The sequence below is a fragment of the Lygodium microphyllum genome, chromosome 18 (genome assembly GCF_053477565.2).
Source record: "Lygodium microphyllum isolate KBCC chromosome 18, Lygodium_microphyllum_v1.1.10, whole genome shotgun sequence".
In the NCBI taxonomy this organism is placed as follows: Eukaryota; Viridiplantae; Streptophyta; class Polypodiopsida; order Schizaeales; family Lygodiaceae; genus Lygodium; species Lygodium microphyllum.
In genome coordinates this window covers 62565793-62709971 of record NC_141152.1, presented here as the reverse complement: position 1 = coordinate 62709971, position 144179 = coordinate 62565793, and the positions used below count along the sequence as shown (strand labels likewise).

General features: G+C 42.1%; 1 protein-coding gene across 4 annotated transcripts; it reads left to right on the top strand.

The window, feature by feature from the left end:
- The first annotated feature begins 30241 nt into the window (after window positions 1–30241).
- On the top strand, window positions 30242–110334 carry LOC148020945 (ABC transporter C family member 4-like). 4 transcript variants are annotated; one of them, XM_087698768.1, is made up of 12 exons: window positions 31048–31273; window positions 31387–32822; window positions 75541–75861; window positions 76183–76269; window positions 76463–77134; window positions 77340–77504; window positions 77595–77889; window positions 78270–78484; window positions 78578–78883; window positions 109056–109119; window positions 109202–109441; window positions 109545–110334. In XM_087698768.1, exons 1-12 carry the CDS (start codon window positions 31198–31200, stop codon window positions 109649–109651), a joined length of 3984 nt encoding a protein of 1327 aa, XP_087554894.1. In that variant the 5' UTR covers window positions 31048–31197; the 3' UTR covers window positions 109652–110334. The 4 variants fall into 4 exon arrangements, with proteins under 4 accessions (XP_087554893.1, XP_087554892.1, XP_087554891.1 ...); XM_087698765.1 differs by having other exon boundaries at window positions 30246–32822; XM_087698767.1 differs by lacking the exons at window positions 109056–109119; window positions 109202–109441; window positions 109545–110334 and adding an exon at window positions 101387–101647 and having other exon boundaries at window positions 30242–32822.
- The last annotated feature ends 33845 nt before the right edge of the window (window positions 110335–144179 follow it).

Below are 144179 nucleotides of genomic sequence, written 5' to 3'. Positions count from 1 at the left end.
GCAGTCCTTATGCAAGATTCTCATCCCATAGCCTACTCTAGCTGCAAACTTAAACCCTATGAACTTAAGTATCCTACCTATGATAAGGAATTGCTAGCTGTAGTACAAGCTTTACGTCAATGGAAACACTATTTAATGGGATCTAAATTCATGATCAAAACTGACCAACAAAGCATTAAACATCTCCTTAGTCAACCACAAATATCTCACCGACACATTAAATGGGCTGCTTTTATTCAAAGTTTTCATCCACTCATATAATATCAACCCGAAAAAGAGAATGTTGTTTAAGTAGAAGACCGACTGTACATAATATTTATGTGATATCTTTTGACTCTCTTCTCCCTATGAAAGATACTTATGACCAAGACCCTAGTTCTCAAGCTGATTGGAATAAATTAGTTGCAAATAACTGGATTCCCATTGATTCATTGTCTTACATTGATGGATTTATGTTTTATGAAAAAATATTATGTGTAACTGTTCCATTTCGATCATTTGTTTTACATGAAATTCATTGTCCCCCATATCAAGGCCATAGAGGAATTATTTCTACTTTGTGTACATTGATTGAAGATTTTTATTGGCCACACATGGAATCTAATGTATCTAACTTTGTATCCGAATGCTTAATTTGCCAAAGAGTTAAATGACACCATGGTAAACAATATAGTTTATTAATGCCTTTACCAATTCCAAAAGACCATGGAAACATATCTCAATGGATTTTATCACCAGTTTGCCTAACACTAAAACTAATCGTGACATGATTTGGACTATTGTCGATAGGTTTAGCAGACAAGCATATTTCATTCCATGCAAGAAAATGTTAACTGCATCTCAAGCTACTCAATTGTTCTTGAAAATTATTTTCACTAATCATGGTTTGCCAAAAGTTATTATTTCTGACTGTGATTCTAGACTTTGCAATAGTTTTTGGATTACTTTGTTTGCTAATTTAGGAACAAAGATTGATTTTTCATCTGCATTTCAATCTGAAACAAATGGGCAAACAGAAGCTACTAGCAGTACCATTTTAGATCTTTTGTGTGCATACACAATTTCAAAACCACAAATATGGGATGCACATTTACATTTACTTCAGTTTGCATACAATGACACACCACATATAGCTACACAGAAAGCAACATTTGAAATTATTTATGGATATAGATTACCTACACCTGTTGCATCATTGTCAAACAAAGTTCAAGCTGCTGATGATATTGCTAACATGCATGCTACCATTTTTTATGAAGTTAAAGATATAATTGCTGCCAAAGCCCAGCAATCATACACAAAACAAGCCAACAAGAAAAGAAAACCTATGAGTTTCAAAGTTGATGATTATATTTGGTTACGACTTGAAAAGTGAAGGTTACAAAGTGTTGACAAAAACCCTGTTGTAAAGTTAGCTCTTAGATTTTATGGACCTTTCAAGATCATTCACAAAATCAATGACAATGCATTTAAACTAGAATTACCACAACACTAGAAAATCCACAATGCTTTTCATATCAATTTATTACGACCTTTTAGAGGCCAATTACCTATACACCCTGTCTATGAAAACCCTCCTTTACTAGAAGAAGAAACTGAAATCCTTTAGCTTGAAACTATTCTAGATACTGATTTTATGACCACTAGAACTGGCCATAGATATTCTAGATATTTGATTAAGTTTAAAAATCATCCTGTTGAAGAGGCCCAATGGATGCATGCTCGAGACCTAAGTGCTTACCCCTCACTGTTGGCTCCACATTGAGCTAATAGCAATTGAGGACAATTGCTATCCCACCCCGAGGGTATGATACTAGGAGGCATATTCCACGGTGGATTCCGTGAGGTTTTGCGGTGGATTCTGTAAAATTATATTTATTGCCAGGGCTCATACACAAGGTGGATTCCTTGTGCGAAAAGTCGATGGGGACACTTGTCCTTTTCGGGCGTCTTGTTAATTTAATGTGCAAGTGGGTGATTCCATAGCGGGTGATTCCACAAAACACATATTTAAAATAATAGACGTTTATGAGTTTAGAGTGCGCACTTGTAATAAATTAAGGTTAAGATTGAATTCTAACCAATTTATTTATTTTGTAGCTGAAGACTACTAGGTATTCACTTTTGTTGATTTAATTTTATTATTTTCTAACAATTGTGAATGCTTCAGTTGATGTGTAGACCAGACAGCGGTGGCGTTGGGAAGCACTGAGCGATGGTGTGTATTCAAGTTATTTAGAAGAAATTATCATTTTTAATGGGCGTACATCTTAGGCGTTGCGCCAATATTTATTTTGACGCGCTTATTTATTGAAGCGCCTGACATTTATTTATTATTGTGTATGCGCATGGGCGTATGATTTAAATATTTATTATTGGACATTGTATTTGGGCACATCCCGACTCTTTGGGTTCCCAAGAGCTTTAATTCTTTAGTGGAACAAAAGCAAACACAAAAGCTAAAGCGTACTAATTGTAAATTGGGCTATTTTTTGAGCTTGGAGATGAATAATATATCAAATACATGCTTCGTGGAGCGCTCACACAAGGCATGAGGGGAGTTTCTACCCGATTAGTCTTTTGCTTCATGTCGTGCAAGTCTTCTCTCTTGTTTTTTGTGCAAAACTAGAGTTATTTTGTTCTTGGGGACCTTCTGGCGCTCACTACGTGCTCACACAGCATCCGATCTGTGCACCAATGGTATCAGAGCGAAGCTGAGATCGAGGGCTTCCAATCGCTTACCATCTTGCGCGAAGGCAGAGCTCCTAGAATGATTGAGCTCTACAATGAGTCTCGTGGCAATCCGTCAATACCAGCGTATTCCTGGTAGTGAAGAACCCCTTGGTACGCTGTTGGATCACGAAGGACCGGCCTCTACAAGCGGAGGACCACTCAGGAAGTTCCTTTGCAAAACGTTTTTTCTCAGAGAAAAGGAGATAAGTAACTTCTATTCAATTGAGATTAGAAAGCTTATTAAGCTTAATAAAAAGCTTAAGGGCCATAATTTTTCCGTCCATGGCAGAAGTGTGTACTCCCTAGCGACGTCGATATCAACATACTCTTGTCCCGGCGCAGATGAGATAATTCGATTAAGCTTCTTTTCAAAAAAGTTAAAGCTTTAAGCTTTAAGCTTACTAAAGCTTCAAGTCTACTAAGTCACAAATGTTAAAATCTCAAGATTCAACCTCTCCCATAGCGATTGTTTGTATACAGTTAGTCCTGGATGGGTTTTGACTTTCATCAAAGCCCATGTTCACACCTGCGGACTGACAGAGCCAAATTCCAGCAAACAGATTGCTATAGGCAGTCTCCATGCATGAATTATCTTCTTGAAAGACGGCCATGATATCAAATTCCTCATCCGCAAAGAAGAAATACTACAAAAAGCCTTTTTTTTTTAAAAAAAAAATAAGCCTTGTAAACCTAACTTTGAGCTATGCTCATCCCGCTAACAAGATTTTGAGTGTGTGAGGTCTTTTAGAATATTCTAGGATGTCCGATCAAACCATGGAAGATTTTATGGCTGAAGGTGACCTACTCGAACCAACGATGGAGCAAAAACTGGATTTGATTATGATGCAACTTCAAGAGGAATGAAGAGCACATCAAACTTTGCAAGCTCAATTAGCCAATCTGCAAGGATCTACCGCCGACCAAGATGGACCACAATCTGAAGATCTTATACGACGTACGATCGATGCAACTCTTGAAGAGCAATCTATTCGGAAAGAAACAAAGATAAGTAAAAGAAATTTCAAATTTTGTACTTTCAATGGGTCACGCGATGGAAAGACTGTACTTGCTTTTATCAGTCAATTTGATTATTATTTCCATGAAGAACAGTATGCTGAGAAAGACAAAATTAAGTGTGTCACTAATCATCTAGTGGACAAAGCATCCCTATGGTGGACTGTTGTCCGCAACAGCATTGATTGTTATGGGATCGTGAGCCTATTTCACAATATATCGAGCATTTTTGGAATGCTTTATTGCAACTACAAATGCTTGAAGATGTACCTGAGGCAACCCATAAATGCAAGTTTATGTCTCGCTTACTTGGACATTTTTATGCGGAGGTCAACATATTCAAGCCAACAACTCTCGAAGATGCAATTTCCTTGGCCCATGACACTGAAGACAAAATTCGAGGACAAGAGAAGCGACCACAACAATTTCAAACTAATGGTAACTTTGATTCAAAACAATTCAATTCAAATTTTCAAAGATTTAATCAAAACCATTTCCTTCCATCTTCATTCCATAAATCTTGGACGCGACCCCCTGCTTTACTATCAAATACAAATCCAAACCCTAACCCATCTTTCCAGCAAAATCCCAACATTCCTAAGCTTCCCGCTATTACCAATAATGTGTCTAAAGCCAAACCCATAGTCTGTTACAAATGTCATCAACCTGGACATCTAGCAAGGAATTGTCAATCCAAAAAGCCAACTGTACATATCAATTATTTGGGAGCAACAGAAGATGAAGAACATGAAGAAATGCCATATTTCACGAAAGACGATGACGATATCGGTACTACTTCAGATACTTTACCAGGTATGCCAAATCCCCATTCTTTATTAACGATGAAATGTCTTGTGCATGGTAAAGAAAATATTGTTTTACATGATGATGGGAGCACAGACGACTTTATTTCTGCAAAATTGGTCAAAGAATTGAATTTACATACTGTTTCTACACACTATCGCATCAAGGCTGCATTCCTAGGCACTAGATACAATGGAACACAAGAAGTGCATGACTTAGAAATTACAATTGGTAATTATGTTGAATGTAGAAATTTCTTAGTTATGCCTTTGCAATCTAGTGACATTATCTTAGGAATGCCTTGGCGTCATCAATGCAATCCTGATATAGATTGTTCCACACATTCAATGAAGATTCATTCTAATGGAAAACAAATCACATTGCATGGTATGCGCACTTTCGATAATTTTCCATTGCTTTGTCATACACAAGCTAAACATACATTACGAAAAGGTAGCAAATCCTATTTAATATGGGTGAATGAAATTGAAGCTAAAGAAAATCAGATGCATCCTAAGCACACACAATTTCTTTCACAATTTCAAGATTGTTTTGCTACTGACTTACCACCTGGCTTACCACCTATATATCCCGAATATCACAAAATAGACCTAATTCGTGGATCACAACCACCATGTAAAGCACCATATAGACATAACCAAATTGAACAGAAAGAAATTCAAGCCCAAGTTGAAGAATTGTTAACCCGAGGACTCATTAGACCTAGTAGTTCTCCATTTGGTGCACCTATCCTATTAGTGAAGAAGAAAAACAATACCTATTGCATGTGCATTGATTATCATGCCCTAAATAAAATCACTGTTAAGAATAGATATCTAATTCCTAGGGTAGATTATCTTATGGACAAGTCTGCAATATTTAGCAAGATAGATCTTAAATCTGGATACTATCAAGTAAGATTGGACACATCTGCTATATTCAAAACTGCATTTAGAACACAAATTGGACACTATGAATTCCTTGTTATGCCTTTTGGTTTAACTAATGCACCAGCCACATTCAGTGGTATGATGAATCCCATATTTTTGAAGCATTAGCATTGTGTCATTGTTTTCTTTGATGACATATTGGTTTTCAGTAAGAATGAGAACGAGCATTATGAACATTTATCTTTGGTTTTCAAATTATTGAAAGAGAATCAATTATATGCTAATCCGAAAAAGAGTGAATTTTTCCAAACACAAATTGAATACCTAGGACATATTGTTTCATCTGAAGGTATTAAAGTTGACCCTAAAAAGATAGAAGCAATTTTGAAGTGGCCGATACCTAAAAATATGCACGAATTACGTTCTTTCTTAGGTCTTGCCAGCTTTTACAGAAAATTTGTGAGAAATTTTTCATTGCTTGCATTACCTTTGACAAAATTATTAAAGAATGGCATTGTGTATCATTCGTCCGACAATCAACAAAAGTCCTTTGATTTACTGAAACATGCTTTAATTTATGCTCCTGTATTGCAATTACCTGACTTCAATAGACCATTTTTCTTAGTAGTCATTGATGCTAGTGGATCTGGAATAGGAGCAGTCCTTATGCAAGATTCTCATCCCATAGCCTACTCTAGCTGCAAACTTAAGCCCTCTAAACTTCAGTATTCTACCTATGATAAGGAATTGCTAGCTGTAGTACAAGCTTTACATTAATGTAAATACTATTTAATGGGATCTGAATTCATGATCAAAACTGACCAACAAAGCATTAAACATCTCCTTAGTCAACCACAAATATCTAACCGACACATTAAATGGGCTGTTTTTATTTAAAGTTTTCATCCACTCATACAATATCAACCCGGAAAAGAGAATATTGTTGCTGATGCTTTAAGTAGAAGGCCGACTATACATAATATTTATGTGATATCTTTTGACTCTCTTCTCCCTATGAAAGATACTTATGACCAAGACCCTAGTTTTCAAGCTGATTGGAATAAATTAGTTGCAAATAGCTGGATTCCCATTGATTCATTGTCTTACATTGATGGATTTATGTTTTATGAAAAAAGATTATGTGTAACTGTTTCATTTCGATCATTTATTTTACATGAAATTCATTGTCCCCCATATCAAGGCCATAGAGGAATTATTTCTACTTTGCGTACACTGATTGAAAATTTTTATTGGCCACACATGGAATCTAATGTATCTAATTTCGTATCTAAATGCTTAATTTGCCAAAGAGTTAAACGACACCATGGTAAACAATATAGTTTATTAATGCCTTTACCAATTCCAGAACGACCATGGGAACAGATCTCAATGGATTTTATCACCAGTTTGCTTAACACTAAAGCTAATCATGACATGATTTGGACTATTGTCGATAGGTTTAGCAAACAAGCATATTTCATTCCATGCAAGAAAACGTTAACTGCATCTCAAGGTGCTCAATTGTTCTTGAAAACTGTTTTCACTAATCATGGTTTGCCAAAAGTTATTATTTCTGACTGTGATTCTAGACTCTGCAATAATTTTTGGATTACTTTGTTTGCTAATTTAGGAACAAAGATTGATTTTTCATCTGCATTTCAATCTGAAACAAATGGGCAAACAGAAGCTACTAACAGTACCATTTTAGATCTTTTGCGTGCATATACAATTTCAAAACCACAAACATGGGATGCACATTTACATTTACTTCAGCTTGCATACAATAACACACCACATATAGCTACACAGAAAGCAACATTTGAAATTGTTTATGGGTATAGATTACCTACACATGTTACATCATTATCAAACAAAGTTCAAGCTGCTGATGATATTGCTAACATGCATGCTACCATTTTTTATGAAGTTAAAGATATGATTGCTGCCAAAGCCCAGCAATCATACACAAAACAAGCCAACAAGAAAAGAAAAGCTATGAGTTTCAAAGTTGATGATTATGTTTGGTTACGAATTGAAAAGCGAAGATTACAAAGTGTTGACAAAAACCCTGCTGTAAAGTTAGCTCCTAGATTTTATGGACCTTTCAAGATCATTCACAAAATCAATGACAATGCATTTAAACTAGAATTACCACAACACTGGAAAATCCACAACACTTTTCATATCAATTTATTACGACCTTTTAGAGGCCAATTACCTGTACACCCTGTCTATGAAAACCCTCCTTTACTAGAAGAAGAAACTGAAATCCTTCAGCCTGAAACTATTCTAGATACTGACTTTATACATATTTGAATTAATAGACGTTTATGAGTTTAGAGTGCACACTCGTAATAAATTAAGGTTAGGATTGAGTTCTAACCAATTTATTTATTTTGTAGCTGAAGATTGCTAGGTATTCACTTTTTTCAATTTAATTTTATTATTTTCTAACAATTGTGAATGCTTCAGTTGATGTGTAGACCAAACAGTGGTGGGGTTGGGAAGCACTGGGCGATAGCGTGTATTCAAGTTATTTAGAAGAAATTATCATTTTTTATGGGCACGCATCTTAGGCGTGGCACCAATATTTATTTTGATGCGCTTATTTATTGAAGCGCCTGACATTTATTTATTATTTTCTATGCGCATGGGCGCACAATTATAATATTTGTTATTGGACATTGTATTTGGGCACAGCCCAACTCTTTGGGCGCCCAAGAGCTTTAATTCTTTAGTGGGACAAAAGCAAACACAAAAGCTAAAGCATACTAATTGTAAATTGGGCTATTTTTTGAGCTTGGAGATGAATAATATATCAAATACATGCTTTGTGGAGCACTCACACAAGGCATGGGGGGAGATTGTACCCAATTAGTCTTTTGCTTCATGTCGTGCAAGTCTTCTCTCTTGTTTTTTGTGCAAAAGTAGAGTTCCTTTTTTCTTGGGGACTTTCCGGCGCTCACTACGCACGCATACAGCATCCGATATGTGCACCATAAAATATAACCCTAATTTCTACAATTGGCTTATGCCAAAGTAGATACCACCATACAATGCTTAAATGCGATTCCATCTCCCATGTCCAATCCTAGGAAGGATTCTCATCATTTCCCGAGGGGGGTAAGGTGATTAGATGATTAAGTAAACATAGGCAAGAAGGAAATAAAAAGACTTAATCAAAGTCAAAAGGAGGAAAGAGTGGGAATGAATAGGCTGTTGTTCGAAAATTTCGTGTCTTTAATTTAGCTTGTTAATTTTCTTCATCGAAGCAAAAACAATTTCTGGCTCGCCGAAAATCCATATGAGGAATACTAATGCTGGACTATGGTAAATGAAAGGTACCCATAATGGCAGGGTAAGATAAAGGTGGCAAACTCCCCTTCACGGAGGAAGAACAAACAAGATACAGCCTGAGTGTAGAAACAAGGGCCTTCAGTCAATTCACCTTCAACGCACATGCTGAATCTAGATGAAGCCATCCTGGAAGAGCTAGCCATAAAGTAGTTGGTGGACAAATACGCCCTCCAAAAGTACATGGAGAAAGTAGGGCAAGCAGTTGACCACAGCATGTGCGCAGAGTTCTTGAGAAGCTTTGATGATGCAAGAAACTACGGCACAATAACAGTTTGGATAGGAGGAGAAGAATGCCAAGTGGAGGTGCCCTTAAGTGCTGCAGTAGTGGAGAAGGCCCTAGGTTTGGTCCCCAAGAAAGAAAAACACCATCGAAGAAACGTGTACGCAATGTAGGGTATGAATAAGAATGATGTGCACACAATGGACGGGATAAGTTTGGCAGACATCCGAAACCCAGAAGTGAGAATGCAGGCAAAGATGGCCCATGCCCTCTTCTTGGGATAGAGGTACAATGCATTGATGAACAGGATTGGCGTGCCACTACTGGAGATCATAGCCGTAGGGTCCCCTGAAGAGGTTGATTGGAATGGGTTTGTCGTAAAAACCATCAAGACCTTGGCCGTCGTCCTAGTCATAAGCAGCGTAGCACTAGCAAGAGGGGAGTTCCTAGTCTCAACAACCAGATCAAGGCATAAGAAGCCTACCTCCAAGGCCTCCACAATCAGATTTGGCAAAATCTTAACAGCTATCATCCAAGAGGCCATAAAGGAGGCAGAAGAAGTTGAGGAGGATGTAGGAGAGACACCCCAGCAGTCGATGTGCCCTGATGTAGAGCAATCCAGCAAGAGAACCATCAGTGACGACTGGGGAGGGCAGGAAGTGTAGGCTACCCAAAAGGAGGCCAAGTCACAAGAGAAAAAGAATCCCACGAAGCCCCATCAACAAAGAGAGAGGAGACGATAAAGGAAGAACAGGCGGAGTTGAAAAGAGCTCAAAAAGAATCCAAAAGGGCAAAAGAAGGACGAAGGTGAAAAGAGGAGAAAGAAATGAGGAAAGTGAGAGAATATTCACAAAAAGCTAAGGAGGAGAGGAGAAGAAGAGCAGAAGAAGAGGCGGAGGAGTTAAGGAGAAAGGAGGATGAAGACATGGCGAAGGCCATGCACAGGTCTATAGATGAGACCCATGGCCCTAGAGAAATGGCCACCTTGAGCCCACGGCACGAAGGTGAACCAAGCAGAAGTGCTGAAGCAGCCCCAGTTTTTGCAAGAATAGGCAAAGCTCTGTTGCATCCCCTCCATTCGACTCTCACACCTCAAATCGCCACCACCATCTCCACAACATAGGAGCCAGTTTGCCTGCCATGGACACCACTCAGCTTGTGTCCATGATGCAGTTCCTGGTCATGAAAGTACAAGAGATAGCGCCAGGGGCAGGAGCCAAAAGGCCGGCTACAGTAGACTCTGAGTCAAGGCAAGACCCAAAGCGACAAAGGTTGGAAGCATCCACCGCCACAACACCGTCAACAATGCCCCCGGCTGCGAACTATGATGCCTATGTAGCTGAACTCCTAGCCCACAGCTAGAAAAGGCTAAGGAAGAGAAGAAGGTCATGGTTGTGGAACTAGAGGCTGAAAGAGAAGTTGTCGTGGCTCTACGGCTAGAGATGACACGACAAGCAGCAAAGCATCAGAAAGAAATTTGAAACCTGAAAGAGCAACTTAGTGCCAAAGAAAAGGAGGCACAAGAGAATGAAGATCACCTAAGGCAAAGGCTAGAGGATGAAGCCCAAGACCAAGTGGCGGAGCAACGGGACTACAAGTTGCTCATCCAACAATACATTGAGCTCCAACAACGAATGGCACGGGTGGAACTTATGTATGCAAAACTATGGGAGAGCCCGCAAGAAGGAGACCAAGCATCACAAGAGCCATGCCAAGAATAGGAGGATGCCCTAGTATTCCAGCTATGGTCGGCAATGGAGGAGAAAGAAAGGCTAGAGAGAGAAATAGTCGTGTCGAAGGAAGAGGCCATAGAAAAGCGACCAAGAGCCTGCATGACAACTTGTGAAACGCCCAGTAGGAAGTGGAGGGACTAATGGCCATGGCCATGACCAAAAGAAAACTACACCTATTGGCAGAGCTAGAAAGCCACGCGCAAACCACTAAAGATCTATCAGAAAGGCTCACAAAGGCCCACCAACAGTTCTTCGTGGCTGATCAAGGTAGAAGAATAGTCGAAGAGCAGCTGAACCGTCGGGATAAAGAGAAGACCCAAATGCTGAAAGTGTGGGATGAGCAGCAGTAGGTGGTAATGATGGTGTCTCAGGAGATGGAAAGGGGCAAGGAAGATCTGGAAGAGAAGGCACAGTAGTGGGAGAGGCGCAACTTTGAAAGAGTGTGAGGGCTGTCGGAGCACCTAGCAATGGTGGAGTGTGAGAGGGTGCTCGCAGAATCCAGAGCTGAGGCTAGTGAAGCGTGATCCAATACGCAGAGGCAAGCCTTTTCGAGCATTGTGCTTCATGTCACACAAGTTGAAGGCGAGGATTCAGTGGGGCGAATGAAAAGAAAGTTGGAATTGACAACCAAAGCTTTAAGGTATGACCTGCAAGAGCACAAGCTTCCAACCGGCATATGCATAACCAAGGAGCAGCAATGCAACTACTTGTGACAAGCTAGCCTCTCCACTGATGAGCTCAAGGAACTTGGATTCAAGGAACAAGAGCATCCACCCCCAATCCAATCCACAATGGAACAAGACACCAAGGAAGGGCTAGGGACTTCGAGTAGACATTCAAAGAAGAACCGCAAATCAGAGAGCCCAATCCTGATCTACCCCCAAAAGAGCCTGAGGGTGCCCAAGTTCCTGAGCATGTTATTGCTGCAAAAAAAAAGACAGAAACTTGTGGAGTAAGCCTAGCAAAGAGTGCAAGCACAACCACAGCAACTACCTGATGAGCCCATGCCACTACGTGAGGATCACCACGAAGCTGACTATCTAGCCACAACAGGAGCGCCAATCTCGACCCTTTGAGTTCTCCTTCCTCTACCCATGAGCCTTGGACTGAGTCTTACCCTTGGAGATAGTGGAAAGGATCATTCGTTTAGGCAATACTCTAGCGAACTGATGGGTCGAAGAGTGGAGCATTGTAATCACACAATGAGGTGGAACCCGCAGACTACTAGCAGGATACGGTCTATCAGGTTCCCAAAACCATCCAAGGTTACGAGGCGCAGCCAAAGTGGCAGAGAAGGATTTGGGACACCAATTTTGATGCATGGATGGCCTTCTGCGGCACATTGTAGGAAGAATGAAATGATCCTATCTACACGCCCTACCCTCGCAGACATGGAGTGGATTACGATAGGGGGGTGCATGGCAGGTGCGACTTCCCGAAGATCTACAATGTCAATGTAGCAACTCCCAAGGAATGCATGACCTTTAGAGCAGGGGACTTGTGCCCATCCATCAACCGCTTCCTCAAGGATTTCTCTTCATGCCCAGACCCAGCCTTCATAACTACTTGTAATTACCTTAGGACCATTAGGTTTTTGCTTAAAGAAAAGCTAGCAGCTAAGGAAGCCCACCTTTCCCCACTTTTTTTTACATTAACCCAGGAATAGATAGATGCGCTATGGCTAGGCTCATGATGAGGGCAACCATGCTTCCCTCATTTTGTACGAGGATCCTTGAAGACATGAGCGAAAGCCACTTTACGAGGTGTAATCATCATTTCTTGTCAACAACACCTCTTAATGCAAAGGCTAGCATCAAGGAATACCTGCGCAGAGTCGTGCCTTTTTTACTAAGTCCCTAAGACCACCTCATGAATCATCCAAGGAAGATCAGGGTGGAGCCTAAGAGCACCTCTTGCATCCAAATGCGAGCTATAATCATCTACTCAAAAAAAAAAAGTGAAAACACTGAACCCCCCAAAAGCACCTTATACTCCACAATCACTGCACCTAGGGTTTCCATACCTAGCCCCATCCCCCACGACACATGCTTAGGGCACATCAAGGGCAGGAAATACCTAGCAAGGTAATTCTTGCCTATGGTTCGGCACGTCACCCTAAGCCCCCTGCACCGCACCTCCCTTATGCACAAAGTGGGTCCTCAAGTGTGGGACACCATCAAGGGCTTGCCCAAGGTTAGACCCATCTCCCAGTTTCACAAGCATGGACACCACACACTCCACGGTAAGGCAAAAACACCCCCAGGAAGTGCACCTTCTTTTCTTTCCAGGTACAAACAAAGACCCTGACTACCAACTATAGAGGCCCCATCATCCATGCAATGCACTCCCCATCTTATGCAACATGTCACCACACAAGCACAACAAAGGAAGGGACTGACACAATAGCACCAGTCAAAAAGTGAATGAAGAAGCTCATTTAGAACAGCAGAGGAAAAGGCAGCCATGGAGGGCCAAATGACACATATGTCCAACTATATCTTCAATTTCAAATATGAATCCATACATCCGCCTCTCTCCACATGGGGCTTCGTCCAACTTTATCTTCAATTTCAAAGGCATAAATCCCTCCAACATTACTTCCACCAGGGCTCGTATCAGGGCCTTTTAGAACCATAAATCCCTCCAATACCAAGGCTCATATCCAACTTAAGGACCTTTTAGAACCATAAATCCCTCTAATATCAAGGCTCATATCCAACTCAAGGGCCCTCCAGAACCATAAATCCCTCCAACACACCTTCCAATAGGACTCATATAACAAACTCAAAAAGCCACCTAGTTACCCTAGCAACATCATTCGACTCACCACCCAGCAGTGCCATGGGACTGCCACTCAACTAGGAGGGGGTAATGTTTATTGCAAAGTGAAGGAGTAGTAGATAATGAGGCATCAAGAGGAAAAGTGCAAGGCGGAAAAAAGGAAAAGGCACCCTACAAGAGAGTGGGCCCGGAAGAAATCTAAAAGCATGGGAACAACCACCAGGAGTACAACACGCAACCATGAAAGCTAGAGAAATCCAAAAGCAAGAAGGTGCACCGTTAAATATAAAGGCACAGTCGAAACCTCTATAAAAGAGTGCCAGGCTCCCTCCTGTGCAATTTGTAACCATAAACGGGCGGTAGGACTAAGCTAGGAAGAGAGGAGGACAATGGGAAAAAGGGCTTAGGCCATGGCTGGCCATATAAGAAAAGGGGGATAAGGGGATGACCGCCCAAAAGGGATTTAGAGTTTTATATATAAAGTTGAAAAGTGAATGAGATGGCATGTGGCAAAAAGCTTCTTTTTCTTCTTCTTCTTTTCTCTTGTCTTCTTGCTTGTGCTTGAGTGGGGGAGTGAGGCATTTTGAGAGAGGGAGTGAGGCAGTGTGAGAGAGTGAGGGAGTGAGTGTGTGAGAATGAGGGGTCAAGGAGAAGAAGCTCCCCATCTCCTCTCTTTGTCTTCTTCTCTTCTCCTGTCTCTCGCGGCTATGGAGAATGGAGCTTGACGAAGAGGGATTGAGGTTGCTTGAGCTTGCCTCAAGGATCATGGAGCTACCAGCATGCAAGAGAGAGGAAGGTACTCAATCGAGCATCAAGGTAAGCTCACTACACCCCATGGGTAGGGATAGTGCACCAGCTATGTGAGAGGTAGCCATGGCCTCTTGGCTTGAAACGCTTGACCAATAAGCAGTTCGAAGGTGTCGAGGGTTGAGCTAGAGAGCTCCCTTCACCACTACTCTCATACACTCTCTCTCCCTCTCCTTTGCTCTCACACAAGCATGAAAAGAGAAGCAAGAACAAAGATTCCCAAAGTTTGTGCACACATAAATAATCTTCTTTGCTAGACTTCATCCTTTTTATATAAAATTTTAAGGTTTTTCACTCTCATAGTCATCTAGCCTAGTTCCATGGACCTAGACCAATCTTCTCAAAGTGCATGCACCCTACTTAACCAAAACCTTATCCTACAATGTACATTAGCTTGTGCATGCTCCAACCTTGTGATGCTATCAAAAGATTTTACAACTTTGCATAGGAGAGAACTCAACTCTTGGTTTTTTACATTAACAAATTGTGCAACTTGTCATGTTACAAGAATTAATAATTGCCATACTACCAAAATCATCCACTAAAAAGTATGATGTTTCCTTCAACTAATCTTTCACCTTATTACACATTGTCATTAACAAGGGATGATAGGTGGAGGGCTTAAGGCTAGCTAGAAGAAATCTAAGTGGGTAAAAGATAGATGTTGGCTTTGAGGAGGTCTCCAGTTATAGTATGCAAAGGTGTTAACCTATCTGACCTACATATCTAACCTACCATATTATGGACCTTCTATAGCTAGCCATGGAATATTCCCTTTATCACACTGAGCTGGGGGGGCATTGCCCCCAGACCCATGTTGGGGAAGCCCCTAGTCCCCCCTAAGACCCCTAACAAGGGGGTGCCTTTTGTGTCCCCTAGACCCCAACATACGAGTCCTTGATAACTTCCACACCCCATAAGCCAATGATATGTTCCTTGAGTTGCTATCAACTTAATTAGTGTATTTAACCTAAAGGTTAGAATCACAAATGTCACCTTTTTTCCATCCAGTTACATAGACCTCACTTGATATACAAATCAAGGCCTAGGCACACACATGGCTTGTTGTTCTTATAATGGGAGCCTTGTGACTTTGAGCAGCATGGATCAATGGGGGCACCTTACAAAGGTAGTACATTGAGAATATCTAACAATTTAGATAATGCAATAACTTTGTGGATTCCTAGAATCTCATTCTCTTTGGAAAAGATTGTTGGTACTAATATATTTGAAGGAAGGATGAGACAAACATGATGACAATGAAAAATATGATATACACTAGGAGAGAAGAGAATCTGAAAATAAGTAATATATGTGGAGCAAGAGCATGTGTAGAAGAAAAGAGAGAGGACAAAAGAGACAAAATAATAGAAGAACCCATAGTCAACAAATAATGTGTTATCCACCATTGCCAAGTTGCTTGTGGAAATCATAAAACTTTTCTTATAGACAAGACAATACATCCACTCTACATCACCAAAATTTGTGTTATACAAATTTAGTACAAACTCATAAGGCTTGGTCCTAAATCTAAAACCCATGAGATTTAAATTTGAGTCATGCCTTCGGTTCATGTTTTTTGCTTAAAACCTAATATTATTTGTTATATTGGAATGGATCCGTAAAAGGTCACTTAATTTGTTGCTAGCGTAAGAAGTTGCAAACTTCTCAAGGTTCATAAGGGAAGGGGTATAAACTATTGAAACAAGATTTTGTAGAAGAAGCAAGGAAGAAAGTGGTTTTGTGTCATATCTATGAGGTTTTATCTTTAATTCAATAACATTATACTTTTAGTAATGCTAACTAATACCTCCAAAAATGGTAAAATTTAAGGTGTTGGGCCAAGAAATCTAGGTTTTTCTAATGTAATAGGAGGTAAGTGTACCTAAGCAATATCTGCTATTTGTTCTTTACAGGTCTTAGCATTGACATAAAATACCAAATGTCACATGTTCTTTGTATGGGAAAGTTGTAAATTGCAACTCTCTTGTTTGATTGGCAAGCAAGCAAGTTGTACTAGAATAAGTTCTTTCATTACAATATGGTATTAGTATACAATGTCCTAGGAAAAAGAAACATCATACATGAATGGATGAACTCGTGTGTGTGTGTGTGTGTGTGTGTGTGTGTGTGTGTGTGTGTGTGTGTGTGTGTGTGTGTGTGTGTGTGTGTGTGTGTGTGTGTGTGTGTGTGTGTGTGTGTGTGTGTGTGTGTGTGTGTGTGTGTGTGTGTGTGTGTGTGTGTGTGTGTGTGTGTGTGTGTGTGTGTGTGTGTGTGTGTGTGTGTGTGTGTGTGTGTGTGTGTGTGTGTGTGTGTGTGTGTGTGTGTGTGTGTGTGTGTGTGTGTGTGTGTGTGTGTGTGTGTGTGTGTGTGTGTGTGTGTGTGTGTGTGTGTGTGTGTTTGGGGGGAGGGGTCCACTCATAATATATAAGTTTATCATGTGAGTTCAAGAGAAGGGATTTTAAAAAACTCTTTATAATAATTTTTTTAACATTCAAAAGGGCATCATTTAATGGGGATATTCACAAGTTGAATAAGAAAAGGGCATCTTTTATTCTTGAAAAATCTATAGATAAGAGTTTTTAAAATTATGCCATGAATGTACTGATAGTAAGGGTTTACAATAGTTTAACACCTTGGGGGAAGTGTTTGAAAGGGAGGAATTTAGAAAAAGCGAGGAAGAAGTCGAAAATGTCAAATGCAAGCTTAGATTAGTGATCTACTCACCAAAATGTGACAATGTTAACTAAATGCCCAAGTGCCTATGGATATTGGAGTAAGGCTCTCCATTGTGTCATTTGCTAATTGGACTCTCTTCTCTTTGATGAGGTATCCTTTATGAGGAAAAACTATATTTCCCTTTATGAGGAAAAACTATATTTCCCTTAATGAGGAAAAACTATATTTCAAAAGCTATTATTGCTTCTCTTATGTCCCATATCTCACATCTAAATATATATGTGTGTGTTAATTGAAGCTCATCACACACACACACACACTCTCTCTCTCTCTCTCTCTCTCTCTCTCTCTCTCTCTCTCTCTCTCTCTCTCTCTCTCTCTCTCTCTCTCTCTCTCTCTCTCTCCTTTGACTTTTTAAAAGAGATGACCAAACCAGTGAGACTCTAGCTCATTAAACTAGCCATCTACAATGTTGAAGTTAAGAACACACTACTCACAATATCCCTTTACATCTTTAACCAATAGGTGCTTTCATCACTTAAGCAAAATAGAGAATTAACTTATCTCATATTAGCCTAAGCTTCAAAAGATTAAAATTTTTATTGTGAACCAGATGTTATGACATGTGATACAATTCATAGTGAAGTCTTTGTATTTCGAGCAAAAATGAAGTGTCTACAATTTTCACATATTCTAAAATGTGTGAATAGATTAGATATAGCTCCATACATTATTTCTTTTAAGTAGGATATAATAATCATTACAAATTTCTAATATTAAGACTATTAGATCCATCCTTAGGTTAATCCGTACATTGTGATAAGAAGGTAAACACTTCCTTATGGAGGCCCTTTATAGTACTATGGCATTATGTTCTTTTGAGATAGAGGCATGTGGTGGAAAGTGGGCAAAGTGTTTCTTTCATGTCCTTTTGGAGAACATTTCCATGGTATCTAAGTCCTTTATTACGAGTGGAAGATTTCACATTCCGTCCAATTTTTAAAAAGTCTTTTAAAACCTTTTCACCTTCTTAATAAACTTACTTGGAGCTAGCTTATCCTTAAAATTTGTTTTGACTCTTAATGATTTTTGTTGGATCACTTTTAAGTGTTGACATTAGTGAATGAGTCTACATCTTGTATGTAAAATGAGAATATAACATTGTTCCATTAGTACAAATGATTATATCTACATTTGTTGCAACTTGCTTAAGACTTGTCCCCCATCTTGAAGCTTTACTAGGTCTTAAATTTAGGACTAGAATAAAACCGTTGTAATAAATGCTAGTATCTATTTCTTGTTGGGTTTATTATCTTTAAGCTTTGATGTTGTAAATATTATAACTCTCAACATCTTTCTTTTTCATTGTCTCAATCTTGAAATTTACTTAGGAATCATTTATTTATTGTACACAACAATAAAAAAAGGCCTTCCATGTTGATGCATTAACTTTCTATCATGATTCACACTTTCAATGTAGATTCTTCCTTTTAAGACTTTGGGCAAATTCACTACACACTCTTTTGACACAACTATGGATGATATATAGTGAACCTCCTCAAAATATTCCATATCCATTTGACTTTTGCTTTGCCTATGTATAAGTAAATCCTTTAAAAACCTAGATAGTTTGTCCCATCTCTTCCAATATTTAAATAATAAACTAATGTTGCATGGTGCCTTTACTAAATCGATAAACAATAATATATTGACTTGTTCTGAGTTGCCTCATCTATAGTTGGCTTATGTCTAAGAACTTATGCAAAGGAATCTTTACTCACTATCGAACAACTTTTCTTTAATTTTATAGCTACATCTCTCTCTCTCTCTCTCTCTCTCTCTCTCTCTCTCTCTCTCTCTCTCTCTCTCTCTCTCTCTCTCTCTCTCTCTCTCTCTCTCTCTCTCTCTCTCTCTCTCTCTCTCTCTCTCTCTCTCTCTCTCTCTCTCATGTGAGTGTTCTACAACTCACAAGCTTATTTGGAAAGTGCAAATTGCGTAATAAATAGGTACTAGATGCGATATATTATTTTGGTGTGCTTGATATATTATCTTTAGACTCCTAGATCCATTTAACCTATTCTATGCTTTCCTTAGTGTGAGGATTGCCTGCCAAGCCACTACCTTTCCCTCCATATTACAGTAGCATGTGATTGAATATGGGAGCATCTTAAGAATATTTGCTTGTTGGTATGCAAAGTTGGATCTTAGTTGGTGTACTTATGTTTATGTCTCAAGACATGATATAGGTTATACCAATGTATTTTAGCCTTTCATTCTACAATTGATCATAGGCTCTGGTGGATGGTACTTTTAAAATCTATTGTGCATTTGGATCACGTGTGAAGTATAAAAAGCAAATAGGTTTGTAGTTCATGCATCCAATGTTATGAAGGATTTATGTATATATAAAAACATTTGAAAGATTTAAAAGACCAAAGGTAGGTGAATGTTTATATATCACATGTTGTATATAGTTAGTTCAACTATGACTTCATATACTTAATGGGCTCATATTTGGGTGTGATACATGTGGCAAATAAGGGTAGTCAATGGTCACTTGAGACACTCTTGAAAATATATCGTGTGGAATATTGTAAGGATTGCACCTAATATAATTGAAAGGTGTGGATGGAACATGAATGCAACATAAGTACTTTAGTCTCCATTCAAAGTTCTTTAATTTTTTTGAGATCACACACACACACACACACACACACACACACAAGGGGGTTGGCTATCCTCAAAATGTTGGTTATAGCTTGCAAGTTGAACGAACAACAAAGCTCTATCACACTTGAACGCTCATTCTTGGAGACCCTACCAAGGAAGAAGTCCAACCAAGTATTCAATGAGGAAAGAGCCTTAACTTACATGAGCTCATTATGTGAATATAGTTGCCAAGCAATAGCAATACTTGAACCCACAATGCTGTCATTATGAGTTCAAATGTTAATTGATGGGACACTTCAAAGCTAAAATGAATAATGCCCAGTCTAATATTGGTTCTTATTTAGCTTTAAATGGTTTTGTTTTATTAAGTGTGTTTTCACAAGGCCAATTCAATGTTGGATACATGTTGCTTGTTCATGTTTTCATGTTTAAAAAACACGTGTTGCAATATCTGTTTATTTATAGTGTGTTGGATACATGTTTGTGTGTTCATGTTTTCATGTTTAAAAAACATGTGTTGCAATATCTCTTTGTTTATAGTGTGTGTTGGATACATGTTGTGTGTTCATGTTTTCTTGTCATTATGAGCTCAAAAGTTAATTGATGGGACCACTTCAAAGCTAAAATGAATCATGTCAAGTCTAATATTGGTTCTTATTTAGATTTAAATGGTTTTGTTTTAATAAGTGCATTTTAACAAGGCCAATTCAATGTTGGATGCATATTGCTTGTTCATGTTTTCATGTTTAGAAAACATGTATTGCAATGCCTCTCTGCTTATAGTGCGTGGTGGATACATGTTACGTGTTCATGTTTTCATGTTTAAAAAACATATGTTGCTATATTTCTCTCTTTATATTGTGTGTCAACTACCATTGATGATGCCAAAGCTAACTTCTAAAGATCCAATCCCTAATGTATGGAGAAACTACCATTAATCAAGGATTGGAGAAACTAGCATTGACACGAGTGATAGCAATGAAGACACCCTTTGATTGAAAGATGAGCAATTGGGCCCATAAAAAACAACAACAACAACAACATATATCAATAATACATGGCAAAATAATACCGATGTGGTTGTTGTACGGGAAGTGAGAAGATAGAGGAGAGAGATGGAGGTGCTATGGGTTGCACCATCCTTGTAGGGTTAGCTTGGCCACCAACATTGTAGTGATGTGTGTGATCTTGCCTAATGGTATCACTGCCATTCTCCCCCATTGATAGCCTATGTGACAAGGCCCTTAGTTAGGCCACTTGACCTCCAAAAAAGTGTGTGACTAGCTTTCTCTTCCCCGATATCTCTCTCATTTCTTTTTAGCTTGATGATAGGATTGAAAAAAAGTACATTAGACCACGCTATCCTCGGAGGATAGACTTGTTTGCTAATTCTATTGTCACTAACACCACAATGCATTATTCAAATGGCCACTTCTTGTTGATTGAGATGTGCAAAACACGAACATATGAAGTTAACATTGGGACGGACGAGAGAACGCTCTAGAACTGGCCTTGCACTACAATACTCCTGACGAGACGGCGGTCTCATCATGGCCCATTGATGAGACACGTGCCCCCTCGACATGCATGCTAGAGAATACAGCCAAGAGGAAGAGAACAGAAGACATGCAGGTTGAGCACACACAACTGAAGCCTGACTATCGACCGCTCTGAAATCGAATGCCTTGGACATGGCTGAAGTGGAGAGGACTCTCCGCCTGGATCAATCATGGCGTAGTGCTGAATGCAAAGCCCAGATGCAGGAAGGCGCTAGAGTACACAAAGTGGCCATCACCCTCCCGCTTGACAAGGTACGGCAGAGGTACGCTGACCTACTTACTACAGCTGCCTACCTGTATTTTCTGGGTCGCCCACCAATGGAAGAAGAATTTGCACGCTAGTTTGAAGGTACATATCAGAGTAAAGCAACATTGCTGCAGTTCCGTTTTGTTGGGAAAGGTTTTTATCTTGTTATTCTTGCCTCAAAGATTGAACGCGATTGGCTCCTGGCCTCCTCAGTGGGCTATCGCGGTAACTTGGTTTATACCATTCCTTGGTCTTCAACTTTCTCTCCTGAAGGAGTCTTGCTCCATGAGTGCCCAGTTTGGGTATCTGTGCTGGATTTACCGCCCTGGTTGGATGGTGAACTTGCAACGATTGCATCGACCCTTGGCAAAGTACTCTATACCCCAACCGTCACCAATACATGGGGGTTGCTACGCAAGGATCATCGTTTTTGCGTGTTATGGGATTGACGTGTTGACCCCCCGGAATACTTGCAGCTACAGGATACTTCAGGTATGGAGATTGCTCTCCGCCTCAAATTCTCTCCATTTTCTAACTCTTGCTATTTGTGTCATGCCAGTGGACACTTTGCAAAGGCATGTCCGCAGCGAATGGAAGGTGGGAAAGGTGCTAAGGGGAAAAAAGAAACTCACAATAATCCTGCTGAAAGCTCGCAACAGCCCGCATCAGGTTCTGCTGAAGGAAACAATAGGGTGGCAGAAGAAAAAGGCAAACAAAAGGAATCTGAATCTGCACAGACCCTGCAGACGAACAAAGGGAGCTCGAAGGAGAAGACAAATGCACCTAGTGCTCAAGCCCAGAAGAGCAACCAGGGCTGCCCGTCAAGCGACAAGGAGAACATACCTCCCAAAACTCAGGGGAAAAAGAGCAATGCAGTCAAGAACCCTGGTAAGGTGTCAATCAAACGTCTTGCTCGACAGCCAATGGTTGACAGAAATTACTATGCTCCTATTGGGGATCATGAGCTCATGGACGCCCCTGATGTCGTGGCCTAAGCACTCGAGATGGTCCCCCAGGATTAAAATGATGTCCTGGAATGTCAGGGGCCTTGGGTCTAATCTCGGTAAACAGATATGCTTTGGAATAGTCAAGAGATATAAGCCACATGCTTTAGCCCTGCAAGAGGTTAAAATGGATGAAGAGGCAATAACAGGCTTTGTTATTGAAGGGTACTCAGTATTTTGGGATCTCAGGGGAAGAGGCAAAGGGGGCACGATCCTCCTGGTTCATGACATGCTTAAACCACGCTTTGCATGGAAGATAGGAGATGGTTCAGCTGTAGCGGCCTAGGTGGATTGTTGGGGTGAAGATATCCTGCTTATTTCTGTATACGCAGCCAATATCTCGGTGCAAAGGGCCAAACTCTGGTGTATGCTCAAAGATCTTCTGAATAAACACCCTGCATTGGTTGCAGGAGACTGGAACATGACCTGCCTTCCTACAGACCGCTCACATGGTTCAAGGTGCATGCTTCAAGAAGAGATTGATGCATGGCAAATGCTCGAGCTCAGCTGTGAATTAAAGGATGTTGCCTGCCTGGCTCTAGGCACTACCTGCATCCCATACACATGGCATAACCGACACATGGGAGAAACCTGGCGAGCGAGTCGGCTTGACCGGTTCTATGCTTCTCAGGGTGCCTAGTGGTTGTGTGGGAGAATTACCTACCGCACAATTATGGAGATTACTTCATCAGATCATTTGCCTATTCTAATTGCATGTCGTGTTGTCATCACAGGGAGGACGCAAGGGGGCCCTCCCCCATTTCGCCTCAATGTATCCTTCCTGGAGGATAAATATTTCCTACAGAAAGTGGAGTAGGCTTGGAACAGGGCAAGAGATCCGGATCTCCCTCCAGATTTCAGATGGCAAAGATGTATGTCTGCTATGACTAAGGTGGCAAAGGATCACGGGAGGAGACTGGCATCTAGGAGGAGGCAAGAAGGTGAAAGGGCTGTTAAGGTACGGGAACAGCTTCTCAGTGTAATAACCAATTGCCCTAACGACTCCTTTGCTCAAACTCTGCTGAAAGAAGTAGAGACATACTTGAAGGCTCAAGAACAGTATGCAGTGCAGACTGCGAAGGTACTCCTGAGGGGTCAATGGGAGGTATACGGAGACGCCCCCAACTCCTTTTTCCTCAGGTCTCTCAAAGCCAAGCAAAGGAAGGAGGTGATCGCTGCTATGGAAGATGAAGAAGGGAACATGTATACAGATGAGCACACAATAGCAAGAATCCTTGAAAAGCATCTAGCCTCCATTGTCGGCACAGAGCCTGATTTGTTGAATGACTATAATGCAAAGGTAAGCAGCTTTCTAGAAGGATTAATTTCTCCTATCTCTACTGAAGAAGCATTACTGCTGGACCGTCCCTTTACGCAGGAGGAAGTTCACTTTGCAGTGTCTTGCATGAAAACTGGGAAGGCACCGGGACCTAATGGTCTCCCAACTGAACTTTTTCATAAAATCTGGGAAATCTGTGGGCAAGATATGGTGAATATGATGAACTACATCAGGAAGACTGGCTGTATGCTCAGAGAGGCCAACCAGGGGTTAATCAAACTGGTTCCCAAGTCGCCTTCTCGCACTAAACCCTCCAACTGGCGACCATTATCTATGCTGAATTTCACCTATAAGGTGATGTCTAAAACATTGGCTCTTAGGATCAAGAGCCTATTGGGAAGAATTGTCCATGTCAGACAATATGGTTTTGTTAGTGGCAGGAAAATACAAGATGATGTATTAAATTTAGTTCTTTCAATTGACATGGCCCTTGCTCATAGTTCAGAATTTGTCTTAGTCAACATCGACTTAGACAAAGCCTATGACAGAGTCAATTGGGTGTTCATCAGAAAGGTTCTTGAGGCTTTCAAATTCGGGCCAACCTTTATCAGGTTGATTACATCACTCTTCACGAATGCTACAGCAGCCATCAGCATCAATGGTAACTTAACCACGCCCTTTCCACTTAAGAGATCCATTAGGCAAGGCTGTCCGGTCGCTCCACTTCTGTTTGCATTAATCACAGATCCATTGCTCCGTGCAATTGATAAGAAAGTCCAAGAAGGGGTTATTAAAGGCATGCCATTGCCAGATGGCACTTGCTCACCTTCACATTTTTTTGCAGATGATAGCTCATCCCTTGTGGCCACGGAGAAAGAGTTAGTTGATGCCCTTATGGACACCTTCAATGAGTTTGCTCTACTGTCATCATCCATCATAACCAGTAGTAAGACTGAGCTTCTCCCCCTTAACTTGGAGGGACCCCAGGAGTGGATGCTTGGTTATGGCTTCAAGGTGATCAGTCCTGGCGAAGTGGTAAGATATTTAGGAGCACCGATTGGTGTTAGTTTGACAACACGGCAAAGATTTCAATGGTATGGGGGTAAAATTCAGGAGAAGGTCTCTAAGTGGTTTAGTGCCCCCCTCACATTGGCTGGGAAGCTCACGGTCATCAAGAATGTTCTTTCTTCTTTGACAGTTTACATGGCATCCTTGTTTTCCTTCAGTAAAGCATCTTGGGGCCTAATCGAGAAGCTGTTAAGACAGTTTCTATGGAGAAAGCCTAATGGTACCAGCATATCCCAGATTGGTTGGGATTATGTGACCGCCAGGAGAGATGAAGGTGGTGCAGGGATTGAGCCTTTGATGGATAAAGCCAATAGACTCACCTTCAAACTGATTCTCAGGATGAATCAAGGGCAACCATGGTCTACCATCCTTACCACATGGATAGAAGGCTCAGGACAGAGATGGGCGGGGGCAGCCTGGCAAGATATTGTGTGCTGCTATCAGGACCCTATCAAGCTTCCTCAGTCCCCTACAGCCCAAGCACTTGTCAAGAGTTGGCAATTAATAGTGTCGCAAGCTTCTTGGTCTACTAAATTTAGTCGGAAAGGCGACTATTCCCTAGCCTCATCAATCTGGTATAACCCCTTTGCATTTGACCCCCCAGCTGCCCCCATTTTAGCCAATCGCACACTCGCCAAGTCGATGTCAATTAAAGGGCTCAAATTCTGGACTCAACTATGGCTGCCTGATCAGAACAGATGGCTAACATTGGAGGACATCAAGACCAAAATTGGGCTCTTGGAGAATGAGGTTTTATGGCTGAACAGAATATTTACCTGTCTGAGACAGGATTGGCCCACATCTTCTTTTGACTGCCCTTGCCCCCCACTATTAGCATTAACAAGCTCCGCTGACAAACAACTGATAAAATGCCGTGACAGAAAGGATCATGCTCCACCATCCCCAGCAATTGCTCTAACTCTGAGTGAGAAATGGCGGAAACATTGTCCACATGCATCACTCTGCACCTGGCAAAGGAGGATCCGCAAGGTTTGGCATATCACACCATCGTATCGTCTGAATTGCTTCAGATGGAGATTATTACTCAGGAAATTCCTGCTTAGATCAAGGCTGTCCAAAAGATTCTCTATTTCCCCTCTATGTCCCCTCTGCAAGAAACACGAAGAAGATGAGAAGCATCTTTTTTGGGATTGCCCTGCAATTCAACCACTGTGGCATAGAATGAGGAAATGGCTGAAAGGATGCAATCTCAGATTTGACTTCGGCTTTGCTACTGTTTTTTTTGGAGACAATGGATCATTGGATGACGTTACCTGGCGATTGGTTATACTTTTGTCTACTGTGATCTTGAAAATCATTTGGCAAGAAAGGAACAACACTGTTTTTCAAAAGCCCCATCGGCTCCTGACTGAAGATCAGCTAAAGGCTGAGGTTTCTCTAGTGCTCGGAACTTTGAAATCCACTCATTGGGTGTTCAAACTGTGCTGTAAAAAATTAGGAACTATGGCTTGAGCTCTTTGTTTCTTGGCTGTAGCCAGCTGCACCCCCCTTCTTGGAATGGTGCTATAAATACCTATTACCTTAGAGAAATGGAAAGCGCATTATAAAAAAAAAAATGGCCACTTCTTCTTGTCACCTACATAGTAGGAACCATCTCCCAATTGTGGCCCTGCATGATAAGGCCTTGAGTAATACATTATGAAAAATATTTTTAGTAACTTAATATGTTGGAAGAATTTTGAGTTTCATAACTAGAATTATGAGAATACTAAGGGTTTAAATCTTATAGTTCAAAATTTGGAGTCATTTTTCAAAATTTACCATTAATTCTACATTAGAACTCTGTCTTTCATGAACGTTGGGCCTAGCTGAGATCGACTGGCCTTAAAAAAGAAAGTGTACACTTTCTCTTGCAATTCATTTCCTCTAGAGCAATGCTCATGGAAAATGTTGTGGCAATGGATGGAAAAAAAGGAATAGCTAGGATTTTGATAAGGCTTTTTTTGTTCTTTTTAGTTGTGTAATTAATCCAATATATTTTTAGCAATTTTCAATAAATTGAGTGTACATTCTAGCCAATGTTTTGAAATCTTAGTCATGCAAATAAATTAAATAATGATTTTTGTTTGCCTTATTTCATTGTGAAGTGTTTGGGTGACTTTTTCCTTTGCACTCAATTTGAGAAAAATGACAAATTTTATTGAATTGCTTTTTAAGAAAGAATTCACGATTTCAATTTACTATGATTTTTGAAGAGTCATTGTCAAATCTATCTCATGTTACTTGGTACAAGAGCCCTTCTACTCTCTCTCTCTCTCTCTCTCTCTCTCTCTCTCTCTCTCTCTCTAAACATTAATGTAACACAAACATACTAGATAAGACTAGACTCCCTACCAAGAGCCACATGTAACTTGAACATCACCACTTCTATATGGATCATGGACATCAAGGGAACCTTTTCATCCTAATGCGCAAGATATATCTCTATCTAAATTTTTTAAAGCATGGTATTCTAGCAATGCAAAAGGGTATGATCAAAGTCTTTTCAAGGTCAAAATGGCCCCTCGTTCTTTGTTGCTTTGATGCATAGCTCATAAGACAGGGCATTGATTCTTATATGGTAGAGATGTGTTTCTACGACTTCAAAATTTGCAATTCTCATAATTAAAAAAAGCTAAAAACATCTCAAATTTGTATCCTATATTACCATTTAAGGATTCACCGCACGAGGCTCTTTCACATTTGTAACTTGTAAGTTGTGATTTACGTCACCTTGAGCAGCGAGCGTTGAGTGTGCAGTGGCACTGTGCACCGCCTTAGAGTCCTTTGGTTATGGAAGAGTTCTAAAATACACGTCACACACACAAACACACACACACACACACACACGCTCTCTCTCTCTCTCTAACTATCTATTATTTCTCTTTCTCTCAGCCTGACAGGCTTGGGGCCTGTCAGAGGCTAGCGTCACGGGTTACGAAAGACACCCGCTAGCTTTTTCTGTGTGTCTGATGCGGTCTAAAAGACTGTCGAGAGTGCACGCGGTGCACGAGGGCGGCAACGCGAGACTCGCTACAGTCTACTTAACCAATACCGAGAACGAGCCTTTCTCCTCATTTATCATATCACGATTCACAAGCTACAATTTATTATCTAATCTAATCTAATAAAATTTACCGGCACACAATGCCCAAAATTTCTTAACAAATATAAAAATAACCATTCTAAAAGTTCAAAGTTCAAACATCGAGATTCAACACAGACTCCCCCCGAGTCCCCTCCCTCGGGAGTCGGGACTCCCTCAGGCTCTTGCCCAATGCCAATGATACCACCTGGTAACAGATACATTTACAATAATTTATAACAATTATTATTGTATCATTGTTTTGTTAGCGCCCCCACTTCCCCAATCATTTGTGTTTTTTTATTCCCGGGGCCCGCCTGTCCCGTCAACCCACAATCCTCTCTCTTTCCTTAAGACCCTTCGAAAATCCGACACGCTTGAAAAAAAGTTGCTCAGCGCTCATAGAAAAGGTTTTTCTTAACTCTCGCCAGTGCTCGCGAAAAATTGAGGTTTAATGTCAAACGATGAACATCCTTCACTCTCATTACAATATTCACTAAAAAAAAAAGAGAGCTTTAATGTAAATTAAATTGCAATACTTTTTCAAAATTTAAAGAAAAAGTTCAAAAATTATAACTCTAAGAATATTTTAGTTGCATTAGTGGTAAATATATCTTGATTCATAAAATCCTTTCCAAATTTTGAGTTGAAGGTTTTTGTATATCTATAAGAAATATTTTTCATGAATTCTCCTTCCACATTAGGCTTTTCTTTTGGCTAAGATCTTATCACCCCATTTTAAGGGCATTGAAAAGTTGGGAACAATCTTTGGTAAAAACACAATAAAATGTTGGCTGCATGGACCAAGACTAAATCTCCAACTATAGTAACTATCATTTTTTTACTTCAATTAATACATATTTATCTATCCACGTTAAAAAAAAAAAACTCCAACTATACATATTTTTCATATGAGAATGCTTAAAATTTTCACCTCCATTTTAAGGACATCTAAAAGTTGGAACAATCTTTAGTAAAAACACAATAAATTGCTAGCTTCGTGGACCGAGACTAAATCTCCAACTACATATTGTTTTTAAGTGAAAGGATTTCTATATTGATTGGATATTAAGGCTTAGATCTAGACATATAGGCAATGACACCTAGAACCCTTGAGTACTAATTCGACATGTGGCATCATCTCACTACTAATGTACGTGAGAATGGAATCCTTGACCTTGGGTTTATCACAAGTGAATTCTTAAGTGCAAAATATGGGTTTGAAATATCTTCTAATAGAAAATCATTTTTAAAGAAGTTTAATTTTGTTGTAATAGGGCTAAACATTGGAAAATCTATGAAAACTTCCAAATGATAAAGTGTTGAGGTTGAAGGTTTTCAAAACAGATAGGACAATTCAAAACAATTCATGCCATTGTCCTATCATTCTCGATGTATGGTCTTCCTTCTTATTGTACATGCGGTCATTGATGGACACATGGTGACTGGATGCATGACAATAATATATGATTGAAGAGGTGCCCATGAAACCTATTCTGAAGCTAGCATTCATAGCCCATGGATTTTTAAGCTTGCCAAGAGATTTTATGTGATTTGGAAGTTTCATGGAATATTGGTAGACGTGATCGTTTGATATGTTTCCTCAAGATCTAAAGAGCCTAGTCACACCACGATTCATGGGCAGAGTGGTGGTGAGGGTGGCTTATCTCACTATCATATGGTCATGTTGGGCAATAATGTTAAGTGGGATTCAGCTAGCCTACCATAGGGTGCTATGTTGAAGTTAGGAGTGGTAGCAAATCACACTCTTAGGGAGTGCAAAGTGGGTTTGTGGTAGAGTTATAATATTTTTGGCCCAACTAGTCTCTCCCTAGGCTTTTGTATTGGAAGTTAAATCTTAATTTCAAATATCTTTTCATGTGTAAAGAGGAAGGTTTGTGGTAGCCAACGAACACTCACAATTTTTTTTTTTGTGTTGAAGATTTTCTCTCCCAAAATCCAAGTGCATGATTGTGCCAAACTCTCGCTCTTCTTGATGCACACTATGTGCATTGCCCTCGGTGTGACCTAGCTCTAAATTAACATTTATAGAAGTATTTCACGTGTAAAGGTCAAAGGACATATATAGTACTTGAAAAAAAATTAGGCATACATAGTAGGCGTCACATTGTGCAGCTAGCAAAGCCTACAAACAAGGCATGTGTGATCGATGATCCCATGTTTTGGGGTTTGCAATACGAGCGCAGTGTTCATGAAAAACCGAGGTTCCGTGTAAATAAATTGTTAAATTTGTAAAAACAGCCTGAAATATTCGGAGAGAGTGTTTTGAACGTTGCAATCTAAAGTTAAAACCACGGAATTGAGTCGCATGAAAGGACTCGCAAATTGTCAAGGTCAAAATAGAGTTTTTGGACGGGCTCGCATGATGTTTTGAGCGAACGCTGCAGAGGCACGGAAACGCGATGCTGCACACGAGAAACGAGTCGGTCGGTGTTGCCACCTTTTGAAATGGCACCGGTGCCATCATGCAGGCGGTACTGATTAAAAGAAAAAACCATTGCCGTCGCCACACCAACATGGAAGGAGCTCATCATCAGACAGAGGGAGAGAGCGCCGGCGAGAGCCAATACAGCTCCTTTCCCTGCAGGCGCTTGCTCCACTGATGGCATCAAGGCACTTGTTTCGCCATCGCCAGCAGTGGCCTCAAGAAGGCGATACAAAAGGATGCAGGGATCAACGCCTCTCCCAGTCGGCATGCTGTAACGCATATATCGCTGGAGTGATCAAACATCTCAAGGCTCCATTGCAACCGAAAAGCTAAGCTGAACAAGCATCGTAGCGTCATTAACTTCGCCTCAGCTTGATCTGCCATGTCCTGGATCGTCTCCACCACATGTTCTGGCCCCTGGGATACCCTTTCCTCGGCAACCACCACCTTCGAGCGAGTCCAGGAATGGCTTGCCTACATCCTGTTCGCTCAGTGCCCCCAGCACGCCATCGTCACCATTGTCCACGCTGCCTTCCTATCGGCTTCCCTTGTGCAAAACCTCGGATGCACCAGACAAACCAAGCAGCGGCTGGCTGGCCGTGCTGCAGCAAGCTGGCGCTTCACCCTCACCATGGCTTCAGCATGCCTCCTGGCCTGCATCTCCATTGGAATCACTTTGTTCGAAGCCTGGGAATGCTATGAAGCTAACTGGAGCAGAGATACCGTCCTTCAAACAGGGTTTACTGCCTTTGAGGCTTTTGCTTGGATCACCTGCATCGTAATTCTTCTTGATGAGAGGAGGAATTCTTTAACCAACCATGTCTGGACGCTGCGTCTGTGGTGGTTTGGGACGTTCTTGCTATCTGTGCTGCAGGTCTGCAGCTCCATATTCAGGTTTTCATCTTCTTTTTCTTACGATGCTGTTTTTCAGGTGACCGATGTTTACGCCTTTGTGAAGTTCCTGGTTGCCTTGTTCCTTCTAGTGGTAACAATCAATGGCGTCACAGGCATACATTCTTCTCCAGAATCTATGAGTGATATGCTTGTAGTGCCCCTTCTTGATGGTGAGAACAAAGTTCAGACAAGTTCCCCCAAAGCCAGTGGCTTTGCAACTGCCAGCATATTTAGCAAGGCCACTTTTGTCTGGTTGACCCCACTGCTTGCAGCAGGTTCCAAGGCATCTCTTGGCGTAAATGATGTTCCGCCCCTTGCTCCTCATGACAGTGCAGAAAATATATACAAAATGTTCACTTCAAAATGGCCTGATGATCCAGGGAATCTTCATCCAATGAGAACAACCATTCTCAAGTGCTTCTGGCGACAGTTTGTCTTGACTGGATGTTTACAGCTAATCCGGTCAGTGGTCATCTATGCTGGCCCCTCTCTTATAAGTAGCTTCACCAGCTTTGCCAGTGGGCAGCGCGCCTCTATTTATGATGGTTACGTGCTTGTCCTGATGCTCATTGTTGCAAAATGTGTCGAGGTGTTTTCATACCATCAGTATAACTTTCAATGCTACAGGCTAGGCAATAACATACGTACAGCTGTTGTAACAACACTTTATAAAAAGGGATTGCGCCTATCTAGTGCAGCCAGGCAGGCTCATGGTATTGGCCAGATCACTAACTACATGGTGGTTGATGCGCAGCAGCTGTCAGATGCCTGCTTGCAGTTTCATCTTTTCTGGAGTTTGCCTTTGCAACTTACTCTGGCATTAGTGCTTCTGTTTCGTGATATTGGTATCTCAGCAATTGCTGGTCTGGCTACCATGGTTGTGATAGGCTCTTTAACTGTCTATAGTTCTGGGAGGCAAAAATTCTTTCAGGGGCATGTCATGAGGATGAGGGATACCAGAATGAGATCAATTACCGAGGTACTTGCATACATGAAAGTGATCAAGCTGCAAGCTTGGGAGGATAAGTTTCAGGAAAGAGTAAAACACTACAGGGACGTAGAATATGAATGGCTTTCAAAGTTTGTCATTGCCACTGCAGCAAACATGTTTGCACTGTGGAATACACTGCCTTTGGTGTCTACTGTGACTTACGTAACTGCAGTGTTGCTTAATGCTGGTTTGACGACGTCTAAAGTTTTCACAGCAGCTTCCATCTTCAGGATAGTGCAGGAGCCAATAAGAAATTTTCCACAGGCTGTGATTGCTTTCTCACAAGTTGTAGTTTCTCTGGAGCGCTTGGACAAATACATGCTGAGTGCAGAGCTTGACCAAGGAGCTGTATTAAAGGTTTTAGAGGTTGATGAACATCCTGTGGTTGTGGAGAGAGGGTTTTTTGCATGGGAGGATGCAGACAAACCACCAATTCTACGTGATATCAACCTGAATGTAAAGCAAGGCTGGCTTGTGACAATAGTTGGAACTGTTGGATCTGGGAAGTCCTCATTATTGGCAGCTTTATTAGGAGAGATGGTCAAAATTTCTGGACTGGTAAGTCTTAATCTGGGACTCATTGGAAGGCCTTAAAATGATGTGTCTTGCAGCTTAAGAAAATTGTGAGATAACCTCATATGTGTTTGCACATGATATTTGTTACTCAATGTTGGTTTCAAGGTCCTAATTTTGGGACATGAAATCAGATGAGATATTTGCAAAGAAGTATCAACAAAAAAGTAGTTGTAGGTATCAAATTTCAATGGCAACATCTTACAACACTTTTCATTTGTAACATGTTGCAATGAGAGAGAAATACATGCTAAATGTTCGTTAAATCAAGTGTAATTGTTTTCCGTATGTGTTTGTAGCTGAAAGGTCTATGGTAGTTTTTGGTCCTTTGATAAATCATCTTATATAGAGTCCTCAAGACAGAAAAAATGACTTGAATTACCGACATGGCAGTATTGGTCAGTTGTGATGTGAATAAAGAAATCGAACTGAGGACCTTTGAAACACCTACAAAGAGAAGGCTGCAAAGACTTTGAAGAGACCTACAAAGAGAAGGCTGATTCTTATTCTCTATTATGTTTGCTATTTATGTAATACAATGACCGAGATCTATCTTTATTCATTTACTTCCCTTACATCTAGGAGCATTATTTGCAATCTTGGTTGACCTCTTTTTCATTCATACGACCTATTTGCTCTTCAATACTTCTCTTACATGCAGGTGATTAACTTTGCATTTCCATTTTCATTTATGCTCTTACATGTGTAGTTCTTATTTTTCATCTTCATCTTCTTTTTACGCAATGCTATCAATGAATATTGACTTGTTTCTTTGTTTTACAATTTGTTCCTTTGCTTTTATGTGTGTATGTGTGTGTGAGTGGTTTGAATATGAAAGTGTGTCTTCACGCTGTTAGCTTTGTTTCAAGTGAATAAGATGCCTCAGATTTCCTGCATTTTATATTCTGTGAGCTACAACAGAAACCTCTTTTGCAAAGCATTACACATGCTCAAAAATTGGGTGTGTGCCTCTAGTCTTATTGGGTGTATCATGATTGAGCCTATGCTTAAAGCATGGATGAAGGATGCTGTGGGTGAACATTTTCATTCATTTATTTTCCTGGGCAAACTATCTTATTTTGTGCAAGTACATCATCATTTGTGAATTTCAAACAAGAGTGTAGTTATTTTGCATAAGCTCTGCCTTGGAACACTTCATTCCATCATATCGAGGATCTCATGTCTTATTTTCTGGTTTCGATTACTCTGAGATCACTGCTTGTACATCTTATTCCTCAGGTTCATTAGATTGTAGTATTTTGGGTCATCTCCTTCATACTCCTAGTGGCCTTCATCTTGCCATAAGATGATAGTAGAGTTTGCACTCTCTAGCATATGATGTAGCTTGTTACCATCCTCGGTCTAGCCAGTTATGGTAGATGTGGGCCAACACTTGGAGATATATTGTTCAATTGATCGACACGATATGACATTTTCTCTGTCATGAGGAACCTTGTCCTCTGTATAGTTACAAGATGCTGTGGTGACTATGTATCAAAGTGAACAAAAAGAAGCTTCTCAATCGGTTAGTTGTTATAGCAAAATGGCTTGATGGGTCTTTCTTGTGTGTCAAAGTCCTCTCCATAGGCCCTCAGGGATCTATGAATTTTTCTCCTTGAGAGGGAGAGCTAGGAGGCATGGCACTTAAGGGAGAAGAATGTGGCAATAAATGCATTGTCATGTCTTTAAGCCTAATTAAGGCTGCTTGACATGTGGCAGCCTCCCTCTTCCTTGCATGCATGCATGTAGAGTCTCGGCACAATGATTTGTAGACTTTGCAATGACAATGTTCTTCTATGTTATGGGTGTTCCTCTGAAGAAGAGTTCAATTGGTGGTTCGCAGCAATTTATCAAGGTAATGCTTTTTTGCAATAATACTTTCTGTTGGAAGGGGCTTTTTCATGGCCTTGCTTAGTTCAACTGCAAAAAAAGATTGGGTCCTTGTTTGTGTAGTTGCTTACAAAAGTAATTTGGTGCTAGTGATGTTGTGGAGTTTTTCTTTCTCGCTTGAAGTTGTTGTGCAATATGAGTGCCTTGTATGGGTCACTCTATCTAATCTGCCCATTTTGTCGGATGAGGAGGTTGCTAGCATTGCTGGTGTGTTGGATAAAGTATTATATATGCCAGTTGCCTGTGGCACACTCAACTTGAGACGAAGGTTTGCATACTTTGAGACAGCTGTAAAGAACCCTTAGCATATTTTGAAGTCCATGATGAGCATGGCTTTGAAGTGGTGGTGTAGGTTAAAATTGGAAGCTTCCTTGACTCATGCTATAGTCGTAGGGAGTGCAGGCATTTGTAGTAAGGAGTGTCATAAGAAGGATAAGAAAGTCAATAAGGAGAGTGCTCTGAGCCAAAGAAGAAGAGCGCTAGTACGCGTGCATTAGAAACAACATCTACGATCCACATGGGTGAGAAAGAGGAAGCCAAGGCTGAGAAAAATGATGTGAAAAAGAGAGAAGTGATTGAAGGGTAAGGGAAGCAAGTGATGAAACCTCAAAGTAGGCTATAACATCAAATATTGCAAGGTGATGACAAGGAAAAGTTGACCCTAGAGTGAAGAGGAGTAGCGAAGAATGCAGAAGCCCAGAGAAAAGCTTTCTATCAAGAAGCTTTTGTAGCTTCTATCAGTCGATAACAACTACTATGCAGTCATTGAAGGAGTTGAGGAATTGTCTGAAGAAATTCTCATTGAAATGAATCAAGTCTCTAAAAAGATTACATTAGTCACATGGAATGTTAAAGCCTTATGCTTAGAGAAGCGGCACAATGTCTTGCATGCAATTCTAAGGAAGCAAAACTTGGATGTGCTTGCAATTCAAGAGATCAAGGTAGGAGAAATGGATGTGGATAACTTCTTTATGATAGGCTGTCTTGGCGGTTAACAAATGCTCTAGAGATAGAGGAAGATCCTGTCAAGATTGTGGGAGAGAAGGAAGGAGTCTCACTTGTAGCTTTCTTGCTTGCACAATGGGGGAATACACACAAAGATGGAGGCTGAAAACAGTTTTCCTCTTCTTAGTTGTGTAAGCCAGAAAGAACACTAGTACAGAGAAATAGAAGAACCCTATATATGGGTCTCAAACCAAACTCAACTAACTAAGGTGGCATACTAACTGAGCCACGAATTAGAGTAGATAAGGATAGTTGTCATCTAGCTATTATTCATGGCGGTGTACCAACCGTATCTGCCAGCTAACAAGTCGGTGACATAAATGCACAATGGTCACCCTGGCACATTACGAGTGGAGCTTGATATCTCAACAGATCCATGATGCTCATAAAGGACTTTCAAGCTTGTAGTGGAGAGATGAGGAAGGATTTGTGGTGGTTGATGAGATTAGGTGAGATTATGATGGGGAGAAAAGATAACTTTTGTCTCTATGTATGCCTCCAATGTCTCAACCAAGCGGGTGGAATAATGGTATTGTCTAGCGCAACAAGTGGATGCTTGTCCGACCTTACTATTAAGTGATTGGAATATAATGCTTGAAAATAGTGATAGATCGCATGGCGAGTGGGCCGAGGGCGATGCTCGTCGTGGAACAAGAGAATTGGGATAGGCCACTATCATTGCATGGCTTGATAGATGTTGTAGTAATCTATTATATCTATGCCAATGATAGAGCTTGGTGTCAAAAGATGACATACCAGCGAGACAGTAGGTTTTGTGGGGAGGAACACGGAGTGAACTCGTCAAACATGGAGAAGAGAAGAGAAGAGAGAAGAAACTTTGATAAATGGAATGATGAAGACCTGAATCATGGAGTGAATGTGATACAAGGAAACAAGGGTGCCGTAGCACAAGGAAGATGAAGACAACCACGTATCACGAACCGCAATGTCCTTCTGAAGGGGTGTGAGGGTAGTGGAGAGGCTGGAGAGGAGGTGACGGATTGAATGAATTGGCCGTGAGGAATGAATGAGAGAGTGGCCTATAAATAGGCATAGTCAGTCTAGGATGGCGCCCCTTTTTGGGGTTGCAAACCCTAAACGCAAAATGCAGAAACACAAAAATACAAACTGCGGGTGAAGGGTTTCTCAACACCCTCTCTGAGGCTCAAAAAGGGAAACAAGAGAAGAGTGAGGTGGAGATGCAATGCTACATGCTGAAGAACGGTCATGCAGCAGGTGTCACTTAGACAGTGTCCCTCGTGGAAAAATTGGTCACTTTCCCAAGCGCCTGAGTACAAAGATGATGAAAACATGCAATGCATAGGAGGAATGTTGGACTTTGTGTGGTGCCGAGAACCATAAGGATATGCTTGTACTCAATCTCGAGAGGTGGCTTCATGCTGACTAAGTGACCAAGGCAAGAAGAGAAGAGGAGGAAGAAGATGTAGAGGATTCCCAAGATCCAAGATTTCCATCGGAAAGGTAACCTGAAGTAAAGAACAATAGACAAAGTGAACTAGAGAAATCGAAACTCAACCTCCGGAGAGAAGCCACTAGCTCTGTGCATCCATGCTGGAAGGAATACGAAGGCCTCGTCACTAAGTCGCGGTTGAACCTCCGAGGTCCCGATCTAGGGGGTACATGAAGATCTTGGGTATTAGTAGAAGAGATGATTGGTTGAAGACAACCACCCCAAGAAAGTAGAGAATGGGTGAAAAACTTCAGGTGATTAGGCATGTCACTTGCATTACCCAGATATATTGGGTGTTGTGAGCCATGCATTGGATGCTACATACCATAGGGATTTGAGCCATACATTGCTATATATGCAGTGCCTGTCCAACCATAGCATGAAAAATGGTACCACCACCAAAGTATCCTTGCGATCCTATGCTTGCATGTGCATAATTACCTTGCTGCTCATGTTTCCATAGTGCCATCATGTTTCCATGGATTGGCACTACCAAGTTGGCCATGCATTTGCACTTGTTGCCCCATGGGTACCAATTGTTTGTGCTTACGAGGCATTTTGGACTTTTCCAAAGAAGGCTTAGACATTTTCTTCAGTCCTTGTGGCTATCTTGAAGTTATAAGTGTCTTCTATCAAAAGATGACGTACCAACAAGATAGTAAGGTTGGCGGGGAGAAACACGGAGTGAAGAGGTGACGGACTGAATGAATCAACCGTAGTGAATGAATGAGAGAGTGGCCTATAAATATGCATAGTTAGCCTAGGATGGTGCCCCTTTTTGGGGCCCTAAACGCAAACCCCAAACGCAAAATGCAAAAACACAAACTGCAGGTAAAGGGTTTCTCAATACCCCCTCTTAGGCCCAAAAAGGGGAACAAGAGGAGAGTGAGGTGGAGATGCAATGCTACATACTGAAGAATGCTCATGCAACAGGTGTCACTTGGACAGTGTCTCTTGTGGAAAAATTGTTCACTTGCCTAAGCGCCCTAGTACAAAGATGATGAAAACATGCAATGCATAGGAGGAATGTCGGACTTTGTGTGGTGCCGAGAATCATAAGGATATGCCTGTACTCGATCTCGGGAGGTGGCTCCATGCTAACCAAGTGACCAAGGCAAGAAGAAAAGGAGGAAGAAGATGTAGAGGATCCCTAAGATCCAAGATTTCCACCGGAAAGGGAACCTATAGTAAAGAACGATAGACAGAGTGAGTTGGAAAATCCGAAACTCAACCTCGGGAGAGAAGCCACTAGGTTTGTGCATCCATGCTGGAAGGAATACGAAGGCCTCGTCACCAAGTCGCGGTTGAATCTTTGAGGTTCCGATCTAGGTGGTACTTGAAGATCTTGGATATCAGTAGAAGAGATGACTGGTCGAAGAGAGCCACCCCAAGAAAGTAGAGGATGGGTGAAGAACTTCATGTAGAGTAGGTTCCCCCTGAGATGGGAGGTGGAGGGGCCCCCGCTAAAGTCGAAGAAGAAGTAGATGCCCCCTCTGAGGGCAAAGAAATAATATCCCTCTTTGAAGTAGATAGGGAATCCAAAAACTCATGGATCACGGACTTCTAAATGTTTGATGATGAAGGAAGTGCCGCCGGTCGTGTTGAAGAAGGTATCTGGGGTGCCGAAGAGCTCCCAGAGGTAGCCTCTCGAACCTGAGTAGTCGAGGTGGGGAAGGGTGGGGCTCAAAATGAGCAAGAGGTAGGCAATAGTCACTGTCTCTTAGTGGAGCAGATTGGGTAGCTGAAGAAGAGGAAGGAGTCGAGCAACCACTGTCTCTCGAAGGAGCAGACTGACGAGAAGACGATATCAAACAATCACTGTCTCTCGATGGAGCGGACTGCAGATTCGTAGGTCGTGGAAGCCACTGTACCTGAGAATAAGTGGGAGAAGATTGCCATTGGCATTGTGACGATCTCCAGGAGGTCGTAGCGCCAATCGATCTTCCCTGTGCTCGAAAGGATTTAGTGCGCATTGGATGCGTCTTATTGCCTTGAGCATAGTACTTTGATAGCCAATGCAGAACGATCTCTGTGGCCCAGAAAGGAGAGGTGGCACAAGGAGTGCCTGGTGAAAGACGCATGTACTCCGGAGGGGTAGGGAGCAAAGGTTGAAGACGGCAAGCATTGGTGGTGTGTCCGGTGATGCCACAGTAGGAGCACCCAGTAGTCTGGTCATCTGTTTGTAAAGAAGCCATGGATACCAGTGTGCCTTGCTGAAGAAGGAAGCGGTCAACCACCATGAACCGCAATGTCTGCCTCAAGGGGTGTGAGGGTAGTGTGAAGCACGAACCACAATATCTGCCTGAAGGGGTGGGAGGGTAGTGGAAGGGCTGGAAGTGAGCTGCTAGTGGGAGGAGGATGCGACCAGTAAGAGGCTGCAACCAGTAGAAAAATGCAGGTGAGGAGAGAGAAAGACTAAAAATACAGGCAGGACAACTTGTAGGAGAGAGACTAAAAATGCAGGTAGGACAGCTTGCAAGAGAGAGAAAGACTAAAAACGTAGGCAGCAGGTGAGAGAAAGACTAAAAACGCAGGAAAAAACAGCAACAGCAGTCAATATGCTGAAATCAGCTCCGAACAGCGTGTGATAGGCTGGAAACAGGTGCTAGACTGTTGTAGACAGCAATGGCCAACTTGGACCGCGATGTCCTCCGTGTTTGGGGTGTTTCAGCTTGCTGAAATCTGCAAAAACGAGATTGTTTTCTGAATGGACAATGATCAACAACAGTCGTTCTGCTGTAAACAGCTGCAAACTGCGGGTGGAAGGTTGGGAACAGGTGCCAGATTGTAGAGACAGCAAGGGACAGCTGAGATTGTGATGTCCTCCGCGAAAGGGGTGTGGGCAGCAAGCTGAAAACATATGAAACCTTCAAAAACGAGATTTTGATGCAGCCGAAGAAGAGAAGTGGATGCCGAACCTGCCACCGGTCTTTGCCTTCACTGGAATGGAGGATCCTCGCTGCTAGGTGAGTAGATCCATCTCTGATACCATGTCAAAAGATGACGTACGAGCGAGACAGTAAGGTTGGCGGGGAGGAACACAGAGTGAAGAGGTGACGGACTGAATGAATCAGCCGTAGTGAATGAATGAGAGAGTGGCCTATAAATATGCATAGTCAGTCTAGGATGGCGCCCCTTTTTGGGGCTGCAAACCCTAAACTCAAAACGCAAAAACGCAAACTGCGGGTGAAGGGTTTCTCAACATCCTTTTCTCTTTTTCTTTGTCGTCCTTTCTTGGGGCATTCACGAATTGAGAAAACTAGGGATCCTTTGTCAATTCAGCAAAAAGATTTGCTGCTGTACGCATTCTATCCTTGAAGCTATCATCGAATTCCTCGGCCCCTTGTTGGTCATCAACCTCTTTATGCATTGAAGTGCCAACATTTGGGTCATTTACCACTTGTTGTCCTTCCTTGGGGCATTCACGAATCGAGAAAACTGGGGATCCTTTGTCAATCTAGCAAAAAGATTTGTTGCTGTACGCATTTGATCCTTGAAGCTATCATCGAATTCTTCAGCGCTTCGCTGGTCATCAGCCTCTTTATGCATTGAAGTGCCAACATTTGGGTCTTTTACCACTTGTCCTTTCTTGGGGCATTCACAAATCGAGAAAATTGGGGATCCTTTGTCAATCCAGCAAAAAGATTTGTTGTTGTAAACTTTCGATCCTTGAAGCTATCATCGAATTCTTCAGCCCCTTGCTGGTCATCAGCCTCTTTATGCATTGAAGTGCCAACATTTGGGTCATTTACCACATTTTCAGGTTGTTGTCCAATGCTGAAAACCATGTGCAACATTGATCATTGCATTTCCCCCTTTATGTGACTGACCAAGGAGTGATGCATCCTCTCCACTTGACCCGATATCATTATGTGAAGACATGCTTCTTGTAATTCACAGCTGAGAGCAATTTCAGCACTAATGAAATAGTCCCAAGCTGCAATCAAGTGCTAGGGCCCACCAATTCAAAGGATTTGATCGCGTCCCGACAATGGAACCATGAAACCAGCCTTCCTTCCGTGAATGGGGATTTGATGGTGTCCTGGCAATGGAACCATGAAACCAGTCTTCTTTTTGTGGATAGGTGGTAATTCCTTGATTACAACATAGGTACAACAACAACATTTATTACAAAATTGAGAAATGCAAATTAACTCACAATCTTGGCAATGGAACCATGAAACCAGCCTTCCTACTATAACTAAGTTGTAATCAGGGAATTAGCACCCAACCACGGAAGGAAGGCTGGTTTTGGATGGCCTAAGCTTGGTTGGATTGTTACTTTATTTAGTAAGCTATCAAAATCAAGATCCCTTACTTAGAGGTAGCATAAAAACTTGTCGTTGTGTGGAAGTTTGTTATCAGCGGAGTTGAATGGTCCTTAGGGTGAGGGGAGGGGAGACCCAACTTTGCTACAAGTAATATAGTAATTTGGTGAGGCTTTAATGATAATTATTTACTTGTCCTTGAAGGGCTTTGAATTCCAAGGTTCTCTATGGGCGAGGACTAAGGAGGTCGATCAACTTTGTGGAAACATGCCTCCCTTAGTTGGCTATCTATAGGTGAAATTGCACACAAGTGGGAGTTGGAAGAGAGCAACAATATATGGATTAGTAAAGTCCTCATGAAATAGAGGGAGGATTGGCCTACTTATCTAGCTCTTTGGAAGATCATCATGAACAAGTTTTCTACGGGGGAGTGATTGTCAAAGGCAGGACAAATCTCCTTTGTGTGCATTTTGCAAAAGGCATGATGAGACAATTCAACATTTCTCGGAATGTCATAAAGTTAATTCTTTGGTCAATACTCTTGAAGTGGGTGGAGGATCACATCTTCATGGAAAGATCAACTCTAAGAGTATCCTTTTTAGGGATCACAGGATATAACGTACCTCAATGTGCCGTCTTTGCATGGAAGATCGGATTCTTGGCCAATTGAATGGCACTCATAGAATCCGAATGGAGTTTAGGAACCACATCAGTAATACCAAGGTCTGCGAGACCAAACAACCTAACTAGAGAGCCTCCTTGTTGCAAGTCTTAGTGGTTGTAACATACTTTGCCTCTGTAGTAGATAGGGCCGTGTATTTTTGCACCCTGGATATCCAAGAAACAATGCCTCGAGTAAAGGTAAAGACATAGCAAGAGGTGGATTTCCTACTGTCTGCATGTTTTGCATAATCAGAGTCAGTGTATTCCACAACTCTTGTATCTTGGCCACCGTAACATATGCACATATCTGCAGTGCCCTTAAGGTATCTCATGATACTTTTCATGGCATCCCAGCGCCGCTTGCCAGGCGTAGCCATATACTGCGCCACAACTCCCACTGCAAATGCTATGTCAGGACGTGTGGCTATTGTGGCATACATCAAATTGCCCATTGCAGATGCATAAGGGATCTTGGCTATCTTAGCCTTGTGCTCATCAAATTGCGGATAATCAACTTGATTAACCTTCACATGAGAAGCTAAAAGACAACCAATAGGCTTAACATCTTGCATATAAAACCGCTCAAGAATCTTCTGGATGTACTTCTTTTGCGACAAGTAAAGGAGACCCTTAGAGCAATTGCGTGTGATGCGCATCCCAAGAATATGTGAGGCTTGTCCCATGTCCCTCATCTCAAAGCTCTTCTTAAGCCGATTTTTCAAGGCATCTAGCTCATCATGAGCGTTTCCAACAATCAACATATCATCAACATAGAGTACCAAAATCATAAGGCTGCCATCATGCAAATTCTTCTTCTATAGACACGGATCCATATCATTACGGGTATATTTTTGGGAATGCATGAAAGCATCGAACTTGTGGCACCATTTTCTAGGTGCTTAAGGCCATAAATGCTTCTTCTTAACTTGCACACTAGGTGTTCCTTGTCAGTTTTCTTAAAGCCCTTAGATTGCTGTATATAAATCTTATCATGCAAGTTCTTGTTGAGAGACCACTTCTTCGGTTTACACATTTCATGTAGGGTTTTGCACTGACAGCCCCAAAAAGGATTGGTGTCCACATTTTGATTACTTTTTTAATGGGCGCCCACATAGTGGTATGCCACCCTAGATAGCTTATATCTATAAATAGGTAGTCACTTCATTTATTTATCACCACTCTCTTGAATCGTTCTTCACCACCTTCTTCGGTTACTACCACCACTTCCCTTTTCTCACCAGCCCCTTTCACTGCCCTCACACCCCTTTAGTAGGACATTGCGATTTGTGGTTCGTGGCTGCCTTCATCCTTCCTCTTCTTCTTTAGGTACCATGTGCCATCATCATTAGGCCTTGCGTTTGGAGCATCTTCCACTTGGCGTTACCATCATCTGCTTGGCGTCAACACCCTTCTTCTTCAGGCTCCACCTTCACCTGCGTTTTTCAGCATGGAGGTTTTTTCCTTGTCTGGCATCAGCATATCCAGCTTGGTGTCAGCATCCTAGCCATTGGTGACAGTCTACATCAGCGAGAGCATCAGTGATTTCATCCCTTATTTATCATAGGGGCTTCTGGGCCCTATGTTTTTGGAGCTTGGTTTCTTCTCCATCACCCGACATTACTTGTCTGTTGTCACAGGGACTATTGAGACCTACGTTTTTGTAGCCTAGCTTATCCTCCATCATCTAGCGTCATCATTATCTACTTAGCATCAGCATTTGGGCTGCTCTCCCTGTGTTTGACAGCTCCAACACTAAAGGATTTGTGTTTTGCTGCCCAAGTCACTCCCCAACATCAAAGGATTGTAGTTCACTCGCTTGATAGTTGATGATCATTTTCCATATCTCTGACATCATTAGATGACTATGGTTCGCCTCTTGCGCAGTTGTCCTTCACCTTCCAGTGATTACTTTGGTAGCCCATTGCTGAGAGGATTGCGTTTCGCTCCCTTCACTGTGTAATTCCCACAGGTGCTATCGCCTAATTCAGACAGGAGAGTGCAATTATCCTTTGAGCTTTGGCTTTGCTATATTAGCTTTTTTTCTCATAGCATGATTCAGTGTATCATCACCATGTTCTTCTTGTTTCTGAGTTTCTATTCTCTCTCAGTGTTTGCCGTACATACTTTGTGTTACTCCCCACAAACCCTATTGTCTCTTTTCATCGTCGCTTATGTTGACATGGTATCAGAGCATTGTTATTTTTGACATGGTATCAGAGCGCAGGAGCTCAGAGAGCTAAATAACCTATTCATCAGAGAAGGCAAGGACAAGTTGCAGGTTCAACATCATCTATTGATTTTTCCCTTCATTTCCGCTGCATCACCAGGAGAAAGGAATACCTTTCTCTTTCTCTCCCACCCACCCTCCCTTTTACAAGTTGACACTTCAATGCTATGACTTCTCCACATGGAGATGGACACAAACCATTGGGTGCTCCTCTTCTGGCATCATCAGAATTCCCACCGATGCTCGTCGCCATGGACCTTTGCTCCCTACTCCGCCAGAGTATATGCGTCTATCTCCAAGCACTCGTTGTGCCACATCTTTCTTTTGAGCCACAAAGTTCATTTTGCATTGGCTTTCAAATTTTTATGCTCCAGAAAATAAGCCGCATCTGATGCACACTAAACCCTTTCGAGCCACGGGAGGATCAACTGGTACCACGGCCTCCTCACGATTGCCCACTGTGCTACAGAGGTTGCTTCTACCTCTTCTAGGGTTTCAGGAATTCCACCTTGACAATTTTGCCGTCTGCTCCCCTAAGAGACCATGATTGTTGGCTACCATCTCCTTGGCCGTTTGCTCCTTCAAGAGAGTGATTGTTCAATGCCTTTCTTTACTTCGGCTCTAGAGTCAGCTCCACAAAGAGACAATACAATGATTATTGCCCACCCTTCAGCATGAGCCTCACCTTTCCCCACCCTCGACTACTCAGGTTCGAGAGGTCACCTTTGGGCGTTGGACACCCTAGATACCTTCTTTGACACGGCTGATGACACTTCCTTCATCATTAGATGATTCGGAGTCTGTGATCCATGAGTTTTTAGATTTCTATCTCTTGCAGAGGGGAATTATTCTCTTTGCCCTTAGAGGGTGTTTCTACTTTGGCTTTAGAGGGGGCCCTTGTGTCTCCAACCTCAAGGGGGCCTCCTCTTCATCATGAAGTTCGTCATCTACCCTTTACTCTTTTGGGATGGCTGCGTCATTTCTCCTATTAGTACCTAGGATCTTCAAAGACCGTCTAGATTAGGGCCTTGGAGGTATGATGCCTTCGAATTCCTTTTAGCATGGAGTTACGGAGCTAGTGGTTTCTCTCTTGAGGTGGAGTCAGGTTCTACAGTTCATCTCGTCTACTATTTCTTACTATAGTTTACCGTTTAGGTGGAAATCTTGGATCTTCAGGATTCTCCTTTTCTTCATCATGTCTCTCTTGCCTCCTCTTTCTTCATCCTTTTTTGGGCCTAAGAAGGGGTGTTGAGAAACCACTTCTTCAATTTACACACTTCATTTAGGGTTTTGCACTGACAACTCCAAAAAGGGATGGTGTCTTCATTTTGGCCACTTTTTCAATGGGCACCCACACAATGGTGCGCCCCCCTAGACAGCTTATGCCTATAAATAGGTAGCACTTCATTCATTTACCACCACTCTCTTCAACCACTCTTCACCACCTTCTTTGGTCACCACCACCACTTACCTTTTCTCATTAGCCTCTTTGATTGCCCTCATATCCCTTCAGAAGGACATTGTAATTCGTGGCTCGTGGCTGCTTTCACCTTTTCTCTTTTGCTTGAGGCGCTCTGCTCCATTATTTGGCCTTGCATTTGGAGCATCTTTCACTTGGTGTCACGATCATCTGCTTAGCGTCAACACCCTTCTTCTTTAGGCTCCACCTTCATTTGTGTTTTTCAGTCTGGAGATCTTCTCCTTGCATGGTGTCAAAATCTCTAGCTTAGCGTTGTCATCCTAGTCTCTGGCGATAGTCTATATCATGGAGCGTCAGTGATTTCATCATTCATCCATCATAGGGGCTGCTAGGACTTGCGTTTTTGCAGCGTGGTCCCTCCTCCATCACTTGGTGTCACTCACTTGTCGTAGAGGTTGTTGGGACTTGCATTTTTGCAGCCCAGCTCATCCTCCATCATCTGGCGTCAGCATTTGGGTTGCTCTCCCTACGTTTGATAGCTCTGATACTCTAGGATTTGCATTTTGTTGCCCAAGTCACACCTCGACATCAAAGGATTGTGGCTCGCTTCCTCAATAGTTGGTGATCATTTTTCACATCTCCGACATCATCTAAGGACTGCGGTTCACTCTCTCGACATTTATTCTTCACCTTCTAGTGATTACTTCAATGGCCCACTACTCGGAGAATTGCGTTTTGTTTTCTTCACCGTGCAAATTTCCACAGGTGTTGCTGTCTGATTTAGATAGGATAGTAAAGTTATCTTGTGAGCTTCGGCTCCACTGCATCAACTTTTTTTTCTCATAGCACTATTTAATGCATTATCACCATGTTCTTCTTGATTTTGAGTTTCTCTTCTCTCTCAGTGTTTACCGTGCATACTCTATGTTACTCTCCGCAAACCCTACTCTCTCTCTCTCTTTTCACCTTCCATTGATTACTTTGATAGCCCACTATCCGGAGGATTGCGTCTTGCTTCCTTGTTCATGCAAATTTCCACAAGTGTTGCCGCTTGATTCAGATAGGACAGTGCAGTTATCTTTTGAGCTTCGGCTTCATTGTATCAACTTTTTTTCTCATAGCATGATTCAGTGCATCATTATCGTGTTCTTCTTGTTTTTGAGTTTCTCTTCTCTCTCAGTACTTGCCGTACATACTTTGTGTTACTTCCCACGCAAATTCTACTGTTGCTTATTTTGACATGGTATCATAGCATGCATGTTATTTTTGATAGTCCCCATGTAAGAAAGCCATCTTGACATCCATTTGATAGAGGTCCAGATCAAGCTACGCAACCAAAGCCAAAACCAAGCTTAGGGTGGTCATCTTAATGATGGGAGAGAAGACTTCATCAAAGTCAACACCATGCTCCTACTTGAAATACTTAGCAACCAATCTAGTCTTATAGGCTATCTTGGGACATCTAGGGGTACTTTTCAACTTGTACACTCACTTGTATAGCAAAGCACGTTTTTCACTAGGCAAAGGAATCAAATCCCACGTATGATTTTTCTGTAGGAGGTATGCTTTGATTTCATGGCTCTCTTCCAAGAGTGACTAGGATCTTTCCGCATGGCCTTATCATAGGTAAAAGGCTCACTAGCATCTGTCACCATAACATAATCCCTAGAGGGCACAAATTGATTAGCTGTCTCTAGTAGACCATTGCAAAATAGATTGTAGTCTTGTATCTCTTGTTGAACATCATGGTCTTGGGTCACTAGAGCATCAGTTGTTGCAGGTTGTATAATAACAAAGGCTTTTCTTAAAATATTACTTTGCATATCTCAACAACGACTTGCTCAGGCTACTTATACATTTTCTCATTGTGGAAAACAACATCATGGCTGCAGATGACCTTTCGAGCTTGTGAATCCCATAGGCAATAGCCCATCTCACGTGGATCCCCATAGCCAAGAAATATGCATTTCATGTGACATAGACTTGGGATCTAGCTTATTGTGCTTGTCGTTGGAAACATGGCAGAATGTCTCACAACCAAAGACACGTAAATGAGCATGTAATGGAGGTTTTTCAGGCCATACCTCCTTTGTAACCTTGATAGTCAAGAGTAGTGCATGGGGATTGGTTAATCAAATGTACGGTAGTAGTAACTATCTTAGCCCAAAAGTGTTGCGATAAGCCTACCCGGCTATGCATACTACGAACTCACTCTTGAATCGTCCTATTCATATACTTAGCTATATCATTTTGGGGTGGGGTGTATGGGGTGGTCAACCGATGCTTAGTACCCCTTCTATCACAAAATTGCTCAAAGGATTTAGATACATACTCGTCCCCATTGTTAGATTGTAGACATTTTAGCCTATTCCCAGATTGGTTCTCAACAAAAGCAAGCCAACACTGAAAGGTAGCCAAGACTTCCAATTCCTTCTTTATGGGAAATGCCTAGACCTTATGCAAGAATCATCAATGAAAGTAACGAAATACTTTGTACCACCTAATGACTTGTAGGGCATGGGTTCCCAAATACTAGAATAAAGAAGAGTTAGAGGCTCACACATGCACGTAATGCCAAACTTCTTATGCGAGTTACGAGTCTGCTTGCTATAAAGACAATGATTGCAAGAATCAAAACACTTATAGTTATGGAGCAGAAGACATTGCAAATGGGTAAGCATTTTCATTTCCTTTAATGACATATACCCAAGGCAACGATGGCATAACAATACATGTGGTATGGTAGCTAGTGCCAAAACATGGTTGATAGACCTAGATGCAAGTATGGGGCAAAGAGTGCTAGACTTGGCATCTTGTGCTAGGACAAGAATAACTTGCATCATCCAAGTGTCCAACCAAAAGATAAAATATAACTTGCATCATCCAACAGTCTAGCCAAAAGCAGACTCTTGGTCAAAGTCGGAACATAGTGTATATTATGCAAAGTAAACATATTGCTTGAAGGAAATTGCAACCGGATATCTCTAATACCAAAAATATCCAAGGCCATGTCATTCAATCTAATAGATCTTGTCATTCTGTGATAGGAGTGGAACCACTCTTGATGAGGAGTGACATGAAATGAAGCTCTTGAATCAAACAACCAACATTGAGCATAGATAGACGAGACATGAGTCAACTGCGAAGTATCAAGAGAAGAAGCTGCAAGTATGTAGCTATCATTATAATTAATCTGCACGATATCAATCCCTTCAATCTTGACACTGGACTTGCTAGGGATAATGCTGTGACCATTATTCTTTTCTCGTATTTTATCCTTTCCCTTTTCTTTGCGCTTGTCATCATGCATTTTATGGCTTTGTGGCCGAATATGACCTTGCTTTCCACAATAATGACAAGTCAATGTGGACTTATGACCATAGGACTTAATTGTGAGATTATCCAGGTGACTAAGAATGAGACTTTTGAGAGTCTATTCCATGACGGTCATTACCTCTCCTACTATTATTACCTTTGATTATCAAAGCATGAGAGGTGTGGGAAGCATCATCATTCTTTCTATTAATCTCTTCATTCAAGAGCACACCCTCTAGATCCTCCAATTTTAGCCCATTAGTAGACATATTTGCACACATAGTAATACGGAATGTGTCCCATGACTCGAGCAATGTAACTAGCAAGAACAAGGGAGAAAGATTCGTTAAATTCAATTCCTTGCGAAGACAAGTGGCTGAAAATAGGATAAAACTCATTCAAGCGCTTGGACATGGAGGTCCTCTTCTTGATACAAAGGTCCATGAGTTTCTTTAGCTAATACATTTCAGAGGTAGGGCTTTACTTGTCATAGACATTGCTAATCTCATTCTGTAACTCCCATGTGCTGTACTTGTCATAACAACGTTATGTTGTAGATTTACATAACTCATCCAATTCAGCCCAATCCTCTACATTGAAGCATTCGGGCTTTATAACCTCATGTCTCAATGGCTTAATTTGCAATTTTTGCACTAGAACTTGCTAGATTTGTGCCTTCCAATAACTATAATTTATACCATCTAACTTCTCAATGTCAAAGATAGCACTGTCATTCAATCCACCAGTCATAATGCAAGGGATAAAATGATAATCCAAAACAATAGGTTGTTGTAAATGACAGCAAAACAGCCCCAAAATCATAGCCAAATCAAGGGTTGAGCAAGAGAAACTATTAGAAGAATGAGCTGTCCACTAATTATAATCAAGTAAATTGTCAAATCCAAGTGATTGCCCTCCGATAGAATGCATAAAACTGAAATTGAAATGAGAGGATGCTGTAATAAATTGCATCAATATGCCAATAACCAAGTGTGAGTGAAGGGGAGCTACGGAGCTCTACCCCGAGACCTACGGACCGCTTATTGATCAAGCGTTTCAAGCCGAGCAGCCATGGCTACCTCTCACATAGCCAACGCGCAATGCCTATCTTACGGGTGTAGTGAGCTTACCTTGATGCTCGATCGAGTTCCCTCCTCTCTCTTGCACTCCGGTAGCTCCACAATCCTTGCGGTAAGCTCAAGTAAGCTCAAGCCCTCTCCGTCAAGCTCCATCCTTTATAGCCGTGCGAGAAAAGAGAAGAGAAGAGAAGAAGAGAAGATGAAGAGAGAAGATGGGGAGCTTCTTCTCCACGATCCCTCACTCTCACACACTCACTCCCTCACACTCCCTCAATCTCTCACTTAAGCATAAGCAAGAATGCAAGAAACAAGAGAAGAAGAAGAAGAAGCTTTGGCCACACACAAGAATGATCTTCTCATTCACTTTTGAACTTTATATATATGCCCTACTTTTTGGGCGGTCATTCCCACTTTTTACATGGCCGGCCATTAGTCTAGGCCCTCTTTTCCTATTTCCCACCGTTTTAACTTATCCCATTCCCAACTAGTGCATATAATTTGCACAGGAGTGAGCTTGACACTCTTATACAAGGATTCATGAGCGCTTTCACAATTAATGGTGCGCTTTTACTCTTTTCTTTTCTCGAGGCGACATTGAGGTCTTTTGGAGAGGTCGTCATTCAAGTTTTCCAGGGTCTGACTTCTATCCGGGGCGCCTTTTCCTTCCTTTGTCCTGTGCCCTTTCGGTTATCTCCTTTTTCCATTTTTCCGCTCCTCTGCTCCATTTTCCCGCTTCTTTGTGCTGTAGTAAACATTACCCCCCTTCTAGTTGAGTGCCAGTCCCATGGTGCTGTGGTGGGGAGTAGTGGGGTAGTCGGGGTTGTTACTAAGTGGAACTGGTGGGTAGATGACCACAATCAAAAGGTGCTGTTGTGAATGAGAGGTGATAGAGTTTGATTAACGATGACCGGGAGAGATTCCGGCGTGCTGTAGACTTCATGAAGAGGCTCGGTATTTCTCACACAGTTGTAGCTCCCATTTTGCGACGGCTGATAAAGGTTTTGCATAGGCATCTCTAATCCTGTTCATTGCTAGTCGGCTGTTGAGAACCGTGTAGCCGTGCATCCCGTGCTGATCCGAAAGCACTTAATCAATAAGCAATTCGTAAATCTAGGGGTTTGAACATACATTTGGAGAATATGAGGTTCCAAAATCTATGCCAATGGTAGGTCCGTCATTGAGTTTTCCTTGTGCTTGATTTGGTTCAGTCATGGTAGCCATCAACAGGCAGATGGTCGGCTACATCAAGTATGTTGGTCCATCCAACCATTGGACTATGCAAAAGCTCCTGAAGCTGCTGTAGTGATGTCCTGTCCAACTTAGGGAAAAATTCCTGGTCATTGGCGGATATCGTGGATGATCTTCTTTAGTTGGGTAGCCATTCACCGAGTCATGATCATAGCCTGCAAGAGAAAGTTGTACACTCCCTAAGGGGTGTGTCTGTCTCACGGTGTAGTGTAAGTGTAAGTGCATGTGTAGTGGAACTGGGAGATGGGTCTAACCTTGGGTAAGCCCTTGGTAATGTCCCACACTTGAGGACCCAATTCGTGTGTTGTTGGAGGTGCAGTGCAAAACTTAGGGCAACAGGTCTGAAAGTCTTGCCCTTGATGTGCCCTAAGCGTGAAGTAGGGGAGGGGCTAGGTGTAAACCCTAGGTGTAATGAGTGAAGTGAGCCCTGGTGCTTTTTTCTTTTTTCTTTTTTTTTTCTTCTCCCTTTTTTTTTCCTGGAAGAATTGCATACAAGGAAGATGTCCTGGCTAATGCCTATCACCTTCAGCTGGATTACGAGGCAGTCGTAAGCATTGGGATAGGAATGCGCGACTTTGTAGATATTCTTTAATATCGGCTCGGGCCTTCAAAGGTGTGGATGATAAGAAAGGATGATTGCACCTTGTGAAGCGGATATCAATCATATCCTCTAAGATTTCTAGGCAAAAGGAGAGAAGCAGGGTTGCCCTCATCATTAGTCTAGTCATGGCTCTACTATCTATCCCTAGGTTGATGCCAAAAAAGAGTGGAGGGAGGTGGGCTTCCTCGACTGTGGGTCTCTGCATTAGTAGGAACTTGATAAGCCTAAGATAATTACAGGTAGTTAAGAAGGCTGGATTTGGATAAGAAGAAAAATCTGCGAGGAAGTGGTTGATAGATGGGAGGGGATCCTCTAACCTAAAGACTAGGCATTCCTTGGGGCTCTGGACATTAACATTATATATCTTAGGAAAGTCAAAGTCCCCATGAATATTTCGATCATAGTCAACTCTATGCCTACAGGGGTAGGGCATGTAGATGGGGTTGTTGCGTTCTTCAGGGAGCGAGCTGCAGAAGGCGGTCTAAGCGTCAAAATTGGTATACCAAATCCTCCTCCTCTACTTCGGCTCTGCCTCGTAGCCTTGGACGGTTTTGGGAACCCTGTTTACCTTGTCTTGCCAGTAGTCTTCAGGCTCTTGCCTCCATTTGGTTATTATGAGGCTTCTTTCTTCTATCCACCTGTTTGCAAGATCATTAGTCAGATCCTTGATCTTGACTAGAATACCTAGAGGCAAAGCACGGTCCAGAGAGGGTGGATAAGCAAATGAAAGTTCAAACGGCCTCTTCAGGAACTCCTGTTGACGCTATATGACCAATTCCTGAGGCCAATCGATAGGATGGGGATCCCCTCGTAGTGACACAGACTCTTCAGGCGAGAGGTTTGGTAGAGGCGGAGTGGGCATTCTTTGTTGCTCTTCTTCAGCATCCTGCTCAAAGTCTAGATCCTCTTCGACATTCTGCTCGACAAATTGATAGAACCGCTTGTGGTGGTGGTGGGGGTGGCTGCTCGTGCTCTTCAAACCCAAGTTCCTTAAGCTCAACAGCAGTGAAGAGGCCGGCACGGCGTAGGTAGTGAAATTGCTGCTCTTCTGTGGTTTCTGTGCCTGTTGGAAGCTCCCGTTCTTGAAGGCCATACTTTAGTGCTCGGGTGGTCAGTTCTAGCTTTCTTCTTACCTTCTCTACTGAATCATTGCCCTCCGCCTGGGTGGTGTGTAGTACTGTGTTGAGGAAGGCTTGCCGTTGTGTGTTGGCACATACATCAGTAGCTTCTGCCCTGGACTCCGCAAGCACTCTCTCGCACTCGGCTCTCGCCAAGCGTTCTGTTAAATCCCTAACTCTTTCAAAATTGTTTCTTTCCCACTCACTGGTTCTCTCGTCCATCTTCTTTCTTCCCTACTCTAGCTCACTTACCAAGGTTGTCACAACTTGCTGCTGCTCATTCGTTAAGAACCAAAGTTGGTTTCTTTCCCTAAATTTTCGAGCGAACTATTCTTTAGCAATTTCTTTTGCCTGATTTGCAATGCTGAATCTTTTTTCTACCTTAGTAAATAGCTCTGACTTTTCTTGCACAAGCTGCTTGTGACTTTGGATCTCTGCGAAGTGCAATGTTGTTTGGGTGAAGGCCATGGCTATGAGGGCCTCTATGTCTCCCTTGGTAATCTCCGATGCATCTTGCAATCATTGTGCCTCATTCTGCTCTTCTTGTTGCTCACTTGGCTCGCCCTCCTGAGCTTCTATCTGTCTGTATCTTTCCAGTTCGGTAGTTCTTTGTTGCAAGTCAGCATATTGCTGCACTAGTAACTTCAAGCTTTGTTGTTCTGCCACGAGGTTTTGCTCTTCATCTTCCAGCCTTTGTCTTAGGCGGCTCTTATTGTCCTAGGCTTTCTTGGTCTTTGCTTCCAGCTGATCTTGTAGAGTTTTCACTTCTCTTATTCAGTCGGCTCCTTGCTTTGAAACTTCCAGGGCTATCTTCTTTTCTTCTTTTGCCTTGTTCAATTGTGCTAGAAGCTCAGCCACATAAGCGTCATAGTCGGCACCAGATGGCACGGAAGTAGGGGTTGTAGTGATTGATGCCTCTAGCTTCTGTCGTTTTGGATCTTACCTAGACTCGGCATCTGTGGCAGCTAGCCTTTTTGCTCCGGCTTTTGGTACAATTTCAGCCACTTTACTGACAAGTAGCTGCATCATGTTCATCAATTGGGCCGTATCTAGAGAGGGGGTGGATTGTGGGGTGGTTGTGGTTGTGGTGTCGGTTGGTACTGGCACAAAGGAGGAAGGTAGGGGGTGCATCAGGGACTTGCCCTTGCCTACAACTACTTGGGCTGTTTCCACACTGGCACTTGCTTCAGCTTCATGGTGGGGACTCAAAGGACGAAAAATAGCTACATCATAGAATGGAAGGGTTCTTAGTGCCATTTGAGTGAAATAGGCAAAAGAATCCAATGAGGGGCTTATAGATCCAGTAGAGGAGGGTGTGATCTTGTAGGGTGAAGAATGGGCTATTCCTAGGTGTGACGGAGCATTTTTCTAAGCTCTTGTTGGTGGCACTAGTCTCCTTAGAGTTTCACCTAGACTCCATGAAGCGAGTACAAAGGGTTGTCATTGCTCAATATCATTTTGCAAAAGGACTTTCATATGTCTAATTGCAATCCCAATGACTTCAATCTCCCCCATGGGTTTCTTCGACAAATCTATGAGTAGCCTCTGCCAACTCAGCAAGTTCTTTCATTCTTAGTTCTTCGGCTTCCTCCTCTGCCCTTCTTTGCCTCTCTTCTTCTGCCCTCTTTGATTCTTCTCTAAATTTTTTGAGTTCTTCCTCTTCTTTTTTCCTTCGTTTATTCTCCACCCTTCTTGACTCTCTTTGAGTCCTCTTCATCTCGGCTTGCTCTTCTTTGCTCAGTCTTTCTTTCTTCTTCTTCTGGCTCTTGTCACTCTTCTTTTGCTTCTGTGGTTTAGCCGCTTGAGTAGGTGGTATCTCCGGCTCTTCTTTGTCGCTTATTATTCTTTCACTCAAGCCTTCTTCCTCGTGGTGATGTGAGCTTTGATGCACAGCTTGCTCTTCATCTACATCAGCATCCTTGATAGCCTCATGGATGATTGCCGTTAGGACACCGCCATATCTGATTGTGGAGGCTTTTGAGGCAGGCTTTTTCCTTGCGGATCGTGCAGTGGAAGCAGGATACTCCCCACCAGCTGGTGCTGTGGCTGGAGCCAGGAGCGCGGCTGAACTCTTGATAGTTTTCTGCACAAAACCGTTCCAATCCACCTCCTTTGGAACTCCTGCAGCAATGCTCTCTAGTAATGACACCCCGAATCTGTTCATTAAAGCGTTGTATCTTTGTCTTGAGAAAAGGGCGTGGACCATTTTAGCTTGCATCTTTGTTGCGGGGTCTGGAATATCAGCCAAACTGATTCCATCCACTGTGTGCACATCATCTTTTTTGACTCCCATCATGGTATATACATCTCTTCCTGGGCGCCTCTCCTTCTTGGACACAAGCCCCAGGGCTTTCTCGACGATAGCTGCATTAAGGGGCACTTGCACCCTTCTTTCCTGGTCACCAGTCCTTACTGTGACCGTGCCACAGCTCCTATCTTTATCAAAGCTCTTTAAAAAGTTAGCGCACATGCTGTAATCTATAGCTTGTCCGACCTTTTCCACATATTTTCGGAGGTTGCATTTATCTATCAATTCCTTCACTGCCGGCTCTTCCAAGATAGCATCGTCTAAATTTAGGGTATGTTTGAACGTGAACTGGCTAAATCCACGTGTCTCAACACTGATTCTATATTTTGTCAGCTTCTCTTCAGTGAATGGAAGTTTACCCCCCTTTTCTTGTCTTGCCATGGTAGGTGCCTGTCATTACACCATGCCAATATTAGCGTTATGAATTGACTCATCACTAACAAAAACCCAAGAAAGAATGCGTGTGACAATTTGCCGTGCTGCTTCAGAGATATGCAATATCTATTTCCTCCTTGCATTCTTTCCTATTTAAATTTAGTTGATCATTTTCATCCATCGCTACACCTTGCTACATCACTTGGCTCTCACTTTGCTCCGCTTTCCCCCCCCCCTTTAAGTTTTAAAGGAATCCTTCCTAGGATTAGCAAGGGAAGGAGGAGGACTCACATGGACTTTGTGGGGCGAGTTACTTGGTCAACAGCCAAGTATAGAGGTTAGGGTTATATTCAAGCTGGGCATGACGATCAAGTTCACATGGTCGTATGGAAGCTTGGGTAATATAGGTCAAGACATCATGAAAGATGTCCCCCGAGTTGAGGCGGCTAGCAACGTGCAGTTCCTCTTCCGTAAGGAATTGGTCAATGCAAGGGTGGACTAACACATGGCCATCTAGGTGTATGTTGCGTGTAATGGCCAAAACCCTAAACGAAAGAGGTGCCACATAAGTAGGGTCGTGTTCAATTGTTTTGATTGCCCTTTTTTGCTTGGCATTGGTCATGATGCGGCAGCCTTTTTTCTCCCATTGGAGTCGCAAGGCATACCACAGTTGTAAGAATGAAGAATCAGAGCTGGCAAGCTGCGTGAGCTCCTCCAGTTCTTATTCAGGTGCAGAGCGAGCAGATTTGCAGTATGAGGTAATTAGTCTTCTGGGAATGGCTTGCTCCTTTGAGATTTCTCCATTAGCGATTAATTCGGCGGCAATTTTGGGGAATTTGACGGTCATAAATTCGTAGTCTTCCCAAGTGCATGGCAAAGCACGAACATCAGAAGCAAGGGGTTCATCGAGAAGTCCTAGGTCAAGCCTCTCATAGCTCCTGGCGAATGTGGTGAAGGTGTTATCTAACACCTTGATGCATGTCACTATGTCATCTCCCGAGGTCTCAGCAAGATCCTTGGCCACTGAAAGGAAAGATCGTCTTTCATACGAAGGCCTAAGACTTGCTGGTGGTGATGGTGCAATTGGGCTAGACAGTAGTGACTCCATTGATGGCGTTACAGATGGTTGAAAGTAGTCACTATGCGCACATTGCCTATAGCAAGATGGATGCGATATAGGTTATAGTCCACATTGCAGTTCATTTGCTTTTTAAAAGTGCAGCCTAGTAGTGACTTATTACTGGCCCCTTTAGTGTTTGGCAACACATAAAAGAAGATTGGTATACTTTCAGACTCGATAGAGACAACCACTTTGCATTTTCCTAAGAGTGAGTAAGTGTTGCCTCCCAAATGGGCTGAGTTTAGCGTTTGTGGGCTGTAATTTAGATTGACCAATGCGTGTCCAATGGTCATGCGTCAAGATATTACAGTCGGCACCTTCGTCGATCAAGGCATAAAAAAGAATACGTCCGTTCTGCAGTGACCGTGATTTGTAGGTAGGCGGGTGCCATTGGTTCTTCATCTTGATTTGTTAGTTCGGTAATAGTGGCCACGTAGACGTTGACAGGGGCTTCAAGCATAGGTGGCTCGTGCAACGGATGGGAAGGAGGATAGTACTTTTTCATGCGACTGCCATTGAAAAAGCCTATTCCTTTACCTTTGAGCGTCTCCAATTCAACATTGCCTGTTCTACTAATTGTATGTACTCGGAAAAGTCATAGTTCTCGAAATTTCATTTTCTGTTTGTGACCCTTCACAGAGTATAGTAGAACGAGGTCCCCCTGATCAAAGTTGCGCTGTTTGATATGCTTGTCAAACCACATCTTTCTTCGTGCCTTCTCACAAATCAGAGCGTGGGTGGCTAAGAGTCGAGTCTTCACGAGACACTCTAACTCTACTAAGCGGTTGGTCCAAGCCTCTCTTTCCTCCCAATGCTCTTGGGCTGCTATCCTTAAGCTAGGGACAAAGAACTCTAAGGGTAGAATGGCCTCCGTTCCATAAGTCAGCCTAAAGGACGTCTGTCCTTCAGCCGTCTTATAAGCTGTACGATAGGCCCACAAGGCCGCCATTAATTTGTTATCCCAGTCATTTCATGATGTGGATACCACCTTTGTAAGCACGTTAACTAGGATTTTATTCGTGGATTTTGCTTGGCCATTTGCTTGAGGGTAGTAGGGCGAGGACCTTCTATGAATGATTAGAAAGGTTAAGAGTAGGTGGGATATCACTTCATTAATGAAGTGCGTGCCCTGATCACTTACTAGTTCAATTGGACAACCAAAACTTGAAAGGACCTGCTCCCACAAGAACTTTGCAGTGGTTCTAGCGTCGTTCTTCCTAGTGGCTCTTGCCTCTTCCCACTTCGTCAGGTAATTAGTTGCCACAATGATGTAGCATGCGTGGGAGTATTGTGCCGCAGGACTGATAGGTCCAATGAAGTCAGTGCTCCATTTTTCGAAGGGCTGTCGTGCCATTACGGGGGTCAACTCTATCTTATCCTTGCGCACAAGCACCTTAGTCCTCTGGCACTCATCGCAGTGTTATACAAATTTAGCAGTATCATGGAATAAGGTGGGTCACCATAGCTGGGATTGTAGCACCTTATGGGCTGTTGTATCCCCACTGAAGTGTCCTCCAGCTATTCCACCATGCGCTTCTCTCAATACATTGTGCATCTCGTGCTCACACACACATCTACGCAACAAATTGTCTTGTCCTAGCCTATAGTGTTGGCCGGCAATCAGTTGGTATGGCTGGATCTTTAAGATAAGTCTCCTTAGCTTGGCTTTCTCAATAGGTCTCTCAGGTAGACCGTTCTCTAGCACTTGAACTACATCATTGGCCCAATATGGCGTCATATCAGCTCTAAATAAGTCTCTTTCGCTAGACATGCCAAAGAGATGAGCGTCCAGTAGGTTGTCGGGTATGCCTTGTCCAATAGCTTCCCCTGTGGGTATGCGGGACATGTGATTAGCCATGTAGTGCTGCTTTCCCTTATGTACAACCATAGAGAAATCGAATTCCAACAAGAGAAGTAACCATCTAGCTATGCGACCTGTAGCGCACGGCTTGTTCACGAGATAAAGCAAGGCTTGATGGTCAACGAAAAAGACGAAGGGGGTGGCCAACATATAATGCCTAAATTTCTTTACAGCAAACACCATGGCTAACCCTTCCCTTTCTGTAGTGGAATAGTTCATCTCCATTTCAGTGAGCTGCCTGCTGGCAAAACTCATGGGGTAATCTAGGTTATGCTCACCAGGCTGGCATAGAACAGCTCTAATAGCAAACTTATTGGCATCTATGTGTACATGAAACGTTATGCCCAGTCTGGGGCTCGTAAGATTGGTGTAGTGGTGAGAGCCTTCTTCAACTCTTCATGTGTATGTTGGCATTTCTCAGTCCACTCGAATACGATCAGCAGCTTGTACAATGGTCTCGTAATCAGTGCGTAATTCAGTACAAAGCGTCGATAGTATCCCGTATGGCCTATGAAACACTGAGCACCCTTGTAGTTAATGGGTGGTGGTAGGTCGATAATGACCCTGACTTTTGAGAAGTCAGTGGCCATGCCGTTCCTTGACACTACGTGCCCTAGAATACATCCGTGCTTCACCCAGAACTGGCACTTTAAGGGGTTCAACGAGAGGTTGTATAACTGATACCGTTCAAAGATAGCTCTCAACTTTTCTAAGTGTTCGGCCCAACTAGAGTGTACGCATAAGTCGTCTACAAACACCTCTAGCTCGCGTCTAAGCATATCCTTGAAGATAGTGCACATTAATTGTTGAAAGGTCGCAGGTGCATTCATTAGCCCAAAGAGCATAACGATGTAGGCGAATACTCCCCACTCCGTGGCGAAGGCAATCTTGTGCCTGTCGTCAGGGTGTACTTGCACTTGATTATAGCCAAAGAAGCCATCCAGGAAGCTATAGGCTTCTTTGTCTGCTACCCTCTCCAGCATGTGCTCGGTATACGGTAAGGGGTAGTTGCCCCTCTTCGTAGCGGCATTAACTTTCTTGTAATTTACGCACACTCGAATTTTACCATTCTTTTTCATAATGATCACTATAGGTGATACCCAATCCGTATGCTCAATCTCAATGTAAATCCCGCCTTCAGGAGCTTATCGATTTTCTCCTTAATTGCATAGGCGTGTTTGGGATTCATAGACTAAGGTCGTTGCTTTGTTGGTACCGCATCTAGAACCATTGGGATATTATGGGTCACAACCCTAGGATCGACTCCTTTAAGTTCCTCCAAGGACCAAGCAAACACGTTGACATACTCTCGTAGGAGAGCAACAAGTTTAGCCTGCTCATCCTTGGTCAAGTCGTCAGCAATGTACACAGGTCGAGGCTTCTTGCCTTTCCTTGCCAAGTTGACTTCCTTGACCTTGGCAGGTCCCTCAATTGGCTCACTGGTTTGCCCTTGTCTCTTTGCTTCTAGCAGAATCACCACTCTATCACCCTTCTTAAACTTTGTCAAGCGTTTGGGGAGATCCTGCGGCTTCTTTTTCCTCTCTGCTTTTGAGTCCTTAGTTCGCTTCCTGGCCTCCTTCTTTAGCCGTCTGCGCCTTAGGTGGACTGGCAAGTCCCCTTTGGTGCCTCTGACCTTAGAGGGTTGGGGTATTTCGGGATCACTCTCCGTATTGACATCTGACTCCGAGTTAAACTCACATCCCTTGCTTGAGGAAGGAGTTTCGCCAAGGGGTTGTAATTCAGTAGGTGTATCCGTCTTAAACACTAGAACTACCAATGGTTACGCCACTCCTGCCTGCTCGTAATCCATGGCTTCTATGTGCTCCAACCAAGATCTATCGCACTCCATCCGCATGACTTCTCTTTCATTCTAGCCTGTCCTTTCCCTTCTAGGCCTAGAGTCTGCCTTGATTTGTTCGATTGTTCTCTCTTCAATGTCATATTCTATCATGTCTAACTCTTCTTCACTCTCGTCTCCAATAGAGCGGCAATCCTCGTACTCCTCATCATCAGAGTCTTGCCTCTCTAATTGCTCGTCATCCCCCAAGCTTTCCTCTCCGATCTCCTTTTCGTCAGTGACTAAAGCCGAATTGTATAATAGGTTCAGATCGTGAATTTTGGTCCATTTCCACTCAGGTTTAGCCAAAAGATCACTTAGGGGTTTTAGATTGGCAGCCATACTACCCTTCAGTTTATCAGTTAGGTACTCTATGATTTCTTGAAGCTCGAGCTTGTTGGTGGGGATATGGAACGAGACCGGTTTCCTTGGGTTACGTGAGCTTCCTGCCATCATGCAGAGTGGCACGATGGGCTTCCTTGCTAGCATGCTTGGGGATTTAGCAGCTTGCCTATATAGCTCTTCCTCATCTGAGAACAGTAGGTCAATGGTTGCCAAGACGTGCATCCAATCCCACTCATTCTCAGGGCAAGGGATGCACTTGATCAATGACCCATAGGGTTTGCTTGCATATGCATCACATTTTAGCATGGTTGAGATAGCATTAAGGTCGGCTGGGGTAGTTTTCCGGGTATCCATCTCAACCCTTACCGCTTCTGTTCTTTTTCCCAAGAAGATGAGATTGTTACCCCAATCTTCAATAACTCGAGTGTTCCTCATCCAGGGTCGGCCTAGCAGCATGTCGTAGTCCACTCCCTTCATGACAATGAAGTTCATCGAAAACTGCATCCCTGCGACCTTCTTTGGCCAGTTCTTTAGGACCCCGAATGGTCTGACCTTCATTCCGTTGGCCAATGTGACATTGAACCTAGCCGTTTCCATGGGTGGGTTTCCCCAGGTCTGCAGAACTGCGTGGCTCAAGACATTGACACCGGCGCCTGTGTTTACGATTCCTTTTCGTGTTACATCCCCTAAGGCTAAGATAGGTAAGATTGCATGCATCTCAGTGCCTTCTCAGAAAGCATTGACCTGTAGTGACCTTGGAACTGAGTGTAGCGTTAGGCTTGGAATCTGCGTGATTGCGTCCTGCTCTTGTAAGTCAGTGGCAGTATGCTCTTTTCTCTCCACCCAGTGCTTTAATTCTTGCCATAAGGAAGGGTGCTGCCGAAGCAGATCTCCTAGATTCAAGGTTACTGTCGTGGTTAGGAGGTTGCTGGGTGGTTGCCTTCCTCCTTGGTCAGCACTCTTTGGCCATATGTCTTGGTTAGCTTGCTGACATGCTTCTTTCTGGTCTTGCCTTTGTGGCATCTCATGTGGTGTGGATGCGTTCCCCGAGATTGAGGTCGCGACGGTGAAACTGGTGTACTCACACTAGAGAGATCTTCAATTTGGTCTTCCAGTATAGGCTCTTATGTTCTTAAGGTGTTCCTGGGCGTCATTGACCCACTCCTTGACTTTGGCAATAGCCTCGAGTTGCTGTTTGGGATGGGGGTATTCCCCTACCTTGGCACTCCCTAGTTCTGCTGTCTTAGAAGCTGAGGTCTTTGCCTCTGCACCAGTGACCCTCTTTCTTGTCACTAGCGTTATAGTTTCCTCAGTCTTAAGGGTAATCTTTGCGTCTGTTCTCTTTCTCCTTCTCCTCCGGCTTTTCTTTCCCAACGAGGCTGCATCCAGGTTACTTGGCCCAGGCAATGAGATGCTTGCCTGTTTTGTCTGTGCTCGCGTCATGACATGTAGTGGGATGGGCGTATCCTCACTGTCAAAGGTCTTCACACCGAACAACCCCAAGGGTACTGAGGGTACGTTGGCAGAACTAGTTGATGGCTTCCGTCTAGGACAGTCAGAAAATAGGTGTGTGATTCCACACTCGGTGCATCGAAGGTCAGCTTTGTCCTTGTTTGTCTGTTCTCTTTTCGGGAAGTGTGATGAAATATGGCCTGGATGACCGCAAGTCCAACATGAGATTGGGACAGTCAGGAAATAGGTGTGTGATTCCACACTCCGAGCATCGAAGGTCAGCTTTGTCCTTGTTTGTCTGTTCTCTTTTCTGGCAATGTGATGAAATATGGCCTAGATGACCGCAAGTCCAACATGAGATTGGATCTTGGCTTGGTCCTCCAAAGCCTCTGCCTCTTTCTCTACCCAGTGCCATTACCGGTACTGGTCGGTAGTTCATCAGGACTGGATTGCCTTCCTCATCATAGGATATGTATGGGTTCACGTAGGTCTCCTCTTCACTAGGTTCTTCCACATAGTGAACAGGAGTGTCACTCGGTGGATGGGTTACATAGAGTCCTGGTGGTCTGGATATGCCTGTTGGGTTCATCTCTAGCCTAGGAATGGCCGGTCTTGCGTCATTTGGTACTGGAAGCGCCAACTGGGCTCCCCTGCCAAAGAGGTTTGGTGTGCTGTTGCCTAATTATGGAGGGTTATATTGCTGCGCATATGGGAATCTCCTTGGCAATCTGTAATGTAATGCGTCATGACCGAACCTACCGCAGTTCGAGCACGGCCTAGATCTAGGATCTTGAACTCGGCTGGGAGGTGGTTACCGCCACAGTGTACACACTGCACATGCGACCGCACATGTTTCCTCATTTGGTCTTGTAATCGTGCAAGCTTCATTCTCACCTCAGCCAGCTCCTGGCCTTGGTCAATACTCTTTCCCTTATCTTGTATGCTAGAGTTCTCTCTCTCTCGTGAAACTGTTGACCGCTCTGGAGCTCTTTGACTTGTACTGTCCCGACTGGTGTTCCTCATGCTTCACTGCCTAAGCTGATCGTCCACCCTTATTGCCTCTTTAAAGACTCTAGCTAACACGTCTCAGTGTAGAGTGGAGTTACTAGCCAAAGCCTTGTAAAGCTCCTCGCCTCGAATTTCATTTATAAATACGGTAGACACAGCCTTCTCGTTAGGTCACACATTTGCAGGGATCCTCTTGAAGAGGCTATACACATGAGTGATATAGTCCCTTACGTCTTCATTTTCCCTTTGACTGACATTCATCAACTGGAGGATGAGATTGCCAGAGTACCCTGCCTCAGAGAATCTCTTGATAAAGAGGTCCTTAAGACGGGCAAAGTTCGTGCGCTCAACTGTATCTAGACTAGTATACCAAATTCTCCCCTTATCACCTAAGCACAGGCCGAAAGATTGAGAGCATTGTGTAAGGTCCGTGAGACCGTTTGCTTCGTAAACTTGTTCAAATTGCTCCACAAAGCTATATGGGTCATTGCTAGATTCATACTTGTCTAGCTGCTTTGCTACAATAGGGATTCTAGATTGCCCCTTTGCCCCTTGTGTGACCCCTAATCCTGAGAGTAATGTGGTGGCTAAGGCTGTTGCGCTCTGCTCAGCGGACGTATTGTCCATGAGCCGCTTGGCTACGAGTTCACTCAATGATAGGTTAGCCTCTGCTGCTTGTTCTCTCTCTGCATTTGGCCCTGCTTTGGCTGCACCAGTCAAGGCTAGCACACGCCGGGCCTCGTACATGTCTATATCTTGTTGGATTTTCCTAGCCTTCTGCTCGTGGTTATAGGCAATTATGCCCTCTAGTACCTTTTTAATCGCCTTTCTTTCCTCTTCTAGGCTTGCTACCACTTCCTCTACTGGTCTGCCTTGAACTACCGTCCTAGTCAACAAGTCGTACTCATTGACTAACTCCTGCACTAAGACTGGGAATTCTCCCAAGTCTAGTCGGTCCTCTCCTTGTCCGCCTCGTGATCTTGACATTGCTCCCACTTCCAGCTCCACAAGGTCGTCGATCAATTTAAGTAGCTCCAGTAGCGTCCGATCCTCTATGTTGTCGCCTTCTAGATCTTCGTGTTCTCTTAAGATCCTATTGATGGGGCTCTCAAGTACCCAACTATGTTTTGGGATCTTCTGCTAATAGTGGGTTTCTTGATGTTATTATATCTCCTGATGAGTTTATTGTTATTGAAAGCAGTTGTCAATCTTATTCACAATTGTGCTTCGTGCTTTCTAGTGTTCAGTGCGAAAACAGGTTTTTTATTTTCTTGTAGTGCACCTTTGGTGATAAAATCAAAAGTGAGGTGCGGATGTAGGAAATGCTCAATGCAAACTCCACTCTTTCCCTCACGTTCGTAGCCTGATATGACTCTAAGTGCAGGTTCTGGCTGATCTAAGGTCTTACTGAAAGTCCATGCTGCTTTCTCTATTCTGCTTCAGGGTTGGTTGGTTGGTTACCAAAAGTCAAGTCAAGTTCTAAATTCGTTCCGCTCAGTGTCTAGCTGTTTGGAGTGAATCCTCGGTTATCCTGTTTGGTCTCTGGCTTCTAAGGGCTAAATTGGGTTTCCAGGGAGGGGGGGGTCAGAGATGTGAATAGGGTGGCTAGGACTGTCAGGCAGGTTCAAAAACCCTCTATTTTATGTTCTGGTGAAGTGGTCCGATTCTAGGAATGGGATGGATTGGTCCGATTTTGAGACTCAGATAGGGTGGTTCAATTGTGGTGCTAGGACCAATGGTCCAATTCTCACACTAGGAAAAGTGGTCCGATTCTTGATTTTGAGACTTGGACACGTGGTCTGATTTTGGCACTAGGTCCAATTGCTGGAATCGGATTGGAGGGAGTGGTCCGATTCTCGCAGTCAGACGGTTCGACTCCAGAAATCGGGTGGTCCGATTCTGGGAATTGGACCCAGACAACTTGGTCTGATTGCGTAGACGACAGCCCGCGGGTTGCACACGATGACTCAAGCTCAGCGCCTACTCCATGGAATCATCCAGTGCCTTCCAGATAGGTGCAAAACACTACAAGGAAATGCCAAACATACCTGGAATCATTGTGGTGCTTGAATCTAACGGCACTCCAAGGATCTCCCTGCAGTTCTCTCTCTCTCTCTCTCCCTGGGTCTCAAGCTCACTCTCTCTCACAAAGCAGAATGTCAAATGTAGTCTTTCCTGGTTCCTTGGGCCTCTTGCCCCATCCTAGCCTGCTGTAACCTCAGAAGCTAATCCTTCATACTCTTCCAACCAGAAATTTGAATTTGTGCCCCTATTTCCCTGTTTCTAGCAGCATCAGAATCCTTTTTGTTTTCCTTCTTTTTCCTATCCTAATCTTAACCTAATGCAACAAAAATAAAAAACAGAGATGGAGATGGTGTCAGAAGTGGAGCAGCGGTGGAAGCATAAACATGTGCTGAAATAAACTGCTGAAACACAAGACAAAAAGAGAAAAGAAAGAACACGATACAGATGAGAACTCAGATGTATGCACGGGAAATGGAATCCATATAACTGAACACGAGACAGTCGCATACAACAGTGAGTCACTGGCTGCGTGGGCACTGGCACTGGCTCCTCTCTCCACAGAGTCTGCAGATGGTGAAGATGATGATAATGACTGAGGAGGAGCCACTGAGTATATATAGACTGAAAAAGTGGGGAGAAATAATGCTGGTCGAACAGCATTTAATGCTGGCCGACTGGTGCATAAAATGCCCCAATGGCATAAAATGCCACACCAGAAAAATACCTAAAATACCTAATAAAAATGCCCAGCCCAGATCAAGCTCAGACTCACACATGAGCTGACAAATACTCTGCTAACACCCTCTCTCAGATCATGAGTGATCTGATACAATACAATAGTACAATGAAAAGGGATCAGAAACTAGATAACATAGAACCACCAAGTAGAACCATGGATACCCAAACAGTGGGTGATCAAGCCACCACCAAGGTGCCTCGGAGAGAACCTGATGTCGATGTTGATCGTACCAAACACCTGAAAATAGAGAAGATCATAGCATGTCTCTGTGTCCATCACCAATGTCTCGCAGTAGCATACAAGACCATCCTGTCAAAAATGTCTCTGAACATAGGTGACTATGGATTCCCCGCCTTTGGCCAGACCGCCAAAGTGTTCCCTCATGTGAGCTCCAGACGAAAGCCTCCCGCTCTCTGTCAGATAACCAGCTCAGCATGAACCTAGATGTCAATCCCAGCTCCAGGATTTGATTCCGCTAGACTGAAGTTGATGCGTCAGGGACGTCCCTCTCTGGAACCTGTGCACCTGTATAAAAATATAGATGAGACGCGGCTGCCCCATCTGAACACCCGCTCACACTCCCTCTCTGGCACAAGAGAGTCGTGAGGGATGACCTCATCACCACCACTAGAAAGCAGCCGAGGAAGGGGCCAAAAAGCCCTTCCCGCGATCCAAAGAAGAGGATCCCTTCCGCGCCTTGGACTTCACCTTGGTCGGAGGATCGGAGTCGGAGTCTGATGAAGGAGAGGACTCATCGGTAGAGTCAACATCCCGCTTCTTCTTCTGCTTCTTCTTCCTGGAAGCCGCTAACTTCTTGCAGTCCTTTCGCAAATGTCCCTTCTTGCCACAGTGGTAACACTGGGCCTTCGACTTCTTCTTCCCGTCACCCCTCTCTGAAGCTACATAAGCCTCACCTCCATAATGTGCCGGAAGCCGCCCCTGTAATCTCAAGGATGCCTCATGCTCAAGAAGCATCGAGGTCATATGTGTAAAACTGACAGGAGTCAATGATGTTTGCGCCTGCAAAGCATTGGCCACTCCATCAAACTCCGGGGGGAGCTTGTAGAGGACCGTCCCAACGAGATGCACAAACCAAGCTTTCATGATAGCACTCCATGTGAGATAATCAAGTCCATGTAACTTATCATCAGTGGAAGTGCACAGAGGAGCCATATGGAGAGGATAAGAAGAGAAGTAGAGAAGAGATGGAATTTAGAGAGGAAACACAGCCAAAACACAAGCACAGACTACAGAAAACGAGAGTTCACATGCAATAGAACCCAAAATCTGATCAATAGAAAACAAAATCTGCTGCAGAAAGTCAAAAAATCAGTCCAAAACTGCCAAAAACAGCAAAAACGGCCTGAAGTAACAGTCACCCAGCCACGAGAGATGCTGAATCAGCAAAACGCAGGCTGTAAACTGTAGAAAAACAGGTAGAAAACTGTCGCCAGCAGCTGCAGATGAAAAACGCAGGCAGCAGAGGGTGCGTAGGCAGCAGAGGGTGCGGAGGCAGCAGGCGATGGCAAAACTGCAAAAAACGCAGGCTGAAAACAGCCCCAAAACAGGTCGCCTGGCTGCTACAGCAGTCGCCTGATCAGCGGGGGTACAAAACAGTCCTGAAATCAGCAAGAAAACACAGCAGAAACACAAATCCTGAAAACTGATACCATGTCAGAAGTGGAGCAGCGGTGGAAGCACAAACATGTGCTGAAATAAACTGCTGAAACACAAGACAAAAAGAGAAAAGAAAGAACACGATACAGATGAGAACTCAGATGTATGCACGGGAAATGGAATCCATATATCTGAACACGAGACAGTCGCATACAACAGTGAGTCACTGGCTGCGTGGGCACTGGCACTGGCTCCTCTCTCCACAGAGTCTGCAGATGGTGAAGATGATGATAATGACTGAGGAGGAGCCACTGAGTATATATAGACTGAAAAAGTGGGGAGAAATAATGCTGGTCGAACAGCATTTAATGCTGGCCGACTGGTGCATAAAATGCCCCAATGGCATAAAATGCCACACCAGAAAAATACCTAAAATACCTAATAAAAATGCCCAGCCCAGATCAAGCTCAGACTTACACATGAGCTGACAAATACTCTGCTAACAGATGGATGGTCCTACTCTAGTATTCAACAACAAATCAAAATACTTACTTGCTCCAAGGATTAAAACCTCCTAAATCTCTTAACTATCTGGAGCACCGGTTCGGGCTACAAACCCTACTGCTATGCTCGATTCGATGTGCGTGGCGCTCGAGGCTCGATTCCGTCGGTCCCGTAACGGAACCAAAATGAAGGGGAGCTACGGAGCTCTATCCTGAGACCTACAGACCGCTTATTAATCAAGCGTTTCAAGCCGCGCGACCATGGCTACCTCTCACATAGCCGACGCGCAATGCTTACCTTACGGGTGTAGTGAGGTTACCTTGATGCTTGATCGAGTTTCCTCATCTCTCTTGCACTCCGGTAGCTTCATGATTCTTGCGGCAAGCTCAAGTAACCTCAAGTCCTCTCCGTCAAGCTCCATCCTCCATAGCCGCGCGAGAAAAGAGAAGAGAAGAGAAGAAGAGAAGATGAAGAGAGAAGATGGGGAGATTCTTCTCCACGATTCCTCACTCTCACACACTCACTCCCTCACTCCCTCACTCCCTCACACTCCCTCAATCCCTCACTCAAGCATAAGCAAGAAAGCAAGAAACAAGAGAAGAAGAAGAAGAAGCTTTGGCCACATACAAGAATGATCTTCTCATTTACTTTTGAACTTTATATACATGCTCTACTTTTTGGGCGGTTATTCCCACTTTTTACATGGCCGGCCATTAGCCTAGGCTCTCTTTTCCTATTTCCCACCGTTCTAAATTATCCCATTCCCAACTAGTGCATACAATTTGCATAGGAGTGAGCCTGGCACTCTTTTACAAGGATTCGGGAGCACTTTCACAATTAATGGTGTGCTTTTACTCTTTTCTTTTCTCGAGGTGACATTGAGGCCTTTTGGAGAGGTCGTCATTCAAAAATTTCAGGGTCTGATTTCCATCTGGGGCGCCTTTTCCTTCCTTTGTCCTGTGCCCTTTCGGTTATCTCCTTTTTCCATTTTTCCGCTCCTCTGCTCCATTTTCCCGCTCCTCTGTGCTACGGTAAACAGTGAGCAACCAAGAAAGAAAGACTAGGAACAACCGGCACTAAAGTTTGTCACAACTGCAGTGTGCCAGTAACCATACATGTGGTAGACATAAACATTATGCACATAGGAGATCTCAAGGTAAAGAGAGGAGAGCTGCCAAATGGTAACCTAGTGAGCAAAGCTCACTACATAACCTAGAAGTATATAAATATGACTAGCAACACACTCATAGATGTAAGTGCCAGGTCCAAAGTAAGTGATCAAATCAGCCCACTGTAGGGTTACGGGTAATTGCATCCAATAGATGTCAAGAGAGCATGCACATGAAGTGCGAGTTCCATGGTCTCAGTGAAAGTAAGCTCAAGCTGAACTGCATAAATCCAAAACTCTATGTAACATCCAAAGTAGCGCATGTAACTCCCGCTAGAACAAAATCAAATGCCAAATGAGTGATGTAAGCTCAAAACATCAAGTACATGATATCCGAGTATCCATGATACATGAAACATAAGACGGGAGTATAAAACCCAATAGATTCTTCAAGGTCGTAACTGTGGAAGCCACTAAAGTAATTAAGGCATGTAACCACAACTTCTGGGACTTGGCTGGGGACCAACCTACATGGTTGTATCATCTGCAGTAAATAATCCTTGAATGCAAGATACATTTAAGAAATTTGACACTCATTCAAGTGTCAGTTTTGAAACAAGTCTAAGAAAGTGTAGTGACATTTGATCTTTGCAAGACAATTTGTAGTATTGATATTTGGTTTAAGATAGCTTTAAGTTTTTCTAAGAGGGGTGAACAACCTAATGGAAATATAATATTGATATTTTACTGGGAGATATTTTAAACATTTTATTGGATTGATTGTATAAGATTGTGTTTTATACTTGTTTAGATTCAAAACTATTGGTCATATTTCATATTTTTTGAAGTCAAACAAAGTCGATATAAAAATCTTTACTCCAATGTGAATGTTGCTCAATCTATCCAAATTATATTGTTGCTTATACAAGCAAGAGCTATGGCGGATGGAGCCATATATCTTTCACAACAAACACACACAAATATCTTTCACATTAAAAAAAAAGAAGACCTTTGCATAGACCATTGAGTATTAGAACCCAAAGATGACATTCGACACTTTTTTAGAATGGTTTTACCATTGCAAAGGATACTTACAACCAAATGGTTTCTAGTTCTTATAATAGTTTCAACACAAAAGCTTTTAGTGGTGTATACTTTTGAGAGAAGTAGATTTTGCATCTTCCTTTCTCCTCTTAAACCTTGGCCTTTGATATAAGTAGGACTTTGTAAGTTTTTATTTTTATATTTGGACTTCAAATCAAAAGATGTTTGGAGGAGGCTAGATGATGGCTTTAGGCCTAGAAGATATCCGTCTTTCTATGGCTATTAGCTCATAGGGGCTTTAGTAGCTAGTACTTAGCTTGGATATGACAGACAGGTTAGTGGCATGTGCAAGATGTGTTAAGCTAGAGGAGATACAAAGGCATTGCTTATGGGATTGTCTAAGAGCCTAAGAGGTATGGAGGATGTTGGAATATCGGAGTGAGAGCAAGAGAAATTGTGCACAAGAGGGAGAGAGAGCTCCAGTACAAGAAGAAGATCTTGGTTAATGAGTTTTTTACAAGTATAACTGGTAGACCCTCCTCTACATTGAGAGTGACATCTAGGCTAATTAAATAGCCTTTGGATGGCTAGGATTAGGGTTTTCCCTTTCTCTCCAATTCATTCAGACCTAGCTATCCTTATCCACCCTTGCATACATAGGGCTATTATACCTATCAACACCCCCTTGAATGCCAAAGTGGCATTGGACCACAAGACATGTTAATGCCCCCCCTAAACAAAATGGGACGTCTTTATAAATTAGGCGACAAGAGTACTTATAAGTAGAGGATTTATAGATTTAGAAAAGTTGATTATCACATAGTTTGGAGACAAAGTTGGCCTCCAATTCTTTTGGTACTTCAGGGATGGTAGGACATTTACAAGTAATATGCCTTGCCTTCTTACATTTGTTGCACTTCATTTTGTTAGGGTATTTTTTCCTATAGTTGTTGGCAAGATGTTGCAAAATGAGCATTTAGTGGATACAATATGAACCAAGAGTTAGTCACAGGTTGTTGAAGTGAATGCTTGACTAGTGCTACCTTCTTTTTAATTTTTTTTTCTCCTTATCTAAACAAGTTTGGATGGTGCTTTCCAAGGTTGGATTAGGTATATTTGTAAGAGGAGTCACAAGGGTTGAGAATACCTTATTTACAGCTTTCAAGAGTATTGCAATGGCATCTTCATCATGAATTGGAGCTTGAATTGAGGGTGGCTATGCCATGAGCCTCTTTATGTGAGAAATGAACTTACCTAGGTCTTCTTCTTGTTTATACTCCAGGATAAAAAAATCGATCTTAAGGAAAATTTTAGAGTTCTTTTCTTTAGCACCATAAAACTTTTCAAGCTCATCCTTTTCTCCTTGGCAATGGAGAGTTGGTCAATGTGATGAATCAAGGATTCATCCAGATGAAGCATGATTATGGCTTGGGCTCTTTCATCATCTTCTACATCAAGTGGTTTTGATGGATCAATAACCTTGGTCCCTTTGATGAAGGGCCAGTAGCCCCGTTCCATCATTTTATACTTCACTAATACTTGCCATGGATGAAAGTCTTTTTCATCAAACTTACGGATTTGAGGTGTAACATCGGCATAGGCCATGGCCATGATAGGAAGGTCTTACTGATTGCTTTAGGCAATGGTAGTGTCTAGTCTTTTACACAATGGCCAATAAGTGCAGAAACAAAAGAGATGATTAATACGTAGTAGGCTCAAATGTGATATGTTACAAGATGAGATGAGGGATGAGGCCAATGGTCTATGTGTTTATAACCTACACATAGCCTTACAATGATAGTTAAGCATTCAATACATATGCTTAAGATAGAGACTAGTCTCCTCAAGTTTGAGATTTAGTGTAAAACATTTTCCACATATTGATTAGAACCAAAATCATGACTAGGAATTGTGGCATTAGTGCTTACAAGCACTCATCTCATAGTGTATGTTCACAAGTCGGCTTTTTTATGAACTTACTGATATCCACAAGGTGTGTTTGGACTTAAGTTGAAGCTTTCAGATCTGCAACAGACTTCATAGGACTTAAATTAGTGATTAAAATCATTGTTGATGATTTCAATGAGTGAAAAAATTCAAAAAACCAAGCTCTCAAGCTTGGGCTATGACTGCAAGTAGGGTACACAGTTAGGATTTTGCTTTGTGTGAGCAGTAGGGATAGAATTAGTCCAAACCCTTTTAGGGTTAGAAGGTCCACTTGGAGATCTATCGAAGCCCCATGACAGTTGCTAGCATTGCACCACTTGTAGATGGCACTAGGCCACTGAAATTCACATTGCCTAGATTGGGCTTGCTTTGGGAAGAACCACAATAGAGTGCTCCTCATTGGCCCAATGTTGAGGTTTTATGTGACATACTGAATTGCCCTGAGTTGGGGAGCAACTCTAAGAAGAAAGCAAGGCAAAATATGCTCCCTTTTGTTCTCCGCAAGTCCTCCAACAGAGGTGGGTATGGCAGGCAGCTATGGAGGTGAATAGATATGGTGAGAAGATGACATATGCTCATGTGCACTTAGTGGGAAATGGAGTTGAAGGAAGCTTTTTGGATTAGAGATGGTTTCGATACCATGTTGGAATATCAGAGTGAGAGTAAGAGAAAGTGTGCACAAGAGGAAGAGAGAGCTCAAGTACAAGAAAAAGAACTTGCTTAATGAGTTGTTCACAAGTCCGCTGTGTAGGTCGCCGCCTGGTACCCGTGTCGTGTCGCGTGACGTTGAAGACGCCTACTCGCGATGACGCCTACCCGCCTGCTCGCGCTTGTCGCCCAGTCGCCTAGTCGTCCAGTCGCTGCGCGCCAGCTGGTGGCCGTCACTCTCACTAGTCCACATCAACTGCTGCCTGTTTTCTGTTGACGTGTCACACGCCTTTTGACACCTGCAACTCCCGCAACTCCTGCAACTCCTCTTGTCAAGCCTGCGTGCGACACTTCCTGCTCGCTTGCGACTACCCACGATGCTTGCAACTCACGGCTTGCTCGTCTGTCCTGCGCGAACTCCGAGAGGCACGAACGCCTCAACCGCAGCTCTGATACCAGTTTGTAGTGACAAGTTAGGCATGGAGATCTATACATATAGTCGTTATGCGCAGTGAGAGACAGAGAGAGTGAGATAGAGCAGAGTCGAGAGTGAGCACGTTTGTAGGTACAATGACAATTGTGTATAGGTTTTTTAAGATAGATATATATATGTGTAAGTACAAGTGCTAAGGGTGTGTTCACACCCGAGCACATTTAAAGGCATGAGGCCTTTATTCCCAATAGTAAAATCATAATCCATAAGTTTCAAAGACTTTCAAGATTAGGATTCATAACTGAATATAAGACTGCAATATGCTATGAATGATGATGTCAACAGTGAACAATCATAGACTCATATGATCATTTATGTCATATATACTCAAAAAAGAGAGTACTCAATGAAGCCATTGCTTGTTGGAAACAATGAAGAAAAAACAGCAAATTTGAGGGAAAACAGCTGCAAATAGTGTGAACATGAAAGGAAAAGGATTAGTGAGGGGTCTAGGGTTTAGGGATTGGGGACAGCAGTAGATCTGCAAGCAGGGAATTGGGCAGCAGCTAAGGAGAGTGAGCAGCAATAAAATAGGGTGGAGAGCAGAGGAAAACAAGATAAAACTGCACGCAGGGGGGTGGAATGCCTAAATTGGAACAAAACTAGGGTTTTACTTGCATTGTCTTGAAACACTTGTTGTGAAACACATTTCAGAAAGGAAATGTTTCAGGACCGAAACGGTTTGGGCAATTATGTTCTCCAAACCTATTGGCGGCTGATGATCATGTATTGTGAAGGCATCCAAAGGATTCAAGACTACGACCATTGGCTCATCCACTGCCTACTTCGTACTTATGTTGCTATGTAACTAATTCCTCAGAGACCCTTCTACAAACCTTTTGGTGCTTGAGGAGAAGGTAGTGGTGGAGTCCTTTTGAGGTAAGCTAATTTCATAGAGACCACTGCTGTAGCAGGTGCTTCAGGAGACATGTGGCTCCTGCCCCACCTCCGTCAAACTTGCATTCTTTTTGGCCTGCAATTAGCCTTTGCATCATCAAGTGAAGTGACCATATTCGTGGTATGAATTGGGGAATAATGCAAAAAGAGTGATATGCAGTAGAGGCATGGAAATTCTAGTCCAAAGTTAGGGGAATCAAGAATGGGATCACTCATCTCCCATGGCACACAAAGTCTGATGCAACTTGGGCTAATATATGTTTTTTTTGGAACCTGGAGTACAGTCTGTAAGGCATTTACTTCTTGATAATCAACAGACTGTTCTCTTTTTTTTTTTTTCGTAATGGATGTTATAACAGACTGTTCTCTCTCTCTCTCTCTCTCTGTGCAATAGACATCTCTTGTTTTTTTCGTGAATAAATGTATATTAATGTTGGAATATTTTGATCCAGCATTCAGGCCACATCCAAAAAAAAGGATACAATTCTCACATCAGGCTTTCTGGCCAGCCATGAAAATCCTGTCAAGCAACAAAAAATAAAAATAAAAATAAATAAATAAATATATACATGACTATTGCCTTCCTGAAAGAAAATTTAAATAGGAAATAAACAGAGCAACTTTAACTAAAAGATAACAGTAAGCCTAGTACTTCTTGTCATATGATCTTGGGCTATGGTTCCATGCAGCATTTTGTTCTCTTGTCCACAAGGATCAGGATTATGGTAACTAGAATTTGCCTCTCTCTCTCTCTCTCTCTCTCTCTCTCTCTCAAAGAAAGAAAAGAACAAAAAAGCACCATCAAATGCCTACAATAAATTGTTTGATAATCACCTTGAACTCACAGTTGTTCTCTCTGCAACATACATTTTGTTGTTCTTTGATCATTGTATAGAGAAAGGTATGAGCTTAAATATCAGAAAATATCAGAGGTTAAACCTTAAATGCGATTTTTGTGGAGGAGCAGGGCAGACATGAGAACTGATCTGGCTGTTGAGTTATTATTGTTCACTTTCGGCTGCCGAAAGATAAGTGGCTTATTGCTTTACTTCTTGATATGATCTTGACAGGCAAGAACTGCTGGGAGTGTTGCATATGTTCCTCAAACATCGTGGATCCAGAATGCGACCATTGAAGAAAATATATTGTTTGGATCAGCCATGGATTCTTTCCGTTATCGTGAAGTGCTCTATGCGTGTGGTTTAGAACCCGATCTTGCATCTATGGACTATGGAGATCAGACAGAGATAGGAGAGAAAGGGATAAATTTAAGTGGAGGACAGAAGCAACGAATACAGCTTGCACGGGCTGTTTATCAAGATTGTGACATTTATCTTCTTGATGATGTTTTCAGTGCTGTTGATGCGCACACAGGCTCACATTTATTCAAGGTATCAGCCATACTCTTAAATTACATACAAAATCCAGAGCAGATTAACTTTGACCTGAGAGGGAAAGTGTAACATGCTTGCACTATTTTCTTCAGAGAACCTCTCTGTAAGAGTTGTTTGAGTAACAAATTGGTGCTGCTAATTTTGCTAATGCTGAAATAACCACAAGCATACATGCCAGAATCCTAAGCTCTTCTATATAATATATTGTAACAGCAAGATTGAAGGCTACAATTGTTAGATATTTGATAATCATCTTAAGTTCACACTTCAATGTCCAAAGATGAGGGTCAACATTGTTTGGCATGGGTTGCTTTTCAGGAATGCATATGCGGCATCCTCAAGGGAAAGACTATCTTGTTGGTGACTCATCAGGTTGAGTTTTTATCAGGAGCAGACCTTGTAGTGGTAAGAAACTAAAGTTGTGAAAATTGGGATGTTGTAACACATGCCATGATACACTCTCTATTAGTGTACTAAGTTAGCACGATAAAAATCAGATAATGTTTACTTTGCTTTCATGCTTTCATTTTTCATCTCTCCTGTTGCTCTATTTGCCAGCTATAAGTTTTCATGCTTTCACTCTGAATACATGTCATAGGTGATGAAGGATGGGAACATCATACAATCCGGAAGCTACCATACAATTCTTAATGAGGGTACTGATTTTGCCGCTTTGGTTGCTGCACACCATCAAGCAATGGATTTGGTTGACAGTGAGAAGGTGAAAAATCAGGGTGTGAAAACCCATGAAAAAGATCTGTCAGAGAGGCTAAGCTCTGATAGGTTGGAATTGCTAGAAAAACACTCTATTTCTTCAGGACAACTAGAAAGGCTACCTACATCAGATTCATTTGCTGATCCACGAGTGCCAGAGGGCTCTTCAAAACTTATTGAAGAGGAGCAAAGAGAAACTGGTCGTGTTAGCTGGTCAGTATACTGGCTGTACTTAACAAAGGCATTTGGTTGGATAACTGTAGTTATCCTGTTAGTGAATCAGTCCTTCTGGCAAGCATCTCTTCTAGGAAGTGACTACTGGCTTGCAGAGGAAATACCTGAAGATTCAAGTGAGGCAGTTAATAAGAGCAGGTTTATTCCTGTTTATGTGCTCCTAAATGTTGCCGCTTGGATTGGAGTGCTGATCAGGGTTGTTGTGGTGGCTGCTTTTGGTCTGAAAACTGCTCAAGTATTTTTTATGGACATGCTACGCAGCATTTTCCGTGCACCTATGTCCTTTTTTGACACCACTCCATCTGGAAGAATCCTAAGCAGAGTAGGTGCTATAAGTCTCCCAGTGATTGTTCTAGCTAAAGATGTTTTGCATAGAATAAATTTCCTAAACTACAGTGAAAAAAATATCTGATCTAATGGAGAAGGGAAGAGCCCAAACAGAAACTCAACATTTAACTCAGCTGGTTGAAACCTATTTTTTCTCTCTTCTATGCCACTTAAACTAACAGGCTGAATTTTCTTCACAGTTTTCCTCAGATCAAACAAACCTTGATTTTACTCTCCACTTTTTCTGCGGTGGTTGTATCAGCACCTATTTCAGTGCTCTTGGTGTGATCATTGTCATATCAATCTCGACTTGGCCAATCATATTCCTTGTAGTGCCTCTTGCTTGGCTCTACTTATGGTATCAGGTGAACAATCTGTATATTATTATGACTCTTTGTGCAATGTATAGAGAAGTAAAGAAGTAATCTGATTATCCAATCTGATGTTTATCACAGAGATTTTATATTTCTTCTTCGCGCGAGATTACACGACTTGATGCTATAACCAAAGCACCCCTCATTTACCATTTTTCAGAGACAGTTGCAGGCATTGAGACCGTTCGCTGTTTTAGAAAGCAGGAAGAATTCTCTCAGCAAAATGTCAACCGTGTCAATATGAACATGAAGATGGACTTCCACAATAACACAGCAAATGAGTGGCTGGGTCTTCGATTAGAGTCTATTGGTACAGCTATATTGTGCACCACAGCTTTCCTCTTTGTTGTTCTCCCTGAGAATTCTATCAAAACAGGTATATCTTACTTCAAAGTTTTTGGGATATCAGGAAAGTTTGTGTGATAGAAAATGCTGATGAATGCTCTTTTGGCATGTCTTGGGAGTGGTATATCAAGTCACATTAGCTTGATATTTCTTGCACTTAAATGAGACTTCATTTTGAATCTAGTCATGTGTATGTCCCTGAATGTGTGCATGTGCATGCACGCGTGTGTGTGTGTGCGTGTGTGCATGGGCACCTGTGTGAGAGTTCGTGGATTCTCAATGCTCCAGATTGCAAAAGCAACTTTTTGAAACTCTGTCTGAGATGTATATACCGCTTCTAATCATTATTTATATGACAATTTGGAAATGTAAACTCATTCTTGTAATCCGTCTTTCTTTGATGAATTACAGAAACAGTAGGACTTGCACTATCATATGCCCTTGGACTCAATGCCTCATTATACTGGACAGTCTGGCTTACATGTACAATAGAAAACAAAATGGTTTCAGTTGAGCGGATCAGGCAGTTCACGAATATACCAAGTGAAGCTGCATATTGTATTCCAAATTGTTTACCTTTCCCAAAGTGGCCTGACATAGGAAAGATCGTGTCAACCAGACTGAAGGTATAAGCAGCACTGCTGCATGTTTCTTATGTTTGCTTTCCAAATGGTGCTGTTGTGCTTAATTGTGCAACTGCTAAGGGCTTCTTTCTGCAGCTGCGTTACCGTCCAAGTACACCACTAGTACTAAAAGGTGTATCCTTTACCATACAAGGTGGAGAAAAGGTTGGTGTTGTTGGAAGGACTGGAAGTGGGAAATCTACACTGGTTTTAGCTCTATTCAGGCTGGTAGAGCCTGCTGGTGGCCAAATCTTAATTGATGATGTGGATATTACTTCCATTGGACTCCATGACCTTCGAAGAAGATTGGGTATTATTCCACAAGATCCAGTTCTTTTTGAAGGAACCATTAGGATGAACCTTGATCCTCTTGGAGTCTATACAGATGAAGAAATATGGAGGGTATGCCCAAGCATATTTTTATTCTTGTTCATCTTCATGCTTATCCTTTGGCACACCAAGTCTGCAAGCTGCTGTGTTTTAGTAAATGGACAGTATTTCTTGAATTGCTCTTACAAGTAACTAATGCATAAATTGTGTATATGGCACATGTAAATTGACGATGAGAGAGAGAATGTGCATGGTCTACATTCTGTCTGCACATTAGTGCGTGCGTGCGCGCGCGCGCGCGCGCGTGTGTGTGTGTGTGTGTGTGCGTGCGCATTAGGAGAGTTTTCCTTTCATTAGGGATTCTGTATCATTAAGAAAAATTGTCTGAGAATGCATGTATACAGATCAATATCATGAAAAACCAAGGTTTAGTAATGAGAATTGAAAACCAAGGTTTATTAACAAGACTCAATTATATGCAGAGATTGGAGAAAAGCCCATAATCTCTTGGACTGCATGTCTTAAAATTTACAACAATGAGGATTTTAACCATTCTTTTGTCAACAAGTATTGAGAACCAAGGTCAGACTTGAATATATGTGATGGAGAAAAGCCTTTAATCTCTTGGAGTGGAGTAACGAGGCATTTTAATATTCTTTTGTGAAACACCATTCAAAAAGCCTTGATAAAGACCCTACAAATTTCTAAGTTGAAGGTTTTTGTATTGACTCTGAAAAGTGCTTTTTGTGAAGAGTAATATTTATGTATTTGTGTATGCATTGACATACATAAGGACAGTTTTGGAATTGTAACCTGGGAGAGGTTGCATATTAGATTATCAACCTTCTTTTATTTTGAGGATTTATTCTACAATAAGTGAAGAAGACAATCATGTACAAAATACAAGGCATACATGAAAATAGAAAATATATAAGAGGGATGCAAAAGAGAGCAGCACCTTGGATGTCTATATCAAGAGAAGGGACTAGCCACATAGAGACAGAATAATGGCATGAGTGTGAAATAAAGACTAGGCAACTAGGTGTACAAGATAGCACATTGTAGCATTTTACACACTTGAAAATGTTGGAGTAGATATTCATGTCACTAACATGTATGAGACCTGGATTGCATGTGAGAATCCACTGGGTGCATGAATCCATAGGCTTGTGCTTGATGATAGTGTTTAGACACGGATGGAACCTAGGAAATTTAGCTTGAATGATGCACATATGTTGAGTTGCAAGATAGTCTTATGAGCTTGGTTTCATGTCTCTATTGCTGCTCCAGAAGCTATGCATAGAGTGACCCAACCTAGCTACCCAAGTACTCAAGTCAAAACTACAATGACCTACCGACCAAAAAGATATACACCTTACAAGGCTCAAATTCATTCAAGAGTTAATGCCAAACGTGGCAGAAGAAATCACAAGCACAAACCTATTTTTCAAGTACACTTGATTGATTCAATCACACGATAATTCCAAGGAAATAGAGGGAATGTGACAAACGTAAGGGTGCAAAAAGAGCTAGGGCTGCTAGGAGTAACAATCATGTTCCAAGTTATAAAGATGTATCATTAGGGTTCAAGGAGACTCAGGCCTCTTGTCAAGAGAGAAATATTTTTCCAAGCCTTTGAGTAACAATGATAGGACAATCCCTTGTTAGATTTTATAAATCCAATGCAAAACAAAGAAATGAGGACTCATGATTGCAAGGCTCTTTACTAGAATTTCTCGACTTCTCATTTAGTTTCCACTACAATCCACTTAGAAGAAATGTTTTCACATAAAATTTCTTTGCTTTAGATGATGCGATTTTTCTCAAAAAATGTATAACTCCCCCCACTTTCTAAAAGAGAGGAATTGAACAAGAAATGATGTAGCTTTGCTCTAGACAGCTCTGAGACTAGTACCTCAGACCCAAACAGCTCTTGCACTTAGTGTGCAATTCAATCTCACAAGTAGATGTAGCATTAGAGTTGGCCTTACTAACTATCCGAGAATGATTTGGGGCTCTAATATGACCTTATTTGTTGCAAGCTAGGATGATTCTCTATTCAAGTGTTTTGGATGACTTTTATTCTCTTAGCCTTTTCTTTTGGCTTTTGGAGTTTGCATTTTGTTAAAGCTTTTGATGTAGTAAATTGTTTTTGCCAAAAATAGGGCTCCAGGGGTAATGTTTAGGTGTTGCTCAAATGAATGTTGTGGCCAAGGCTGAAGACAGGATGATAACGTTGCAAACTGATAATGAGGCAGTCCATGAGAATGAGGGCAGCAGGCAATTGTTCTAGTTGAACTAGCTTGTGGCAGCACTCAAATTCAGGTCTCATGGTGGCATGTGCTTAATGTTGATCAGCTCATACAACTGAAATCCTTCCTAATATTGACTCACCTTGTCTGCCCTTGGCAAGTGCTCCTCAAGAAGTTGTCTTGGAAACCTCTAGAAAATTGATTGCTAGCCAATTTCTTACGAACTGAAATGTTGGCTATTTCTAGAGTTGTTTCTTGGGATGGAAAACAAGACGCTTGCCCCATTGGCCCCATTGAAAAGAGTGACCAAACTTGCCCTAGTCTTCATTGTTGATGCTTTGGAACTCTCAAGCACTACTTTGCAATCATTCCATTCCGTGCCATGGAACTTTCATGTGCCTAGAGGGTATGGTGATCTTTGGGCAACAGTTTCAGACTTTTTACTTGTTTGGCAGCCCTTTCCTTCCGTGGACTTGGTGGGATTGAATAGTTATCACCAATGGTAATGGATCCCCCTTTAGATTGCATATCTTGAAGCCAATCCTGGCGGTAAGTCATGTGGGAAGAGGCCCCACTATCCACGACCCAAGGCTTCTCAAAAGAAGAAGCAAGAATTGTACTCTCCATCTCAAACAAGTACACAAAGACAGACTTAGTAGTAGTGGGTGTAGCCTTCGAATCCTTGGACTCCTCCTTAAGCTTCAAATGGGGATACTTTTGCTAGCACTTCTCCTCAGGATGAGTGCCCTTCCCACAGTGTGGGCACTTGGGCTTCTTCTTTTCATCCCCGGAATCATCCTTCTTGTCCTCTTGTTTCTTAGCTTGTGGTTTCCCCTTCTTTTTCCCACCTCTAGAACCTTTGGTAAAAGCCTTTGTGGAGCCGGATCCACTAGTCCCCAACTCTTTGAGATGCTTATCATGCTCCAAGAAAACAATGAAAGCTCCTCCCAAAGAAGGGTATCATTTTGGGGCCTCGAAGTCAGAAAGTTGGTGTAGAAGACATTTTACTTAGGAGATCGTAGTTGAGTTAGTAGAATAATGGCCATATCCTCTGAAGATATCATCCTCTTGAGGGATGCAAGCTCGTCTTGCATATCCTCTAGTTTGTTGATGTGATCCTTCATAGAAGGAGAGCCATCAAAACTGAGCATCCAAAGCTTCTTCTCCAAGGAGATCGTGTGGGCAAATATCTTTTGATGGTAAAGAGATGCAAGCTTCTTCCACACCTCCGCTATGGTCTTCAACATGGACCAAGATAGAATCTTGTAAACTCATAAAGAGAAACGATCCGGCTTGAGAGTTGAGCCGATCCCAAAGGGTTGCACGATTCATTGATGACCTATGTGTGGGGTCTTCCATGGGCCGGGGAACATGAAGAGAAATAAACTCCCAAAGGTCAAAGGTGTCAAGAATGCACTCCATCTTACATGACCACAGAGAATAGTTGGAACCATCTAACTTATCTTCTTTGGGCAAAGAAGGAAGCACGGGGCTTGTACAATGGGTGCCATGTAAGGCATCTTTAGGTTGGTAGACTGCACCTTATGAGAAACATGAAGGGATGGAGGAGAGAGGTGCTCGGAATGGGGAGTCTGCACATGGGAATCAGACCTTAGATAATCTCGCCATCGCTTAGAAGAATGGTGAAAGACCTCATCCTTTGAGTTAGTAAAGTTGAAAAACTGGCGTTGAGACATCTTTAAAACTGCAATCACCCGGAAAGCTGCATTTAATAGTCAAACAACATGGAAATAGGAGGAAGTCAGCTACAATCAGGATGTAGATGGGCTGCCTGCATAGAGAGAAGTTGTCGCCTGTATCGAGATGCTGTTGCATGCACCCAGATGCTTTCGCCTACAGTTAGAGACTGTCGCCAAGTACAAACGGGCGTTAGAGAAACAAAAAGAACTTGTGTTTGGCAGCTAGATGTTGTTGCTTGGTTAGGGGATTGTTGCCTAGGCAATAGAGGATGCTAGAAGCAGTTAGATGTCGTCGTCTTGGTCTTTGCGATGGAAATCGTCTCTATGATATTTCATTAGGCAATGATACCATGTGAGAGTGTGCAATGGAAGAAGGAACTTGAACACAGAGAAAATAAGATAGTAGGAAGATGAAGGAAGAAAGAAATCTGCATTGACTGAAACAAATGCTGAATACAAACAGGACTGATCAGTCCTTGCACATAGCTTGAGGCATTAGTGAGGGCACCAGATTTGGCTGGAAAAGAGGATGGCAATAGTAGCACTGAAGATGGAGGAGTGTGCTTGGAGTTGGAGGAGTAGCATGCACAAGAAGATGATCTGCCCCAGCCAGCCAGCCTGCTATATATAGCAAGAAATGGGCCAAACTAGCCGACCTAATGCTGGCTGATTGCATTAAAGTTGGCAGCATATAAAATGTTGGAAAAAAATCAGCTAACATGGCAATAAAATTGGGGGGACAAGGCACCGATAGGGTGGCAAAGGCTCGGAAATGTTGAAAATGTTCACGAAGAGCTCCATGTCTTTGTTAGACTCCGATAGGAGTCACAACTGTCAAACTCTGACCCCATTAGAGAGGCATAAGAATTGATTCCAGTAAAACCCCATCCTTGATCTAAGAGGGAGTGGTGGATGGGTACATGTACTTGCTGTCTCAATCCTCAGGATATTGGCTAGTTGTCTAGAAGATTTGATTGATTGAGAGGAAATGCTTCTCGCCCTTTGTTGCTAGTTGTCTAGATGAACTTAGTGCCAATCTAGAGTCTATGTGGTGTGGGAGCTCCCATAGTTAGTGGCAAAAAGTGATTGCTCTGAGGAGTTCCTTTGTGACTATAGGAATTGCCCTTAGTGTTGCTTTCACAATGGGATGTGGGGGTGGAGGGCTTATGTTGAATCTTATGTGCTATCATCATCATCAATGGCCTTTCCATGATTGAGAGGAAATGCTTCTTGCTCTCTGTTGCTAGTTGTCTAGATGAACTTAGCGCCAATCTAGAGTATATGTGGTGTGGGAGCTCCCATAGTTAGTGGCAAAAAGTCATTGCTCTGAGGAGTGCCTTTGTGACTATAGGCATTGCCCTTAGCATTGCTTTCACAATGGGATGTGGGGGTGGAGGGCTTATGTTGAATCATATGTGCTATCATCATGACCAATGGCCTTTCCATGCCGTCCTAGCTATCATAATAATCTCTCTTTGTTTTGGTTTGATCAGTAAGTGGGCTTAGGCACTTGCGGTACAAGCTATAGCTCCATACCTATGCTCCATATAGTAGTGTAGTTGTGACGATCCGTGCTGTTCTTGCCTTGGCTGGTCATAGGAGATGGCTTGTCTTTCAGTTGAATGTGAAGTTAGTCCTCTTGAACACTGATTTGAAGGAGGAGATCTATGTAGAGCAGCCTCCTGGCTTTGATTCATCTGGTGGGAAGGTTTACAGGTTCAAGAAGGCCTTGTATGGCCTGAAGCAGGCTCCGTGTGACTCGTTTCTCTAGGCAAAGTTGGGATGACGCTCTAGGGCCGATCCATAGCTTTATGTGCACACTTCCGAGGGTGGTCGTGTGTTGTTTGTTTTGTATGTTGAGGACTTGATTGTTACAGGTGACCATGCCTAGAAGGTTAAAGAGACAAAGGTAGCCTTATATCAGAAGTTCGAGATGACGGATTCAGGACTTCTTCATTTCTTTTTGGGCCACGAGATTTATCAGACTCAGAGGGGGATTTTCATCTCTCAATAGAGAATCCAGTACCACTTCATTAGGGAGAAGCTTTTGGATGAGACCATCGATGTGGAATACTGTATGATCGAGGACAATCTTGCAGATTTGTTTGCGAAGGCACTTCCCCAGGCTCTACTTCACCGACGTTCCTGATCTCTCTGCCTTATTCCTTGTGCAAGATCTGAGATGGGGTGTTAGCTAGTCATCACCCGGATTAGCAGGGCCACGTGGCAGGCAAGCGCCATGTGGTAGGCAGGCAACCAGGTGCCACGTGGCATGCAGTTGGACTGCAACAGTCGGCTGTATTAATTGCAGCTGATTTGTATTTTCTGGCCATTATTTTCAGCCTATTTATAGGCTTCGTCTCTAGCAAACTTTGTGAGTTGTGTCCCATAGATTTCAGGCTGCAGACCGTGGAGACTAGCCTGGGGGCTGATAGAGACTGTGATCTTTGAGGTGGAGACATGCGCAGATATTCTCTCTGCACATGTGTATAATTCTGCATCCTTATATAACATTCTTCATTGCAGATTTTCTGTGTTTCATTCTCTTTTTCTCTCTCTCTTCTCTCTCTGTTCACTCTTTGTCTTGGTCATTCGCTTCCGCATTGTTTCATTCTGACATAGCCTTCCTCAATCTTAGTCCACCTCATGTTCAGTAGATGACTTCAGCTCTCACTCAATTTTCACTCTACCTTCTTGGCAGCCATAGCCAGCCAACACTTGCCTCACTTGGAGCTTCTAGATCTCTTTGTTCAAGCCATAACTTGACTAGCTCTCTTCTAGGGATATCCTCCCTAACTCAAGGCACAACCTTCCATCATACCAATTCATGACATTAAGCCCTCATCTCCCTAGCATTGTGTAATCTCAGGCTTGCTGCTTAGAATTGTGTCAGTTTTGGTCGTACATTCTACATGGACAGCACGGCCTGCCATTGGTCGTGCGAGTATAGGGATTTTGAACTTGGCTTATGGGCGAACTTCTCACAAGAGCATTTTTCAAATGATGCACTACAGCTCAGCTCCTACTATAAGAACAAGATCATCTGCTGCTTGCTAACCCTAATTCCACATTGCTCTTTTGAACTTTAAGCTCTTAAAAATCTTCATTTCTCTCACGTACTTGGTGCATTGAAGTCCCGGCCACTCAGATTTTCTTAGTTTTCAGCAAGCACAACCCTCAAACTCAGCAAGAAGAAGGTTTAAGAAGATCAAGCATCAACATTTGACATTAAGCTTCAAGATAGTATCTCTTGATACTAAATAGTGTTGTTTAAACACTAATAGCTATTGTGTTTTAGGTACAATTTTTTTTCCAACTCTCTTAGTGGATTTATCTCAATTGTTGTTAAAGTTGATTCTCAGTTATTGTAGTGACAAACATGAAGATTTTTAAGTGGATGTCGTTTATGGGAAGTAACATGATTTTTGTTACTCATCTATACTACATGGAAAGATTGTTTGCTCTACTTGCAGGAGGAAACAAAGTTGCTCACACTCAAGTGCAATCAATGTTTTCATATGAACATTTTGAAGTTATTTCAACTACCTTGGTCATCATGCAAAACTCTAAGATTGTGGTATCTTTGCTTGGGGAGACCAGAAGAGCAAAGTTAAAGGAGAATCAAGCAAAGTGGACAACACGAAGCAATTAAAGTGGAGAGCATCAAGAACAATGAAAGGAAGATGTGCATCAAAGTAAAAGAAGGACAAGGAAAAGAAGATCTATCATGCTAAAAGAAAACGATAAAAAGCTTACAAAGTCATATCTAAAGATGAAGACCACAAGGGCTTGTCGGTTCTTGTCCTAAAATTTTACTAGATCTTTTTTTTTTCAAAATTGTATATACTTGCATTAATACTCCAATCATAAGCTTTGTAACTCTCATGTAACCTATGCATTACAACCTTTGCATACTTTGTGAGGCCTTGTGAAAGTCTCTAATTTTATATGGTTGGTTTTTCATGTCTACACTTAGCAAGGTTGTACTCATGACAGCCTTTGTATACTCCGTGCTTTTTATAGTTGTGATTGAGGCCTTTTTGTATGGAGCAATAGGGCAAGGGATGTAAAGAAAATACCCTAACACAGAAGCATAAACAAAAACCGTAGGACAGAGCACAGACTGATAAAAAAACACTGTTAGGGTTAGGGTAACTCAAAGACATTGAACACAGTGAATAAATGAAATGATATAACTACTAATAATATGATGCTCATGCAGCAAACACACTTTGCAGTGAATGAATACTGAACCTCAAACTCTTGTATCTCAACGATTAAAGCAGGGGTAATGAGCTGGAGAGTGTATCGTACTCCGAACGGATCCCTGATCGCAGCAAGGTAGCCTCCGGATGTCGAACACTAGCAAACGCAACAGTGAGAAGTTGGATTTGATGCGGACAACGAGGAGAGAGAAAGACTAAAAACGTAGGCAACAGGTGAGAGAAAGACTAAAAACGCAGGCATGATAACCTGGAGGAGAGAGAAAGACTAAAAACGTAGGCAGCAGGACTGTAATGATGTGGCACGTTGTACTGCAACAGGTCTGCATAGGAACAGTAGTCGCCTGACCGAAATCAGCTCCAAACTGCGTAAAGAGGGTTGGAAACCAAGCATCAACTGATGGAGACAGCAATGGACAGAGTCAGCTGAGATGTTCTTCGTGAACAGGGTGTGGGCAGCAATCTGAAACACCTGAAATCTGCAAAAATGAGATTAAGGAAACAATGGAGGGCTAGCTGCCAATTTATAGAAAATAAGGGTTTTAGATCCTCTGCCACTTAACTCTCTCGATCCGCTCCTCGTTTTAGGGTTTTAGCTAAAATAAGCCTAAAATAAGCATGTTCTGGGGATGTTTAAGTAGCTAAGAGCAATTCTTAGCACAACCACCCCCTCTCAGGTCCAAAATAGGGCGAGAAAAGTAGGCCAGCATAAATTTTGATTTATCCCAAGGCATCCCATTCCAAAGCTGCTAGGGCATCGGACAAAGTGTGCACATCGGCTGCCCAATGGCCTACGAAGACTATAAAGGCGATGGTTATCTTACCAAGGGAGCCCAAGTGATCACCCTCTACCAAGGGTGCTCGGCGGCTACCCAAGGGTCTACCAAGTCCTGTAAAGGCGGATGGAATCAATGGACTTGTTTTTTTAAAAAACATTTATAAATAAATGTTTTGAAAATACACAAGTAATATAGGGGCAGCGGTCGATTAAGTGACATATAGGAAAAGAGAAAGAGAGTTTTAAACCCAAGTCAAGCATAAAACTAGCAAGCCAATCCCTCACACTGACTAGGATAAGTGCCTCTTTGGAAAAGTGGAAGTGGGCGCCCACATGCCGTGTCCGTGGTGTGATGGTTGGATTGCCCGCAAAGGCAATGGCACTCTGGTTGTCGCAGTAGACAACTATGAGAGAGTCACATGGAAAGTGAAGCGCCGCCAGTAAACTCCTCAGATAGATGGCCTCGATGGTGCCATTGAAGAGAGCCAGGTACTCAACATTGGCTGTGGAAGCCGCCACCGTCTCTTGCTTATGGCTGGACTAAGAATGGAAGCCATGCCCAAGGTAAAGAGGTAGCCGCCATGGGAACATTGGGTATTAGGATCTCTTGCCCAATCAGAATCAGTGTACCCCTGCAAACATAAACCAAAACCATATGTCAAGCCATAAGAAAAAGTACACTGCAAATAACGCAACACACGAAGAAATGCAATCCAATGTGACATCCTAGGTGCTGTGAAATACTGATTGAGTATGCTAACTGAGTAAGCTAAATCTAGCCTAGTGTATGCATTCTACAATAGAACGATAGGTGTGTGCATCGAAGGGCTGTCCTAGGATATTCTTCGACAAGTGGACAGCAGGATCAAGAGGCGTGGCCACTGCCGTATCTGATCCGAAGTGTACTGTTCCACAAGCTGAAGTGCGTACTTCTGCTGTGACACAAAAATACATCCTCCAGAACGAACTACCTCCATCCCCAAAAAATAGGACAATAAACCAAGGTCTGTCATTTCAAATGTAGCTTTAAGCTTAGCCTTAATTTCCGCTACAGCCAGCAGAATCTGAACCTGTGATGAGTAAGTCATCAACCTATAGTAGGATATAGCTAACCCCCTCTAGTGTGTATCGAACATATAAGTTCGGGTCATAAGGGGTAGAATGGAATCCATGAGTCTGTAAGAACTCATCCATTCTATGGAACCAAGACTGCGGCACTTGCTTCAGTCCATAAAGAGCTTTCTGCAAGCGGAATACTTGATCCCTAGGGTTCCCTGAAGGAAAGCCCGGTGGTTGCTCCACATAGACTTCCTTCTCCAAGTATCCGTTCAGGAAGACACTCTTGACATTCATGGATGTATTGGCCAATCGTGGTGAATGGCGAGCACGAGTAGCAATCGAAAGGAAGTCAACCGTGCAGTAGGGGCAAAGGTCTCTTCACAATCAATGCCGTGCTTCTGTCGAAACCCTTGCACTACAAGGCTCTAAAGTCTCATCAGCTTTTAGCTTTGTCCTAAAAGTCCACTTTGTCCCGACAACTTTCTTGTGGCTCGGACAATCCACAAATGTCCAAGTCTCATTTTGGTCAATATTCTCTAGCTCCTTTTCCATGGCGTCTCGCCATTGAGGATGTCTGAGGAGCAATCCGGGTAAATCTTCTAGGTCTCTCCGGAGTGGAATCTGGTGGTAGGATCCCCGAATCCTGCATGGTCTGTTGGTGCCTGTGAAGTAATGGGTCTCGCGAAGGGGCATGGGAGCTGAAGAAACTGTAGGAATGGCAGGAGCGGGAAGTAGACCGGGCTAAGTAGGCACGATCTCTAATGATGTGGAAGAAAGAAGCAGATCGGAATCCGGTACAGAAAACTGCACAATATCCCTCTCCTAAAAAACGACATCCCGTCTAACGATCACCATGTTTATAGGAGGATTGAACAAACGATAAGCTTTCGCTTCAGAGGAATATCCCACAAAAATAAGATCAGCTCGGGGAGTAGGCTTACCTATCTTGTTATTAGACGCGTGTGTGTACGCACGACACTCGAAGACTCTGAAATGGGAAATAACAGGACAAGAGCCAAAAGAAGCCTCATATAGGCTCTTCTGAGGAAGAGCCATAGTCGGGCACTGGTTGAGGATGTACAGCGAAGTGTTAACAGCCTTGACCCAAAGGTGCTCAAGAAGCTCTGCTGCAAACAACATAGAGCGTGCCATTTCCATAACTGTGTGGTTCCTACGCTCTACGACTCCATTCTGAGAAGGGGAGTTGGTAGAGGTGAGCTGGCGAGAAATGCCATGCTTTTATAGAAACTCAGAAAACTCGTGGGAGATAAACTCACCGCCGCTATCACTCTTCATGCTTCCAACATGACGACCAGTCTGGTTATGAACTAGCAGCACCCAAGTAGAAAAATATGTGAAAGCATCTGACTTATGCTTGAGGAAGTACACCCAGATGTATCGAGAATGATCATCCACTATAAAAAAGAAGTACAGTGTGCCGTTCAAGGCGGCAGTGGATGTCAGCCCACAAAGATCAATGTGAATCAATCTAAGAGGCTCCTCAGCTCTATGCGTAGATTGATGAGGAAATGGGATATGGTGCTGCTTCCCGAGCTGGCAGGCTTTACAGACATCTCGAGCTAGCTTCAAGCGTGGAAGGCCCTCAACGAGCTCACGGCGTGACAACTCATAAAGTGAGTTATAACCAAGATGCCTTAAGCGAAAATGCCAAAGATGCTCATTGTGCGTAGGCTCCCGAGATGTGGCTAAGGCCTGGAAGCTATGGAACATGGAGCTCTCGGCAATCAGCTCGGTGAGAAAGTGAGACATGTGTTATAGGCCATTAGGCTGTGCTTCACCGCGAATAATCACTAAACTAGTCTGAGAGTCAAGGACCTCGACTGTGGTCGCTATTAAGAAAACTGCTCGCCCCAACCGGCAAAGCTGCTAAACAGATAACAAGTTCACCCCAAGCTGAGGGACATGATATACATTGTCCAGCGAAGCCAGATTCAGACCCTTGTCAGTGGCAAAACTGACGCAACCTTGAGCTTAATCTTGACCGAGGAATTGTTTCCTACACGGACCCGCTCAACTGCAGGGGCTCGGGTACGGAAAATGTCCTCTATAGGAGTCATGTGATGTGTAGCTCCACTGTCAACAATCCAAACTGAAGATGAAGTGCTCAACTATGACAAGTGGGCCTTTGCAGTAACCTCATGGGGAGACAACTCACAGATGTGGATGAGACTCGCATCGGATGTCTCTACGGAGAAGATGTGGGCCTTTGCAGACCAGTTAGACAAGCTCTCTGGAGTCGAGAACATTGTCGACTAAGATGGCTATGCGGTGGCAGTGTGAAGCTGACCTTTAAACTGCCCTTTGCCATCACCATGCCTCCCTTGTTGGGGGTTGTCTGATTGTGGGGCGGGGGTTTGAGACTTAGGTTTTGGTGCTATGCCTCGTGCCTTTGATCGATAATTGTCAAAATGGCAAGCCTTTTGACAATGTTGACAATACCTATTCTTTTTAGATACATTCTGCCACCTTGGTTTAAGTTGTGACTGGGAGTTTCCTTGAGAATCCCCAGATTGATTTAGCTTTTGATGTTGATTTTGATTTTGAATGGAGGTTTGGTTTGGTTTGCCCTTCCCTTGTTTCCCTTTCTGAGAATGAGCTAGAAGAGCCCCCTTTGAAGAGGAATTTATATGAAACTGATCGAACAACCGCACATAATGCAACAACTGACACTCAAATTCATAGAATGTAGGCATGATAGGCTTTGAAACTATTCCTTCCACAAAATTGAAGTATTTCTTGGGGAGTTTATTGAGGAACAATGTGACCTGATCGTCAGAGGACTTGGGATTCCCTGTAGTGGAGAATTCAGCGAGGAGACGCCGATACTCAGCCGACTTGACTTTCAATTCATCTCGGTTAGTGATTTTGAAAAGTTGAAGCTCATGGTGAAGATTAATATGATGGGTCCTATCCTGAGCCGCATAGCAGTTAGTCAAGTGTGCTCATCGCTCTGACGCTAAGTCAAAATGCTAAAGCTGAGAATGAAACTTAGGCAATAAGCCCTGCATCAACTCGACAATAGTGGATGCATTCCTAGCCTTCCATGAGCAGATGACCTTGTATAGAACAAATGGGGGATCGGGTTGGGGTTCCAATCCTTGCACAAGATCCCATAGGTTCTGAGTCAAAGACATGTCTCATTAGATTTGACCAAGTAGTAAAGTTTGACCCGTTAAAATGAGCCTTGTCATTAAATGCATTCTTGGCAGAAGATGAGCTAGAACCATGAGGTGTCGGGTAGGTGGTGTAAGATGATGGAGGTGGGTGTGTCTAATAAGAGAAAGAGGGATGGGGAAGAGGTAGGTAGGTAGAAGTAGGAAATGAGTGTCCAATGAGTGTCGATTGATGCGGAGGCATTGGAACATGAGTGTTTCCATAAGGTGCCGGTGTAGGTGGAGGCACTGGGACAGGGTAGCCTTGTCCAAAGTAAGACTGGGACATAGTAGTATGACCAAAAGGTCCACTAGGCAATGCCATGGAGGCAAACTGTGGAGGCAATTGATCCACACTTGGGAGAGACTGAGTGGAATACCCAAGCTACAAGGATCACGAAAGTGTGTATGAGGTAGGTGGAACACCACCCAGCTGAGGGAAGGATGAGGTTCTAAAAGATGTGCCTATGTTTCCATAACCTCCCGGTGTGATGTGCGGTGCGACATAAGGTGTTTGAAATGGAAATGTAAACGATGTAAACGGAAGTGGTGAAGCAGCGGAAGAATGTGGTGGGATGGGTGGGTTTTGAAAGTGAGATGTGTGAGATGCAAATTCTTTTTGTTCATTTTTATAATTTAAAGACTGAAAATAAAACTGTGACGATGATGATGCACCATGTAATGAAGTGAAAGGAACACCAAATTCATTCTGATTATGTGAAGTAGACGGAAAAGAAGGAAGGACAAAAGAAGAGTTACTTGACATTTTCTTATAATTCCCTCAACGTGTGTCAACATACAAGAATTGGCCCTCAAGAGGACCTTTTCCGTAGTCATCAGATTGGACTCTTTCTTCCACATGATCTATACTAGTATATTGCAAAACAGAAGAGGTAAAAGAAGAAGATACAAAAGACGAAATAGAAGTATCTTGCACCGGAGAGGACGGAAGAGTCTGAAAAAATGGAAAATACTCCGGATCTTGCTGTCTAAGAGGGGGGCCCATCGTGGATGGAGGTCTCGACGGCCCTGCAACATCATTAGATTTACGCGCAACAGCTGAAGAGTGAAAATCATGCATACCTTCATTCAAAAGCTTGTCTTAAAGGGCAATCCTTCGGTCGAGCTCCTCAATCTTCTTTTGTCGATAGGCTTTGATCAGTTTATATTCTTCAGAGGTGAGCTTGCCTATCTTTTCTTCCATGTACTCAGATGTGTCTTCCACCATGTCAGAACTTTGTGGAGCAAGCTAATCGGCCCACGGTTCTCGGCATAGGTTGTTCTGGAGACTGAATCGGTGTTGATGTGTTCGAAGTCATTTGAACCTACTATTGTTCTTATTCTTGTGAAGAGCTCTCAGATCAAAGGCCTAGATTTCTCGAAGAGTATCAGGCTATGATACCATGTTAAGAAAATACCTTAAGACTGAAGCATAAACAGAAACCGTACGACAAAGCACAGACTGATAAAAAAAACACTGTTAGGGTTAGGGTAACTCAGAGACAATGAACACAGTGAATAAATGAAATGATATGACTACTAATAATACGATGCTCATGCAACAAACACACTTTGCAGTGAATGAATACCGAACCTCGAACTCCTGTATCTCAAGGATTAGGGCAGGGGCAATGAGCTGGAGAGTGTGTTATACTCCGAACGGCTCCCGAATCGCAGCAAGGCAGCCTCCGGATGTCGTACACCAGCAAACGCAGCTGTGAGAAGCTGAATCTGATGCGGACAGCAGTGAGGAGAGAGAAAGACTAAAAACGCAGGCAGCAGGTCAGCCTGTAGGAGAGAGAAAGACTTAAAAAAAGAGGTAGGACAGCTTGCAGGAGAGAGAAAGACTGAAAACGTAGGCAGCAGGACTATGATGATGTGGCAAGCCGTATGGCAACAGGTTTGCACAAGAATAGCGGTCGCCTGACTGAAATCAGCTTCAAACTGCGTGAAGAGGGCTGAAAACCAGGCGTCAACTGATGGAGACAGCAATGGACAGCTTCGGCTGCGATGTCCTCCGCGAACAGGGTGTGGGCAGCAAGTTGAAACACCTGAAATTTGTAAAAAACGAGATTAAGGAAAGAGTGGAGGGCATGTTACCAATTTATAGAAATAAGGGTTCTAGATCCTCTCCCACTTAACTCTCTCAATCTGCTCCCCGTTTTAGGGTTTTGGCTAAAATAAGCCTAAAATAAGCATGTTTTGGGACTGTTTAAGTGGCTAAGAGCAATTCTTAGCACAAGGGACATGCAACAGCTTAGGAGAAGTTGCCTTTATCCCATAGGCGCAATGAGAAAAGGGGAACCATCCTACTACTATAAAAACATGTACTTGACATTGAGTTAAAAGAGAATGCTATTTGTACTTTGTACTTTCAGTCTTGTCTCTCTCTACTCAAGATTGTGTTTATGAGTCCAAGCTTATCTATCTTGGAACCTAGTTCACTTGAGTAACAATCAATGTGTCTAGTCTTAGTCATCATGCATTTTGTGATTGACTTCCGTCCTTCATAGCTAAACCTTGCTTAAGGATCTATGTTTCTCAACACACAATCATGGCAGGATACTCTTTAAAGGAGCACAGACTCTAATACCATGTGAATATATGCTAGGGTTTGCATCGATGAAACACAACAAGTATGACCAAGGTTGAAACACAAAGACTTGGACAGAAACAAGCAAAACTCAAATCCTAAATGCAAAACGCAAAACCAACCAGCTATGGAGGAGAGAAAAGAAAGACAACAAGAGCATGCTGAAGCAAAAGAGTAGAGCGTACTAGTTGAATTGAAAGAATGAGAATGAAAGGTACAAGATAGGTCTAAGATGGACCTAGCTCTAACTCAACAAGAGTTAACTGACTCTAACTCTTACTCTAAGAGTGGTGATACAACTTATAACTTTAATTGTGTTCACACTAAGAACTAAATAGGAACTAAAGACTAAAGCATTGGGCATTGTCCATAGAATTGGCAAATTTCAACACCCCTTGCTATGTCAATGTGGTAAAGTGCAAGAATGTTCAATCACCAAAGGGTAGCAAGTTTAAGGACTTGCGAAAAGCCTCAAGCTTCTCATGAGGTAGTGCCTTGGTGAAAATGTTTGCAACATTTTCTTGTGTAGGAACATACATCAAGTTGATCTCTCCTCTCTCTGACATAATGGTAATGCACCTCAATTTGTTTCATGCAAGCATGAAACAAAGGATTTTGTGCCACTGGAATAGCACTCTGATTTTCAGAAAGAATGGGTGTAGGACCCCCCAATGGTAAATGTAGATTAGTAAACAATTTGCGTAACCATACACATTCCATTGTTGCCACAAAGGTTGCCCTGTACTCAACATCATAGGACGAGGTAGCCACTGTAGGCTATTTCTTGCTTAGCCATGAAATGCATGTCTACATCACCAGCCCAATCTGAGTCACTGTAAGCATGTAATTACAAGTTCCCCCCTTGGAAAATAATAATGCATGTGACTGAGTACCTTGCAAGTATTTGAAGATCCGCTTAATAGCTTGCCAATGTATTATAGTATGTGGGCTATGCATATACGTGCTCACCTAAGATATTGCATATTGAATGTCAGGGCGTGTGTTGCAAAGATAAATAAGACAACCAATAGCTTGGCTATAAATTGCAACATCAGACATCTCTTCACCATCATGCATAGACAGCTTTAAGCTTGGCTCCATAGGAGTGCACATAGATTTTCAAATCTATATTAAACCTATGTAATAGCTTATCTACATACCGTGATTGTGACATGATGATACCATGTTGATTTTGGGTGAATTGAATTCCTAACTAATAGTGTAGACAGCCCATATCTGACATAGCAAATGCATACATTAATTCAGCCTTGAAATTTGCAATCTTTTAAAGGTCCAGTGAGCACCATGTCACTTACATAAAGAATGATAATCGGCAAGTCCCCCCCTTCATTCTTAATGTATAGAGTGGGAGCAATCGTACTATTTTTGAACCATTTGTTGGCCAAATATGCCAATTTTAGAGTACCATGCTCGAGGAGCTTGTTTGAGACCATAAAGAGCTTTTTTTAGCTTGCATATCATGCGTTCTTTTCCCTTAACCACAAACCCTAGAGGTTGTGACACATAAACATCCTCATGCAAATCCCCATTCAAGAATGTTGTCTTAATGTCCAATTGATGTACCTTCCAACCATAATTTGCAGCCATAGCAATTATACTTCTCATCATACTCATATGGAATGTAAGAGCAAAAGTCTCTTCATAATCTATGCTTTTTTTATGTGCATAGCCTTTTACTACCAACCGTGCTTTGTACCTCTCAATGATACCATCAAAATTCCTGATCACTCACTCCTCATTGAGATTTCAACTTAATACTTAAACAGTTCAAACCTTCAAGCTGAGATTTTACCACTTTTGGAGAAGATCTGACACTGAAACAACCATGGCATAGACTCTGACAACGTGAGCTTTCAGATTCACACAACTTCTATTTTTAGGGATAGCAACCCCACGCAACAAACTGCCCCACAAAGCGTGATTGCTTCAAGCAGTACAAAATCAGTTGTAGACCCTCTTTCTTTTTCTTTCCTCAGAGCACACATAAGTACAAACCAAATATATAGGTACTCAAAGCTTTATATGGCCAACTTTCATGCCAACTCAGCTGCTATAAGCATTTCACTATTGTAGACCTTCCATTACTACCTCAAAATAGAGTTTACACTGATATAGCAATGGATAATCATGATGACTTTCATGAGAAACCAAGTTGGTGACATAGATGCTGTTGAATTCACCTGCTTCCTCATAGAGCACAGAAATTGCCTTATGGAGCATTACATGGAACAGCTCATAACTTTCTAACCAGACCTCGGATCGCTGAGCTTCAAAAAGGAAAGTTGTATCTCTCTTTCTAATCTATAACTCTTCAGAGCAACTCAAAATCAAGTTCCTTGATTGGCTGCCCTGAAACAACTCTGCACAGTCTGCAGTCCTAAATTCTTGCATTCTCTACACAGCAAACACAACTTCTCTGTTCCAAAAGCACAATCTTGCATTGATGAAGAGTCGGGGGAGCTTCAAACTTTATGAACTCTGATCCATTACTTTCTAGGCTGCAAATCCTTTCAGATTTTCACTAACTCGAACCCGTGCATTCAACACTTGCTCATAATACATATTTCGTGCCTCACTCATACTTAGATTCAGATAGAGAGGCCCTTTACTTCTATTCTTCTTTGCTGACAGGAAGCCTCACACAACAACTAACAAACATCACTCTCATCATGAAGAAGAACAGCCCTTTGCTTTCTTTCACTTGTATCCACACACCAGAACTGATCTGCCAATTCTCTGCCTCACAAAGCAGCATAAGAAACCAAGACAAAAGAATGGCTCTTATGACCATCATTTGAAAACTGAGAACTCATCTTAGCCCATTGACTTTAGCAGCTCTACCATCTTGCTCCACGACTCCAATTGCTTAAGCTTCACAGTCTCTTTCTTCTGACAATTTGTTCTTTTTTTGAGCTTCAAATTTTTCCCTTTTTCAGTCCGCAAGATTCTTTCTCTCTCTCTCTCTCTCTCTCTCTCTCTCTCTCTCTCTCGCTCACTTGTGTTGTGTCGAACACTTCTCTTCTTTTTTTTTCCCCCAAAAAACTACTCACGTTTTTGCTTTTTCCCCTATTTTACTAAGCTGCCCCTTGCTTCCCCTTAATTGTTAGATGGTAAATATGCCCCTTGCCACGTAAAATTCCACTCGGGGACTCAAAATTAGAAGCAAGAACATATTTTCTTCTCTTCTTGCATGAGGCGCGTGTCTCAAAATTGAAATATTATAACCACGTGTCGAACAAGCATGGTACCACTTGGGATTTCCATTTATCAATCCAACTCCCGTTATGGGTAAGTGTTAGAAAGACAAAAAAAATGATATTTGCGTGTGTTACCCCATTTGACTTCACGAAGCATCATGTTCCCGATCGCTCACTTTCACTCACCAACATGGCAGTAAGGGCAACTTAGTTGCAGCCATTAGCAGGCGTATTTTTTGGTTGGACATTCTTTTGGACAGGTTGGCTTGTTTGCTGGTGCTTGCCTATTTATGCTTGCCCCCAATCCTTGCCTCTAATCACAAATCATTATTCCATCCATCATCATTCTCACTCACGTTTCTCAGTCAGATGTCTAGCATCCTCACTGATGCACCACTGTAGCGTGCAACAGTTGATTGTACAGCTTTGTCTCAGTGTTTTCAAACTAGTGTGTCTTCCGTTCTTTGTGTTTATCTTTGCTCTTTCTCTTCTCTCTGTGTTCCTTTTCCATTGCACACTCTCACATGGTGATTCCCAACAGTTGAGCAAAAGGAAGATTAACTATGGTCATTGCGTCTTTTGTACACTTGCATGGAAACATCATTGCCTTAAAAGAAGTCATGGCCAACAGTTTGTCAAGTATGGTTTTATCTATCCATTGTGTGGCAAGCCATTACACGTCAAACTTGAAACCTATGGCAAGGATTCATGAATTACTTTCTTCTTTGGGAACAACTGGGTTGATTGAAACAGTGAAAAGCTCAGCCATGGTTTTGAATTTGTCAAGGATATTGGAGTGGCACGTTTAGCGCTCTTTGAGATTTAACAATGTCACTTAATGGGAACTATAATGTTAGTGAGATGGCCTTAACATGCTTGATTCTTTTAGATATACCACACACACACACACACACACACACACACACACACACACACACACAGCTAGCTTCAAGTCCTCACCATGTTATCCCACTTGGTGGATATTGGGCAGTTGGCTGGTTTATCACTTCCTTTTGGTCAACACTTTGTTGCTAGTCATTGGCGGATGATACTTTCATGATTTGGAAAGCGGAAAGGGACAATCTCTGTGAAGCATTTGATGTTTAGACCCTTTTTGGGCATATGCTTTGAGCCTCCATAGTATTAATGCCTTGAAATCCTCACTTATTTAGTTGTACTGAATCATACTCGTAGACATTAGAATGGGAGGGCATGGTAATACCTCAAGGCACTTTTACCAAGCATCTAGGGTATCCCTTGGGAGTTGATATTCCGCCATCAAAGCACTTGATTGAATGGATTTTGCAAAAGTTGAAGGGTAAGTTTGTTTATTGGAAATCTCAAGCTTGGCCATTCCCTGTTCGTCGTAAAGTGGTATAGACTATGAACTCGTGGGGCGGCTGAATCTTGAGAACATAAAAGGCTTTGGCCAATCAAGTGTATTATCTCATGATTAAAGATCACCATTGGCTAGTCACCAAGGCCAATGCTATTTGGGGCTTGCACAAAACTAAGGATTGGTGGAACTTGATTGTGATGGAAGACTGGCTCAATAAGATTCCCTTCAAATGTGAAGTTTTTCTTTGGAGGGTGATGGTTAGTGGACTTCCCCTTGTCTTGGCTCTTTTCAAGCACCAAATCTCCAATGGAAAGTATTTCTTTTGTACTACTGGTATGGAATTCTCTTGTCATAGATTTATTTTTTTTGCTCCATAGCCAAAAAAATTCTAGTCATTGTTTAAATATTTGGAGAGCTGTAGTTGGACCATCTCTGTAGCTCTTTGACTAGGTCTTTGGTAAGGCAAATTTGCCACTCTGGTGCAGCCACATACAAAGTTGTTCCACTTTCCTAGATTTTGGGATTGTTGGCATAACTCGGTCATCGAGAATGTGTTTGATTTTGATTTGGCCTTTGGTATTTGAGGGGACATATTTAGGCTCAAGGGTCTTTTGCATTGGAAGTTAGATCTTGCTCAGCATGCTGATCTTGATTGGGATGGTCTCATGAATGAATTTTTGGAAACTCATGCTACTTCTTTTTGGTAAAACCTTTGATAGCTAGGTGTCAGGAGGTTTGGGTTATTGGAGTCATGCCTATATCCTAGAAAGAAGGGGTCCTCAAGTTGATAACCAAAGTCCCTTCCCCTCCGATGCTCGAACATTGGTGACCGATTTCCTTGATGGGTACCCATGTACAAGATCTTCTCGAAGGTGCTAGCTAATGGTCTCCATAAGCACTTCCTTGGCATTGTGCAACTCCATGAGTATGGACTCATCAAGGGTAGGAATATTTTGCATAATATTTTGAATGTATTAATGGGCATATATTATGTGCATATATTCTAATCAAGAGATTGTTCTAGTCCAGTTGGATTTGCAAAAGGCCTTTGACTACTTGGAGTGGCCTTTTCTTGCACAACTTATGTAGACCATGGGTTTTGAGCCACACATGTCCTAGTTGATATACACTATTAGCAATAATGCACCTTCGCATGTCATGCTGAATGGTGGTGTTATTGAGCTCTTTACTCTTGCATGGTCAGTCAGATAGGGCTGCCCTCTCCATCCCTTGTTTTTTGCCCTTGCTGTCCATCTAGTTCCACCATGTTGTCGCATTTAGTGGACATTGGGAAATTGGCCGCCATTGAATCAATATTTTGTTGGGCAAGCATTGGCTGATGAAACTTTTATGATATTGAAAGCAAATAGGAATAATCTTTGCAAGGTATTGGATGTTTGGGATTTGTTTGGTCATGCTTTGTGCCTCCACATTGATGCTAGTAAATTTTGTCTTATCAACTGCAGTGAATCAGATTTGCACACCTTGGGGTGGCAAGGTGAAGCGGTTCCATGTGGCAATATAGTGCGGCATCTAGATTGCTCTTTGGGTATTGATGTCTAGCCTAAACATTGTTACAATGGATCTCTTAGAAGCTGGAAGCTAAGTTTCTTTATTGGAAATCTCAGGCCGTGCCTCAATGTGGCATAGACTATCATGTTGCCTTTGCTTACCTATTTTTTACTGCTTTTCCTCAGACCAGGAGTAGTTTGAACGTACCACACATATCTGTTTCATGCTATGGAAAAGGATTCTCTGCATGCTAGTAGTTCTTGGGTTGCCTAGAGCCATGTTTGCACACCAAAAAGCATGGGTGGTGGGGGATGTTGAGACTCACAGGGTTGCTCTCCATTGGTTGCTATTTCAAAGTATGTGTGTTGGTCACCAGCCCTGAGTCTCTATTGTTTAGTATTTTCTTGAAGACCAAGGAATTGTGCATGGGAATACTAAAATTCAGGGTTTTGTGGTGGCATATGCTCAACACTGAATTCCAGCCTCAATTCCTTCTTTTGGGTTGGTGACCCATTTGGTGTGTGGTCCTTCAGAAGGTGAATTTGCTAGTGGATATGTCAGTTCATGTGTGAGTCTGTGCATGTTCCACTAGGCTGGGTATAGTGAGATATTTTAGGCATTTTTAATTTGCCATTTTCATGGTGATTAAGTATTTATGTTAGCTAACCAGCATTTAATGCTGGCCGACCTGATCATGTTGATGGCATATTTCTGGCCTATTTATTCAGGTGCTCCCTCTTGTGTGATTCATTGTATCACTTTGCATACTTCCATAGCAGGGACTGGTGGAGAGAGGGTACCAGTGCCAGTGCCCATACAGCTGGTGACTCCCGTCGTTTTTGTAGTCTCTTATGTCTTGGTATATGGATTCCATTTCTAGAGCATCTATTTCTTTCTGAGTTCTTTTCTTTGCAATGTTCTTTTCACTTCACTCTTGTGTGACAGTCTATTACAGCAGTTTTGTAAGCTTCCATCGCTACATCCACTTCCAACACGGTATCAGATTTCAGGTTGGGCCTCGCTCCTGCCTGGTGTTTAGCCATTTGTGGTGAATTAGTGCTAATCTCTTCTGCTACAGATCTACATTTGACATTGTGTGCCATTGATTGGACATGTTTTGGACTATTGCAAGTCTTTCTCAGCTTGGAGGACCTCTTGCTGCCACCTTTCGACCTGTTTCTGCCCTTCTCAACTTGTGTTTTGACTACAACAATCTGGGTATACCATTCGTGCTATGTTCCAGGGCTGAGACGACCTGTTTAACATGCTTATGGCTGCATTTACTACTTACTTTGTCTGCATTTTTTCTTAAGCTGTTTGCGTTTCTAGGTCTTCGACCCTTTGAAAGCCGGGCAATAATATTTTCAGGCCTATTGCCGCTGCCAACTCTTTGTTTGATCTTTTCTTGGCTATGTTTGGTCTAATTTTTCCTGATTTATCTTGTTTTGTGTCACAATTGTCTTGTTTTCTGATCAGCCTTTGTGATTCACTGCTCAACTTTAGAGAGGTTTCTTGCGTACCCAATTGTCGTGTTTCTCTATACCACACTTTGTGTATTGTACATCCATTCTCTATGTGCTTTCTTTACCAGTTGAACTCTTGAAACTCTTATGAGTTTGTATTTTTGGCACACATCTATGATCTATCCCTTAAGATCCCTTGCCTCTATTCATCTTCTCTTAATCTCCCTTACCATGGCTCCTCCGACTTCTCATATTGATGCTTAGCATGCAGATACTATTTACTCATCTATCAGTGTTATGTTAGAGACTTGCTATGTTGAGATTCAAGTTTCTGTGGGGATGCTGTCTCTTGGTGCTCCAGTGTTCCAGTTTGAGAGAGGGGCGACATACGGAAGAAGTAGTCTCAATGCTATTATTGTGGCAAGAAGAAACATCTTTGGAAGGATTGCAGGACATTAGTATCTTTACGGAAGTGGGAGACGTGGACGGTGATGAAGGGTGATGACTCTCTTGGCAAGTCTTCCTCATCCACAGGTCCAAGTTTAGGCTCTTGCCATACGGCCATGGCTATGGTTGTAGCGAGGCGCCTCCCTTCCAGCTTGCTAGTACAGATGATGTAGGACATCCCTCATAACTCTCCAATGCCAAAGAGGGAGTGTGAGAGGGTGGTGAGGTGGGGCAATTATGCCTCATCTATACAGATATATAGGCGCACATGATCTAGAGAGGGGTTTCCTTGATGCATTGACCAAAGTTTGGTAGGTTTTCAAGTCCTAGAGTTGGATTGACATCTAGGTTCATGATGAGCTGATTAAAAGAGAGTGGCGGGGGGCTTGAAACCTGGTTCGAGTTCATGTGAGAGGACACTTTGGTAGTGTGGCCCAAGGTAGAGAGAGGGAATCCATGGTCATTTATTATTGTGGCATTTGTGACAAGATGGTCATGTGTGCTATTTCGAAGGCATTGTTGATAGACATAGAGAGCTACTATGATTCTTCTCTATTTTTAGAAGCTGGTATGATTGACATTGACATCGGGTTCTCTCCAAGGCACCTTGGTAGTGGCTTGTGCACCCAGTGCTTGGTATCCATGGTTCTATTTGATGGACATTGCTGGATGTGCCATGTGTGAGATGGAAGGATCGAGGTGCAGCCGGGATTCAGTAGACAATGTGAGAGTGAGAGACAGAGTGAAGCACGACACCCAAGAGAATAGATTGAAAGAGTGTAACCAGAAAGTACAAAGTCTAGTGGCAATTGTTTCTTTCTTGGCTCTTCTTGCATTTCTTGGCTTAACAAGAAACAATCCACTGTTGCCACATCGTCATGTGAAGCCGAATACAAGGCAGCTTTCACTACCACAGTTGAATGCGTATGGCTTAGACGCTTGCTAGCTGATTTGGATGTATCTGTTACGGAGCCTACTCCTTTGTTCACTGACAGTCAGAGTGCCATTGGAGTGGCACGAAACCCAGTGTTTCATGCTCGCACGAAACACATTGAAATCCATTATCACTTTGTCAGAGAGAGGCTACATGCAAGTGATATCAGCCTTGTCTATTGTCCTACCACCAGTAATGTGGCAGACATCTTCACCAAAGCTCTTCCTCGTGACAAATTTGAAGCATTTCGCGATGCTTTAAATTTGATATCCTTTGGTGGCGGATGATCCTTGTACTCTTGATCACTCTTCACTCCAGGGAGGTTTATTGGGTATTTGACTCACGCCTCACTTACGCTACGCTCATATGGGAGTGTCGGTGATCAGTAGGACACTGGGGCACTTTTTACTCTCGGTAGGAGAGGTTTTTTTCCCCAAGCTTATGGTCTTATTGTCATATGTACTTATGTGCTTATGTTACACACTTATGGGCACTTAGTATGTGTCGGGTGTGAACACCCCCTACAACCCTAAGGTTTAAGTTGACGTTTATCATAATCACCAGCCCAATCAGAATCAATGTAAGCATGTAACTGCAGTGGTCCCCCCTTGGCATAAAGCAACCCAAGAGATCGAGTACCCTGCAAGTAGCGAAAAACACGCTTGACAGCTTGTCAATGTGACATACGTGGCTGATGCATATACCTGCTCAAAGCTGAAACTGCAAACTGTATGTCCGGCCTAGTGTTGCATAGATATAAGACATCCAACTGCAGGAGCATATGTATGTATATCAAACAAATCACTGTCATCATGTAATGACTGTTTCAGTCCAGGTTCCATGGGAGTACAAACTGGCTTGCAATCCTGTAAGCCAAACTTCTCAAGAAGCTGCCCAATATACCTTGACTGTGATAGCCCAATACCTCGAACATTATGTATGAACTGGATGCCCAAGTAGTAATGCAAAACTCCCAAGTCAGACATGTCAAAAGTTTGCTGCAAATTTTGTTTGAATGCTGAAATCTGATCAGCATGTGTTCCAGTGAGCAAAAGGTCATCAACATAAAGACATATAATCAGCATAGATCCCCCTTCTTTACATACGTAAAGGGTAGACTCAGATGAGCTATTTAGAAACCCCTGACCAAGCAAGAAACCATCTATTTTTGCATACCAAACTCTAGGAGCTTGTTTCAAACCATATAGTGCCTTTTTGAGCTTGCATACCAAATGTTCTTAGCCTTCAACTGCAAAACCAATGGGCTGCTGTACATAAACTTCCTCCTGAAGTTCCCCATGTGAAAATGCAGTCTTGATATCTAGCTGATGCACTGTCCAACCATAATGTGCAGCCAAAGCAATCATAGACCTGATGGTCGTCATACGGGAAGTAGGAGCAAATGTCTCCTCATAATCAATGCCCTTTTTCTGTGCGTAGCCTTTAGCTACAAGCCATGCTTTGTATTTATCAATGGATCCATCTGCTTTCCTTTTCAATTTGTAGATCCATTTCATTCCAATGGCTTTTTTCCCTAATGGCAAGGACACCAAATCCCAAGTTTGATTCTTAGTAATAGAATCTAATTTAGCTTGCATAGCTGCCATCCAATGCACACTATGTTGTGCATCTTCATAACATTCAGGCTCTTCATTATCAAAAGTACTTGCTGCCATAACAAACTCCATGGTATGTGCTGAATCATGCAACCGAGTTTGCCTTCTAGTACGACCAGCCATGGGTGCATCCAAAGGACTATCTTGCATAGTCTGCAAATACCATCTAGGTAACTGTCTAGCATCCTGACTGTGTGTAAGCTCTTGCTGAATTTCAGTTTCAGCATGATGCTGAATATTCCGATCAGCTAATGGCTGAATTTCTGCACTTTCCATAGGAGTAGCTGGCTGAACATTAGGTTCATTTTCTGAAGCTCCAGCTGAATCACCAAAAGTAATGGGCAGCAGCCTTTCAAAAACATCACGGGCAGCCTGATATGTGTCCAAACCAGCCAAGGATAATTCTGATTTTCATCAAAAACAACATCCCTGCTGACAAAAACCTTCTTTGTAACGGGATCATAGAGTCTGTAGCCTTTGCTCTCATTGCTATATCCCATAAAAATGCACTTAACAACCTTGTTGTCCAACTTTTTTCTAAGTACCTGCGGAATATGGGCATAGGCAAGACACCCAAAGGTATGAAAGTGACCAACAGAAGGTTTACGGCTGTTCCAAGCCTCAAAAGGTGTGATGGTCTTCAAGGCTTTGGTAGGGCATCTGTTCAAAATATGGCAAGCACACATGACTGCTTCCATCCAAAAACTATGAGGCAAGCTTTTTGCCTTCAGCATACATCTGGCCATCTCCATGAGTGACCAATTCTTCCTCTCTGCTACCCCTTTGTGCTGTGGAATATAGGCAGTAGTGTACTGATGGACTATGCCTTTCTGCTTCAAAAAAGAATTCAGCATAGAGGACATGTATTCCCCCTCTCGGTCCGAACGGAGAGTCTTAATCTTGCATCTAGATTGATTTTCAACAAGTGCACTGAAAGCCAAAAATGCATCATACACTTCTGACTTCTTTTTCAAACAGTAGACCCAGCAAAAACGTGTAAAGTCATCAATGAATGTCACAAAATAATAACAACCGTCCAATGACATGGTTTGCATAGGCCCACAAACATCTAAATGCACCAACTGCAATCTGGTTGTTGCTCTGAAAGCAACATCATGAGGAAATGAGAAACGATGCATTTTCCCTAAAATGCATCCCTCGCACAAGTGCTCAGGAGGTCTCTCCAAGAGAGGTAAGCCATCCAGCATCTGAGTACGCTGCAAAAGCATCAAGCTGCCAAAGTTTACATGCCCCAAACGAGCATGCCATAACTCCGCCTGTATCATAGCAGGAGTAAGAGTGGATGTCAAGTATGCCGACTGATCTACTGAAAGAGCATCCAACTCATATAAACCATGACACAAAGATCCTGTCAAGACCAAAGTCATGCGCTCTTTATCTCTAACCATGCAACGGTCATCATCAAATGTGACCTGTAAACCACAACGTGCCAAAGAAGAAATAGAAAGCAAATTCTTCTTGATTCCAGGCACAAACAAAGCATTCTGCAGGCGGAGAATAGAGCCATCAATGGCTGTGAGCTGAATCTCCCCAATACCATGAACAAGGTATGATGCATTATTGGCACACTTTACCGATTTCCCAACGGGAGGTGCACTAACTGAAGCAAACAAATCTCTGCGAGATGTAATATGTCTAGAAGCACCACTGTCAAATAACCAAGTGTCAGCATCCTCTGTAGAGCTAAGTGCTCTATCGGCCCAAGAGATGTCATAACTGCAAGTGTAAAAACAATAGTCCCTGTCCACAACAAAGGACGCGGACTCACTAGCGGTGGAAGGAGTAGTAGAAAAAAAGATTCCTGACTTCTTCTCTTTGGCAATACGCTTCCTGCACTCATTGATATAGTGGCCGGGCTTCTTACAATAGTGACATTTGCCTTTTTTAGCTTGCGTCCCCCCTTGTGTTTGATTCTGCGATGTGCCCAAAGTAGAACTCTGTGGAGCATTTTTCACCTTGCTGTTTTTGCCTTTCTGTCTTGCCACAAAAGCCTGCTCAGTGACTATAGCATCCACACCACTATTTTTCCGTGTTTGCTCCTCCTCTAGAAGCAAACTAACCAGCTGAATAAAAGTGAGTGGGTGCCCAACAATCCTCATGGTGAGGTTCAATGCAGTATGAAAAGACAAGTACGAAGGAGGTAAAGAATTCAAGGTGGTGGATATCAACTGTGCATCCGAAAAATACTCATCTACATTCATGAGCTGCTCTCTCAAGTCCTGAATCTTATTTAAGTGATCCTGCATAGAATCACCGTCTTGCATCTTCAAAGTTTCCAACTCTTTCTTCAAGAAAGAGATCCGAGTCTCATTCTTTCCTGCAAACATATGCTCCAAAGTCAACCATGCATCTCGTGAAGAAGATGCCGAACGAATGTGAGGGATGATGGACCGCTGAACTGCCAGAGCAATCAGCGACAAGGCTTGTGCATCACGTGTATCCCAAGCTTTTTGAGCTGTAGTTCTTGGAGGAAGTGGTTGAGGTGGAGCGGGTTGAGGTCCCCGTTGTCCACGTGCGCCATGGACAGAGCTAGTGCTAGTGCCCATACAGCCAGTGACTCACATTGTTTCTGTATTCTCTCCCGTCTTGGTATATGGATTCCATTTCCCGAGCATCTATTTCTTTTCGAGTTCTTTTTGTTCTTCTTTTCTCTTCACTCTTGTGTCATGCAGTCTATTACAGCACTTCCATTGCTGCATCCACTTTTGACAGAGTGGGCATCTAGTGGAGGATTATCTTGTATCTTGGTGGCTCTCTTGGGAAGGGAAACAAGAGGACCGGGCCCCAAGTTTAATTGGTGGCATGCTTGAGCTTGGTCTCCATTGCAGATGTGACTCTATCTGCTCGCAGTGTGATGATGTCTTTTCACACAGCTAGATGGGTTTTCCAGATCCCTTGTGGATATTGTGATTTATGCGGCAAGATATCAATGCATTGTAGGATCAACAGCCCTTCCCCACTCTTCATTGCGATTCCAATCATCCTTGGTAGGATTGGAATCTTGTGGGTTGGCTGAGTTTGGAAGGGGTTTCAGTTAACTAGATATATCACTTTATGATTAGAGATGAGAGAGAGGTGCATGTGCATGTTTCATTGTGGTGGCTGGTTCTCTATCATATTTCTCTTTTACATACATGAGTGTATGCTTCATTATCATCTTAATGAGTTGTTCAATTGTGCCCTACTGCCACACATGTGAGTCTACAAGTATTAGGTTCAAATGCTTGAGTGGTGATGATCATGCTTCTTGGGTGTATGGAATATTGTCTATGTTGAGGGGTGCTTGGTGTGCTGTAGCATCCTGGGGTGTGCCTGGTGACAATGGCTGAGATGGAATCATGCAAAAAGGTGGTTTCTGAACATTGTGGAAATGACTCCTGAAAAGAGTGTCAAATAATGTTTGAGCTGGTTGCAGTAACGTTTCAGCAGGAAATATCATCCCAGCAATCAGCATTATTTATCTGTGTAGAGTAGTTTTAATGTCAAGTGCTATATCAGGCTAGGAGGGTGCATAAAAATGCCCTCTTTACGGAAATAGAGTACTAGCCAAGAAATTCAAATAGTTGGAATATAGGACTTAACCACTACTATGACCCATGTGAATGGTAAGGTAATTACTAACACTGCTACTAAGGACCTCTGTGAATGGCCGAGGCATTTTTGAGATTATGAGGCAAATAATATTTAGCACATCTGAAATTTCCCATATGCTCCAAAGCATGATGTTAATCATGACTATGGTTCTAATAAGCAGGCCCTTGAGACACATCTATGGTCTCACTGTTATCTTTAACCGATTGACAACCTGTTACTATCGCTGTTTGGTGAAATTGATCAGCGTACGCTTTGAAACTGACATTCGCTTGGTTGAGTTATTTTTAAGATTATGAAATTGAGAGACTCATTGTGTGTGTAGACATTGGAGAAATGTCAGCTAACTCGTGCTGTTAGTGAGAAGCCTGAGAAACTGGACGCATCAGGTAAAAAGTGTCAGAAAAATTTATTGCTTACATCAATCATGTAGTATTTCTTACACTAACATTTTCATGTGTATTTTACCAGTTGCTGAATACGGTGGCAACTGGAGCGTGGGCCAGCGACAGCTGCTTTGTTTTGGTCGTGCACTCCTTAAGCATAGTCGAATACTTTTCTTGGATGAAGCCACTGCATCTGTTGATACCCAAACTGATGTTACAATCCAAGGACTTATACGAGAGGAGCTCAAAGAATGCACAATTGTAAGCATTGCCCATAGGATACCAACTGTCATGGATTCAGACAAAGTTCTTGTGATGGATGCAGGTATTACCAATGCCCTGCTCAATGTATCTGATGGGTGTCTTCAGTGCATAATGAATCACAGGCACAATTTCTGTATCATGTAATGTGGTGTGGTATGATGCAGGTCGGGTGAAAGAGTTTGATAGCCCATCCAACCTGCTGCACCAACCGACGTCATTGTTTGCATCTCTTGTACAAGAGTATGCCGCTCGGTCTGGAGAACGAACTTAGAACCTTCAGGATTTGTGTTTCGGCCAATGTGTATGTGGCCCAAGTGTATACTGAATGCCAAATCGTGAAGAACCTTTCATTTGCTGGAGTGCAGCAAGTTCTTCCTCATCAATGCGATCTCTCTCTCTCTCTCTCAGAAAACAAATGCAAAGGAAGATCACTCGGGTTCTCCCATTGAAAATTCATGATTGAAGCCAAAAGTAAACATGCCATCAAGAAATATCTAGAGCACAAAGAGAAGGTTGCAGGTCTCCAGAGCAATACAAGGCTCTCAGAGGAATAGAGCGGTGGATCACATACGAACTCACCCTGATGCAACTCAAAGAAAACGAAGAACTAGCCAAGTTTCAAGCCGCCAAAGCATGGATGTAGGCAGTTTATTTAAGCAGTCTAGTCACCGAGGAGTTCTCAGACCATGGTGCATTCAAATGACTCCCGAAGCTTCAAGATCATGAGATGTAATTATGTATTGTTTTTCATTTGTGGCCGGTGCCATTAGGCACACTGGAGTGCTTTTTGTTCTATGTCCTTTGAACCCCCGAGGCTGTTGACATTGTGTTGTGGAAAAGCCTCTCATATTGTGGTGTCTAGATATCGGAAACCTTTCATGTTTGCGCAGGTGTACGCACTAAATGTGTTCCATCGCCTTCACATACTCGAACACAAGCCGCCATTTATTGTGATGACAACTCATATGCATTGCATGAAGTGATTGATATTTATAAACATGCATTCATGGTAGCAGAGTTAGATCAAGTGCTGGTTGAGTAGCAGAGTTAGATCAAGTGCTGGTTGCGTAACGAGTCTGATTCTTGGGTTGTGTTTACCCCGCGGCACGAATCTTTTCGTGTCTATATAACACGTATCTAATATTAAGTGATGCATATCTCTACTTGCAAACATACACATGCTGCACTCACAAATGTGCGTGCGTGCGTGTGCACGCACGTGCACTCACAATTATATCTATGTCCTATGTATATGAATATATCTATGCTATATGTATATGTAATGGTCTATACGTTGAATTCCTTTTGTAACATGCTATCATTCTAAGCACATATTGCAACTTACAATTCATTGATATACCCTCTACAATAGACTATATCTAGTGGCCTTAGTGCAAAGAGGTTAAGGTTTGGTTGTGACATAAGGTAGAGTCGATCTATGCCACTACTTGGATATATGTCTTCCAAAAACACGAAGACTCATCTTAAGATTCTTAAATGGATTGAAGAGCTCAAGTTACTTGGACTCAAGTTTGATGATCTATGATGGGACAAAACTAAATACAAAGGCAAGAAATTTGTTATGAGGAACAAATGGACCTATAGCTAATATACCATAATTATTTCTTCAGATAGCATTGCTCTCATGGGAATAGAAAAGTCCAAGAATTATAAACTTATTGACTACCCTAATCTCTTGAATTATTATCAATCCTTAGACTCTAGAGCTAGTCTATCTATTTTTGTATATAAAGAGCTTGAATAAATTCATTGTCAAAGATTGTCCTCATTTCTACTTTGTAAAAATGATGTTTATCCTTTTGATCTAATATCAGAGCCATGATTTCATTATAAGATGTTGAACATGCTACTCATGATTCATGGTATTCAATATAATTGTTCAAATATAATGTCAATCTTTAGATATAGAATTTTAGAAAATGTGATGATTACTCTTGAGAATCTCTTGAATCATCTCGTCACACGGATTCAATTGTGATCAACCTTGCCTATCTCAAAAACTTCAAGTTTCACCTTAAAGGGATTCGATGGATAGAGAAGCTAAAGATAGTTCATCTTTACAATTCTGGAAGGGCAACATACCAATGATATTGTGATTGTTAGTGGTGAAATGACGGCCTTGCATTATTGACTCTATGACCAAGTCTTGGAAGTCCTACTCAAGATTATATTGTAGTGTATAGTAGATGCTCACAAAATGGTTGTGCCATAGAGAATTCCCTATTTTAGTTTTAGTCGATAGAGCTTTAAAAATATTGGGAAGACCTCAAATATGTGCCGATGCCACTTCATGAAGTTCATGAACAGAAATTGAATTCAAGCCTAGATTATACTTGAGTTATATTTGATTCCTTTTTGAATAAATGATAGATTTTTATTACTTTTCTTCAACTACCTTGAAGAGATAGAGAGAGATGTTTATTCATAAGCATTTAAAATCATAAAACATATCCAAATCAAAGCTAACAAATCATAACAATGGATAACAACTACATACAACTTTGAGAAAAAATATTTCTCCTAAAACAAAGATCCAATCACAAAAAAATGTAGAATCTTAGATCAAGGAAACAAAGGCTTATTCTATGAGTGTGGAGACCACTACTATTAATAAATCAATAAACACATAACTTCACATCACTAGGTAAGCCAACTATGGTGGAAGCAATGGTGCTAATATAATGTGTGATGAAAGCTTCTTGAAATTGGGAACAAATTAAGGAAGTTGGGAATGGATATTATTGACCTTCATCTTTCAAATCCATCAAGATGTGAAAGATGAAGGAATTCTCTAGTCATTACCAATTGAATTTGACTACTATTCAAAGTAGTTGAGCTTAGAAAAGTACACATCAACTATGATAGTAGCTTAAAGAATCCCAAGGTTTTGCAATATCACTTGAACTACACTCAACTCCCTCAGTTACCTCATCCACCTCTTGGTCTTGCACTCGTTCCTAGCATTGGTCTCCTCCTTCTTTTGGTGGTCTCCCTTGGGATTTAGTCATTTTGCAAATGACAGGAGCTCAATGAATTCCAAGGTTTTGTTAATTGAGGAAGTGGAGTATAGTTCAAGTGAATCCCAAGGTTTTGCTCTGAGCCGAATCTCACACTGCAAGGCATTTTGCTCCACTCAAAAACATAGCCAAATTATCCATCATTTGATGCACTCGGGTATGATATTTGGAAATTGTCCCCTCCAGGCCATGAATCTGCATCATGCATTTAGAAGCCATCATTTTTGGCTGAGTAAGACGGCACTGAAGTAGGTCAATGTCAACCTTCAATTTGATATCAACATCCACCTAATCCCTATTACTTGGCTTTGGGTCATTGGTTTTGGAGAGCTTTAAGGCTTGCTGCTAGACTTCTCTACGTGCTTACTGGTTGTAGTTTTCCACTAGAAGCAATCACTTGGGATCATTTGGATTGGCACCCACTGAAAAATCAAAGAAATTAAGCATAGGGGCCTTGGGAGAAAACTCATCATCGTTGAGAGGGATAAGATCCTCTTCAACTATTGCTTGTCCTTCCCCTTTGAGTCAGGTATTGATGTTTTGCTTGCCTCTATCTTGCTCTTCGCGAAGGAGGAAGGCACAATTTGGAGGATATTGGAACAAGTGCTGGACATATCCACACACTGGAATTGAGCTGTAGAACTAGTGGCAGAAGGAGAAGCAGGTGGAGCTGAACCAAAAGGGGCAGGTCTACATCGGAGCAGCATCTGGCTAGGAAGGGAAGGTTTGGGCTGACTTCAGAAGGGGTTGGGGCATCCACCTTTGGATGATCATCATGAGAGGGAAGGGGAGATAGCTGGGAGCAAGGGTCCACTAGAGAAGCTCGAAATTGGCGGGTTGCTTTCTCCCATGTCTCTTACAACTCCGCTTGAAAAGACGCATGCAGCCCTTGCAAACATATCCAATTTAAGAAAGTGAAATAGAATCCTCCGCATCCAAAAGAAGACCACCTCTATTTCCACTTGTTGGAATCAGTCTTGAATAGCATCCGCAAAATCCAACTTAGTAGGCCGATTAACAGGACAAAAGGTACTATCGCAATTCCCAAACTGCTGCTGCACTTGCACTTGAAGAGTCGCACTCTCTTGTTGGACTAGTGCCATTGTAGCTCAAAGCACATTCAGCTCTTGCTACATGTACTATTGATGATCGAGTCCGGCTGCCACTTAGGCCAGACAACACTCTACCACCGCAGGATTGCACTCCTCTAGAAACCACTGGTGGGCAGCTGATGCCATTAGAGCCGTTGGGGCCAAAGTTTGGGCGGTCACTGTGATAGCCCCAGAAATAGTTCTCGCAGGCTGATTGTCGATCTGCAAACTCTTCTCGTGGGTGGCTGCATTTCTGACCATGTGTCACAGCCTAGATTTGAAATCTGACAAGCTCCTCCTTGATCTAGACCCCGAATCTGGACTGCTAGTTGGCAGAGACTAGTCTGGAAGAGGCTACTGAGTAGAATCCAACTCCACAACCTCAACTTTACCCTGGGTATCTCTAGCAGGTGGGAGCTCCTGTGCCACTACCATTGCCATATCCATCCCATGCAAAAAGGCTCCGCCGAACCAGCTACTGCTAAAGAAAGGGGAGGTTGCTGAGTAGCCACAGGAGGAAATAGAAAGGTGAAGTGCTACCCGCACATCACTTGAATGGATTGGACTACAAGCGAGGACCGCAGGTGAGTAGGTCGACATGCGCTTACACTCGATGTAGAGGCACTCCAAAAAGACTCCACCCGAATTGATCTGAGGGTGATGGCGCTGTACGTACGAGGCATCGGGCAAGACCTTCAAGGCATCCCTCTATGCCTTCTTGTAGCTCTTTAGCATGGATCTCAGTTGATATTCCTTGTAGATTGCTCCAAAAACGGCCTCCATTTCCGAGATAGGAAGCAATGAAGGTGCCTCCTCAAAGCCAGTAGTAGTAGTAGGTAGAAGAAGTTTCTCTTGGACTTGTTGAGCAGTCAAGTCATAAGTATGGCCACCTAGCTCAATCTGCAAACCTACATGCAATTGCAGCAAAATAGACTCCGCCTCTGGGTGCACAAGGCTACTCTCCCAAGGCATCCAGACATTGAGCCTATATCCATCTGCAACATCAGGCAAAGAAGGACTAGATTTGAGTTGCACTTCGAGGAGCGGAAAAACTAGACTAAAAAATTGTCGCATTGGAAGTTGGAAGACATAACCTCGAGCAAGAAAAAGACTCTAGACTCTGGTCCTACGATGGAAAAGGGCACACCTTGTCTTGAAGGTCAATTAGGGCCGATGCCTTGAAATACCTAGAAGGGACCACTCCAATGCTACTTGAGCTTGACGGGCGATTCCCCCATTTGTGTCTTGAAAACCAGTACCATTTGGCCTTGCTCAAAAGGCTTTTCTTGGATAGGCAATCCGTTTGATGCTTCTGTCCAAGCTAGAGCTACGAGCTCCATATGCGATCCTCATCAGTGCAATCAGGGCCTTTAGTTGGAATGGGAGGGGATCCTCCGTAAGGAGTTGATCTTCCACCGCTATCCACAGACTGGGGATTGGGAACTCCAAGGGTATCACAGCCTCAATGAATGCTAATTTGTATCGAGTCAAACTAGTTGCCACCTTAACACATATGTGATGAGCCCACAATGCTGCTGGTAGCTTAATATTCCAATCTTTATTGTGTTGCTCAACCAGATTGGCTAGAATTCTACACAAGGTTTTATTGGTAGACTTCACCAACCCATGTCCTTGTGGATAGTATGGAGAAAATATCCTTGAACAAGCACTTGGCCATTGATTGAGCCAAATTATTGGGGAAGGGCCCAAGCCTTGACCCATTTAGTGTAGTAATCCATTGCAACAGTGAGGATATACCAATTTCGAGTGTAGGATAGCACTAGCTTGATAGGAAAAAAAAAGTCAATGCCCCACTTATGGAAGGGCTCTAGAGGTGAAATAGGGTGGAGAGGGAGCCGATCTCGTTTGAGAGGTTGCCCAAAACTTTGACAGGGATCACACTGGCAAACCCACTTGCGTATTGTTGGGGTAAAAGGCCCTTGGGTCTGCCCGTGTACAGTGACCACCCATATTCTTTATTCATATATATATATATATATATATATATATATATATATATATATATATATATATATATGAAAGTGCAATAAGGCTGTTATAACATTGTTGACAGCACCTACATTGTGTTTGCTCTTCTCTCCCGCGTCTCCTGCATCCCTATCAACTGTATCAGAGCCACTCCTTTGTGAGCGCTTTCCAGCCTTCCCCGGCATCTACACGAGGTATGAGAGCTTGCTTCTCACTCAGTTCTCAGCCATTCTTTGACATGAACTACAGGGTTCCATGAAGAGGTAGCCATAGCTTCCATCATTGAAGCTTGTTCTCTTCACCTCTTGCTTGGACTTGTCCTAGGCTTGTGTAGGCCTATTGTAGGCCTTCATTGGGCTCTTGCTTATCCCCTACCCACCCTGATTTGGCCCCTCAAGTACAGTAGCATGCTCATGTTTTATTTGCGCATGTTTGCAAAAATGGCTAAAAAATCACTCTTTTTGTTCATATCTCGGGCATTCGGAATTTGATTCAGGCAAGTTAAGAGTCTAAGTTGGGGTTTTGGTATGCTCCGGATGCGATGTTGATGTCGGATTTGCCAAATTCTGATGACAAAATATTTTGCTATAGATTTCAAGTCTAAGACAACATGTATTTGTATGCTTATGGCTTATGTGATGCTTCTACTGATGTCTATTGATACCGGATCACTTGTGGATGTTATGCCTCTTATGTGAGATGCATTTGGAGCTGATTTAGCTCAGCTATTGATTATTTTGAACAGTCCCAGATCTGTCCAAAACAGAGCAGCCACCTGTTACTTCAATTTTATGCTTACAGGTCTTAGCATTTGATGCCCGATTATGCTCGGTTGGTACCTACATGTCTGGGAATGTATGCCTATGAGTTGGCACTTGATTTGAGTATTATTTTACTCAGTTTTGGACTGTTATTTGCTACTAGAAACTTCAGGGGCTGAAGTTATTTATGCTACAGTTGGGTTATGCCTATTGGTCACGGGGTGCTCCTGGCTACTCGATATGATATCATGATGTATTTGGACTATGCCACATGTCTTGTTTATGCTTCGGAATGCTTTTGAGCTGAGATTAGAGCTCAATTTGGGTTTGACTATCATTCTTTGCAGCTGGCATTTCATCTATGACATGGTTTATGCCTACGCTACCCAGTACTATGGGTTATAATGTCTTGGTAATTGTGGATGGCAGTTGTTTGAGCTTGTCTCTTGAGTATTCCCTTGAGTAGTTGGACATTGACTTGGCTTTTTCCATTACGACTTGGCTTTTTTCGTTAGGACCTTGGATGCTATATGGGATTAGATGCTCTGATTATGGATCTTGGCTATTACTTGGATGCACTTACAGGTATTGAGCAATGAACTGCTCCCTTGTTTTGGCAGTTGCCTATTGAGCTGTGATTGCTCGTTTGCATTTGATATGCGGGACATTTACTAATTAGTGGACTTAGATAGTGCTTGGGATTTACAGTTATGGCTATCTTGCTTCTCTATTGTATGGCATCTATGCTATTTGGGCTATTGTTGCCCGTCCATGTCAGAGAGCAGATGCTATGTATGCTTACCCGTCTATGCACATGGTCTATTGTCGTATACCTTACAGAGTCACTTATTTGGATGTTGTTGTATAAATGTTTGGGCTTCACCTGGAGTTTGACTCTTGCAGGATGCTTTGCCACTTGTTGGTCTTTACTTGATTTGGATGTTCCTTGGTGGCATGATGTACTGCAGGGCTATGCGTATGCATATAGTTATGGGCTGATTTCATGGCTGAATATCATATGCTCTTATGATAGATGTCTTATGCTTTACTGTACTGTGGTTGGTTATGTCATGCAATTGGCTACGACTCTTCTTCATGTGGGAGCTTTTGCATCCTTGATTGATGCCTTTATGTCCTCCCATCCATTGAGGTTTCATGAGCATTTGCAGCATGCTTCTACCATTGATGTACTAGCAGATGATTGTCTTTATGAGTAGGTTCCCTATGTTGGGACAACCCTCGATTGCTTGAGCTTCGTGGATGCTATGGATAGCCCTATTCATGATGACTTGGATTCCTTGTCGTCTTCTACAGGTTCTTCTACTTCAGATGTTGTTTGCTTCCATTGTGGGAAGCTTGGAATGTTCAAAGAAAATGCTTTAGACGGATTAGAGAGCAGCAGAGACAGAGACGAACTCAACATGAGTAGAGAGTCAGAGATGCAGCAAATTTAGCAGGTGTTACCACTTTTACTAGTGGTGAGGTACATGTTGTTACCCATGATGATGCAGTTGAGCATGTACTCCTGTCATCTAGTTTCCCTACAACTTTCTTGCTTAGTGATACAACCTATGCCTCCGATTGGCTATTGGATTCTATGGCATCTTGTCATGTTACTCCACATAGAGCATGGTTCTCTACTTACACGGAGTTTGATGGATGCATTTCTTTGGGCCTTGTGAGTAGACTTATGCTATTCTTGGTATAGGGGACATACACCTAGCTTTGCCTAATGGGACTTCTCTTATACTTAGGGATGTTTTACATGTTTCCATGCTCAGTAAGAGCTTGATTTCTGTCAGTCAGTTGCATAATGCAGGATATACTATTTCTCTTCAAGATAGGTCATGGAAGATCTATCATGGTTGCTTGGTTTTGGCAAGAGGTTCTCGAGTTGGTTCTCATTACCTAGTGCATGTCTCTCATGTGGGAGATTCTATGGTTGTAGTTATTCGGATACCACATGCATTGTTATGGCATTATCGCCTAGGCCATATGCACCACAAAGAGATGGACATTTTGTCTCGTTCCGACTCATTGTTGCCTCCTATGTCACTTACAGATCTTGATGCTTGCCCAGATTGTACTCTTGGTCCTTGCAGAGCCCCCTTGGCTTATGGCGATCGTACGAGGGGGGCATGCTCCTCTAGATATTGTCCATGTTGCAGTATATGGACCTATGCCTTCCCAGTCACTTGGTGGAGCGTTGTATTTTGTGCCTTCATGGATCATGCTACCCATCATGTTTGGGCTTACCCTTTGGTATGGATTAAGGATGCTGTTACTATGCTTGACAGGTTTATGGATTCTACTAGTAGCCGGCCTAGATGCTTGCAGATGGATTATGAGAGTCATGCTATCTCTCCCAGCTTACGGATCTCTTGTCAGCAATATGGTATTGATTTCTTATGCCCGTGGTATTATGGGATTGCTCATGGCATGTGCCTGACTTTTGCAGGCAAAGGTTGCTTCTATGCTTACCACAGCTAGGCTGTCTTATGGCTTTTGGGCTGAGGCCCTTATGACAACAGTCTACTTGGTTAATCAGACATCGTGTTTCTCTTTGGATGTTATTACTCCGCATGAGGCATGGAGTGGCATGAGACCCTCCTATGATCACTTGAGGATGTTTGGTTGCCATGCATTTGCCCGTATGCCACATGAGTCTATGTCACGCAGATGCATACTCCTTGGTTATGGAGATGGTGAATTTACGGCCTATAGATTATGGGATTTGGATGCCCAGCAGGTCATATGCAGCCGTCATGCTATCTTCTATGAGACACAAACACCTCTCAAGCCTCTTGATGAGCATTCAATACGCTTTGTGGCTTATTTTACAGTAGCCAGAGTGCCATTACAGCAAGTTGTTTATGCTGAAAATGAGTGCCATTACAGTAGCCAGAGTGCCATTACAACAAGTTGTTTATGCTGAAAATGAGGCACTTATTGGCCTAGATGACATAGCTATACATAGTAGTCATGGTCAGGACGTTGGTAGTCAGTTGCTAGACCCCTTGCAGGCTCATGAGAGCCATTTTCTTGTAGTTTTGCAGGTTGGACAGCCAGCCATATGTCAGTTTTCCGCTTCGCTGAGGCCACATGTAGTCTTGAGACCCCGTTGGATGAGTGTCCGAGATGTTGGTTCTCTTTCAGTGATTGACTTTGGAGAGTTTGACTGCTCTCCACTGTCTTGTATGCGCTATGCTGATGCTATGCGCGACTCTGATACTTTACAATCGTGTACTTATGAGTTGTGTTGCTTGCTTCATGGGAAGTAGTCATGGATTGCTCTATTGTCTAGAGCTATGGGATCTCTTATCTCCTGGATGTCATGGACTTAGGGATGATTGACTCTTCTTGTGAGGAGGTTCCTACCACTTATTGCACAACTCGCTTTCCGATTGGGCGTTGGGTGAGATGTCATGATTCCTCACCTTGTCTCTTTTCTTTTGTTTTGTTTTTTCACTCCCTGGCCCATTGGCCTTTTAGTGGGAGGTTGTTGCGGTAAAAGGCCCTTGGGCCTGCATGTGTATAGTGACAGCCCATATTCTTTATTCATATAGATATGAAAGTGCAATAAGGCTGTTATAACATTGTTGACAGCACCTATATTGTGTGTGCTCTTCTCTCCCGCGTCTCCTGCATCCCTTTCACGTACATTGCCCTACATGGTAGGCCATTGTAGCCCTGCCCATTGGATTTTATGAATAGTGACTTTTATTGAAAAATGACCACTAGCTAGGGTATGATGAGCTTCCTTCATAACTACATCATGTTCCATCGACAAGATCACCCACTGTAGTACTCCTCGATGATACAATTGCCCAAGAATAGATTCGAATGTATAGCTTTGAAGAGCAATATGCTTCTAGTGGTTCATCGAAAGGTGATCCAAAACTTCTCCTATTTGTAGAAAAGGTCTGTAGAAAAGCTAACATTTCATCATACTGAAACTAGGGTAGATTGGTAGGAATAGATTCTTGGTTGTCTACCACCGGTGCAAAAAGATGAGCATTTGGGAAGTCATCATTTGACTCCAAAAGGACCTTCCCCCTAGAGTCTAGGTAAGACGACTGCCACCACATCTTACCAATGACCTATAACATTCTATTACTTGACCAAGTAAACTAGTGTGGAATGATCCATATGGAACCTAAAAGGGTTCCCCAACCAGTAGTGTTGAAATTTTTTCACAGAGTAGATCATCCCTAAGCATTTCCATTTAGTAATAGAATAGTGTTGTTCTGCTCTCAAAAGGCAAGTGGCATAATAGATAGGGTAAACCAAGCCTTTTCATCCTTTTGCATGAGCACATTGTTGATGATGCAATCCAAGTCATCTACACTGTCAGGTCTTGTTAGTTATGTATACACCTATCTTTGCTTCTTATTGAGCTTTTGCTACCCCACTCAGTGAGTCGTGCCGTTGGCAAGCCCCCTCAGTTACCCTGGGCCCTGCTACATACATGGTTGGCTATGCTAGTTGATGTTCGCTCATACTGACAGATTAGAGTTGGTAGTGTTGGGTGCTTGTCTTATGTATATTGGTTGCTAGAGTTTCTTACATACCCCGCATGAAATAGGATATCAGCTGGTAGTTCTAGTTTGTCATGTCTCAATGATATCTCAGTTTTGGCTTGGTTTTCTTACTATTGTACTTTATTTACAACAAGTTGTGATTGTAGACTGTGCATCATTTAATGCGGGCAATCACTCCTTATGGATAGCATCTTGATTCAACAGTTCCTCTTAATTTGGGCTTGATTTATCAATGGTTTTAGGGCTACGTGCAGTAATTACAATAGTCTTCTTTGACAGTTTGTGCACTTGTTTGCCTTCATTATGGTTGGTGCCTCAAGTGATAGTGTTGTCTTTAATATTAACAAGTTGGATGGCACCAACTACAACTATTGGAAGGCCCAAATTTGACAAATTTTAGTGCAAAAAATGCAAATTAGGCCTTTGAAACGTAAGGGTATCAAGCTGGAACTTATCAATGCAAAGAATTGGACTAAATTAGATGAGCTATATAAGTCCACCATCATATTGTCCCTCTCTAAGAGAGTGTTCTATAATGTTGTATTTGATGGGATGTTCACATGGGACTTATGGGAAAAGATTCGCAATGTCTATGCCTAGCAAAGCCCTCCTTCTCAAATGTATTTGTTGAAGAAACTCATGGACCTTCACATGAAGGAGATCACTTCTATGTTAGCTCACTTAAATGAATTTCATTCCATTATTGGTCATTTGTCTTCACACGGGATTGAATTCAAGGGTACTCTACTCCCCTTGTTCCTCTTAGTTACATTGCTTGAATCATGGGATATATTTTATATTACTATGTGTGCCAACATGCCTACTGATAGGGTACAATTGCAAGATATAGAGAGTGCACTTTTGATTGAAGAGGTTAGCAAAAACAATGTCGATGTTTCTCACCCCTTTCATGCTTTGACAATTAGAGACAATAATGGTAGGAGTGCTAGTGCCCACCATGGGAGAGACTCTCAATAGTCTTGCGCTCTCAGTCATGTGGATAGTCTCGTAGTAAGTCTCGTAGCTATTAGTCCTCATTGACTTGTCATTACTATGGGAAAGTAGGACATATTCGGTTGTAGTGTCATAAAATACATGAAGAAAAGAGCAAGAAAAAGGGAAAGGGTAAAGTACATGACAAAAATGATAATCATAGCATTGTCCCTAGTAAGTCAGGCATTAAGATTGAAGAGATTAATGTTATGTAGATTGATTTTGATGATGATTTCATACATGTAGCTTCTTCTCTTAATCTTTCATAGCTAACTAATACTTTGTTAGGATATACTTAGTGTTAATTGATAGATTGAGGGGCTTCTTTCCATGTGACCCCTCACAAAGAGTGGTTTCACTCCTATCATAGCATGACTAGATTTGCTTATTTGGGTAATGACATGGCATTGGAGATAGTTGGTAGTGATGATGTCTAGTTGTAGTTTTGTTCTAGTTTCATGTTTACTCTTCATGATGTATGTCATGTACCGGCTCTTACAAATGGCCTTATGTGTGCTAGCACTTTGGATGATGTATGCTATGCAATTTCTTTTGGTGATTCCTCATGGAAGATTACCCGTGGGAATCTTGTCATTGCACGTGGTGGTGGTAAGTCCTATACTCTCTATCCCTTGCTTATATGTGGATTAGCTGACCATACTTTGGCAATGGATGCAGTTCCACATGTATCTCTATGGCACTACTGCCTTGGGCATGCCCTTGAAAGGAATGAAAATGCTTACCCGTGGAGGTAGCATCTCTCATTCCTCGACTATAAGTGCTTTGAGTCTTGTGATCATTGTTTATATGGCAGATAGACATGTAATATATATAAAAAGTTTAGTATGACACACATAGGTGAGCCATTGGCTCTTGTTCATTTGGATATATATGGTTGCATGCCCTACCAATCGTTAGGTGGCTAGAAGTATTTCGTTACCTTCATTGATGACTATATACATAAGGTATGGGCATATCCTATTAATTAGAAATCAGAAGTCTTGGCTACATTTTAGCATTGACTTGCTTTGGTTGAGAACCAATTTGTTAGATTGAAATGCTTAAGGTCGGATAATGGAGATGAGTATGTCTCCAAAGCCTTTGAGCAGTTTTGTGGCGAGAGAGGTATTAAGCATTAGTTGACCGCCTCGTACACCCCACCCCAGAATAGTATAATTGAGCACATGAAAAGGACAATTCAGGAGCGAGTTCATAGTATGCTTAGCTAGGCATGCTTACCACATCATTTTTGGGTTGAGGCAGTTACTATTGTCATACACTTGATAAATCATTCCTCATGTACTACTCTTGACAATCAAGTTACAGAGGAGGTATGGAATGGAAAACCTCCCTTATATGATCATTTGCGTGTCTTTGGTTGTGAGGCTTTTTGCCATGTACCCGAGAACAAGTGCAATAAGTAGGATCTTAAGTCTAGGAAATGCATCTTTCTTGGTTATGGAGATGTAGGTGAGAGGGACTATCATCTATGGGATTTGTAGCATCGAAAGGTTATTCGCAGCCATGATGTTGTTTTCCATGAGGAGAAAATGCATGAGCAGCCTGAGCATATTGTTGAGGTACACAGAAGGTGATATTTTAGGAGGAGCCTCCTGCTACTGTACAATGAACTAGAGAGCTTGAAATAGTGGTTGATGATCCAATGGCCTAGGTTGAGGTGGTCTAACAGCCTGTTTTGAGGTGGTCTACTAGAGATATACAACAGCTTGCATAGTTTGAGCCCTCTATTGATTATGTTATGGTGATAGATGTTGGTGAGCCTCTTACTTATGATGAGGGCATGCATAGAGGTGATAGTCACTCTTAGGAGAGGGCCATGTAGTCAAAGTATGACTCACCGTAGAAAAATTATACGTGGGATTTGGTTTCTTTGCCTAGTGGCAAGTGTGCTTTTTCCATGCAAGTGGGTGTTCAAGTTGAAAAGTACCCTTGGACACCCCAAGACAGTGCGCTACAAGGCTAGATTGGTTGCTAAGGACTTCAAGCAGGAACATGGTGTGAACTTTGATGAAGTCTTTTCTCTTGTTGTGAAGATGACTACCCTATGCTTGGTATTATTTTTGGTTGCTTAGCTTGACTTGGATCTTTATCACATGGATATCAGTATGGCTTTTCTTCATGGGGACTTGCATGATGAGATTTATATGGAGTAGTCTAAGGGCTTTGCAGAGCCTGGCAGAGAATACCTAGTATGTAGATTGAGAAAGAGCCTTTATAGCCTTAAGTAGGCACCTAGGGAATGGTACCACAAGTTGGATACCTTTATGGATTCATAAGGATATTTATGCAGTGATATGGATCCATGTTTATACATGAAGAAGGCTTGTGATGACATCCTTATGATTTTGATCCTCTATATGGATGATATGTTGATTGGTGGGAGTGCTCATGATGAGTTGGATGCCTCGAAAGGTTAGCTCAAGAAGAGATTTGAATGAAGGACATGGGGCAGGCCTCATATATTCTTGGGATGTGCATTTTGCACGATTGCTCTAAGGGGCTCCTCTACTTATCCCAAAAGGAGTATATCCATAAGGTCCTTGAGTGGTTTTATCTATAGGATGTTAAGCCTATTGGTTGGCTGTAGGTGGTGGGTACCCATTAGTGTCACTTCATTCTTTATTCTTTCATTGACATTGAATAAAGGGAAGGCTGGTCACATATTGGGACTATTGGAGTTCCCATATCTTATGTCTTACTCTCTCTTGCTCTTGCTCCTTCCACCATAGCTCTTGCTTCCCCTTTGTGCTTCCACTTCAAGGCTCACTCCCTTCACATAGATTGGTTTGGTTCAATCCATAATGATAAGAATGGAAGCTTTAGACAACATCAAGTAGAGGTGTTGGAATTCTAGATTGGCAACCTCATCCCATTTGAATGCCATTTTGGTGACATGGTCCAACTCATTAAGTGGAATAAAGACATGCACTAACAGTCAAAGACATTGACCATGCTACCAGACTTGAACTAAGAGTTAAAGAAGTAAAGGGGGATGCCAGGATTTCGGTTTGCATGACTACAACTATCTTTTGGGGGTCCACAATGATTCCATCACCTAAAATGAGCTGGCCCAACATCATCTCTCCTTTGACTATAAACACACTTTTCATGAGATTCATGCTATGGCTAACCTCCCAACAATGCTATAAACTGAAGATGATGGAGATGAAGCAAGTCTATGTAAAATGTATTGAAATCATCGAAGAGAACCCTAATGGAATCCATCAAATAGGAGCCAAATATCTCCTACATATCCCACTAGAAGGAGGCATACTAATACTCTATAGGCTGTTATGAATGCGGTCTTAGATTGATCCTTTGGTGCCAGTTGGACTTAGAAACAAATCTAGAATAGTAGATGCGGCTTTTGACAATCCACAGAAATCCACAATTACTTGTTCTTATTGGGTATAATGACAATTAGAGAAATCCATTCTACTCTATCCATTGGAGGAATAAATCTTGCTCAAAGCAAATGATTTAGCTCTTCTTTGATTAATTTCTCATTACAAAGATTCATTCTATATCATTGTATTCACACTAGGACAACATGCGACTTCATAGGAATCTGGCGTTGATAAAACTAGGAATCCAAACCCTTCATATTTGAGTAATCCCTGGTCAATACATCTTTACACTCATGTAGGAGCACAAGCAGCTACTCCTGGATCTCAAGTTTAATATTGGCACTAATCTTCAGTAGGACCAAGGTACATAGTAGACAACTCATCCTCGATGACTCTAGTCACCTTTTGCATCAGTGCTTTAAACCCCCTTTTCTACCTAAGAACTTTTGCTACATTAGATCCGGCTAGTGTGACTGCTTTCAACCAGTCCACTCTAGACTCCGGGCATTCCAATTCGGAAGTAGGATTTGCATCCTTTAGGAGTTGCTCTAGTTTGGCCAGTAGTTAGGACTTTGGATCAAGGCACTACTAAATAGTTTGAAGAATATCCGCCAAAAAAGGGGATCAAGATCGGAATTTGCAATTAAGAAGGTAGTGTCGTCCTCATCATCAAGGCCTTCAACCATATTCATAGTCTCTGCCACCACTAATTAAAGTGCCCATGGCAAAGTGTGAATCTTTAGTAAAGCAAACCTAACCTTATGTTGTCCATGGCGAATAGTGAATTGATTTCAATCCTAATTGTGACTTGCCTCAACTAGGGCTAAACAAGTAGAAGGTGGTAACCTTTGCCCACTTGCTCTATGTTTAGCATTACTAGAGATACCAGAAACGGAATGCTGGTTACTTTGACTAACATAGAACAAACAATCCCAAGCAATTGTATCTACTTTGCTAATTTTCCATCTAAATAAGAAAAGGGGCTCGTTCCCACTCCATCGGCCCAAAGTCTTTGCATGTTGCCATAGTAATAATATTGAAACTTGAACCACTATCTAGCAAAACATTGTGAAGTGTCTAATTTTGACAACAAGCACAAATTATTGTGATTGTTGAATACGATAGGGGTCATGACAAAATTGGTTCTTGCTACACCTTTTGGACTTCCTTCTCAAGGATGATTGCAACTTTTGGGACCAGCCGCACTAGCCTATTTGGTTGTATCATCTACAGTAAATAATCCTTGAATGCAAGATACATTTAAGAAATTTGGCACTCATTCAAGTGTCATTTTTGAAACAAGCCTAAGAAAGTGTAGTGACATTTGATCTTTGCACGACAATTTGTAGTATTGATATTTAGTTGAAGATAGCCTTAAGTTCTTCTAAGAAGGGTGAAAAACTTAATGGAAATATAATATTGACATTTTAGTGGGAGATATTTTAAAGATTTTATTGGATTGATTGTATGAGGTTGTGTTCCATACTTGTTTAGATGTAACTATTGGTTGTATTTCATATTTTTTGAAGTCAAACAAAGTAGATATAAAATTCTTTTATGCAATACCACACCTTAATTTAGAGTGTTGGCATCATCAAAATTAATCACTTTTGTTAGCTTTTTTGAGGATCAGAAGCTCATGAATCCCTTCTAGAGAGTGTAATTCCTTAAAATAATGGTTTGGTCATGTGGAGAAGAAATAAACAAAGAAGGAAAATTTTCAAATTGAACCTCAAAGCAACACTTTGAGGTAAGCCAATAATGTTGATTAATCCTAAGTTTGAGTCAACAATGTTATGTGAGTGTCAGTCTTACAATTGAACCTCATATCCATTAATATTGAGCCAATCATATTGTATGAGTTCAATCTTAAATTGAGCCTCATGTTCATTATATATAGAGCTAGATGATGCATGATAATCGATTGATACAACATGATGAGGGGCCTAAAAAGATGCATGTTTTATGGAGATACATCATGGACCCCTTATGATAATTAGTTGATACGGCATGGTGAGGGGCTTAAAAAGATGCATGTCTTATGAGATACATCATGGACCCTGTATGGTAGGTGTTAATGCATTGAACTTAAAGGAGTTCCATATTTAAATTGAGCCTCATTTTCATTTTAAAGTTAACTTAATAGAGTTGTGTGAGTCTCAATCTTAAAATGGAGCCTCATGACAGAGTAGCTAGTTGATGGGTGACAATTGATCCCCGTGTCCATTAAGACAGGGTAGCTACCTAATCTGTTACAACAATTGAGTGCCCCATGAGGATCAACCTTAAAATTGAACCTCATTTGCATGAAGACACCTATCTATTTGATAGCTTTGATCACTTCAAAATTGATGAGACTAGAAAGGGAATACGTAAGCGCTTCTTGTAGAGATCCATTAGGGACCTCTTATGACAAGTGCTTATGCATTAAGTTTCATTCCTTGAAACTAGTACTTGAGTTTGTGGAGAAAAAGATAATAAATAAGAATTTTTTTTCTCTACACCTCATATTGACTTTTTGAGATAGGCGAGTGATTAATGTCGGCCTCATGTCCATTACGATAATCCATGATGCTCAATCTCAAAATAGGACATGTTCCTCATGTCCATTACAATCATCCAATAGCCATTCATGAGGCTCATATATCTGTTGAGGTAGTGCAGCTTGTTGATGGGCAACAATTGTCCATGATCATCATGATTACAATAAAGTCTACATATACAAGACATGTGCTTATATATATATATATATATATATATATATGTATGTATGTATGTATGTATGTATGTATGTATGTATGATGTCCAAGCTCGTAGTAGCCATAATACTGGTGCTCATGAGATGAGAAAAAACTATGTATGAACCATTGTAGCCATTGAACTTGTGACCTCGATGATGCAAAATGATATTAATGGAGACCTTGCGAAGGAGTTTTATTTAAGAAACCATCAATCCCATGATGGCTCAAAACTATTTGCACTATTGGAAGAGAGAGTTAGTCACATGCTCCAAAACACCAACCAGTACATGGTAGCACGCGTTGATGCATCGTAGCTCTAATGCAAGGTAATCTAGCAGCTGCATTTCGTGGTGCACATGCCGCCATATGCAATGCCACTATCACCTCTCACAAAGAGCACCGCTATGACTGTTTCCGCCACCAAATTTGGAGCAAAATTCTCTTTCTCAAGCAACTCGCTGACTGTGTAGAGGCTCAGAGATATCCAAACTAGGTGAATTGATGAAAGTCGTTTCGAATGCGAGGTAGTGGTAAGAGCATAAGACATTGCATTGAACGAGGCCCACAACCAAGGCCTCCTTGTAGCTTCAGATTCTTGCAGTCCTCCATTGCAGCTCCGGGCACCTAGCATACTCCTAGGGTGTGTTGCATCGCTTCTCCTAGCATTGACCAGCTAAGAACATGTGGGCAGATTCCACCATATAATCAACATTGTAATATATATGAGAATCCCCTGGCATTTCATGCAAGGCAGCAATGTTCAATGCATCAACATCTTTGTTTTTAGAGGCCAAAATAGCACATTCTTTGAAAAAAGATGCATAGTCTTGCTGTCAATGGATGTCCATGTAAACATGCGAGATGAGACCATTCATGGTCATGTGATGCAAGAGCATATGTACTAGAATAGCAACACGATTGCCACCATCCAAATAATTGCAATCATCACCAAGAGAGAGAAGCCATTCAACAAAATCATGATTCTCAGCTTGCATGGAAACTAGCATATTTTGAGACAAATGTAAAACATGCACATGATTCCATAGAGGAGAAAAGATAGAGGGCTGCAAGAACTATCTCTTCACGATTGCCCTTTGGCACCATAGGCAAAATCTGGCAAAAATCTCCACCAAAGAGAATGACTTTGACTTCAAAAGGCATATCACACTCCATTTCGTCCCTCAATGTTTTGTCCAATGACTCAAATGCCCGTCAATGAATCATTGGCGCCTTATCTCAAATAATAAGGCATGCCATTCCTTAACAATTTTGCAAGTTGACACTGTATCGGAATGTTGTATGACGAACTCGGGGGGGGGGAGGGGGTGGGGGGGGGGGGGGGGGGGGGGGGGGGAGAGGTCACTCGTGAATATATGTATATATAACGTGAGTTCAAAATAAGGGGTTTTTAAAACACCGTTTTTATACATTTTTTTTACATACAGAAGGGTGTCATATAAAGGGGTTACTTACAGATTGAATAGAAAAGGGTTGTATTTTATTTAGTAAAAATTCACAAATTAGGATATTTATAAATAGGTCATGAACGCATGTTATAGAGAATATATATATAGTGAACCCCCCAAGATGACGAAGTACTCTTGAGCTCCAGGGGAATCTTAAACCTCGAGTGCACCGTACATCCCTTCGGCAAATAATAATGGAGCAATTTGAGATGATGTTGTTGTAAGGAAAACTTTTCTATAATATTCCCATTTGAAAAAAATATTACTAAACCAACCTCCCGCGCACCATAAACTCGTGTAAAGGTTATTCCCAGTGCCGATAGCTAATCTATATCCACACGCGAGAGATGGAGAACTCCGTCTTGGAAAATAAGGCCTGGGATTCAAACCCGCATAGCCACGGGGAAACATCCTCTTGGGAGGAGGATAAGAGGATAATGTTGAAATAAAATTCAAAATTTTTTACTATTTCTTCTCCCCCAGTCGATGCATGGCTGGAGGAGAGGGAGTGTGGGGGGATGGGCCAGTAGGGCTGCATAAGGACATGGGGGAAGAGGGCCATGCAATGGGCCATGTGGGGGGGAGGTCCCCTCTCCCCCCTGGACTATTAAAACCCTCCTTTGGGGGGCGGGGGGGTAACCAAGCAGGTTGAAGGAGGGAGAGACTATGTCAGGTTGCATAAGGTCGTCGTGTAAGAGGAGGTGGAGCTGAGGACAGTCGTGAGAAGAGGGGGAGGGAGGCCGCCTTGAATTTGCAGTCGTCGCCATAGAAGAGGGAAGGAGGCTGCGCAAGGGTTGGAGAGAGCTGCCTGAGGCTTGATACATTGCCACCTGTGGCTCGTTAGCCGCCACTAGCATCGCCATAGGCTACCACACCGCCACCATCCCAAGTCAAAGTCCCCCCTTTTTCCATCCAACCGATCATCGTCATTTCACCCCACGTGGTATCAGGCTGCTGTCCCTAATCAGAAGCTCCTCTAGGCCTTGGGTCTTGTAGAGAAGAAGAGGGTTCCTTAAACACATTTTCACAAGATCTTTAACCCCCCGGGATTTTGAAGAAAATAAGTATAAAGCCCTTCCCACCAATCACCCACAAGCCCCTAGGCTTGGGATTTAAAGTCCCCTTTCGCACAAGGCCCCACAAAACCATTCCTAACCTCGGAATTTCAATGAGAAGAATAGCTCTCAAGCCTCCGTTGCCACAAGGGCCTTCACAAGAACCCTTTCACGAATCCCCTCTTTTCTCGAAAGAAAGAAGGCCCAAGCTCCGAACCCCAAGGCCTTCCAAAGCCAAATTTCGCAAGTCGGTACTTCTGTCAAGGAGCTGTACCTCAAAGGGAATTGCGTGTACGAGGGAGACAGGCAAAGATCATAAGACTGTGAACCAAGGCAAGTAATTCGAATCCGCGAAGGAAATCCAGAAGCCGAAGTCAGGATGGCCCCTAAAAAGTCACAAGGCGCACCTGCAGGAGGATCATCTCCCAATATTCATGTGGATATCTCATCGAGCCCACAAGTCCGGGTTTTCTTCCTACTTTTGATTTACGTAGAAGTGTTGCAATTATGCATGGTTATTTCATGGAATTAGGATGCACTTATGGTTGTCAAAATTCACCTAGCTAAATGTGATTGAAATAAATTAGCTAGCTAAAATTTACTTAAAGTAATTCACGATACGAAGTGGTCATTTGAATTTTCAATGGAATGAATGAAAAATGACATAAGGTGTCTATGCATTTTAGTACCTTATTAGCAAGTTGGCTTTTGTGCATTGCAAAGTGACGAGCATTACAAAGTTGAAATTATGTTAGTACACCTTTGATTATGCATGGAAAGATTAAATCGCATGTCACATTTTTAGACAAATCTTCTTCGTAATGATTCGTTAAGGAAGTCGTTATCAACCGTAGGAAATTGCAACATGGAAAAGATTCTAAGGGCTGCATGAAGTAGGTTAACTCTAGCTTCAATTGGCATAATTCTCATTTAACTGCGTAGTAGTTAGGAAAGGTTACATAATGCACAATCATTGTAGGAATAATTTCATTGAGAGATGTTAGCTAGGGAAAGGCTGCACGGTTCATTTAAGCATAAAATCTTAAAAGCTTAGTGGCATGAATCGTGAATGCAAGTCCTAGTAAGTTCAATGGAAGTTATGCGGAAATTTAACATGCGCTTTGGTCTTGACAAGAAAAGTTAGGGTTTGTGAATCTAATCATACGCTGAAGCAATGAATCGTGTGCTTACGAGAATTGTATCGTAATACAACTAGTTTTTTCCCTTTTTGATCAAGACAACATCTTTAGGAATGGTCCGTCCTTGTCGTAAGACAAGTAATTTGGATTACCCAAAACACCTAAACCGCAAAGGATTCGCATAGGATGATTAAATTGATACAATATACTCCAAATGCTAACTAGGGTTTAGCACGTTAAGGACTTGACCTAGTCACACTTATTGCCAAGTCGAAACCCTCATACCCAAAGGTCCTGCCCACATTCACGGTTTGTAGGGACAATTGGACGTACTTGCAAGAAACGATCTAGGGTTTCTACCCTAAGAATCACTCCATCAAATGTTGAAACTCGGATTGAGTTGGAACCCCTAGGACCGAACGTTGTCGGCCTAGTGCAGTTGGGAATGGGTTGGATATGAAGACACCCTAAACCCTGCTTCTTATCTAATCATGATTTTGTGACCAGAAGACGCCGTTCCATGGGTGAAATAATCCCATGGAATAGATGCAACACTTGTGCAACAAGTTGCAAGGTCGCATGATCTTGTGGTTTCATCACAAGAGAATGGCCAATTCCTTGGAATGAGATTGGCAGATTCTTGCGCAAGTTTAACTTGCAAGAGGATGAGTAGTCATCCTGTTATATCACCTTTCTTGGAAAAAATTTCCAAGATAAGGGAATTAGGTATTTGCTTGGAAGCAAAGGACCAATTAATAATTTGGAGCAACATGGTCGCCATGAGATACTGTTAATAAAACCTAAGGTATTGGTTAAGTTGGGTTAATAGGCTACGGCCTTAACCAAGGACAAAGGGGAGAACAGACAAACCCTTGTGGATCTTGCCAAGTTGCAATTTGATCCCGGATCGAATGCTGGATGCATTTGGAGAGAAGGATTCACTCCTTAGTAGTTGGCCAAATAATGACCACTGGAAATGATTGTGCTTGTAACAGTTTAGAGAGCACTGTTTGCTTTCTTTGCTTAAGGAACTAAAGGATGAAAAGATATCTAATGCTTCAGGTTGAAGGCCTGAAGGGAGAGGCAGCCTCAGTTACCCCCGACTGTCTGCCTGACCCTAACCAAGGGGGTTGTTGGCCGCGCTCGCAACGTGGACCGAACCCGCCGCGTCTCTCTGTTGGGCACTACTTGGAGTAAGAGGGCGCTTGGGTGTCAGGGGGGTTCTGGCTATAAATCTCTCGCCTTCCGGACCGTGCACAAGAGGCCAACGTGACTCGGGATTGGATCTTGAGTCCCGCATACTAGTCTACGGGCGAAATCTTGGATTAGTAATCCCTGTTGATTGCTGGATAGCCTTCAAGCAGATTATGGATAAGCCTGTGGGCTGGACTTTATGAATGTATTCCAAAGATAAATATGATAACCTGTTGAAAAGGAACTTGTTTGACAAAGCTTTTCTATGTCAAGTGCTAAGATTGTGTGAAGGAATCAGTGTCTAACGGGCTAATTAAGGAAGCTGCTTGATGCCTGTCCAACTAAATGTGGTAGGAAATTAGACATCTAAAACAACCTGAGGAAAGTGCGGTGGATGTGGCCATGGGTCCGTCCTACGGATGGGTGGTCCCGATTGGTCAAGAACTTTTCTCAATCATAATGGACAGCAATGAGATCTTCTCAAAGGAAATGAATAGCAAGGGCGCTGACCTAGAGTCTAGGTTATAATAATTTAGGTTTATGCTATTTTAGGGGAACGGAATGGGACTATACCTTATGGCAGAGAGGTTGAGTCTTGCATCCCTTTCATTTCCCATTCTCCTTTAACCAAGTGCATCGTGAATCTGCTTCGGCCCTGGCATTTTTGCGTAAAGTAGTTCACTTAGGGTTTGACGCTAGTTGCCGTTTAGGAAATGACCATTAGGGGAAACCCTGATTCAGGTCAGCTGATTCAGGTCAGTCCTAAGTGGGAACTGCTAGAATATGTTTGCTACGTGGCAGACGCAGAAAGTGGTAGATCACAAACCCCGTAACATTCCATGGGAGTGCTCGGCGGAGGTTTCTAGACCTCCTTTCCGATGGACTGCTAAGACATGTCCTGATGGGAACAGGTGGACACGTTAGAGTTGGTATCAGAGTGAACGAACGAAGGATTTGTTTTTAAGAAATCTTAATAAGAAGAAGCAAAGAAAATGTTGCTGTTCAGAACATTTCCTTACTTTCGATGCTGTCTTGCAGAATTATGAAGCATGGAGCAGGTTCTTAGTATTCCGAGTCATGTTTATGACCGTGATGCACTCCTTAGATTATCGACAAAGGCACGATATGATGAAAATCCTAGACCGTATTTATAATCCATCGCCTTTGTATGTGGAACAGAGATGGAAGGGTGACTCTGGAATCTACTACATAGCTACACACTGGTTTGTGTACCTTCGAACTAACCTAAAGAGGATCAAGTGGTTGGAGGACATGAAGATCGGGAAGTCACGTAAACTCAACTTTACATATCGAAGGTCGGAGGGTTGAGCTGAACTCATATATATATGAGGAAGTGACCTGTGTAATCCCCGTCGACAGGATCAAGGTGTTGGGACACTACGAGAAGAATGGGTACCAAAGGAAAGGATACCCTAATCTTCCGATGACTTATCGATTTCTGAAGATCCATGACCCAAAACCATACTATTATCCAGTTCCCGTAGCTAAATGTAACACAACATTATTCTCCTCGAACTAAATGTAATAGTTGCTCTATCATCTCAGGAAATATTGTACTCCGAAAGGGTTATGCCCACATAAATAAAATAAGACTTCTTTTATCAATGTCTGTCTTGTCTATGAGAATTGATAAAAAGTTAAGTGGCTAGGTTTCTTGGTTGATAGCTGAATTGGGGATGAAATATAAATCATAACGATTAGCAAGTTATAACGATAAGAATCCTCTATCCAGGCACAACCCCAGGTACAGATTCCCAGTTCGCCCCCTACATCAAGTACGGCCGTGATCCAGGAGAAGAAGTTTATTCTCAAGTAGATCAAGCTGCCAGAATTTGATGGGAAAGGAAGGATTGTCCAAGAGGATGCTGAGATTTGGATAGTGTCCATGGAAGATTACTTTGAAGCAGCCGGTACTGCACCCGCCAACCCGGCTATGCTCGCTAAGCTGAAGCTCACCGACGAAGCTAGACTTTGGTGGAAGCAATGGTACAGAGATCAAGGAATCTTGGAAGGATCCGTTACCTAGGGAAAGCTGAAGAAAGTTGTGGAAGGAAGATACTTACCACCTGCGTATCACACGCAGAAAATGAATGAGTTCTACAAGCTGAAACAGCTGGGACTCACTCTTGATGCATACTACTCAAAATTCATTTCACTTCTGAAGTATGTGCCACAGATGGACATGACACAGTAGGTGTTGAAATTTTGTGCTGGTTTAAACCCACCAATGAATACCCGCCTCGAATCTATGTGCCCAACAGATGTATAGGACGCACTCATTCGAGCTGCGCCCATAATTCAGGAGGTGCAGGCTAGGCCAAGAATCCGCTTCGGCCCTGGCGTTTCTGCGTAAAGTAGTTCGCTTAGGGTTTGACACTAGTTGCTGTTTAGAAAATGACCATTAGGGGAAACCCTGATTCAGCGGTCCTAAGTGGGAATGGCCAGAATACATCCGCTACATGGCAGACGCGGAAAGTCCTAGATCGCAAACCCCATAACATTCCATGGGAGTGTCGGGCGGAGCTTTCTAGACCTCCTTTCCGATGGACTGCTAAGACATGTCTTGATGGGAACAGGTGGACATGTTACATTTTCCCTCACCTCTCAATTTTACAAGCAAGCGATTGTACAAATATGTTTTTCTTGATCCCCTAGGCCCATCCAAAGGGAAAATAGTCTTATGTGAGAAGGTTATAGCACCAAGCACAACCAAGTTACGTGCCATTCTTTGACATTCATTCAAATTGGATACAATTGAACATGCAACATTTTGTTGACTCACAATGTCAATGTATAGCTCCTCACATATCAAAGGATTACCTGCACCTATCACCAAAGAGCTATCAATCTATGGTGTCTCATTGAACCGGGACAAACTTCACCCATGTTATTGCAAGATGTCCTCCAAATGCAATAAACCCAAATAGAAAGCCAAGTCTTGAGTAGTTTGATTATTTCCATGAGAAGAAATCAAGCCATGTAGTATATCATATGTCATGGCAACCTTGAATTGTTTCCACAACTGGCCTAGATGCATATGATAATGAAAAACCAACAATGTTGCGAATAATGCACGCAATTGTTGGCATGTCTGAACCATCACATCCTCCTCCATGCAATGTATCTTTTCTATTCATTTTCTAGCAATCCCTTAGTTATGCAAGCAGCCTTGAAAGTGAGATACAGAACTACATCAACCGTGCATAGGTCCTCAAATGACTTACAGTCCCTACACTCTGTGAGAAGCATTCTCAAGTAGTAGATCTCACCTTTGCAGAAGGAGAAACAAAGTAGATACGACTACAAACATCCCCCTTTTTTAGCTTTGTCTAAAATTTTATTGTTTCATTCCAAACCTAGTATTGGGGGAACTCCTAGTACAATAACACATTTTCCTTTGGATGATTTTGGTTGCAAACAATCAAAGTTTTCCATTGCATGTTATCGTTAGAAACAACTTGTCTTATATCATCATTGCCATGGAAGGTGACAAGATTTTTCCTTGGCAAGTGCGCATGCAAACGTATAATATTTGGGTTCTCATTATGCTACTGGTATTCAAAAATCCTCTAGCATGCCTTAGATGCAAAAATATATCGAGCATCAAGGTACATCTATTCTTCATCTATACTTTCAACCATTGTAGAATCATTTGCTACATTTGATGGGCCCCTCCCCATAGATCAAAACCTTATAGTCACACGGTCATGGCCTTTGTAAATGTATTTGTAAAGGTATTTTATAGGAAAAATGGTAGAACACATCTCCACATTAATATGCACTCTATATCCTTTAGACAGATAAGTATTATAAGGTACAACCTAATGATTGTCGAGCTCAGGGGGTTCACTGTATATATATTCTCTATATAACATGCGTTCATGGTCTATTTATAAATATCCTAATCTGTGAATTTTCCTTGAATAAAACACAACCCTTTTCTATTCAATCTGTAAGTAACACCTTTATATGACACCCTTTTGTATGTAAAAAATGCATAAAAGTGCTATTTTAGAAAGCCCTTGTTTTGAACTCATGTTATATATACATATTATATTAATGACTGAACCCCCCCCCCCCCCCCCCCCCCCCCCCCCCCCCCCCCCCCCCCCCCCGAGTTGTCGAGGTACCCCTAACCAAAACTTACCTCCCATCATGTCTTCTCATTTAAATTTGGTAACCATGATCATATTCTCTTGTGGAATTCACATCTGTGCATGGATAACGCCTTGAACATTTTCCATTCACCATGCATGAACTTTTGGGACCTAGATGGCCACATGGGCTATGCATGTTGCAAGCAACAATTTTTTCAAATAGCTCTGGTAATTTATCTTGGTCTAGAAGCTCTACACCAACCATCCTATTGCAGTGATCAACATCCTTCGTGGCGTGAATGCATCATGCAATATCAAAAGTGTATACGAGTGTGGCAAGTCTCGTTTTCGAAACACTCACATAGCCTGCAAATTCACCAAACAAACTTTTCCTCATAAGCATTTCCAAGATTTCCTTGTGTTTCTGATAGAAGATTCTAGTGGTTAAGTTAGGCCTATCGTGCATTGTTTGACTCGGCAACAAAGCATCCCTAATCTCCACCCACCTTGGATTACATGTGAAGGTGATGAAGAGATCAAGTTTACCTCTACTACAAACTAGGAATATCATGAAAGACTCTATTAGGGTATCTTCCCTTAGGAATGGTTGTCTCATGATTTGTTAGAGATGGTAGTCCTACTTTGGGCTCCAATTTGAGTTGCAAGTTGTGTGGCTTTGGAACTTATCCATGGGCATAAATACGATACCATATGTAGTTGCAAGGCGGGTCAAATACCTAGGTCTTAGCATTGGCCAATCTCACCTCAAACCCCTTTCCTATGCTATCAATTGTCTCATTGTTATCATTGTACTTGGGTGGTATTGTTTCTACATGAAGGGTGACCACCATTGGCTACTTTTTGATATTGCACTAAATCTTATTGCTTTGTTTCTCATTGTCAAGAAGGGATAAAAACATCCATTTTTAAATCCTGAAAAGAATTTCTCACATTCCTTGATGGCCAATTTTTTCTAAGGATATATCTAGAAACCAAGGTTTGTTATCAAGTTCATACCACAACAATCTTGACAAGCTTACCCTCACCTTCTCACTTTCAAATTGCAAGCAGTATTTGATATGTATTTCCATATTAGTGCTTGTAAGCATTTGAAAATATCCATCATCTGGCTTCACACATGTAAGTAATGTGTTTTGTTTTTATATCTTGATATATGACAACCTCTCAAGGACTTTGAAACAAGTCCAACATAGTGAAATGTTTCCAACATAATGAAATTTAAGATATAGAGTTCAAACTTGCAAGTACTTAGATCCAAGTTGTAAATTTTAAAAATGTCAACTCTATTTGGGAGCTTATCAATGTATGTAGAAATTTGTTTTGTACTTCCATACCATGTGATAAGAGAGAATGTTGCCAAAATCTTCAATACGTGCCAATTTATTTCATAAATGTGTTTTATGTGCGAACTGGATTGAGCAGATGCTCTAAAGGAATAGAGTTAATGGAAAAGGGCGAGCATTCAGTTTCCTCTATAGAATTGGTTGGAACTGCTCGGGGATTGAACTCCTGCTGTAGCTGCAGGCAAAGTGCCTTCCTCCCCTGAGGGTATATTCTTCGGAATAGGAAGCAATTGCAGGCTTTCCATCACTGTCGGCTCTGCCCTGCGGGCTACGCCACCTACCCATGAAACTCCGATGGGTTTCGGTGGTGCCGCCTTTAGCTTGTGAATCGACTAGGTGACTGACTGACTACATGGACTTCTCGATTAATAATTTCCTCAATTTGTACGATACTCATTGAAGGCATGGAAGCCTTATCCTAAGCTTGCTTCTTGTGCGCATCATGCAGGTCCTGGGCTTCCAAAATGACCCATATTGTTACATTTGGAGCACTAGAAATTTTTGACTGCAACTTTGTGAGCAGCCTCCGAGGATTTGCGATCATTGTCCTTCTAATTGGACTTTTTGGGCTTCTGAGAACCCTCCTCCTCGGAATCCCCGTCTAGTTCACTGCTACTCCCTTCCTCTGAGTCCACCCTTCGAGTCTGAATCACTAAATTTTTTGATAGCAAACTTAGACGTGGTCTTTTCGCTTTTCCCTTTCGCGATCTTATGTGTGTGAGTCTGGATGTGCACATGGCAAGGTCCACCGATGCCTCCTGTGACCCTTGTGGTCAGGCGACGGTTGCAATGTAGGCAACAAAGATGGGCGACTGATTCAGAGATAATTCCTTCCCTTTCTAGCAATGACAAACTCGAGAATGTTACTCCACAGCAGGGATCTCACCTGCCACCATCTCGTTCGGTTCCTGTCTGAGTTCATGATGCACTTCTAACTCCACTCATCAGTACTCCCCAAATTCCATTAAAGCTTGTCGGTAAGTTGTTCAGGTCCTCTTCTACTCTAAATCTGGTCTTTCCTATCCCGCCACACAGTGTTCAGCTTGTTACGACTTGGACAGTAGCTCTGATCATCTTGTTTTCTTGACCTTTTTCGGGTCTTTCTCAGAACATCCAAATGCTTTCATCTTAATATAGTCGGAGGTGACCTATGCTGTGAATTTTCCTCCCATGGTGGATGATGCTCATAAGGTGGCAGTGTTTGAATCCGCCCTACAGAAGGAGACGATAGCATGGCTGGGGGAAGAACATGGTTGGTGGGCTACGTGGGCCGTAGCTCAAGCATCCTTTGTACATCAGTTGCAGCAAGTTTTGACTAATGCCGAGAATCAGTTAGAATAGTTCCGTCAACTAAAGTAAGGAGATTCTACCATGCATGCTTATACGATTCAACTCAAGGTTCATTCTATCGGGATGCATTGCACAAGCCCACCAACGGCAGCCAACCAGATCAGAGATACTTCATGCTATGTAATCGGGTACGAACACGAACATCAAATCCCGGATCCGAACCCGGCATTGAAGTGTGTAAATATAGCAAATCACTCATTGTAGCGCACAGGACAAAAATAGAGAATATATAGTACAACAGAATGAAGAAAGCTCCGTAATATATAATCCATTAGAGAATACATCTGAGTAGGTAGCACTCTCTCTCATAAGTGCTTTCAGAATATAGCAATGCACTCAGCATGAATACAATGAGATACATCTGTATCAAAGGAATGCATCAATGCGATACAAACAAACACATTTGAATGACAAACATATAGATCCGAATAGTTGCACTCCATGACTCTTGGCACTTCAACACTCTATTGACTGGTCCACTTTGGTCCGATGCCCAACAATAAGCCTTTGCAAATGTCCAAGAGTAAAGAGGCGTGGGAAACAAAGAGTGCTTTCTATATGAAAGGACTAGATAGATGATGGTAGATTGTCCATGGCCACCCACAATATCAAAACCAACAATGGGTGGATGAGGAAATGGAAGCAACTAAAGAGGTCAAGACAAAGGAAGAGCAAAAGGATCCTAAGTCCATGATAGGGCAACCATTTGAAGAAAAAATTACCTTAGGCAATGAGGTAGAGCCATTTAATATATGGCCATTGAGAATAAAGGAGTTGATCATCAAGCTTAGTCACTCAGACACTAGCAACATACTTAGGTAAATATTTCAAAATTGTGATTGAATTTAGAAGAACGTACTCGTTTTTATCTCCAAAAACAATAAAATGTTACATACACATACTAGAATGACAAGCAAAATGGTTGTAGAATTGATGAATGTAAAGGAAACTAGCATTTATTGAAATTGTAGGACAAATCCATTTTGAGTAATATAAGAAATTGATTATAGTTTATTTTCAAGTACTACATTTTGAATGTTATGATTGTATATTGGGCAATATGGATTGCTTAAACAAAATAGAGCCCAAATCCTATGTGCCAAAGAAAAAGTTATCTTCTAGAACTTGGTCACATTGAAGAAGTTGGAAGAGCCTATGGAAGGCAAGCAACCTTCTTGGATAAATGGCTTTGATGATATATTCCCTAAGGGGTTGACAAACTAATCCCCAATTGGGAATTTGATCATGATTGAAACTAATGCTTAAAAGATCTTATAAAATCTCTATTATAGATTCCGTTAAACTTAAAGAGTAGCTAAGACAACTAGCTGGATAGGGTTTCATCCACCCAAAGTAACTCACATTGGGGAGTGTTTGTTCTCTTCCAAAAGGAGGATGGTTCCTTTAGACTCTCCATCAATTTTGGAGGTCTAAAGTAAGTAGCTATCAAGAATATGTATCATCTTCCTTGAATTGATGAACTCCTAGATTAACTACATAATGATAAATGTTTCTCCAAATTTGATATGAGGTCGTGATACTATCAGGTTAGGATCTAAGATAACCTTTAGCATATGCTATGATCACTCACTTGGATATGTCATTTGGATTGAATAGCACACCAGCAATGTCCAATTGTTTAATGCAAGATGTGTTTCCTCATTTATTGGATAATTTTGTGGTGATGTTCTTCCATGATGTCCTTGTGTATTCAAATTCTCAAAATCACAAAGTCAAATTGAAGTTGCATCCAACACTTTGGTAGAATCAACTCTATGCTAGGCAAAGAAAGCATATATTCTATATGGTTACAATTAAATATTTAGGATATATAATCTCTATTGAAGGAATGCTAATTGAATGTCAAGGATATTTCATGATCGGCCAATATCCAATTAGAGGTGTGGTGGGTTTTCTATAAGGGGCACAATACCCTAGAAAACCATAACAACTCCCTTCAATAATCCCTTGAGGCTCACTTTGCTAGCCCAACAACACAACCACCTTTAAGGGATCTTATATATGGAAACACACTTACCCTTATTTTCAAATTCTACAAATCTTGCAACATCTTACAAAGTAGGGCAACTCCTTAGACTTATTTTTTCAAATTCATAACCATCCCAATAATATCCAAATTTAAAAGTAAAAAGAGAAATGCTATACTCCCTTTCTTATAAGTTCTTACTTTTAGCTTTATAAGTCTTTCAACTTTGGTCCACTATACAAGGCTAAACTCAATACAATTGGCTTGAAAGAACTTACTCCTCTCCTATATTATACTAGGGTTTTGGTCTAAAAGTCTGGCATCCTACATCTAACAAAAATTGATTTCTCTCTTTGCTATGAGACATTGTGCTACCTTGAAACGTCCTAGAAAGATGTGCTTCACCTCAAGATAAACCCCTCAATTTTATTCCACACTCTCTGAGTACATGTTTTTTAGGAAAACTAAGTACATGCTACCCCAAAACCCAAAAACCACCCAACAAGGACTTGTGATCAAATATGGTTCTTGCTGTTGACTAAGTTTGTAACTTGTTTTTTCACTTATATAGACTAGCTGGTGTGGCTGGCATTGTTGGCCTGCTACCATGCTTCATGCGATGTGAATCATTATGAAGTTCGCGAGGCTATGCCTCGCTCACTTCGTGCCCCCCCCCCCCCCCCACACACACACACACACCCACACCCAAGCATAATTATTATTAGAAGGCCAGGTACCCTTCTTCGAATAGCCCAACTCAAAGGCTTGTTTGAAACAGTACTTTGCACGATCAAATAATTGTAGATGTTCTTTGAAAACACAACATAGGCTACGAAGGAAAGCAAAAGTACAAAAATAATTATAAAACAATTCAAAAAAACTTTTTTTCTGCAAAGGGGCATTGTTAGTGAGCATTGGAGCATTTGTGATATTATGTAGGGGCGATATTATGTAGAGGCGATGCTCCCACGTTTTTTCAACATGAATGGTTGCGACAACTAGACTCTCTGAAGTTTCTTTTACCTGAAACAAACATGTTCATCACTTATTAATGGAGACTTGTATCAAAGAAGAATTCAAATGAAATAAAAAGCATATTTCCAAATACTAGAATTAGAAGAAGGTGCATGAATTTGAGCTCCATCAGACATAATAACATTAAGGTGCAATTGATGCACCCTAACCAAGCATGAAAGATCCATGAACTCATGATTCTCCCAATATCATGGGATGCACAAAGAATGTATTTTTTGAATTTGGAATGCTTCCAATGGGGTGTAAACAAAAAAAAACCGGACATAAGTCCCACATTGAATCTTTACAAATGTTGGATAGGAAGAATCCAAGTATGGGAGAGTTGGCAGACACTCGATAACACGAGAAAGGCTCCTATGCATAATGGGATATGACAACACAGATGTCTTGGAGACATAGTTGAGTTTTTGATGTTGGGGTAATATGTGTAGATAGGGGTAGACATCTAAAGAAGGCAATGAAAAAAGGTGAGATGCTTAGCACAACAAGAAGTGCATAAATAAGCAAGGGAGGTCAAACCTTAGAAAGAAGACTCTATGGAGAAACATGTATGAAATTATTTAACCCATCGAAAGTGAAGCTAGATGCAAATTCCCATCGCACAATGCATCTATTGCAAAAACTAGTTTTTAGGAGAACATGCGATCAAACTTAACATTAAATAATAACTATATTTAGTGAAATTGACATTAAAACATATACATAGAGACAACCTTACTTACACATTTTTCATGGCACCAATACTTTTGTTGAAATGAAAATATTCTTTAGATGATTTTATTCGTAGAATATTTAAAAAATTACAAAGGTATGTGAAGAAAAGCATAAGTATATGAATGTCAATCCACATTTTCAAAACTAATGCAATGATTGCAACAATGGAATTCAAATGGAAAATAAAATGAGAAAAAAACAAAGAGATATTCAAAATTATTTTTGAGGAGTCAATTTGATGGCCCAATTCAATTGGAGACATGGACTCATTAATGTCAGCAGGCCATTAGACCTAGCAACACACAAATTTAAAGATGCTACTTCTTTTTTCAAAACCAGAGCTTGTTCAACAATCTTCTTGTTGACCAAGTGTTTGTCTCACTCTTTGATCCCCTTGAATGATGCCTCTCTCTTTTCATCATGCTATCCACTAAATCACCTTGTTTCATACACCCCTTCTATTGCACCTTTCAACTCAAAGTGTAGCTCTTCAACACTGTTATGGAGGCGAAGATGTGCACTCCTTCCACAACTCTCATAGATGTAGGAATACAATCTGCATTTGTATTTCCTTTGAAAAAGATTGCATGAGTTGGCTAAATTGACATGTCAATTTCTCAACTTTAGCACCAATTTTTGGAAAACTCCAAGAGGAAGAACAATTACTCATCGACTTTGTAGTTCTTTGATGCTTTGGGATGGCAAGTCGTGCATCTCACCTTGCCTCATCTTTTGGTTGTGGGAGTGTCAAACCCTCCTCTACTGGCACAAAAGACATGGATCTAAGAAGCATTATATGCAACATTTTCAAACACATCTTAGAACAACACATCCCAGCCTTATATACATAATTCA

What these genes read in the sequence shown, in the direction of transcription:
- LOC148020945 (XM_087698765.1), top strand. Translation starts at nt 30,762, where the DNA reads ATGTCCTGGATCGTCTCCACCACATGTTCTGGCCCCTGGGATACCCTT. An exon ending in CAGGAGCAGACCTTGTAGTG is followed by an intron (nt 76,270 to 76,462) that starts GTAAGAAACTAA and finishes TACATGTCATAG; the next exon opens with GTGATGAAGGATGGGAACAT. An exon ending in CTGGAAGAATCCTAAGCAGA is followed by an intron (nt 77,135 to 77,339) that starts GTAGGTGCTATA and finishes TTTTCTTCACAG; the next exon opens with TTTTCCTCAGATCAAACAAA.